This window comes from Molothrus ater, chromosome 1 (genome assembly GCF_012460135.2).
Source record: "Molothrus ater isolate BHLD 08-10-18 breed brown headed cowbird chromosome 1, BPBGC_Mater_1.1, whole genome shotgun sequence".
NCBI classification, from domain to species: domain Eukaryota; kingdom Metazoa; phylum Chordata; class Aves; order Passeriformes; family Icteridae; genus Molothrus; species Molothrus ater.
Genome location: NC_050478.2, coordinates 4424470 through 4567409, shown reverse-complemented (window position 1 = coordinate 4567409; position 142940 = coordinate 4424470). Strand labels below are relative to the sequence as shown.

The 142940-nt window shown below is 48.0% G+C and overlaps 1 protein-coding gene and 1 long non-coding RNA gene across 3 annotated transcripts; both read left to right on the top strand.

Moving 5' to 3' along the window:
• The first annotated feature begins 49914 nt into the window (after positions 1-49914).
• Positions 49915-105310, top strand: LOC118701800 (uncharacterized). 2 transcript variants are annotated; one of them, XR_008508503.1, is made up of 5 exons: positions 49915-50055; positions 101040-101133; positions 101435-101533; positions 103187-104438; positions 104538-105310. It is a non-coding gene; the product is annotated as an uncharacterized LOC118701800 (long non-coding RNA). The 2 variants fall into 2 exon arrangements; XR_004982583.2 differs by having other exon boundaries at positions 103187-105310.
• A 5665-nt stretch (positions 105311-110975) lies between these two features.
• Positions 110976-137068, top strand: GARS1 (glycyl-tRNA synthetase 1). The gene is given in 19 exon segments (XM_054516359.1): positions 110976-111118; positions 114494-114524; positions 114527-114594; positions 117381-117483; positions 118516-118649; positions 118827-118834; positions 119301-119389; positions 120726-120802; positions 122461-122606; positions 123100-123249; positions 124722-124884; positions 125850-126014; positions 128219-128327; positions 128643-128787; positions 129962-130047; positions 130521-130630; positions 132302-132395; positions 133688-133878; positions 136711-137068. Coding segments are annotated over 19 exon segments (2136 nt in total). The 5' UTR covers positions 110976-110977; the 3' UTR covers positions 136837-137068.
• Positions 137069-142940: the final 5872 nt, after the last annotated feature.

The window sequence follows — 142940 nt, the reverse complement described above, 5'->3', positions numbered from 1 at the left end:
AACCCCTAAAGAGCTGCAGCTGAGCCAATTACTAAAGATTAGGAGCAGGCCTGATGTTAACAGGCCACACCTGGAGTCAATAAGAACAAGTGGTATAAAAGAGTGGATGGGTGGGATCTGGAGTCAGTTGGCTGCTGTGAGGATAAGGAAGAGTCAGTGCCTGGAGGAGCTGCCTACCTCATCAAGGAGGCACAAAACTCTGGCAATGTGGAACCTCTGCAATGTAATGATAACAGAACTCTTGCACTGTGATGACAACAGGGACACACACAGGTTTTCTGGAGAGCCCCTGGGGATGCTCTTGTGTTGGTGAGGAGAGGAAGGTCCAGGCCAGCCCTCCCTGCTCTGCTGCTCTCCAGCTTTCACCCCAACACTGCTTCACTGTCTGGCACTCTGCAGGTCCCCTCTGCCTCCCCAGGCCTTTCTGGGCTCAGGCACCATTGTCACACACTTCCCCTCCATCCTCTCCACTGGAAATAAGGCACAGCTTGGGGTGACCAGCCCAGTGACCTGGCTCTAGCCCTGGGTCCTGACCACCCCTGGCCCAACAAGAGCTGTGTTGGCTTCCCCATGAGGCCCATCCTGCTCCTTCAGGAGATGTCTCTGCAGGTGAGCTTGCAGCAGCTGGAACCCAGTGTCACCCTGCTGGCTCTCCATCCCAGCTGGGCCCAGGCACCTCTGGCTCACAGCTGTGTGCAAGCCCTCCCTGTGCCACTGGCTGTGTGCTCAGTGCCAAGGCACAGCTGGGATGGTGCCAGATGGAGCTTGTCTGCCCCCAGTCTCCTCCTCTGAGCCAAGATTTAATGGTTTTGCAGCAAACTCAGTCCCCCACCTGTGCCTGCATGAGTGCTGCTTAGATTTCATGTGCTGTCAAGGGCCTTCAGATGCTGCCAGCTGAGCTGGCCCTCACAGGGCCGGGAGAAGATTGGTCTGGACTAAATTAATGCACAGACAGGTCCCTAAAATTCCTGTGAGCCTCTCAGCCCACAGGAAACACTGCCATGTGTAATGGGAACCAGGCCAGAAGACTTTCCCTAAGGAGAAGGGAAGTCTGTTCCTCCTTCAGCCACACCATATCCCCTCCCATGAGTTTTCCTGCTGGGTGCAAGGCCCTGACAAGGGGACGTTTTCTACCAGTTCCTTCCACAAAAATGCCTGCAGCAAGCCTGACTGTGTGGGGGAACGTGTCCCCCTCTCTCTTCTTTGAGGGATGTGGAGCAGAGCTCCCACCAGCTCTCCCCATCCCTCACTCCTGTTGAGGGGGGAACAAGACATGGTGGGGATGTGCTCTCCCTGCTGGGCACTGCTAATTAACATAAGAAACAGTACCAGAGGCTGTGAGGCATTGAACCAGAGTATAATTAGCTACATGGGATTTGCTAAGTGTCTCAGCAGCCCCGACAACAAGAGAGAACCTCAGGGCCAGCCTCTGCCATGGAGCTGCTGTGTGACAGCAGAGCCCCCCAGGGCTCTCAGTGCTGCCCTGCCTGCTCCAAGGCTGTGCTGGGATGTGTGGAATGGCCAAATCCCTGCTCCCTGCCCCAGGTTGCCAGCAGCACAGACATCTCTCTCCTCCTCCCTGCAGCTTATTTAATATTTATGCACCCAAGTGCTCAGGAATATCCTGACAGTTCATATGCTCAAAAGTCCAGAGCTCTGCTGAGATGTTTTGCTGCCTGTGTTTCCTTTCCCTCCTTTTCTCCTTTGCCCTGGGCTCTGCAAAGGTGCTGTCACTGGGTCAGCCACTTCTCCTGCCTGGGGAAGGGAGCAGCTCCCCAGCTGGGGTCAGGGTGTCACCTCCTTGTCACCTTGTTGAAGACTTCAATGCAAGATGTTTTCAATTACCATCTGTATGGCAGATTACCTTTGTCAGGTGGGAGTTTGCCTTATCTCTCTCTGAGTGACCACATTCACACCTCCCTCGGGAGGGGACACCTGCTGATAACAGACTATTGAATGTCACTGCATGGCTGATAAGAACTACAGCATCCCACTGGGAGATGTGAGCCCAGAGGGAGGAGCCAAGCATTCCTACCTGGATATAATCTGGAGATTCTGGAACACCAGCACAGCTTCTCCACTGGATTTCCCAGAGGAACAGCAGCTGCCTCTTCTTCCACTGGATCTTCAGAGGAAGAGACTGCACCTTTCTACAGGATCCCTGCTCCAGCAGAACCACTCCTGACACTGCAGGAGGGCTGAGCCACAATTCCAATGGGACTGCTGCCAGCACCCTGACCCACAGGGTGTCAGGTTGGGTTCTGACTCTGTCAGGGTTGTTCTAGTTTACTGCATTGTTTATTTTATCCTTTTATTTTTTTATTTTCCCTATTACAGAACTGTTATTTCCTGCTCCCATATTTTTTGCCTGAGAGCCCCTTAATTTAAAATTCATAGCAATTGGGAGGGCTGGGGAGGGTTTACATTCTCCATTTCAGGGGAGGCTCCTGCCTTCCTTAGCAGACTCCTGTCTTTCCAAACCAAGACACACCTCCATCTGCTCCTGCCAGACACAGGCAGGGATGTCCTGCTGGGATCTCATCATCTCAACTCCCTTTGCCAGGCCATGGAGATCCAGTGAATGCCAAGGAGAGGCTGTCCAAAAGCTGCCAGGTGAATCACACCTCCAGAAGCACCTGGCCTTGCCCACTGAGCACCCAGTGGCATCCCCAGGTCGTCACACCCCTGGGGACTCGGGGACTTCAGGGACTGTGAGCCCGAGGTAGAAAATATTTTATGCTGCTTCTGGTCTCCATGGTCACCTTGGGATGGGCTGGATTAAACATGCCTGGCTTAATCTATCCTTTATGGGGATAATAAACCCACCCACTCAAATCTCAAAGGCTTTGGAAGGCACAGACAAAGGGATCTCTCCTCAAGAGGCTAAGCCAGAGGCAGTAGGACACCTCCTCTTTTGGATTAGCCAAAAGGGGACAAAAATAGCCTCAATCCCCCCGGAAGCCTCAACCTGGGCTGTGATTCATGCCCTGGCTGGCTGCCCACGAGATTTGCACAGGAATTTTGAGTGGAGCTGTTGGGTTTCTGGCCCCAGCTCCCCTGAGTGCCTGCAGGAAGGATGAACCCTTCCCAAAACATGCCAAGGCTTGGAAAGGAGCATCACGTCACGCCTGGCAGGAGGAACCTGCTCCAAACAGAATGCAGCTTCTGTTCAAGGCTCCCTTTTCTATTTTTACTTGTGTGGAGTGGTGTAAAATGTGCTTTTTTATTTTGATTTTAAAGAAACCCCACATGCAGTGGAACACAGAGCAAAAGGACTGGAGCCACACTGGAAAAGGGGGGATGGGGAAAGAGAAAGCAAGGCAGCAACAAAAATCTGTCACCTGCTGGTGATGTTAGATGAGATGTTTGGTCTTGTTGCTGCTCTGTGTGTGCTCTCCTGCTTCCAGCCTGGCAGCCCTTGCCTGTCCTCCAGGAAAAAGGAGGCAAAATGACTCCTAGGAGTAATGCTGACCCATTGAGCAACACCAAGGGCTTCATGGTGAGGATCTGGGGTGAGTGGGACGAACCCTGTCACAGCTTTGGCACTGAAATAATTCTCTTTCCCAGGGCTTCTCACCTGGAAGCCTTTCCCAAGGCTTTTTGCACTGATTTTAGGCATCTTCTTCCCTACACTAATGGAAGAGATACAGATCTGTATGGCCAGAGATCAAGAAAGCCCCAAATGAGGGGGAAAAAAATTAAATTCACTTGTTTAATATTTGATAAAGTGCAGTTCTGTCTGAGCCCAGGGTGATTTGGTTTAACCACAGTGTGCAGGGGAGATTTTTTACATCACTTTGCAGACATGGGCTGAGTCTCTTGGGCCATGCTGTTATCTCATGAGCAATCACTCTTGTCCATACTGGGGTAAATGAGAAAAACTTTGGGATGAGGGAAGGGGCTCCAGGTGCAAGGGAAACCCCAGGGATGGTTTTGAATAGCAACTGATTGCCTGCACTGAGATTTGCCCAGAGGGTGAGACATGAGTGCTCATCTCCTTTGCACCCAGGGTGGGAGATTTAACCTCACATCCCCCAAAGATTAATAAAAACATTTCCTTGGGCAGGAAAGCTTCATCTTTTACCCATTCCCTGTGCTTGCAGTAAACAAAAGCTGCTCCCTGCTGCTCCTCTCACCTCCCTGATCTCTGGGGTTTCTCAGCCCTGGCCTCACCCCAGAGCTCTGCAGCTGAGAGCAAACAAGGTGGGATGGGACAGAAGGACAGATGCCACAGAGGAGGGCAGCATATGTGCCTGGGGTGGGACTCACTTTCCAGCTAAAGACACAGCCCTGATGGGCTCCCATCTCCCAAACCCTCTTTGTTTCTTCTCTTTTTGGGAGAGAGGAGCTTCCCCTTCCCTCTGGAGGGCGAGATCTCACCTGAGGTGAGGGTTACCCAGATGTGGGCAGGACTGTGCCTCGGTGTTTTGGTAATTAATGGGTTGAGTGGCTGCAAATCCAGTCACTTCTAACCTCAGCAAGGTCTGTGGGACTCTGCCCTTGGCACTGGAATTGAGGAGCAGGGACTGGTCAGGAGTTGCAGCTTCATTTTGCTGAGGGTGATGCTGTAGCTCACTGTGTTGGTCTAACACCAGCAAAGTTCCTGGAAGACCCTTTTAATCTTGGCTTTTAAGGGCTTTTTCTCTGTCTTAAAAGCACATCTCCTGTGTCTGTGTCACCTAACCAAGACCAGGGCTGGAGTTGATCATCCACAGCATGTGTGCTGTCCCAGAACAGTGAACTCCCCCCAGTGCCACTCCCAGCACTGCAGCCCTGGTTGGGACAGCAGGAAGGTCACTCAGGTAGAAACGTTGGCCAGACTCACCTCTACATGAGGGAACAAAGTGAGCCAAGGCCATTGTCCCCCTGCAGAACTGCCTGGGCTTTGAGAGTCGATGGATGCTTTGGGAACTATGATCCAAGGCAAAAATAAACTGGAACAAACAACCTGGGAGCCAAGCCCAGTGGGTTCCTTAGTGCCTCATCAGCCTCCTGAATGCTGTGTCCAATCTGCCCAGAAAGTTTCTCCTCTGGATTAAGCACCAGCCATAAAACTCCTGGCAGGGCCCTGGCCACCAAGGCTGGCTTTGACTCCACCACTACCCATGTCCTAAGTCACTGGTGCTGAGCTACACTCACACACCCCCTGAATCAGCTTTACTTTTTAGTGTAAAAATCCAAATAAGGACTGGAATAAATGATTTAGGTCCAGGTTGGGTTGTTGCAATGGGATGTGTAGGCACTGTGGGCAAGGGGCTCATCCCACTGGGCTGGGTGAGACCCTCACAGGCTGCTCATGGTCACTGCTCATCCCCTAAATCTTCTCTAAGAGGGAATTTTTGAAGAGGATTGGGGGAAAGTCCTCTTGTTTGTTTATTTGTTCCTTCCTCCCATCTCTGCAGAGAGAGAGAGAGGATTTTTGGAAGTCAATCCAACTCCCTTATTGCCTTGCCTGAAACATTTCCCCCCATCCTTGCTTTGAGGAGGAGCTCAGGCAAGTGCCTGATTCTGACCCCTGGGATGTAGAGGGAGGCTCACTGGGACAGGAAGGTGGAGCTTGGAGGGTGCAGTGCTGTTGTCATATATTGCAAAAGTTCCATTTTGCTAGAGTTTCACACCTGCTTGATGTTTCTTGCAGGCAGCTCCTCCAGGCACTGACTCCTCCTTGTCCCCACAGCAGCCAACTGACTCCAGATCCCACCCATCCACTTTTTTATAACACTAATTACTGGCTACAGGTGCGGCCTGTTAACATCAGGCCTGCTCCTAATCCTTAATAATTAGCTCAGCTGCAACTCTTTAGGGGATAAGATTACTTTCTATACCACCTTTATTTACTTATGTTCTATCCCCCTACACAGTGCCCCTCCTACAGCTTTTCCCACTGGGACACACCAGCACCAGAGGCAGGGATGGCAAGAAGGTGCCCTGAGGAGTGCAGGCACCACTTGTGGGGATCTGCAGCCCCAGGGTGCTCTGCAAATGACCCTGGGCTCATTCTAAGGGATTCCATCAGCACAGCTGGATGCCCTTTCCAGCTTTCCAGAACTGGAAAGGGCAGAGGATTGTTTTTAAAGAGGCCCTGCCTTGCTGGAGGTTTGCCTGGTGTGAACAGAGCCCTAAAACTTCCCTGCAGGCAGGGCTGCCCCCTCTGTGCTCCCCAACAGGTTTGGGGATAAAATATGGAGATTGTGGGTTCATCACTGCCATGTCCCACCTGAGGATGGAGGATCCTGTCACAGACATCTTTTATGAAAAATCCTTTCCTTAGGATTTTTCCTCCTGAGAAGATGAGAGGCCTCAGGAACACAATGTAAACAATGATTATCTGCTGCTGTGGAGTGCAACAGGTGGATCTGTGATTGGTCTCATGTGGTTGTTTCTAATTAATGGCCAATCACAGTCATCTGGCTCAGACTCTCTGTCGGAGCCACAAGCCTTTGTTATCATTCCTTCTTTTTCTATTCTTAGCTAGCCTTCTGATGAAATCCTTTTTTCTATTCTTTTAGTATAGTTTTAATATAATACATATCATAAAATAATAAATCAGCCTTCTGAAACATGGAGTCAGATCCTCGTCTCTTCCCTCAGCCTGAGACCCCTGTGAACACGGTCACAGGATCCCTAAGGAAGGCAGGGCCCTGGCACAGAGAAAGGCAGCACAGCCTCCAGTCCCTCTCCTGGAGAAGGTTTGTTCTCCACGCCCTCCACGGACCCACTGAGCAGCAAGGCTGGGATATTTGGGAGGCTCCTTCCCAAGGGCCCAGGATATGATTCAGCCCACCCCAAAGCAGGGCAGGGGATTCACATCCTCCCATCACCTGCGTCTCCTCCTCAGCTCCAGTGGAGCCTGGATGGAAGATGAACTCAGCATCTCTGGTGCTGGATCAGGCCCTTCCTGCTCTGGAAAACTGAGCAGCACCCTGGCCTTGCAGGAATTGAAACTACTGGGATAGAGGATGATCTTGCAAGGTGCAGCATGTGCTGGAAAGCCACCAGTTCTGCTGGATTTGGGGCTGCTCTGTGCCCTGACTGCCTCATCCATTAATCCATGCAGCCTGACAGGACATTCCCTGTTTAAATCTGCTACCCAGCTTTAATTTTTCATGTTTCTTATGCTGAATTTTTTTTTTCCCTGAGAAATTATTTAGGCAGATGGCTGAGCTTGATATTAATACACTTATTTCAACATTTGCATAGAGCATCTGTTAGGGAAAAAAAACTCCTAAGTTTTGCAGGTTTAAAAAAAAAATATTTTTTTCATCTTCAACTGATTTCCAAGAATCTCAGAAGACGACCACCCCTTCTAAGAATGCTGAAAAGTTTCATTTATATGCCAGTAAGATGGCACTCCACTGAAATGTCAGTCACTAGCAGATGATTTGGAAGGGGAGAGGGAAATGAATGTGTGACTTGAACTGATCAAGTCTAGACAAAAAAAAAAGGGAAACTTTGAAAAGCAAGATCCTCAAAGGGTGGCTGAGACGAAGCTGCTGAGAAATTACATTTTTTTCTCTTAGAGAAGATCTGACAGTTTGTCTAAATCCCACATACCTCTTTCTTCCCTGGTAAAATAACCTCCTACATTAATTTTAGATTATTAATGTTTGGGCTAGCCACAATAAAACCTCATGATGTGGTTCATCAGTGCATGTGAAGAAGGAGCCATTTCCTTCTGTCCAAACCCTCTGGGTCACCTCCCTATTAAACCCCCAGTGCCAGTGCTCTGCTTCCACCCAAAGGACTGTCCTGATGCTGAGTTCTTTTATTTCTCCCTTTTATGACATATGGAGCAAAGTCAAATAGTAAATACCTTTCAGATGTTTTCATCTGGCCTCCACAGCACAGGGTCTGTCCTGATGAGCTTTAATAACAATGTCTGCCCATCCCTGAGAGCTGTAGGTCAGGCTCAGCTCTCAAGCCAGACCTGCATTTGTGTAATTGCCTCTGCAAAAGCCTTTCTCTCTGCTTTAATACCACGTGTGTCGCAGACATCTTTTCATTAAAATCCTTTCATTAGGATTTCTCCTGCTGAGAAGTTTCAGCAACAAGATGTAAACAATGGTTATCTGCTGCTGTGGAATGCAACAGGTCCATCTGTGATTGGCCCATCTTGGATGTTTATAATTAATGGCCAATCAAGGCCAAGCTATCTCGGACAGAGTCTGAGAGAGCTGCCTTTTGTTATCATTCTTTTCTATTCTATTCTTAGCCAGCCTTCTGAGGAAACCTTTCCTTCTATTCTTTTAGTATAGTTATAATGTAATATATATATATATATAATAAAATAATAAATCAAGCCTTCTGAACATGGAGTCAACATTCTTGTCTCTTGCCTCATCCAAGAACCCCTGTGAACACTGTCACACACATGGGTTTAAGAAGGTGGCTGTTTGTGCCTTCAGTTTTTACTCTGTCTTCCTCATTATTCCCACTCAAGCAGCACAGAGGGTGCAGCCAGGCAACCAAGCCCCATTTTTTTTACTTGTGATGGAGATTGATCTCAGCAAGTCTCAGCTGGAGTCACCCAATACACCCACGTTGATTCTGGGCAGTATCTTTGATTTGGAGTCACTCTGGATTTTTTACACTTTACACTGCAAGGGCAAGGAGAGCTTTTGAGCTGCACCTCTGACAGGTTTTCCCTTGGCTTGATCCTTCCCTGTATCCAGCATCACTCCAGTCTAGGGCACTGCAGCGAGAGGCAGTGTTATAAATCACAGCATATACATGCTTTAATTATTTTGTCAAAATGATTTATAAGCTCTAAGTTACTGGAAAGTACCAGGCTGTACCCGTGGACCAGCCTTTTCTGGTCCTTACCTGTGTTAGCTCTGCTCAGCACCTCTTCCTCCCACATCCCTGCCCTGAGTTTGGCAGTGCCTCACCTTGGGAGCAGTGAGGAGCAGAGGGAATGGACCTGGCGCTGCAGAGATGGAGCCAAGGTGCCACACACAGCCCCTGCCATCCCTCCCTCCACGTTTCCACCCTGGGGTCACTCAGTTTATCCCAGAACAAACCTTTCTGGCAGGGTAATAAAGATTTACAGCTCAGGCAATGCCAAAAATACCTGGCATAGCAGGCTGCATCCCAGAGCACAGGTAAGGGGGCTGGGATTTTCCTCCCTTGCAGTGAGGGAGGGGTGCTGCTTTTTGAACGTTTTCACAGTGGTTTTTTTTTGCTTTTTAATGACCTGTTTAACCCCTTGGCTGAAGGGTGTAATTTATGGCTCCAAAATATAACCAGGGGGTTCACGGCCTTCATGCTTTGGCTCCCTCTGCTTTATCATCCAGCTCATTCCTCACAGTTTTGCATGACAGCACAAGGGCTGAGTGCCATGAATGGTATGCAGATAAAAACAGGGGGGAAAGGCTTTCCCTCAGAGTCCAGAGCCTGTGGAAGAGTGGAAGGGAGGGGGAATGTGCTGGGGGAGGCTCTGGAGGAGCTGTGAGATGCCTCTGGAGCAGGCAGTGGGAGAAATGCAGAGTGCTGATGGAAACCAAGGGCTGGATGCAGCCCCAGGGACACTGAGGGGCAGGAAAATCCCTTTGGCACTGGGATGGTGGGGCAGAGGCAGTGCTGTCCCATTTTCCAGCCTCTCTGTGCAGCCACGGGGGTTTGCTCTGGCCTCACCTGCTCCAGCCTCAGCCCCTGCAAAGTGAAGGGACCCTGCAGGAAAGCTGAATGCTGTGCAGGGAAAGGTAAGGGGGCATCCCTACACCTTCCTTCATGGCAGCACTTTGGGGGTCAGGGTGAAGATGAGTCCCCTTCCCTCATCCTTTGGTGGGGGACTTTGCCATCCCTGCTCTGCTCCTCCCTGCTGAGCTTCTTCCCCTGCGATTCCAGCTCTGTATTTAGGTGAGAGGTAACACGAGGGGTTGTTGACATGCCAGAGGACTTGTTTCCTCCTGGGATTTCCAGTCAGCAGCAGAGCAGCAAAGCCTTGGGATGGGCCAGATGGACCCAGAGGAGGCTCCTGCTCCTGTCTGGGGGCTGGAGCTGAGGTCCTGTACCTCCTCAGCTTTCCAGCCTGCTGGGATCCAGGTTTGTCAGCAACACTGGGGACAAAGCTTAACCACAGCTCTCTGCTCTGAGCTGAAGGATAAGGTTATTTATGTATTTCTGTATTATTTCTGTATTTCTATATTTCTGTATTTCTGTATTATTTCTTTATTTCTATATTATTTCTGTATTTCTGTATTATTTCTGTATTTCTATATTACTGTATTTCTGTATTATTTCTGTATTTCTGTATTATTTCAGTATTATTTCTGCATTATTTCTGTATTATTTCTGTATTATTTCTGTATTTCTATATTACTGTATTTCTGTATTATTTCTGTATTTCTGTATTATTTCTATATTACTGTATTTCTGTATTATTTCTGTATTTCTGTATTATTTCAGTATTATTTCTGCATTATTTCTGTATTTCTGTATTATTTCTGTATTTCTATATTACTGTATTTATGTATTATTTCTTTATTTCTGTATTTCTGTATTATTTCAGTATTATTTCTGCATTATTTCTGTATTATTTCTGTATTTCTCACCCCAGCTCCACCACAGACACAATTTTACCCCACTGGAAAACACTGAGTGGTGGATTCTCTTTATGCTCATGGCAAATCCTTGAGGAGGGTCCAGGCCAGGCTGTGGAGAGCCATCCATGCTCAGTCCTCTCCCTGATCTCCATACATCCACTCAGAAAACAAAATCACACCAATTTGCTTCCTTTATGCATTTCTTGGGGGTCCAGACCCAGAAACTGCTCCCTTGCTCTGTCCATTTCAATAATTAAAGCAATAAGCAGTGGATGGGATTTAAATCAAGCCTGAGCTCTTGAAAAGCCACCTGTGGTGTTAAAAGCAAGTCCAAAAGTGTGTTAATAGAAGCGTTAACATTTCAGCCTGCACAGGCAACGTTAATTACAGCATTCCCCATCAGGCAGGGCTCAGTGCCCCTCAGTGAGCAGGCACTGGGGATGGGTTTGGCTCTGAGTGCTGGGCTCAGCAGCAGCACGGCTCAGGAGGGGAGCAGTGCCAAGCTGGGCAGGCAGAAAGCATGGGAGATACCCCTAAACAGAGTATCCCACCCTGGGTTCTACAGCCACTGGCTATCTGCAGGATAAATGGGATTTAAACATGTCTTTGGCACATTGAAATAATTCCAGGGCAAGAGAGTGGACTGTGGTATTTTCAGAGTTCCCTGTCGTTGGGAGGAATGATTGAATCTGAATCCATGTTCTCAGAAGGAGAATAGAATAGAATAGAATAGAATAGAATAGAATAGAATAGAATAGAATAGAATATATTAATTATATTATATCATATTATATTATGCTGTACTAAAACTATACTAAAGAATAGAGAAAGGATACAGACAGAAGGCTAAAAGATGACTGACTCTCTCCAGAATCCTGACACAGCCTGACTGTGACTGGTCATTAAGTCAAGACAATTCACATGGAACCAATCAAACAACCACCTGTGGGATAAACAATCTTCAACCACATTCCAAAGCAGCAAAACACAGCAGAAGCAAATGAGAGAATATTGTTTTCCTTTCTCTCTGAGGCTTCTCAGCTTCTCAGAAGAGAAATCCTGGCATAGGGGATTTTTCAGAAAATATGATGGTGACAGTGGACTAAAGCATCCTTGAGGGCATCAGTACCACCACCCTGGGGAGAAACTCCTGCAGGCTGTTTGCAGCCTTTGCCATCTCTCCCTCAGGTTGTCTGTCCTGCTGTAGGGCCCCAGTGATCTCCTCTGGCACAGCATGCACCTGGTCCTTGTGAGAAATAGCTCCTCACTTTTCATGGCTTAGGAAGGTTTATTAAACCTTATCAAAAATACAACAGAAGACGAATAAAGAAAAAAGGGTTACGGCGCCGGGAGCAAAAGATTTTCCCCGCCATGTGCTCAGCCCCTTCACAATGGAGGTTTTCCCTTTTTAACCCTTTAACCCCTCCCAAAGTTCTGTCCATCAGCCCCTTCTCTGCTGTCCAGTGGTGAGATCTCTTCCTATCAAATCCTGATTGGAGGTCAGGTGTCCCATGGTGACAGGCCAGCCCTCCCAGGTGTCCCAACTCCAGCTGTCCCTTGATAACCACGTGAGGGGGTACAACATAACTATAAATCTATAAACCTTTTCTTAACCTATATCCATGATATTTGTCCATTAATTGTGAGAGTCAATCATCGCATTGCCCATCTATCACATCCTTCACTCATGAGGTCGATATAATTCCATTTATATCCCCTCAGACAGGCAGGAACCATTAAAGGTCTGGGAAGGGGGATTCCAGCAGCAAACTGAGCACAGGACCCTCTGCCATCAGTCACTGCTGTCCCAGGGCTGAGCTTTGGGATACTTGGGAACAAATTTGCCCCATCCTGGCCCCAGAAGAAGTGCAGATGTGTGAAGATGTACAGTGCCCAGCTCACCCCTGGGCTGCTGCAAGCACCTTTACCCATTTACAGCCTCCCTTTGCCCAAGGACTGGAGAGCAGCTTGACATTGATACTGCTCAAAGTGGAAAGCAGAGGGAAATGAAAACCAGGAGAGGTTTACATTCACCAGTGCCAAAACATTCAAACCAAGTAAGTTTGTCCTGAGTTTACTGTCTGGGAAAACATTTAGAAATGCTTTGCTTTTCCAGACTGTTGTGATGTGCCTGCTCACATGTGCACAGGGACAGGCTCCAAGGAGAAACAATAACATCAGGACCTTCTCAGAAAAATCCTCAATTAACAGGATGCTTGGCACATGCATAAGATTAAGCATGTGCTTAAATCCACCCCCAAGAGCAAAACTGTCAAACATAGTGGGGAATCCATCCTGCAGCCAGCAACTGATTCTCCAGAGCCATCAGCTGTGACTTAAAACTTGTCCTCAAGTGCTCTGCGAGGCAGGGGCCAAAGTCCCACTGAGTCAGCTGAGTCTCTGACTCTCCATTTTTAATTAAATTCCATTTTTACAGGAGGAAAAAAATGCTCACAAGCAGTTGATGAGACCTTTCCCAGGTCTTTTGATCAGCATGGGACAGAGGACATGTTCAGTCTGTCATTAAACATCATCTGATGGCTTCTAGAAGTCACATATTTGTCTTAAAAATGTGTTATATTTCATTTCTCTCACTTCCATGCTTGCTGTTTCATCATTTCACCTTCTCCAAGCAGACCCTCAGTGTGTACGGAGGACAGAGCAGCATTTCTGCTTGCTCTGCCCCACAAAGTCTGTGCTCTACACAGCACAGATCCTGTTTCTGCAGAGTTTTAGGGAGGTGGCATCCTCACCCTCACTACACACATGCCAAATGGGGGGAAGAATGCCCAAGGGCATGTAAAAGTTGGCAGCACAGCTGGGAATTGGGATACTTTGACAGCAAAGCCCACAGCTTGCTCCTCCCTCGTAAGACTCAAGGTGTCTGCCTGTCTCCATCCCTCACCTTCATCCAGCACCTCAAACTATTGCTTTTTCTTGCAGGGAAGGTCTTGTAGGATGTGGAGAGCCTGGTACTCTGGCTGTTTCTTTGGTATTGCTTTACCATGACTGATTAAAGCCTTGATAAGCCCAGCCACTCACCACAGAGGCAAACTTGCTGTTTCCATCCTGGCTGCTTTGCCTGTGCTCAGACTCTCCAGGTGTCTCCTCACTCCCAGTGCATCCCTGGAATTATTTCAATGGACTTTATTCTTCATACCAAGACAGACTGAAAAAAATTCAGTTCCTTCACTGCTGTCCCCTTGGCCTGCCACTAAATATTTTTCATCTAAGGGTATGCTCTTGAAAACCATATAGATTTAAGTGCTGCCTCTCAGGGCTGCCATTTAACTGAGATCTATGTGTTATTATTCATCTCTCCCTGGAAGCCAGTCCCACTCACCAGCGTGGCTGGATTCCCCTGTTACACATAACACCTGCCTTTTCCCTGGATGGAGGTGTTATTTATTGCCTCTAGCTTGGCTACAGGGAGGATAAAACCATCCCAGCAGCTCCCAGGCTGCTCTGAGAGGTGCAGTGGCCTCGTTCCTCGCGACTCCGGTGTGAGCTGCAATGAACCACACTGACCTGGGAGCTTGTGTTGATCTATTGGAAGGAAGGAGGGCTCTGCAGAGAGGCTTAGATGGGTTGGATGGATGGGCAGAGTCCAACAGCATGAAGTTTAATAAGTCTAAGTGCCAAGTTCTACTTTTTGGCCACAAAAATCCCCTACAAGGTTACAAGCTGGGGACAGCGTGGCTGGACAATGCCCAGGCACAAAGGGCACTGGGGGTGCTGGTCAGCAGTGACTGACCATGAGCCAGCAGAGTGCCCTGGTGGCCAAGAAGGCCAATGGCTCCTGGCCTGGGTCAGGAATGGTGAGGCCAGCAGGAGCAGGGAGGTCACTCTGGCCCTGCCCTGGGCACTGCTGGGGTCACACCTGGAGTGCTGTGCCCAGCTCTGGCCCCTCAGCTTGGGAAGGACCCTGGGACACTGAGCACATCCAGAGGGGACAAGGAGGCTGGAGAGAGGCTGGGAACACAAACCCTGTGAGGAAGCCCTGAGGGAGCTGGGGGTGCTCAGCCTGGAGCAAAGGAGACTCAGGGCTGCCCCCATCACTCTCTGCAGCTCCTGAAAGGTGCCTGTGCTCAGCTGGCCCTGGGCTCTTTCTCCAGCAGCACTGACACAACCAGAGCACACAGCCTCAAGCTCCATCAGGGAAGGTATAGGTTGGATATTAGGAAGAAATTTTTCACAAAAAGAATAATAAATACTGGAATGCTCTTCCCAGGGAGGTGGTGGAGTCACCATGTCTGGATGTGTTTAAAAAAAGACTGGACATGGCACTTGGTGCTATAGTCTGGTTGAGGTGTTAGGGCATAGGTTGGACTCGATGTTCTCAGAGGTCTCTTCCAACCTCATTATTCTGTGATTCTGTGAACACCAAAGGCAGAGATGAGCTGTGAGCACAAACCATTCCAGGCTCACCAGCCTTTCCCAGACCCACCAGCTTTTCCCAGACTCACCCTTCACCCTGAGGGTGAGGCAAGGGCTGCTGGTGGTGATGGGATGGGCAGCAGCACCAGAGGGAATTTCTGACCACAAAGAGGGTGAGCGCTCACTCCTGTGCAGCAGTGCTTTGAATTTCACTGATGTCAGCAATAAATTGACGCAACTCAGCTCAATTAATAAATTTCTGAATGCATGCAGTAGAGTCTGCAAGATGTATGGGCCAAGCATCATGATGAGAAGATGAACCCACCTCCCTCTGTCTCCCAGCTGTCTCCATGGTGCTTCCACCCAGAGCAGGGGGAATATCAGCCCAACTGCAGGCAGTGACTCCCCAGGGACTGCCCTGTGGGGCTGTCTTGGCTTTCTAGGTGTCTACTAAGGAAGGCAGGAGCCTCCCTTGAAATGGAAAATGTAAACCCCCTCCCTCTGAATTATTATAATTTTGAAATTAAGGGGCTCTTGGGAAAAGATATGGGAATAGGAATAACAGTTCTTTAACAGGAAAAGTAAAAATACAACTGTAATAGTACAAAAAAAAACCACTGCCAGAGTCAGAGCAGGCCCTGCCCCCTGTGTGTCAGGGGGTGGCACAGCCCCATCCCATGGGGGCTCAGCCCTCCTGCAGTGCCAGCTGTGGCTCTGCTGGAGCAGGGATCCTGCACAAGGGGGGAGTTTTCCTCTGCAGCTCCAGGGCTGCTGGAGATGGGCCTGGGCTCCCTCTGGCAATGCAGGGCAGCAGAAGCTGCTCCTCTGGCAATGCACTGGGCAAAGGCTGCTGTGCTGTGCCAGGCTCAGATTGGATCCAGGCAGGAATGCTTGGCTCCTCCCCTGGGCGGAGCATCTCCCCATGGGATGCTGGGATTGGATCAGCCCTGCAGGGACACTCAGTGGCCATGGACAGCAGAGATCTCCTGGAGGGATGATTGGCTGTGGGAGAGAGAAAGAAAAAACTGCCCCATGGACAGAGGAGAACTGCCCCAGCTCTGACAGATGGGGATAGAACACACACCCCCTGCCACATCTTTCAACCTAAGACAGGGGCAAAGATATTTCATTGCAGGAGTAGGCAGGGTCAGCAGAGCATCCTTGTCTCAGCTGTGGGGTGAGGACAGGCCCAGCCCTTTCTCTGCAGGCAGAGAAAAGGACTTGGGCACAGCCAAGGGCAGAGCAAGAGCCCCTGTTCAATTTAAGCATCCTGTCACCTCCCCAACCTCACCAGAAGCCAATTCCCAGGCCTCTTGAAGCCTTGAACCACCCCAAAATTGTAAGTCAGACTTTACAGCATCTTGAGATTAACTGAGGAAATAACACCTCCATCAAATTTTATTTTAAAAAAATAAGATATATGGGGTACTTTGCCTGGCTGGCTGCACTGTGTAGGGCTGGGCTGTGTGCTGCTGTGGTGCTTTTTGCTTTTCCAGTGTTCCTTTCAGGGATGAGAGACTCATAAAATCATCTTAAAAACCAAAATGATGTGTCACACAGTTTTCAGCTTCAGGATCCATGGGCTCATTTAAATTAAAAAAACCAAACAGATTGGGGGAGCTGGGGAAGCTGGAAAAGCAGACTCCAAATCGTACACAGGCTTGTTATCAAATGTCAGCACCACTAAAAGAGACCAAGGGCAGGAAAACCCAGGGAGAGGTAAATCCCTTTCCAAAGCTGAGAAATCCAAGGCTGCAGAGCCTGTTGTTCCCCCAGCATGTTGATTTGGGAGGAATACTTGGAGATTCAGTCATTTTCCTGAGCAGGACCGTCAGCTGCCTAATGCTCGTTAGTGCTAATGAAAATCATACAGCCCGAGCTGTGCTGCAGCCAGGAATTCCTCTAAGTGCTGCCATCTTCACTGTCATCTCAGGGAAGATGCAGGAGCACAGCCTGGAATACTGAACTTAAATCAGTGCCAGCTTTAAACAAAGCAAAGCCATTGCAGAGGACCAGAGAGGTTTATTGGGTTGCCCTTGAATTTTATCCAGCTGGATGGGGCAGGCCACAGTCACCTGCCTTTGTAATGGCCCTAATAAAAATAAAAGTGCAGGATTCTCCATTGGATTCCTAAGAAAACTCAGGGGTGCCCACGGGGGGAGAGCTCTCCCCCTGCCACATGCCCCATGGGGTCTTTGTCCCACCAGCCCCTACAGTGATGGTGACACACCAGCCCTGTGCTGTCTCTGCAGGGGACACTAAAGCTGCTGGAATCTTCCCCATAAAATCATGACTCAAACTTTTACCCTGTCTTATCTGCCACGGGCAAGAAGCCAGGTTAAGGATTTGGTGATCAGGAGTGCCCAGAGCACAAAGATCACCCATTTCCTCTGTGATCCCAGCCAGTCTACTCACCTCTCAGCCTCAGCTTCCTTACTTTTAAAGCCCAGGCAGTAACAGCCTCTTAGAGGAAGGAAGTGTGAGGATTTGTATGTTAATATTTGTAAGACACTCGAGGGATAAGTTGAGGAGCTCCATAAAAATGTCTAGCAGGGATGAGTGATGATTTTTCTGGGCGTATCTTGAATCCAGCTCAGGCTGCTATTGTTCCCAGAGCACCTGTGGGTACCAAGCCTGGGAAATACATTCCTCAGCTGCATGAGGATGGGGAAAATGAGGGGAAAAAGGAAAATCTCACATCGCTCCAGTGGGTAAAGCCTCCACTCACAACTATGTATATCAAATCTGCAGTAAAATCTGGATTAATTCCCAAAGATTTTTTCCATTTTTGGCCAATTCCTTCAGTGTTTCCTTTGGTGGCCATGCTGGTAGCTGGCTGGATCTGATGTTTTCCCTCACTTGTTCCATGATCAGGGATCTCTGAAGTGCTGTGGCTCTCCTGACAGGTCTCAGGCACAGCTCTCATTTCATGCAGGCTGAGAGTCCCTGCTTGGTCTGGTTGCTCTGTTGGAAACATGGGCTGAACAGCAAAGGTGTCGAGGGAGAGAAACCTGAACTTCCCATTCACATAGCTGGGAAGGGAATTTATTCCAAAACATGCTATTTTAAGCCTTATTCCTGCACTCAAAGAATAAGACCACTGTGAAAAAAGAAAAAAGCTTTCATGGAAAAGTGGCTGCCTGTTGGTGGGCAGCAGAAGGTGATCCATGACTTTACTAATGAATAGGGTGGTGCTCAGGAAACGAAATTTCAAAGTGTTTTCCATTCTAGGAAAGCCCTGGAAAGGCCTGGCTCTTGCAATAAGACATTACTTCACTTGCTTTGCTGGGGTGATCTATTGCTTTGCAGGGCTGTACAGCCTTGCCTGTGGATGCAGCCACAAGGACGGAGTTGGGAGGAACTTCTGTGCTTGTCTTTCTGGATGAGTTGCCTTTTCATGCACTGATTAAATATGTAGCTCTGTGGAAAGCCTGATTTTCTGCATGGCAGCCTAGAGGTCTTAGGCCCAGGGAATACAGAGATCATTTATCAACGACACCTCTTTTCCCTGGAGTCCTGCTGGAGGCATCAGCTCCTGGGTGTGACCGTGAGGGTTCAGGAGAAGCTGCAGAAATGCAGCAGGGCCAAAAGCAAACACACAGGACCTGGGGATTTTGTCCATCTGTGATGAAAAACCCTGCTTGAGCAGCGAGGAATGGAGAGGCTGTCGCTGCAGATGGCTTGCACAGGCACCTTTGCCCCCCCCGCCTCCCTGATGGGCACGGGGATGCCAACAACCACACAGTCATCTGCTCCTGTGCTGCCAGGGTGGCTTGGAACTGGTGTGAGAGCTCAGCCCTGGCGTGGTGACAGGGCAGCACAGCAATGGTGACACCATCCTCGAAAGAGAGAGCTGCTGAGGACATGGGAACTGCTATAAATAACCTGCTGCTCCCTCGTGGGCTCTGCAGCCTCCACGAAGATGGGCAGAAATTTGCCTCAGGCCAGCATCCTCGGGCTCAGAGTTGTTCAGGCTTACCTGTTACAGAGCCAGGAGGCACAGGAGAGCAGGATTAGGCCAGAATGTTGATTTTTAAGGCCTGTGAAAGGTGGCTGTCAGGCCTTCCGTGTACATATTTGCACGATGCAGAGGCAAACACCAAACCAGCTAAATTCCAGGGCAGCCCAATCAGGAGTCCTGGAGGGTACAAGACAAGGTTTTCTTGCACTTTGAGGAGACAGCTTGTGGAAACAGACCTGCTCTGACAGAGGCTGGTTTCTGTAGCTGGGAGAAGAGTGTGAATCCCAAAGCAGAGGGCCCTGGATGAAGCACAGCTTGCTGCCAAGGAATCCTCCTCCCTCCCCCTCTCCCTCCTCTGAGGCTCTGACACTGGAAATGGTCCTGCTGATTAGACAGTGTCAGAGCTGCTGAGCCCAAAGCTGGAACATGGAGTACTGTTCTGATGCCCACGTTTTCAGAAGGAAGTTGAAAAATTGAGGAAGGTGCCAAAAACAGCCACCAAAATGATACAGGGGCTGAAAGAAATGGCTTATGTGAGATTTGCACAGCTCGAGCTCTTTAGCTTATCAGGAAGAAGATGGAGAGGACATTGTAGCTCATAAGTACCTCCTCTTGAACAAAACCAAAGCAAAACCAGGTTTTGACTATGTCTTTAATCTATCAGAGAAGCCATAGGAAGAAGTTGGTGCTGGAGTGCACAGCCAGTCAAACGCCAGGCAGGGAAAAGGATTTGTGAATTTTGAATTTGTGAATTCCCCTTAACTGGGAAGGTTGAAAACCACTCTGGGGAGGGGACTGTGCTCCATCTCCTGGGATCCAGGCAGAGCATTTTCTCATCATGCCACCAGATCCTGGGTGCTGGACCTCAGACAGATGGGGTCTGCTGGATCCTGGAGCTCAGAAGAGAGAATACAGTGATCCCTTCTGGCTCGAGGCTTGCTCGTCATTCCCAGCAAGGCAGGAAGAAGGAGAGCAGATGTTCAGTGGCCACAACCCACACCACAGATTTACCACTCCAAGCAGGCTTGTTTCCTCTGACCAAAAATACCAGCCCAAGGCCTCATCAGCAGCTGCACACCCTGATGTTCAAAGGGCTGGTGCCCAAATGTGGTGGGGTGTGACATGGAGTGTTTTTCTCCTTTGTGCAATGAGAGACTGCAAAAATCAGATGAGTCTTGGTCCTGCTGTGGCAGTCTCAGGCCAGACAGGCCTTTGACCCACCTGTGACAATTTTCTCAGGTGGGACTTCCAAGCTGGTGCCCCCACAGGAGGCTGTGCATGGAGAGCTGTTTGCTTTTGCTCCGTGGCCAAAGCTGGGTTGAAAATAACTCCAGGCTTGGTGTGATGCAAACTCAGCAGCAGCCCCCAGAAATAGGCAGGACCCAGTGGCGTGGTTGCACATACCTCTGTGGGGCAGGGCTGGCCTAAAATAAGGGCTGACCAGAACAAGAAAATGACCTACTGGAAACAGCCTGGCCCTGCTCTGCACAGGCCCCATTTCCACCTGTGTAACGAGGTGTAAAACATTCCCCAGTCGAAACATTAACTTGTTTATATGCTGTCTCTGACTAGGTGTAAATACTTACTCAAGGCACAGAGAAGGAAAAAAAAAATAATAAAAAAAAAGCTTTAAATGCTTTAACATTCAAGAAAAGTACTGTGTGTACCAGGAGTTTCAGTGATCACTCTGGGAGAGCCAAGCGCCTGAGCAAATTAGCCTTGGATCTGAGCAACCTTGCAAAAGGCTGTCTGAGAGTGAGCAAATACCATGTTATTAAAGACAAATGAAAGTAGCAATTCAGCTGAAGAGACAAAGAGTTTTGCTCATGTAGATGCTTAATAATTTTTTTTCCTGCGAGCGCTTCTGCGATCAAAGCTGATAAGAGCCAAGCCTCCTTTGCATTCATGGGCTCTCCAATGATTGTTTAGTGAAGGTCTGATGCAAATTGCACGTGTCACAGTCCCCACTGCTATCTGCAGCCCGTGATTCATTTCAGCCTGAAGATTATGGTGCAGTGTGAGGCTTGTTTGTTCAAGAAATGCTCCTGCTCTAACCTTCTCAGAGAGCTCCATTAAACACAGCGCTTCCCACTTCATCAAGAATGTGTCTCCTATTTCCAATAAACACAACAGCAAATTAGTCAGGCAGAGGGACCCAAAGAAAACAAACAGGCTTGGAGCACAGACTGGGATTTCTGCAGCCTTTGAAGTTACGGGGAGTTTTTGCAGCTGGGGAACCCAGCACCAGGAGAGGAGCATCTCATATCATTGGGCTGGGCACCTGTGAAAGCCAAGGCCAAGGTGCTGTGCCAGGGCACAGTTACTGCCCCCACAAGCCCAGATTGCTCTGGACGTAGCCAGAAGCTCATGAAAACTTGTGCAAATGTGTTCCATAGGGCTTTAGGGCCCTCTGGGGTATGATATAAATTTTCTTTCACAAGATTATAAAGAGGCAACATACTGCATACTTTCCCTTCTGTGTGTTTTCTCCCTGAGCCTGCTGCCAAGGGAATTATTTCTATCCTAAAGCTTTCCTACATCAGCACAGATAGGGCCTGGCTGTCATTACCCAGAGCATCACCCCTAGAGCATTTGCCCAGCAGTCAAAGATGCCATGAGGAGGCTGGTGTGGAGCAGGCATCCAGAGCCCCCTGTGCTCCCAGGAAAGCTGTGCAGTCCTGGCTCCCAGGTGGGCTGCCTGGGAAGGCAGATGTGCCTGAGGGGCTGAGGGCACCACACCAAGGTCCCTGGGTGAGCCTGGAGGGCAGCACAGGCCAGGGGACAGGGCTCCATGTGGGGAGGCCTGGGGGACACCAGCTGTGGCCAGGCAGGTTCCTGCTCTGCTGCTGCTGCCATACACGGGGCCACCTTGTTCCACACGGGCTCTGTGGCCTTGGGAGAGCTCCTGTGGAAACCCAGGGCACTGGGAATATTTCTCTGTCTGCTCTGGGGTGCCCTGACCCCCAGGGGAGCACTGGCTTTGACCCTCACTCATGGAGAAAGTTTCCTAAAGTCCAGAATAGATCAGAATCCTCTAAGGTGTGAAGTAGATTGTAGAGAGCAGTGTAGGTGTATCACTTGGTGAGAAATTGAGGTTTTGGGGTTTTTAGTGTGTTGTGGATGGAAGCAAGATGGAGGGCACAGGGCGTCATCCTGGGCTTCTTCCTCATGCTTCTTCTTCCTTCTTCTCCATGGGTTTGGGTGGCATTTTGTAATTGGGTGCAAAAGTCCCCATTGTGGGCTCTGTGGGATCAGTGATTGGGTTAAAAGGGAAAATAATCCAGGTGTCAGTTCTTAATTGGATAGTTTAGCTTTAAAAGACCTTGGAACAAGAGATTGTTGGCCATTTGGTGGTGCTTTTCCAGCGTGCTGAGCCTGGTGTGGACAGCGTGCAGAACTCTAGATAAGATCACAATAAACAAGAACCTCAAGACCAAAAAGATCCAGTGGGTCTCTCTTTCCTGACACAAGACCATTCCAGGAGGTCTCCCCCGACAGGGGAGCCCCCTGGGAGGGCCCAGCCAGAGTCCCAGAAGTTGGGGAATCAGCAACAGGAACCCCAACAACCTCCCCAAGGCTGTGGTGTGGCTGTTCCCCCTCAAGGCTCCTCCGCCTACCTGACCCTGCACAGGTTGGCATCACAGGGCTGGGTCTTGCAGGAGCAAGGGCTGCAGGCTTCACTGACACTGTCACTGCTCAGAGCCTCCACATGGAGCTGGTGCTGAGCCCTCACTCCCACCAGCCCTGAATTTCCAGCTGGAGCAATCCCTGCATGGAGCCTGCTGTGCTCTGGCTCTGAGATTGCTAATCTTGCCCAGGACTCCTCCTAGCAACAAATATGTTTGTGCCCAAAGTGATAGTAAACACCAGAGGTGGGGTGAGAAGCATGCAGAGCCAGCAGAGCTGAGGGAAGGGGCTGCCTATCTTGAGCAGAGTAGCTGGCTTGGCTTCTCTTTTTTTCAAGCTTAAGCTGGTTTCATGGGGAGAACAAGACATCAGATATTTCCCTTTCCTTGTCTGAGTGCGTCAGATCTTTAGGTCTCCATCCAGAGGCAGCAGAGGCTGCCATGGCCAAGTGGGGAGTGTGGTGCATGCAGCAAACACACAAAAACCTCCTCTCAGCACTTTGCACACTGTCAGGATCCTGCACCTGTGTTCAATCAATCCTAATTCTGCAGCTTTTTTGATGTGGAAGGGCCAGAAGCTGGAATCACTCCTTTTTTTATGTAAGCTGGTCTGAGTATATGGCAATAATTGTTATATGTTTTATTTATTGCATATATTGAGATGTGAACATCTGAAGTGCAAAGCTGTGATTTATGTTTCCAGCACAGCTGGATCCAAAAAAACAGAGAATGCAGCACATGCTGTCAAACCTGGGCTCCCAAACTCCAACCTTGGGGCTCTGTGCTGGTGAAGTTGTGGCCAATCCATCAAGATTAAAGAGGGTCAAGGTCAGATTTACACCCACTGGGTGCAATCAATACCCAGCTAAGACCATTGATTTCATGGCTGTTCAGCAGAGCAGGATCTCAGAGGCATTGGAGTGGGCAGGTTCTCTCTTGCACCAAGGGACTCAGGGCTCTGGATCTTTATGGCAAAGCTGCTTTTCTTCAGCTTCTTTAGGAATTTCATCCCAGGAAGCACGGTGTCCCTGCCCATGGCAGGGGGTTGGAACTAGGTGATCTTTAAGGTCCCTTCCAACCCAAACCATTCTGTAATTCTTCTGTGAAGAAATATAAACCAGACTCCAGTGAGATGAACCCACAGGCTCTCTGACCTTCCCCCAGCTTCTTCCCTGCCTGCCCTGCAATGATGACAGCAGCAAATCTCCATGAGGTTTTGTGGGCACCTGATCCTCTTCCACTGCTCACACCAGGCAGCCCAGCCCAGATCTTTTCTTCAAGGTTTGGCTGAGCCAGTTCAACTCATGACATTGGAAAAACCCCTATTCTTGTGTCTTTTTCCTGGCAAAGTTAGTTTTCTCCCTGAAGCCACTCAGAGTGGAATCCAGCAGCCACAAGGGAAGAGGGAGGATAGCAGAGCTGGGAGTGAGGGAGAGGAGGGATGGGAGTAGAAGCAGGACCTGTCTCGCCCCTGGGTCCCAGGTAATGGCACTTGCCAGTAATTTCTCTCTGTGCTCAGCATGGGATTACTCACTCCAAGCTACTTTATCTCTTCAGGAGAAGTGTTATTCTCCTGCCCCATTAATAAGAAGCTCCCTTTGGCTCCTGCCATGCTGGCACCGCTCCTTGGGGCCAGCTGGTTTTGTCCCAGCACAGAGCTGGCCCTGGCATTGCTGCAGGTCTCAGCCACCACATTTCCCATGGGAGAGGACAGATGCCCATGGGAGAGGACAGATGTCCATTCCTAACTCTGCTTCTGCCTGCGCTGAACCACAGTGTCACGTGTAGGTGCTGGGTGATGGTGAGGAAAGGAGGGCACAGCACCAAGCCTCCAACCCAGCAAGGGAAACCCTCTAACCAGCTCCAGGCTGCCTCCCATCTCCAACTGGAAAATTTATTCACTGAACCTTCTCTTCTTTGATCATTAGACCTCCAGCTCCCATGTCTTGCAGCTCAGACTCTGGTAATTCCCAGTCACAATTCCCCCCACCCCACCCAAGTGCCTCCTCCTCTGGGTGTTTTGCCATTAAAAATCTTTCTAACTTTTGGCTAATTGGCAGAGGTTATGTGCATGCTTCAGGAAAGGAGTAAATCATTATAACCTCATGCCTCTGTAGTCAATTAGAGATTGTTTTCCCAGCTCAGCTGATTTGGCAGGCAGCAGTGTTGCAGTAAAAAATGAGAGCCTTGAGCCAGCGTGCCTGACGTCTTTGCTCGAGAGCAGCTCAAACCAGAACCCTGCACTCAGCCCTCACCCCAGTCTGGGCAGGGATGGGTTTGGATGTGAGCCTGTCTGAGGACAGGCAGATTGGGCAAGTTGTTGGAGAAGATGAAACAGGAAAGACTTATAAATATGATTGCTTGGCAAAAGATCTTGAGAATATGGAAACTATAAAGTGAGATTGAAATGAAAGCAAGCCTTGAGATACCTCAGTTACTGAACAACTGGAAAACAATGGTGTGGCCAGCTGAAGGTGATCCCCTTTTGATGGAACAACACCCTCTGCTTGCAGACAGGCCCAAGGGTCAGAGCAGACCCTGCCAGCTTGGCAGAAGGGGCCCAAAGAGGAGTTTTTAGGGTTTAAAATGTAACACAGCATGGTAATGTAATGATTCTTATAGGCTGTATGTAAATGCTGTAGGATTGGTATCTTGGACTAGACTGGCTAGTGAGAATTAGAATATTCAGCACAGAAGAAGATTTATGGCATTGTAACAGGAACTTTGCTTCTCTTTCCTTCTTGCTTTTATTCTTCTCTCTCTCTCTTTGGGGCTCCTCTTTGGGGCCTGCTCTGAGCTGTGGCTGGCAGCTCCCAGCAGGGCCCTGCACCCAGGCCCTTTGCAATAAACCCCAAGTTCCACGGCCTGGCCTCAGAGATCTCTCGTCTCCGTCCATCCCCACCGTCCTACCTCCGTCGCTCCTACAGCAAGTCTCTTACTCATTCCTTTGTTCCCTTTTCCCAGGTTAAAGCAGCTTCTCCAACACCACCAGGCTGTCTGCTCCAGCCCCTTCAGACCATCTCTGAAGGAGAGGGTGTTCAGGTGCATCCTTGTCGGAATTCAGGGCATCCCTCTGGCTGTCCTGGACTGCCAGGACCCCTGCCAGGGGGCTCAGAGACCCTGGCAAAGAACCCAAGGTGCCCTGTGGTTTTGATTATGACCCATGGAGCAAGTTACCAACCTTAGATGAAGGATTACAAGCCACGACAGTTTAAGTAGAATGATAATGAAGTTATCATGGGGTGAAAAATAGATTTTTGGGGTTTTTAGAATGGGGGTTCAGGGGGCAAGATGGAGGAATTGGGGCATGTCCAGCCTTTCTCCTTCTTCTTCTTGGCCTCCATCTTCTGCTGGGATGTTGGCACTTTTAGATTGGTTTAGAGTAGAAGCTCACTGTCTAACATAGGTGACAGGTATTGGACAGTAATTGTAAATATTGTACACGTAGTTTTTAGTATAAAGACATAACACTGCCCTGGGGGTAGGCAGAGTGCCTCTGTCTGACCTGCTGGACAGACCTCTGCAGGCCAGGAGAAAGAATTTCATAGATAAGGAGCAATGAACAACCTTGAGACCAAGAAATGAAGAACTCTGACTCCTACTTCGACTGCTGGGCAGGGAAAAGAGACTTTCTGATGTATCTCAGGGTCACTGTGACCACCTAGAGTCCTGAGACATCCTCACCACTGCTTTTTTTACTCCTGAGAAACCTGAGAAAAACAAGGTATTTGTCCAAAAGGCAGGACTGTGGAGCATGTGCCAGGGCATCACTAGGCAATGTCCAAGTGCTCTGTTTACCAGCCCACCACCTGCCAGGGCAGTGCTGAGTGTGCAGCCGGTCAGGAGTGACAGAGGGAAGCACTTTGGGAGGCTGCTCAAACCCAGGGCAGCCAGACAGAGCCTTCCTGACCATCTGCTGTGGGCTTCAGTGTGGTGCAGCACAGAACTGCAGCTGCCCCTGTGCTGGGTTGGTGTCAGGATCTTTTCTAACACATCTCTGGCTTGTCACAGTGACCCCAAGATACATCAGAAAGTCTCTTTTCCCAGCCCAGTGCTTGAAGAAGGAGTCAGAGCTCTTCAGTTCTTGGTCTCAAGGTTGTTTATTGTTTCTTATCTATGAAAAATTTTCTCCTGCCCTGCTGAGGTCTGTCCAGCAGGACAGTTCCAGGCACTCTGCCTGCCCCCAGGGCAGTGTTATGTCTTTATACTAAAAACTACGTGTACGATATTTACAATTACTGTCCAATACCTGTCACCTATGTTAGACAGTGAGCTTCTACTCTAAACCCATCTAAAAGTGCCAACACCACAGCAGAAGATGGAGGCCAAGAAGAAGAAGGAGAAAGGCTGGACATGCCCCAATTCCTCCATCTTGCCCCCTGAACCCCCATTCTAAAAACCCCAAAAATCTACTTTTCCACCCTGTGGTAACTTCACTATTATTCTACTAAACTGTTGTAGCTTGCTGATCTTCATATAAGGTTGGTAATTTGCTCCATGGGTCATAATCAAACCCACAGGTGTTTTGGACTCTGTGCCAGGGTCTCTGAGCCCCCTGGCAGGGGTCCTGGCAGTCCAGGACAGCCAGAGGGATGTCCTGGGTCCTGACAGGTTGGGATAAACCAGGATTTCCAGCCTGTTTTGCTCCATGACAGCTTTCACAAGTCAATTTTTGCTTTCACATAACATCCTGAGAGTTGCCTGTGCTAGCAAAACACCCACCTTGCCTTTCCCCCTCAGACCCCCATGGAAAGGGCTGGATCACATTTTGGGGCTTCCTGGGACAGGTCACCAAGGCAGTGCTGGATCACCAGCTTGTCTCAGTGCCTCAGAAGAAGTTTCTGGGTGGGCTGGACCTGAGGCTCTGTGGTGAAACCTGAAGGACAGAATTCACAGCAGGTCTCAGTGGTTTCTGTGTTTGGCATCAGCCAGTTAAAATGGACACCTGGAAAATGGCTCCTAACCTGGGATCTGCTGCTGCTTTTGCTGATCTTGTCAATGAAAATCTGAATTTTCTGCTTGGCTGTGGCAAAGGTGTAGGTCCTTCACCCTACTTGAGGTTCAAGGTTTTCATGGACACAGTAGACCCAAGGGCTCCAGAGTGCTAAAAGTGCCTCCAGCCTCTGGAAAAGGACCAAACCCAGGCCTCTGAGGCTGTTTGGGAGCAGCCATTTGCTCCATAGCAGGAGTAAAGAATTAAGTTGTTTGGTCCACTTGGCTTATCCAACAGAAAATTACAAAGCTTTGAACACCTTAATATTGGTATATGTGACAGTATCTGTGCAAGGAACAGATTTTGGAGGACAGGTAGCCCTTGCTGGGCAGTGACCAGAGAGTGAGAGGCAGAGCCAGAAAAAAGCAGAAATGAAATATAATTTTTAACAGCACCAGTGATTACCCAGTGAAAGGTGAAAACGTTACAACTGCACCCAAAGCTCTTAAATCACGTCTGGATGTTCTTCTGGCTGTTAGACTGTAACTCAGCCAGAGGTGATGAGCCTTTTGAAGCATTCCCAGATCAAAGGCCCTGAGCAGGAAGAGGTGAGGGATGCACAGAGCAGCTCCATCTGCTGCTCCTGGTCCCAAACATGGGAAGAGCAGACAAATCTGGGTTGGTCTCCACAGTCAACAAGACCAGCATGGGTTTCTTCTCCTAAATCTGTCACATAACTTAGGGCAGAAAAAGCTCATCCTAGAAGTGTTTCTTTTTCTTCATGAAGCACAAAGTGAGTCTGAGGCCAATGGATCTGAGGCACAGGGCAGCTTGAGGGTACCTGAAGGTAAGGGAGGTGCATCCTGTCAGTGTCAGGAGCACGTGGCTCTGCCACAAGATGGGTTTTGTCCTCTCCTCCCCCTCAATTCCATCCTTCCTCTGGGGCTTTCAATCCCCCCTTCTGAAGGGCTTTGAAGAAAGTCTCCCTTTGCAAAGGCACTTGGTGAGGCCCTGAGCTCAGTTTGGGATTTTTCCTGCAGGACAGCAATGTCCTAATAATATCCTCAGCACAAAGCACAGGGACAGTTCAGGAGGAAAGGAACACAAGGTTCTGCTCTTATTCAAACACTTTTAAACTGCAGTGCCATTTTTTTTTTACCAAATCTTTTTTTAGGGAAAAAAAGAAATTCAGCTATCCAGAAACGCCATGCAGATTTGCGTCAGCTTTTGTTGAATCGTCTAAAATAACATTTCTATTTTTTTTTTTTAAAGAGTCTGTGGGAATTATGTTCAATAAAATCTAATATTTGCCTTCCAGGATTATTAAATTAAGAAAAAATATTTCATTTACAATTAGTTTCTTGGTTTTAGTGTTTTCCTAATTCTACCTTTTACAAGTGTTTCAAATCTTTCCAAGTGGAAAGAACTCCCTTAGTTCCCAGCTAAAAGAAATGCTTTCTTCAGCAAGTTTTTTTTCCTTATTAATTGATTGATTCTCTTCAAATTTTTCTGAGAATTGCATTTCTGGTTAGCTTAAATCTGAACTTTCAGTGAACTATACCAGTCACTGAGCAGCTTTATCAGCTTAATTAGTTAACGAAGTGCTTGTTATCAAGTTTCTTTGACCCAAATTCCTCACACCTAGAAATGTAAATAACCCTCCCCTCCAAAATAATTCCTGAAAAAAATCCCATGAACTGATTCACTTTAAACACACCTTATGGCTTGTGTTTCTTGGCCAGTTAATATTGATTTATTTCAGGCAGTAATTAACCACTCTGTGAGTAAGGGATATTTTATTTTTTTGTCTGTGACAATATGTAGTTATAAAGAGGGATCGATACTGATCCAGCCAAACCACACTGAGCTGAGAAATTGCTGCTGTTTGCATTTATTATTTATGCTGTTTTGGAGGTATCAGAGTGCTCAGTGTGCCAGTGCACTGTTGATTTAAAAGTGATAAAAGATCCAGTTAATTTATGGATTTTGGTGAGCTTCCTCTCCCTGCAGAGCACCTGTGCACTCATCTCAGTGCTGAGCACAGCCCCATCCTCCTCCTGCCCCTGGTGGGGCCTGACCTGCTCTGATTTCCAGGGCAAACTCTGCTGGGCTGAACTCAGTGATCTCAGAGGCCTTTCCCAACCTTGATGATTTTACCATTCCATGAATTTAAACCACTCCATCTTCCCCACCTCAGCATCTGCCACCAGCCTGCCCTGCAACAGGAGCACTCAAAAATCAGCTTTGGGGGCAGCTGGGAGGCTTGGAGCTGGTGTGGCTGTGATTTTTCTGTCCTGGTACCACAATATCTGGGTGACACCGGAGTGCAAGAGCTCTGCTCACCCCTGCACCTCAGTAAAACCAAGCAGGCAAGCACCATATATCCTTAAAAAACCCATATGACCAAGAGGGCAAGAGCCGTGCATCCTACAGGAGCCCCTGTAACCCAGCAGGAGAGCACCATATATCCTGAAAAAAGCCCATATAAGCCATGAGGAAAGCACCATATAACCTAAAAAGAGCCCTTCTGATGAGCCAGGGTACACAGTACTTTTTTCACTCCCTTTTCTACATCCCTGAGTTTTCTGCAGGGCACAGATTACAGCAACTGCTGCTGTCAGGGAGCTCCTCTCTCCTAAGGAGATCTCCAAAGTAACTCCACATTACCTTCAGTGATAAAATACTCATCTTTTTTTTTTTTTCCTTTTCTTTAAACACAGTAGCTGGATGTTCTAATCAGATGGTATCAGGTGATTTAAGGTTGTATTTTTTTTTTTTTTTTTGAAGACCCTCACATTATTTATTTATGGTGTTTTTGCTGCGTATTCCAGCCAGGAAAGATTTTGCCTGAGGGTTGGTACAATAGCCTGCACAGTGTCTCACAAGAAGGCAAACACAATAAGCAGGCAGACACAAGAGTAAACTCTTGCCACATATTTTCCTCCTCATATTTTAGTGTTGCAGGATTAGAGTGTTTATGTTAGATTTGTTCTCTGTTATTTTCTTCTCTGTGTATGGTGACTGGAGAGCTGCAGTGTGACTCAAGCACAAAATATATCCTTTAAAACTTACCTTTTACCCATGGCTTCATGCAGTGCCTGCTCAAAATTCCCAGCTCCTGGAACCTGGTGATTATTTATCAGTTTAAGAACTTTTTTTCCTTCTTAAATTAAAAAAAAAAAAAAAAGTTTCTCTCCCTCGTGACCGGAGAAAGCCGCTTGAAAGAAACTCATCTGTGAAAACAACTAACACTCATGGTCTTTAAAACCCTGTGGTTTTTTTCCAAATCCAGTCTCATGATTTTAATGTGTTGGCTGCGGGGAGGGAGATCTGCCTCGTGATCCTGGGTTCTCCTCAGTGGCACTGTCACCATTGCCACGTGTGGGAACGTGCCCCTCCAACACAAAGCACCAGTGCAGCATCCCTTGTGTCCCCCCAAAAGGACTGGGGTGAGCCAGGAATGCCCACAGGATTCTTGGCACGTCCAGGGGGATCCATGGCACAGGGTCATAGGGCCAGCCACCTATGGAAGTCAAGGCGTGGCTCACCAGGAGTTTGAGTTGAACGATGGATTTTTGGCACTTGGCAAGTTGGATGTGTTCAATATGTTTAATTAACACCCTTCTATTCATCTGGGATAATTATATCAATATCAGAGTTAATTACGAGTAATATTTATAGTGTTGCACTCAGCTATGTGTGCTTTTAGAAATAATATGAAGTAATTTTCAATTTACCAGAAATGCAGAAGGGGAAAAAAAGGAAAAAAGAAACATGACAGTGATCTAATAGTTATGAACCAAATATGTCTAAAAATACATCCAGAAACTGGAATTGTTGTATGGAGGAAATATCAACATAATGACATTTTTTTCTTGAAAATATCAGAAAAGCCTCAGAATAGCTGAACTTTTTGCAAGTAAATGTGGGAGGGCTGAAGTGAGACATTCCAGAGCTTGGGGGTTTGCCTCAGTTTACAGAGGTGGGGAGTGAACAGAAAAGGTGAAGGAGGGAGCAGTGAAAAATTATATAAAATTCCTCAACCAAAGGAAATGTTTCTGAGCGCCTCAAGCTGCATCGAGGCAAGACAAAAGTTTCTCATGGATGAGTTCTGCAAGAACTGTAAAGGCCTTGCAGGTGACTTGGATACCAGCAAAATCTCCCAGTCCTATGGCAAATTTTGTGTGTCCAGATGTCTTGGTTTGAAAAGACAGGTGTCTGCTAAGGGAGGCAGGAGCCTCCCTTGAAATGGAAAATGCAACCCCCTCCCTCCAAATTGTTATAATTTTGAAATTAAGGGGCTCTCGGGCTAAGATATGGGAATAGGAATAACAGTTCTTTATTAGGGAAGAAAAAAACAAAACAAAACAAAATGCAGTAATACAGAGTAACCCTGCCAGAGTCAGACCATGCCCTGTCCCCCTGTGTGTCAGGGGGTGGCACAGCCCCATCCCATGGGGGCTCAGCCCTCCTGCAGTGCCAGCTGTGGCTCTGCTGGAGCAGGGATCCTGCACAAGGGGGGAGTTTTCCTCTGCAGCTCCAGGGCTGCTGGAGATGGGCCTGGGCTCCCTCTGGCCATGCAGGGCAGCAGAAGCTGCTCCTCTGGCAATGCACTGGGCAAAGGCTGCTGGGCTGTCCCAGCACCTCAGATTGGATCCAGGTAGGAATGCTTGGCTCCTCCCCTGGGCGGAGCATCTCCCCATGGGATGCTGGGATTGGGTCAGCCCTGCAGGGACACTCAGTGGCCATGGACAGCAGAGATCTCCTGCAGGGAGGATTGGCTGTGGGAGAGAGAAAGAAAAAACTGCCGCATGGACAGCAGAGAACTGCCCCAGCTCTGAGAGATGGCAATAGAACACACAGCCCCATTTCCAGCCTAACACACCAGGCAAGATCCATCTCCACCACAGCGTGCAGGTCCCTCCTGTGATGGTGACACAGTGCCCTTGGCCAAACTGATGCTCTTTGTGTGTCCCCCTTGAGCTGCCTGTCCCCCCAGTGCCACAGCAGTGCCACCACCCTCCTCTCCATCTACCAACCGTGGGTATCCCAGCCCAGGGAAACCCAGGTTTGATCCCGGAGAGCAGAGCAGAAGTCAGGGGATGCAGCACCCAAGGCTTGCAGCCTCGGAGCAAAAGGCCAAACCCTTCCCCACAGAGAGCTTTGATGGAGCAAAATTTTAGTGGAAAAAGTTTAGGAAATAAGAGCTTTGAAGTCAGTGGGAGTGATTTACACCATCATGTGGCCTTACTTGTAATCCAAACAGCATGAAAAATAGATATCTGGAGTGGCTGGGTTGCTTTTTTTAAAGGCAGATCAACTGTTATTACTGGAAAAAGTGAACAAAGGTTCAGGGGCACAAGGACATCTTCAGCCTTCAAAGTCTGAAACATTTCTTTAATTTCTTCAGATGTTTCAGATAAATAATTCCAATGCTTAAGACATTCAAGTCTGCAACATTTAAATAATAACATATTAGTTATAAATAAAGCTATGTACAGTATATACTTTATTCCTGTAGAATTAAATAATAAACCTGAAACATTATTTATATTTATATTTATATTATCAGAAACCAAACATTCCTTATTAAAAAGAAAAAAAAGCACACCCACACAGACCCCTAGGTACAAGCTGTCCATGTTTTTCCTTCTGAATCAAAGAGCTTTGAAAACTTTGGGGTCCAACCTTGGGGGTGTCCATCATCAACCTCCTTTGAAGCTCTTGAGGACTGAGGACACCTGAATTCTTTCAGGAAAAGTCTCTGAAAGTTTCTGGACCTCAATTACAGAAGGAAAATGGAATGAGTTAAGAGTACTCAATCACTGGGTCACTTTGTACTTTGTTGAAATGAAGAAGAAAAGAAAGAAAGAAAATCTGGGGGAATTGTTTTTATTGTTATCTCCTGTCTTTGAAATGCTGTAGCAATAACAAAAGCATCCTCCAGCACACAAAAGAGAAGAAATAAAGGTTAAAGCTGGGTGGAACTTTATAATTTTTTTAAATCTTTTTACTTTAATTGCCAGTTGTGATGGCAGGAAAAAAAAAAATGTAAAAAGCAAGAATAGCTAAAAATAGGTCAGATAAAAGGCAGTATATCTAGCCATAAATTATCCAGAGCCCAATAAAAGCTCAGTGAATGAGACAGTGGAATGTGTGGGGGCATGAAGACATAATGATATTAAATTAGAGCTTGCCTTCCAAACTGGAGCGGGCTGTGAATTACTCTCATTTAAGAGCCTTGCAGTAATCGATAGCGGCTTTCGCTGCCTGTGGACAGAATCTCATAAATCCCCTTTTATTCGGAGTGGCTGTGCAGGAGGAGCAGAGCACGGGTGCTTCAGGAGAGGCAGGAGGAGGGAGGGGTCCCCAGGTGGTCACAGCATTCCCAGGTCCCTCCATTCCAGCTGGGATCTGCTGCCCCTGCCCACCCCCGCTCCCGGAGGCTGCCAAGCTGCATGTGCTAATTGCTGTGCCATCGCTGCAGAGGTGAAGCTGCACTTCAGGGGTAAAACTGCCGAGCTGGGCTCCCTTTGGAGGAATTGGAGCTCCTTGGAATCCTCTGCCCACACCGTGGCTGGAAAACATCCCTGTCGTGTAACATCCGCTCAGAGTCGTCTCCTGGGGCTCAGACCAGGACAGTCCTTGCATGTAGACACAGCACAGTTTCCCTACTCATAATTAGCTCATCTTCCAGTGAGTGCCCAAAGAATCCAAATTATTCATGTCTGCATCCACCTGAATTTACCAGAGCCCCTTCTCATGAGCCCCATCCTTTTCCACGCAGGTGCTGCTTCGACATGGGTACAATTTCCAGGCTTAGAAGTTCCCCTCTTCTGAAACTTGCCAAGAAGTGCAGGTGTCCTGATTCTTAGGGTGGATTACAGCAGTGAGAGAGGTGTCTGTGGGCACAGAAGGCCTGCAGAACCCATCATCCCATAGCCAAGGCTTACTACAGGCCACAAAACTCTTCCTAACCTCCTCTTCACATGCTGAAGACCAAAAATAGAAGTAAAAGGTGCCACAGGAAATGAGGAAGACACACAGGAGCTCTAAGTCATGGAATCACTGTGTCACTGGGGTTGGAAAAGACCTTCAAGATCATCGAGTTTGACCATTAGTCCAGCTCCACCCTGCTCACCACAAAAGTGTCATTAGTCCAGCTCCACCCTGCTCACCACAAAATTGTGTCCCCAAGTGCCACATCCACACAGCTTTGGAGCACTTCCAGGGATGGTGATTCCACCACTTTCCTGGGCAGCCTGGCTGCCCTTTCAGTGAGGAAATCTTTTCTTCTATCTGATCTAAACCTCCCCTGGCACAACTTGAGACCCAGAGGGACTCATTAAAGGCCTCCCAGAGGGAGCTGGAGAATGAGCCATGCCTCCTACTATGGAAAAAGGTGACAAATGCCAGCAATCCCAGTAAAACCCCAGGATGAGCCAAGCTTCACTGCCTCCCTGGGATATTTGCATTGCCTCTTGTGTGTTAATAATTAACAGGAATCTGCTTCCAGGGCCATTACCTTGGGCATGTGTTCCTCTTCCTGGTGGGTTTAGGAAACGAGCCCTCAGCACAGATGGGCATGATCCTCAAAAGCACAGATGGACATGATCCTTGGAGGGGATGAGTAAGGAAAGAGCTCAGCTTGGCCATGAGAAGGAAAACAAACACTTGGTTTTGGCAATGGCAGTGCGCAAAGGAGTTATCGGGAGCATTATCAGGATCTTGGGAAGGAAATTGCTGTGCCCAACGTCCCTTGTCTAGTCGGGGTTTCTCAGCCCTCAGTGTGAGAAAGCAGAGGCCCAGGGTTATCTGCATTCCTCTCATTCCACCAACAAAGTCTCCCTGTGGTTCATTTCCTCCAGAAAGGTATTAGGGAATATTAAGGGGATAGGAATCTGCTCATTAAGGACACGTCCGGCAGATCCCTCGCTCGCAGAGGAAACACTGCAGGGCTTAATTTACCCAATTGTTGATGATTGATTAGCAAGGCCATTTTAAAATGCTTTTGATCCCCAAGTCCCCTCATTACAAGCATGGCTGGGGCTGAAGCCTTGGACTATTCCCAAGTAATCTGGGAAGATGAGGGTGCTTTGAACAAGTTTTTATTAATATTCCGATCGATAAGCACAAAGGAGCGGATGAAGAAAGGCATTTTGCTGGATTGCATCCACCTTGCCAGGTTTTCCACAGGCTTGGATGGCTCCACTGGGCTGCTGGTGCTTCCCACAGCTGAATTCTGGGTGTGCAGCAGGCTCTGTGCACGTGTGCCTGGCCATGGGGGGCTTGTGCAGCTGCAGCAGTTGTGCAAACACATTTTGGGTCCACCGAGGCTGTCACAGCTGCTGGGGTGCTGGGAATGTGTCTGGAACACCAGGCTGCAAGGGAAGCACACACGGGCTCTGGGATACACAGAGGCCCCCAGGTCCTGCTGGTTTTAAATGAGGCTTTTCATCTGGTGTGCTAAAATTTTATGCCTCTCACAGTGAGAAGGTGGAGAAGTTCAGAAACTGCTGGACAGCCCAAGGAGAGCCTGCTCTCAAAGAGAAATGTCTTTTCTCCAGTCTGAGCTCCCAACCAGGCAACAAGCATTTCAGTGAGAGGAGGGTGGAGAACAGGCAGAGAGATGGCAGGACAGGTCCTGCCACAGGAGGTAGAGAGAAGGCCAGGAGATTGGCATGGAAGAGAAAAAAAAGAGAAACCCTACATGAAGTTGTCCCTCACATGTGTCTTGTGCCTCCGGCCATCCCTAGTCTGATCCCAGACCTGCCTCTGAGTTTGCATCCAGACAACCTCCAGATCTGACTCCAGAATTATGCATTTGAAGGCTGGTTTGAGTCTGGTCCGCTCAGGAGACACACATGGTGCCAATTTGGGCTTGGGTCTCCTGAGACTTGTTTGGCTGCAAAGGGATCACAGGTAACTCCTCAGACACCAACGTGAGACACGCTGAGATCTGCTGATGAGATCTGCCTTTTGTAGAGAGCTGGCATCCAAATCACCATCAATCAAGGTCTCACATCTTCCCATCTGCTTCTGGTTCTCAGCCTGGCTTGCAGGTGGCAGGGAGCTGCTCACAGCCCTCTGGGCTCCAGTGCCCACCAGTGAGTGTGGAGAGGATCCCTCCCGAGCTGTGTGTGCAGCTCTGCCCTGTTCATTCACACAGGTAAAGGTGGGGATGGTTGAGAAATCAGAGTTTGCATCCCACTCACCTCTCCTTAGATGGCTCCAGCACCACTGTCTGTCTCTGAGCTCATTGTCCCAGGTTGCTCCTTCAGTCAGGGGACTGAAACAGGCACTTTTAAGACATGATTCATCTGCTCTGGTTTAGATGCCAACTCCAGGATGAATTGTGTGCCAGTCTCCATTGCCCAGACTGGTTAGACATATCTGAATTGTAAAAAAAAAAAAAGAATGTGCAGGTTGAAAAGCTTAGAGGTAGACAACTACAAGGGAGATAAACCAAATGGGATGCTTCCTAGCACAGGCATGTGGAAATGCTTCCTGCAGCTGGAGGTTGGCAAGGTCTGCTTTGGACCAGAGGACCTTCCTCAGCAGAGATTCCCATGAAGAATGTTAACAACAAATCCCACATTCCCTGGGCACAGTCTCCTGCAGATTGAGGAATAACTCAGGTGGAGCCCCATGACTGCAATGCAGTGACTGAGTTACCTGAATTTAGGTCCTTGCATGTGGTGAGGACTTGGGCAAAGCCATGATGTGTGGGAACCCAGCACATCCCTCTGGCTGTCCAGGATGGCCAGGACCCCTGCCAGGGGGCTCAGAAGCCCTGGCACAGAGTCCAAAACACCTGTGGGTTTGATTATGATCCATGGAGCAAATTACCAACCTTATATGAAGATCAGAAAGCCACAACAGTTTAGTAGAATAATAGTGAAGTTACCACAGGGTGGAAAAGTAGATTTTTGGGGTTTTTAGAATGGGGGTTCAGGAGGCAAGATGGAGGAATCTGGGTGTGTCCAGCCTTTCTCCTTCTTCTTCTTGGCCTCCATCTTCTGCTGTGATGTTGGCACTTTTAGATTGCTTTAGAGTAGAAGCTCACTGTCTAACATAGCTGATAAGTATTGGAAAGTAATTGTAAACATGGTACACGTAGTTTTTAGTATAAAGACATAACACTGCCCTGGGGGCAGGCAGAGTGCCTGGAACTGTCCTGCTGGATGGACCTCGGCAGGGCAGGAGAAAATTTTTCATAGATAAGAAACAATGAACAACCTTGAGACCAAGAATTGAGGAGCTCTGACTCCTTCTTCAAGCGCCCAGGCTGGGAAAAGAGACTTTTAACATCTCTTGGGGTCACAGCGACCAGAAGATCCCGAGAATGATAGTCCTCAGAAGGAAATCACTGCCCTGTTTTTTGGGCTCCTCTCAGCCTGAGGAAGGTGTTCTGCAACACCTGCCCTGTCCTAGGGGAGAGATGTGAGCTGTGCTCCTGGGTGTGGCCATGGTGGTTATTTGTGCTTTCCTAGTGGCCTGTCCATGAGCATCTCCTCTTGGAATGACCTGCTGGCAGCCAAGGCAAAAACCACAGAAGTGGCCATTGTTGCCCTGATTTTTTAAGATTTTCTAAGCCTTCTGATGTTTCCATTCTTGTAATGAACTTTCTCACACACTTTATGTAAATAACTCATTGTTTTGCATTCTTTTATAGAGGAGGAGAAATTTGATGGACTGTTGGTTTGTCCAGTGTCATTGGAGAGGTGGCACTGTCACCCTCCAATCCACTGTCACTTTTGGAAATCTATAAATGTTGCAGTCAGAAATTAAAAAGTCCCGTTTTACCTTGAAAGAAGCAGTGTGCCTGTGTCATTTCATGTCCTACAGTAACAGGCCATGTCTGGCAGGGATGTGGTGGCCCTAGAGGAAGTTTCAGATGGCCACATCAGATCTGAATTTGTTGTCATGCTTGTTTTTGAAGCTTGTCAAAGTTTTAGCAGCAACACTAATGCCACCACGGCTTTTAATGCTGACACAATTTTAAAGGATTCAGTGCCTAAGAGCTGAATCCCAACGTGCACAGCAAGGACACTAAAGCCCAAATATCAAGGTACCAATCATGTTCTTGTAGCTATAGTGACTGAAGTCACTATAAAAACATACAATAGCCTTTGTATGAGCAGAAAATGGGAAGCAGAAGAAATGCATTTCTGAAAACCGTCACCAAGTTCTCTTTGCTCAGAAAGAAGTGCAGTTAAACAGAACAAGGAAAGGGTAGCACATTCAACCCTCAGGTCAATTCTCCTTCAGAATTCATCAAGAGTTGCATGTCTCTGGTGGATGTGGCATTTTAGGCACCATTGACCAGACACAAAAGAAAACACACCTCCATCTCTCCTTGGCAGACCCATAAGGTTGGTTGCTTTTCTTCCATTTCCCTGGGGTCAGGCAATTACCAGGCCCTTCAAGGTTTCATTTTTTGAGGAAAGTATGTTTTAGGTTCCTGTGGTGATGAAGAAAAGGGTCAGCATTGAAGATTCAGAAGGATCATTTTTGATTAATGGGAACACCCAGATTTCCTGAGGGTGGATGGGGTTGGAGACATCATTTTAAATGGTGGAGTTGGTAATTCTGGACCAGCCCTGCCCAAATCAGCCTCCTGTCCCCCCCATCACTCAGCAGGTGACTTAAAGGGGAGAAAAGGTCAGGTTTGAGCTGGGAAAACACAAATAGAGACAGATCTGAGGAAGACAGTCACTGCAGCTTTCTCCTGGCCTGTGACAGCCCCACAGTGAGTTGTGAGGGCAAACACATCCCATGGTGTCAGCTGCTCTGGAAAGCACCCTGAGCAAGATGAGCTGATTGACTGTCAACAGGCTGACTGTTCTCTCTGACCTGCTTTTCAACATGATCTCTCACCAAAACACCATTTTATCTTCCTTTCAGCTCAGAAAGCTGATTCTGTCCTTCCTCATGTGAAGCTCAGCTCTCAGTCCCAGCTGGATGTCCTGAGCACTCATTTTAGGGGATTAGGAGACAAGTTATGCTGCAACATTTCTCCATGGCAGAGACTCATGGGGTGCACTTATCCAGCTGGATAGGAGTGAAACTTCCAGCCTGCTTTTACTTATCAAGGTGATGTCTACAAGCTGCATTAATTCTGGGACAAAATCTGCCCTGTGAGACTCATGGGCAATGCCCATTTTCAAAACCCTCTCTGTCCTGATGGGATTTAGCTCACCCTACACATTTTACACTGTAAAGTCCATCCCTCACTGAGTGCATCCCAGCACATCTCAGTCCACAATCAGTTGCAAAGTCAGGAAACCTCTGGCTGTGTTTTCTTCACCATTTAGGTTAGGAGATGTAAGATGGATGTTACTCAAGAGAAAGATCCTGTTATCCTGCACTGGCTGCAAACTTGCAAAGAGACCCAAGGAGCTCTCAGGAAAAAAGGAGTGTGAATCAGAGTAACAAACAAGATGCAAGGCAGGACACCACAGCCTCTGGACTTGGGTCCTGCAAAGTTCAGATCCTCTGCAGATCTTCCCATGTTTGTCCTCCTGGACCTGAAATCCTGTTCTGCCTGTGACCTTGGCAAGGAGCTGGGTCCAAAGGTTCTTCAGTTCCCTCTCTGCAGGACTAGGGGCACCAGCACTTGTTTGTGCCCCTGAGCTCTCCAAGTGCTTGCAAATTGTTCAGACACTGAGTACGATCCAAACAAACTGAGCTGGGGGTTGTGTAAACTATCCATGCACATAAATTGGGACATTTAAGAGGGGAAAAGGAAGGTTTTGTTTGTGTATTTTTTTTTTTTATTGCAGGGTATAAACAGGCAGATAAATAATTTACCATGTGTTCCATGTTTTAAGGCAGCCCAGAACCACTCCTGCTGTGTGTTTCAGAGCCCTATTCAAAGTCAGAGACAGGCAAGGGAGCAGCCATACATTTATTTTATTGCTCTGCAATCAGCCAACAAGCTCAAAAGAGTTGAAAGCAAGGATGGGAAAGAACGTGGCCAATCTCTTCACCCAGGTCCCAGGAGGAATCTCTCTGAGCTCTTGGACCAGGGTTCATCTCACCAGCCTTTAGATGGCCACATCATGGATGTCTGCTAAAGGAGAGGTCATGGAAGGCTCCCTGTGTGGAGAGGAGGGCTCATTTCTGCAGCATGAGTCACCTGATCTTGTCTGAACCCTCTAAACATCATCATCCCCTGTGTTCTGGGGAAAGCTGCAGCAGGGCCATGGACTGGCAGTGCTGGTGGGCTGGGACACAGGCTCAGAGGGGAGGACAGGCTTCTGCTTGTTGTCCTGTGCCTCCAGAATCACAGAACTGACTCCTGGGGACTTCAGGTTTAAGAGAATTATATTTCAGCACGCCCAGGTAGGGCTGGATTTGTGCAAGAAGCAACCAGAGAAAGCAGGGTCTTTAAATGTGCTTTTAGAGGTGGTGGGAATGGAGATGCAACCTGAAAAGGTGGCTGAGAAGACTTTTGTTGGATCATTTGGTCTCCTGCCCCTGGGATCCATCTGGATTAGTCAGCAGAGCTCCCAAGAAGGGTTCAGCTCAGCACTACCACCACAGGCTGGGGTTGCATCGTTTCAGCCCCAAACCAACCATGAGATAGGAGAACAAACTAGAAACACCTAATTACCTGCTCTGAACCAAGCCAAGGTGAAAGGGATGCTTGGACACAGACCCTTAGAGCTGTTCATGCAGAGTTTGGCTCAGCATTGGTATTTGTGTAAAATTGCCCATCACCTTCCCAGGGTGTCTCAGCATCACAAAACCTGAGGTTTTCTTAACTGTATTAAGGAAAAGAATTTCCTTTCCCTCCCACCTCTGATTTATGACCTGGTCTAGGATATTTGCTGCTCTAGAAAGGATACAAAATGAAAACCACAAGACAGGTAGGAGCTTTCTCTGGAAAATCCAAGCTCATTATGTCAAATGTCTGGGGGCAGTGTTTCAAGGAAACTCAGTGAAATGCAGGGAAAGGAAAACCCTTGCTCATGTTTCAGTAGGTCACAAGGTGCAATAAATGTCCATATTATTGAATGCAAATATGTGCCCTGGATCAGTCAACTGGCTCTTGCAGTTTGGTTATTCAGTTACAGAGCAATGGTTCTTGCTTTTGCCTTTCCAACAGACTTCTGAAAGATGATCTCGATTTTTTAATTTAGACCAGATTTGTCTCTTTTCAGGAAAAAAAAAAGCCCATGGTATCTATGGTACAAGGCACTGCCAAACCTATTTTGTACAAATTCTCTATTCATCAAGAAGAGGGAACCAGAGCCTGGCAGGAGAGTGGCTGGATGAGGTCTCCCACAAGATCTCTGACCTAAAGGTCAAAACTCTTTAGCCCACTGTATTTTAGCAGCCACAGAATTCAGCTTCCACCTAGATACAGCAAATGTTAGCATAGAACCACAGAATCATAGAAAAAATCTGGTTGGAAGAAACCTCTGGAAATAATCCAATCCATCCCCCTGCTCAAAGCAGGGCCAAATTCAACAGTTGCTCATATCTTTACACTTCTTCAGCCTGTGTTCAGAAATGAGGTCTGTGACTGAGTTTGTTCTCCTTCAGCAGGAACTGTGTAAAAATTCTGCTTTCCAAGACTTAATCCAGGGAGATCTTGGCAGCACAGCAGACTGGGTGACTTTTCCCTATATATTTCCTCACTAGTATTCTAAATATCATCTGAATCCCAGCCCCACAAATTCAGTGGCAGCTATTTCTTTTTCCTCCACGTTAAAGCAGCTGATTATCCTCCAAAACCAGCCCAAAGCCCCCAGTGTCTCACCTTGAGCTTCCCAGAGTTTAATGCACTTTCTGACACTTTGTGACACATTTAGACCTGTGCTCATCCTCCATTTCCAGGCAAAGCTGGTGCAGGCTGCAGCAAGAATTATATAAATACTGACAGGTCAATATCCTCAGCACTTGATTTTTGCTCAGAAAGACGGGAAAGCAACATCAGAGATTGAGAACATTGGTTTGTACTCTGAGGGAGGGGAATGTGTAGTCCATGCTGCAGACTTGGCTTCTCTTGCTGTTCAATTGAAAGTAACAGCCCTGCTTCCATGGCTCTCCCTTCTTTTCATGTTCACTCAGGTTTGAACTGATTATCCCCCATGGCTGCATCCCATGAGTGGCATTTATGGTCCTTCTCCTCCTCCAGCAAGGAGGAGGATCCAACAAGGAGAAGATCCAGCAAGGAGAAGATGGCATGCAGGGTGAAATGTGGGAGCACAAAACCTCTCCTACAGGTGTCTCAGTCCTTCTGGGCACCTGAGGGTGTGGTGGGTGAGAATACTCAGCTGGCTCTGAGGAGGAAAAGCTGGAGGGGGTTTTGGTGTTAATGAAAACATTTTCCTGGCACAGCTGGAAGCAAAACTCCGAAAACTTTGAGTCAATTCCTGAAGCTTTGCTGATGTGGTCTTCTGGGTCCCATCAGCAAAGCTGGTCATAAAATCATTGAATCACAGAACATCCTGAGTTGGAAGGGACCCACAAAGATCACTGAGTCCAACTCCTGGTCCTGCACAGCCCAGCCCACAGAATCAGCTCCCATGGCTGAGAGCACTGAGCTCTGGCAGCCTCGGGGCCAGGACCATTCCCTGGGGAGAATGTTCAGTGCCCAGACACCCTCTGGATATGGAACCTGTCCCTGATGTCCAACCTAAACCTGCCCTGGCACAGCTCCAGCTGTTCCCTCAGGTCCTGTCTCTGGTCCACAGAGCAGTACCTGACCTTCAAGCTGCAGACAGTGGTCAGGTCTCCTCTCAGTCTCTTGGTTGAACAAGACAAGTGACCTCAGCTGCTCCTCATAGCGCTCCCCTCTAGGCCTTGCACCATCTTCAAAGCCCTTAAGCCCTCAGTGATGCCTCAGACCAGGACTTGACCCATAACTGGCATTGCCTGTTCAAGTCCTGCTAGAGCCATGTCAGATAAATCCCTCTGTTTTCCCCCCTGCTCTAATTTATCAACACAACAACCTCACAGAGGAAAGACACATCCTCTGTTTCAATCCAGCAGCTGGTTCTGAGAACATCAGGGTCCCCAGCATTGCTGGATGAGCTTGGTGCTCTGAGAGGTTTGGGAGAAGCCCTTGGTAAAAGCAGCACCACCTTGGCAGGAACAAAGGCACAACAGCAAAGCTCGTAACACACCACAAATGTCCCCTCCAAACTCTGAATTAAACACCCACTCAGCTGAAACGTTTGAATGATGAATATCATCATCTGGGGGCGGGGGGGAGGGAAATCTAAGCAGCTTTATTTTTTCCAGTGCTACAGAAAGAATTTCCTTCCTGCTGCAGATGTGCAGCCGGGGCGCTGGAAACAGTTCCCCGTCAGGTTTGAGCAGCTGAACTCATGTGGCACCAGGCAAGGAGACTCCAGGCCTGGGCTGTCAGCTCCACTATTGAGATTAATGGGCCAGACTTCTTACATGAGTGGAAATAATCATCCCATTAAAAAAAAAAACAAAAAAAACCCCCAAAAAACCCCAAAAAACCAACAAAAAACCACAAACAAACAAAACAACAACAACAAAAAAAACCCACCAAAAAAAACCCCAAAAAACCCCACCAAACCAAAACAACAAAAATCCCCAAAAAACAAAACAAAAAAAAACCACAAAAAAACCCCAACCCCAAACCAAAAAAAAACCATTTAAAAATAGATATAGTTTATAATATATTTTATATATATACATAGTATAGTATATATATACCATATCTATACTATATATTTTTATGTATAGTATATTCTGTATATAATATATATTGTTTATATATTATATATATCTATATTAAACAATATAATATATAAAACATATATATAAAATAGATAATACATAATATATTTATTTATATATTATAATATTATAGTTTATAACATATTATATTTATATATTATAATATATTTATATAAAATATATATATACATACATCTATATACACACACATATATATATGTGTGTGTGTATATATATGTGTGTATATATATATTTTATATAAATATATATATACACACATACACACACACACACACACACACATATATATATATATGCTATAGTTACATAAGGCAACTGCAAACTGGCAGCATGGAGGGAAGGGGAGTGGGTCAGCAGGGAGAGGGAAATGACAGGGTGTAAAAAGAGAAAATCCGGGAGAGGGAGAACACATCCTCAAGGGAATGATATTAATTCGATGAAAGAAGTGTAAGGAAAGCCAAGAACTGTTCAGATAACACTGGAATGAGAGAGAGAGAGAGGAAGATAGTTATATGCATGGATAGATGGATGCACAGATATTTAAGATCTGTGCAAGAACAAGCTCGGTGTGGGACTGAATCAGTGCCCCCAATGCCAGAGATCACTTGGATCAAATACCTGCAAGGGTCAAAAAAGCCTTCAGCAGCAACAGCAAACTTCAAACCACGGACCAAACACAGTCCAGCAAGGGAATGGGTTTTTTCTTCCCCCTTCCTTACTTAGTATTCAGGAGAAGCAGCATTTTTCTGCAGCATTTTGAGAGAGTAAATAATCAGGAGCATGCTGCTGGAGGAGCTGGGAAGGGGGCAGAGAGCAGGGCTGGGAGGCAGGGGATGGCCAGGTGCTGGCAAGGCTCCCCACATGCAGAAGAGGACAGTGGGGACTCTCTCACCCCACAGCGAGCCAGAGCTGCCACAGGGTTTGGGACCATGAGGTCACCATGGCTGGGGGGACCTGCAAGGTGCTGCTGGGCTGGGGACAGTTCAAGGCTTGGCAGAAACCTGGCACTCCACCAGGAGAGATGCTGGGGACTTCTCCCCACCTCTGATCCTTCAAGAAGTACCAGGAACCATTTTTAAGACAAATATTCCCGTTTTCCTGAAAAGAAACAAAAAGAAGAGACCTCATCTTGAAATCAGAGGCACCATCCTTCAAGAGAGGGTTTAAAAATGGAGATAACCCAGAATTTGGTGATGACAGTTTATAAGGGAAATGATTTCTTCATCGAGATTTTTTTGTTCAATCCCTTCCTAATTATTTTTTCTTTGCAATCAGAAACATGAAGCTTCTGATCTGGGAAATAATGCCTTTTTTTTTTTTCCCTGTGGAAAAAAGTTGCATTTTTTCACAGTTCTTCCCCAAAGCTGCTGCTGCTGCTGCAGTAGAACAAATCCCCTTCTGCCTGCACTGGTGAGATGAGAGCAGGGGCTGGGGGACCATCATGTTTCTCTGCATTTCCCCTCAGTGCAGCCATGCAGGGAGAAGAAGAAATAATTCAGAGGTTAAATACTGCCAAGCAGAAAACATCAGCATGTGGAAATCACAACTCCAGGAGCGTGTAAATGCCTTTTTTTTTCTGAAGGAGTTGGTGTCACAGGGGTTGTCTGGCTGCTGGAGAGGGAAGGGTGGTTTGTGAACAGATCCCAGAATTCAAATGACAGGCATTAATGGGCCAGGAATGCTGCAGCTGTGAAATGGGGAAAACAAAACAATTCTGTTTTGCAGAAGGACCTCACCAAAGACGACTCCAACGAGCACACGCTCCACCAATCCATCACCTCCCAGGATCCCACATGAGAAGGTGGGATAATTACTGTAATTTTAATGTACTCCATGATGATTTAAATACACTGGTAAACTAAAAATATCCTGCTTTTCCATGAGGGCTCTGACTTTCTGAGGTAATGCTGCCCCAGAGCTGCTGTGCTTCATGTGCCAGCCCCTTCTACAACCCCTCAGGGTGCCATAAACCTCATCACAGCTTTGCCCTGTGGAAAGTCTTTGCCTCCTGCATTTTGCACACCTCTCCTTTGGAAAAAAAAAAAAAAAAAAAAAAACCAAAACCAAAACCTCTGCTTTTTCTCTTGTAATCTGTGGTAGAGCTGCAGAAGGAACAGAGGATGGAGGAGAGGATGTGAGCAGCAAGGGTGGGAGCAGGGAGCCCGGGCCAGCTGAGTGCTTCAGCATGCTTGGAAGTGTCAGTGAAGCAAATAGTGTGTTTCTAACACAGTCCTGAGTGTTGAAATGCTGCTTAAATTGCCTCCAGAGCTGACATGAAACCTCAAGATCTGGAAGTATCTCCTGTGATTGATTGAGTGGCTGATTGATTTGATTATATGCATTTTATATGTGTGTCTTAGGGCTGGGCTGGGCTGTCCAAACACCATTCCCAGAGCCAAGTTAGGAGCTCTGGGGTATCCAGCCCCAGACTCCAGCTCTGGCTTCTGAGGTCTGCTTGTCTTCCCTGGGCTCTGTGTCCCTTTGCCAGCACTGTGGGATGTCTCAGATGCACAAGGGCATCTCAGATGGCACCAGGCTCCTGTGTGTAGGCACTGAATGCCACCCCCTGAGTCATTAAGGCTCACAGAGATCATATTTTCAAAGTTCCCCTCTGCAGTCACTGGGATCAGAACTTTACCTTAAAAATAAACAACATCCAAAGCCAAGAGTTTCCTGGATAGTCAATTAATTTTTTTTTTTTTTTTGTGGGGGTTGGTTTGGAAGCATTCTGAAATCTGATCCTTGTTGTAAAGTTGGGAATCTTGGCAGCCATGTCAAGAAGCAAAGTTTGTATATTTTGCCTAGAATTGTTTCCACTATATAACCAGGAAATAATAATAATAAAAAAAGAGCTTCTTCTCCTTTAATTTATTTGCAGAGGTCTTCATGGGTCCCTTGCTTGTCCCCCATCATGCTGGAAAGAGGGAAACCTGAGATGAGGTTGGTTCTTGCATCTCTGCAAATGCAAAATTCTTAGATAGAATCAACCTGACTGCTCATGTGAGGTGGCTTTAGCAACACAGAAGTTCACTGGACCATTCCTATGGATATCTTGTTTACTAAATGAGGTGAAACACGATGAGGATCCAGGCTGGGCTTTTCCCAGTGCTGGGAAGGTCTCTGACTTGGAATTGCAGAGTTTTTGGGTCTTGGGGAAAGAGTGGGGACAAATGGGTCAGTTAGGACTGTCAGGTTTTTGTGTTCATTTGTAGGGTCTCCCTCAGGAGACCCCCAGGACAAGCTCAGAGTGAAGGAAACAAAGGATTTCACAAACTCCAGCTGATACAAAACCAGTGACCTTTGTTCTGCTCCTCGGTTGACCACTGAGAAATTATTATTGCAGAGATAAAGATCATAAATTTTTGTGCCTGGCTTTTTTCCTAGATCCTGTTTAACAGTGTTTCTTGGCAGTTTCTTAGTAGATACTTTTTAGCTCTGGCTCTCTTCCTGGAGCTCTGGCAATTAAAGATATTAACATTCAGCTTTAAAAATAGCAAGGAGTGGGTATCCAGCCTCCCCAGATGAACAGCCCTGAATGTGGGGAGAGCCTTCAAGGATGCAGAGCCCAGAGCTGAGCCATGCACACCATGGAGAGGCTGCCTGGTCTCTCAATGCCCTTTTCAGTCCTTGATCCCAGGAATTCCTCACCCTCCCTTCTGCCTGGCAAATTCACACCCATCCCTTCCAGATTTTTCACCCCTTCGCTGGTTTATACAGAAACCCTCATGTTGACAGGATGTCCCTGTCTTTAAGTGCTACAATTTAGGCTGTTCTGCTCCTGGGTAGAGCCACCTACCTCTGCTGTGTTTTCCAGGATGCTGAAGTGTCACTGATGAGCGCAGGGAAGGGAAAAAACCAACAAACAGCAAACCCTCAAAACAAAACCAACAGAACAAAAACCTTCTTCTCCCTCTGCTTGAGCTCTGACAGCATGAAGTGGAAATGACCTGGCTGGTGACTTAGCTCTGAGCTTCCCTGCCTCTCTAAAATACAGAGGAAACACACTGTTATCTCCAGATCCCCAGGGCTGCCCAAGGAGAAGCAGACCCCTGTGGGAGGAAGAACATCTTCATCTCTGCTTCCCTCCTCACTTCTCCATCAGCAGCTGGCAAAAGGGGACAGAAAAACAGACCCACCCCTTGAGAGAGCACAGAGGGAGATGAGGGCTGTGTACCCCAAGCTTCACTGGGAGTCCTGGATGAGTGTCCTTGATGTTACCCAGTGACACTTTTCTTCCAGCTTGTTCAGGGCACTCAGGAGGTGCTCTGGACTCTCCAGCATTTCTCACTGCAGTGAGAATTCTCTGCTGAGGATCATAAAGCTCCCTCCTGGGATATTTGGATGAGGCTGAGGGTGGGCAGAAGCTCAGGCCAGGATGTGGCAGATGGAGGGAAAAAATTCCTGCACACTTATCCCAAAGGGAGCTCATGGGGCTGAAGCACAGCAGGGAGGGCTCTGGAGCCTGGGCACAGTGAAGATATCCAAGGACAGGGAAAGGGGGAGCTGATATTGGGAGATAACCAGCAAAGGAAACCCAAGCTCCCCTCCAGGAGCCTGCAAGAGCCAGCTGCCAAGGACAGCCCTGCAGAACCAGCTGGACAGAGCAGGAATTTTGATTTGGAACCCGTGATAGCCAGGACACAACCCAGGAGAATTTGAATGTACAAATAAGCTCATAAAATATGGAGTGAGGGCACTGCAAGGGATGTGACTTGAAGGGCAAGAAAAGTCCTGCTGCTCCTTCCACTGATCACCCCATGAGCTCAGAGAGCTCCCAGCTTCTGGGACCTCAGGGATTGCTTTGGGGGAAGGTCAAAGGAGCAGCTCAGAAGATGCAGCACTGAGCATCATTTTGGATAGAGAAAATCCACTTCCAGTGTGGGGTGGCCTGTGTCCCTCTCCTGGCCAGGCAGTCTGGGGTGGGGTCACAAAGCAACAGCTGGAGGAAGAAACTCAAGGAGAAACTGTGGCTGCTCTGCCAAAACCTGGGCCCCAAACCTGGACATTCTCCATACAAAGGACGTGGCTCAACACCTTGGTGAGGGTGAATCTACAGGTGGTGGAAATGAAGGGGGAATTTGGGGTCTTCAAGGCAGGAGTGGGAGGCAGCAGCTGTGCAAATAGCAGTGAGCTGGTGAGTGAAAAGGAGAAGGGGTGGTTGTAGTCACCCTGTTTTGGGGAAGGATGAGGTTCCCAGGGCCTGGGGATGTCTTTACCCCTCTCTGTGATAGGTGGTTGTCCCATAATTTTAAACAATGAATTATTTGCTCTTGAAAACTTGACCTTTTAGCCCTCAATTCTTTGAAATCAACAGGAAGACTGTGGCACTATCTCACAACACCCAGTGCTTGAGGCGACGCCTTTCACCAGACATCTGAGGTTTTAATCACTTTTGGTTATTCCTCATAATTTCAGTTAATAAATCCAGGGTGGTTACAGCGATGATTCATGCAGGATGCATCCTGTTTCTTCTCTCCCACATCTCTCTGGCAGAAAGCTGCTATGGATTAGGAACCTTGCCCTTCATTTTTGGAAATTGCTCTCCCACTATAGACTCCAAATGAGAATTGCTGTGGTATTTCACTGTGTGCTATTTCAGAGCGCTGGCTCCTTTGATGCAGTCATCATCTATATGGAAAAGAGGTGTGTGCATGAATCAATGGTATAGTTCAGCTGCATCTGCATTAGAAAGGCATAAAAATGAATGAAATGCAGGAACTGAAATGTGCTCTCCCAGGATGCTGTGCTAAATCTGCACTTCAGAAACATGCCAAGGCGCGGGCTGCAGAGCCAGGAGGGTCCTGCAATTTCACACCACACTTCCTACATTTCCATTTTCACCTCTGCTGACTGGAGCATCTCAAGGTTTGTCTGAGTTCCCTGGGAGTTGCATGATATGTCTTTCATCTGCTATTTAAAAGAGTGTTTTGTTGGTTTTTGTTTTTAGTTTTTGTTGGTCTTTTTTTAATGGCTGTTTTTCTATTTTCCTTTTCTTTTGTCACTGCCCACTTCTAGAAAATGCTGGTGGTTTTCAGTTTCTGGAGGAAGGCTGCTCTTCTCTATGAAAGAGGCAGCAGAGCAAACTGTGCCAAATCAACTTAATACAAAATGATTGGTGCATGCAGCTTTAGACATCTTAAGAGGGCCCTTTGCAGGAGCAGGACCAATTTTCTGCTTTGAGTCTGCTCATCTCACCAGATGGGGTGGCAGAGCCACACATCCCAAACCCTCTTCTGCTTCTCTATTTGATCAATTAATAATCACAGCAGTTAAAGGACGAAGCCAGAAGCCCTGAGAGGAGCAGATAATCTGAGCTGCCTTCCTTGTCCTTCAGTAACAGTGAGGGGAAAAGGAAATAACCTTACTTTTACCCAGCCTAGCCCCATCTCCTGTTGCTCCTCACATGAAGGCAGGCTGCATCTCACTGGGAGAGGGGACCACAACACTCACAGCAAGCACTGCTGGGGAGTTTGTCTCTCTCTGGGATGTTCAAAACCCTGCTTGTAACAGTGGAGAGCAATGGGAACTGCTGGAACATGTTAATTTAATCCCAAAACTGCCATGTCAATTAGGTCCCCTCAGGGACTGCCATTTTCTCACCCCTGGCTCTGAAGAGAGCCTGGGCATAGAGAACTCCTGTGAAAATCCTGGGTGAGGTGAGTCTCATCCCTTAACTGGAGGGATCTGGACACGTTCTGCAGTTTCCTCTGTGGGCTGTGGGAAGGGGACAAGCCCAAAGAAGAGGCCATTGGGCTTCATCAATAAAGGAGGGTACAGGGGAGCTGGAGAGGGGCTTTTGACAAGAGCATGAAGAGACAGGACAAGGGGACAATGCCTTTAAACTGGCAGAGGGGATGTTTAGATGAGATGTCAGGTGGAAATCTGTCCCTAGGAGGGTGGGGAGGTGTCACAGACACATTTTATGAAAAATCCTTTCCTTAGGATTTTTTCTCCTGAGAAGCTGAGAGGACTCAGGAACAAAATGTAGACAATGGTTATCTGCTGCTGTGGAATGCAACAGGTGCATCTGGGATTGGTCTCATGTGGTTGTTTCTAATTAATGGCCAATCACAGTCCAGCTGTCTGGACTGTCTGGATCAGCCACAAGCCTTTGTTATCATTCTTTTTCTATTCTTAGCCGGCCTTCTGATGAAATCCTTTCTTCTATTTTTTTAGTATAGTTTTAATATAATATATGTCATAAAATAATAAATCAAGCCTTCTGAAACATGGAGTCAACATTCTCATCCCTTCTCTCATCCTAAGACCCGTGTGAACACCACCACAGGGAGGCCCTGGCACAGGGTGCCCAGAGCAGCTGTGGCTGCCCCTGGATCCCTGGCAGTGCCCAAGGCCAGGTTGGATGAGGCTTGGAGCACCCTGGGATAGTGGAAGGTGTCCCTGCCATGGCAGGGAGTGGAATGAAATGATCTTTAAGATCCCTTCCAGCTCAAACCAAGGATTTTATGATCATTGCTCCCTTGATCTCCTGATGAGCTGACAAATACTGGGGACAGAAGATGCTGTTTTGGGCACACGTTTGCATTCCAGACCAAGCTTTAATGGCTGAGTGCCTCTTTGCCCTGGTGCTTTCATGCTATGAGGAATGGGAACATCCTCACTGCAGTTTAAGAAGCACAAAGCATTTCTCTTTTTCGTTGTCAAAGAACAGAAGAGAACAGGTAGAAGAGGAAACGAGAGCCAGCTCTATCCAATATTAACAGCTCTGCTCTGCAGCTCAGGAGACATGTTCAAGCAGGTTTATCTCCCCCAAAAAACTGGCAGGTTGAGTGAAAACACTTGGTAGAAGGGTGACCCCGGGGAGGATGAGATACCTTCTGCATAATTATCTGCAGCCAGGGTTTGGCTCTGCTGTGGCAGATGTTAATCTTTCACACCCACCGTGGAGCAGCCAGAGAACAGCCCTTGTGGTGAAATACATGAATGGGAGGCAGAGGAATGCAATGTTCCTCTTGTTTTGGATGGTTCAGGATCAAATGCAGCCAGCACTGGGAGCACCCATCACAGGAGGGAGCTGTGCCTTATCACCAGTTTCATCCTGCTGGCAATCCCAGCACCCCCAGCCTCACAGCTGGAACTCCTATCACACCATCTCTGCCCTCAGGATCGTGTAACTAAAAGGTAAAGAGGAAGGAAAAAAGAAATAAAGGAAAAAAAAAAAAAAAAAGAAAAGCTTGAAATGCTAGGAGAGTAGGAGAGCTCTGAGCTTTGATTCAGCAAAGGCTTTGAGGATGTGTCTCATTTAAATGAGCCCTGAAATTGACTCCCATCAATAAGCCTTAAGAAGATTTTTATGAAAATAAACCATGACTGTTTCTCCCCTCAGAAAAAGACAACAAACTAGAGCCAAGTCCAAAGTTATGAAAATAACCCCCAATAATTTACAGCCTAATCAGCTGTGGGAGATACTACTGGTTTCCACAGGAAAGGCTGTTATCTACCAGGATCAATAAACACCTTGTAGTAAAGCCTCAAGGTGCTGGCAGGGGCAACCACAATATTCCCTGCAATTGTTGCTCAGCTCCTATTTATGGGAGTGTGCTCACAAAAACCAGCTGCAGGAACAAATTCAGAGCTGGCCTAACCTGACACAGAGTTTTTGGGAGAGGCACCCACTCCTGCTGAGCCTGAACTCTCAGGAAGAAAAAAACCCAACAAAACACTTAGGAAAACATTTTTTTCTCACAAAAATCCTTCTGATTTATGGGGGAATTGGGTGATCCTGGGTTGAGCACAAGTTTGGGATTCACTATCAGTGACATAGTTGCAACTTTCATTTCCTTGGAAATGACTGCACCTTGTGCTAAAAAATCCCTTTTCATGTAACCCTTAGCCTTGGTCTTCATCCTGGGACTTACAGGGGCCTTAAAGAGATAAAGAATGGACACCTATAGGTGTAATGAAAGAAATGAGGTGAAAATGCCACCTTGCCTTTGTGAGGAACACCTGGCACTGGGAAATGCAGCAACCAGGGCTCAGCTATCACTCTGTGACTCTTTACACTGTGGGAATTGTGCCCTTGAACCTGAGACAGCAGGCTAAGAAGGAAGGGAGAGGGGCACTGACCCAAGGTTTGATAAAGCACTGCCTGGTTGGAGTCTCATAAATCCAGCCAGGAAGCAGAGTGAGGGGATTGTCCCTGTCTGCTCTGTCTTTGTCCTTGTGAGGCCCCACCTGCAGTGCTGTGTCCAGCTCTGGGGCCCTGTCTTGGTTTGGAAAGACAGGAGTCTGCTCAGGAAGGCAGGAGCCTCCCCTGAAATGGAGAATGTAAACCCTCCCCAGCCCTCCAAATTGCTATGAATTTTAAATTAAGGGGCTCTCAGGCAAAAATATGGGAGCAGGAAATAACAGTTCTGTAATAGGGAAGAAAAATAAAAGGATAAAATAAACAATGCAGTAAACTAGAACAACCCTGACAGAGTCAGAACCCAACCTGACACCCTGTGGGTCAGGGTGTGGGCAGCAGTCCCATTGGAATTGTGGCTCAGCCCTCCTGCAGTGTCAGGGGTGGTTCTGCTGGAGCAGGGATCCTGGAGAAAGGTGCAGTCTCTGCCTCTGAAGATCCAGTGGAAGGAGAGGCAGCTGCTGTTCCTCTGGGAAATCCAGTGGAGAAGCTGTGCTGGTGTTCCAGAATCTCCAGATTGGATCCAGGTAGGAATGCTTGGCTCCTCCCTCTGGCCTCACATCTCCCAATGGGATGCTGTAGTTCTTATCAGCCATGCAGGGACATTCCATAGCTGTTATCAGCAGGTGTCTCCTCAGTTGTGGAAGAGATAAGGCAAAGTGCCCACTGAACAGAAGACAGCTGCCATACAGATGGTGAATAGAATACCACTTGCTTGGCAATCCAGGACAGGCCCTCAACACAAAAAGGACACAGAGCTGTTGGAACAGAGTCCAGAGGAGGCCACGGAGATGCTGCAGGGCTGGAACATCTCTGTAGCCAGGCTGGGAGAGCTGGGGGTGCTCACCTGGAGAGGAGAAGGCTCCAGGGAGAGCTCAGAGCCCCTTGCAGGGCCTAAAGGGGCTCCAGGAGAGCTGGAGAGGGAATTGGGACAATGAGGAAAGACTGAAAGGGGCAGGTTTAAATTAGATATTAAAAATAAATTCTCTTTGAGGGTGGCAAGGCCCTGGCACAGGTTGCCCAGAGAAGCAGTGGCTGCCTTGAACACTTGTTCAAAGTTGGAAGGGGCTTGGAGCAACCTGATCTAGAGGATTAAACCCCACATGGCAGGGGTTTTGGAAGTGGATGATCATTAAGGTGGCTTAAACCCCAACCCATTCTGTGACTCCCTGATTTAAGGTGTGCACAGGCAACCACAGCTCTTGGCTGGGTCAGTGTCACCTGCAGGGGGGACATCAGTGCTCAGTGCCCTTCCAGGGCATGGATGAGATCACAAGAGCAGTTCTGTGACCTGCAGAAAGCCTTCACCCAGGTCCCTCCTGGTCTGTGAGCTGCTGACCCAACATTTTTTCCCCTCTGAGCACTGGCCATAACCTCTGTTTGCTGGTGGCCAGGGCATTTCCCTGCTCCCTGCCAGCCCTGCCTCTTGTTTTCAGCTTTCCTGCAGGCAGAGGAGCCTGAGAGCTTTCCCTCCCTCCCCTTTCCCTTCTCCCACAAAATGAGGCACAGGGATAGGGAGGGAGGAGGGAGGAAGGAGGGAAGGGAAGGAAGGAAGGAAGGAAGGAAGGAAGGAAGGAAGGAAGGAAGGAAGGAAGGAAGGAAGGAAGGAAGGAAGGAAGGAAGGAAGGAAGGAAGGAAGGAAGGAAGGAAGGAAGGAAGGAAGGAAGGAAGGAAGGAAGGAAGGAAGGAAGGAAGGAAGGAAGGAAGGAAGGAAGGAAGGAAGGAAGGAAGGAAGGAAGGAAGGAAGGAAGGAAGGAAGGAAGGAAGGAAGGAAGGAAGGAAGGAAGGAAGGAAGGAAGGAAGGAAGGAAGGAAGGAAGGAAGGAAGGAAGGAAGGAAGGAAGGAAGGAAGGAAGGAAGGAAGGAAGGAAGGAAGGAAGGAAGGAAGGAAGGAAGGAAGGAAGGAAGGAAGGAAGGAAGGAAGGAAGGAAGGAAGGAAGGAAGGAAGGAAGGAAGGAAGGAAGGAAGGAAGGAAGGAAGGAAGGAAGGAAGGAAGGAAGGAAGGAAGGAAGGAAGGAAGGAAGGGAGGGAGGGAGGGAGGGAGGGAGGGAGGGAGGGAGGGAGGGAGGGAGGGAGGGAGGGAGGGAGGGAGGGAGGGAAGGAAGGAAGGAAGGAAGGAAGGAAGGAAGGAAGGAAGGAAGGAAGGAAGGAAGGAAGGAAGGAAGGAAGGAAGGAAGGAAGGAAGGAAGGAAGGAAGGAAGGAAGGAAGGAAGGAAGGAAGGAAGGAAGGAAGGAAGGAAGGAAGGAAGGAAGGAAGGAAGGAAGGAAGGAAGGAAGGAAGGAAGGAAGGAAGGAAGGAAGGGTCTTGTGCTGTCCTCGTGCCCTCTGGTGCTATTTTGATTTTTGCCTCTCCTAAACCTGTCCCCAGGGCTCAGGGTGGCTGTAGCAGCCTTAGGGCTTGGCACAGGGCTCTGTTTTAAGGTTGCCAGGGTGGCTGCCATGGCAGCATTTAAAAATGGCACAGGCTGTCATTTAATGCCAGCTGGGCAGGGATTGCATCGAGGGTCAGTCAGTGACCCAAAGTGACCCATTACAGACTGACAGCCCTTCACAGCAGGATTGCCCTGGGCACTGGCTGGGAAGGGGGATTCACCCTGAATCCACAGGCAGCTGAGCATTCTGGATGAGTTTTTGAGGAGTTTCCATGAGAAGGACTAAAAGTTTAGGCCAAGCACTGCTGTGACTGAAACTGGTCTGGAGGAAAAGGGAGTTTTATCTTACAGCAGGAAAACCTGCTTTAATTACACATACATGGGAAGGAGGGAAGGCAGAGCTGGTGATAAGAGACCTGCAGCAGCCCCAACAGAATTAGCTTAATTTCTCCTGTGCCCTTAATTATCTTAGAGGAGGAAGGGCTGGAGGGATAGAAATGGTTGGGGAGGGGAAGGGAAGGTGGCTTGCAAGGCTCTCCAGACTTCCCCAGCTCCCTGGTTCCTGCAGCCATCACCCCAGGGATGGTGTTGTCACTGCCAGGGACCATCCTCCAGAACAAGGGATGCCTACAAGGACCTGCGTGGTCACCTTGGGGTGCAGCTGAGTTTGGTGTGCTCAGAGGGGGGCTTTGCACCTCTGCAAAAGCCATGGACATAATTTTGGTAGTACACACATCTAGCAAAGGGCAGGTGTTGGGATCTTTATCTTGTCACAGTGACCCTGAGATGTGTTAGAAAGTCTCTTTTCCCAGCCCAGCGGTCAAAGAAGGAGTCAGAGCTCTTCATTTCTCAGTCTCAAGGTTGTTCATTGTTTCTTATCTATAAAATTCTTTCTCCTGGCCTGCCGAGGTCCATCCAGCAGGACAGTTCCAGGCACTCTGCCTGCCCCCAGGGCAGTGTTATGTCTTTATACTAAAAACTACGTGTACAATATTTACAATTACTTTCCAATACCTATCACCTGTGTTAGACAGTGAGCTTCTACTCTAAACCAATCCAAAAGTGCCAACATCACAGCAGAAGATGGAGGCCAAGAAGAAGAAGGAGAAAGGCTGGACATGCCCAGTTCCCTCCATCTTGCCCCCTGAACCCCCATTCCAGTAACCCTAAAATCGACTTTCCCACCCTGTGATAACCTCACTATTATTCTATCTAAACTTGTGGCTTGCAGATCTTCATATAAGGTTGATAATTTGCTCCATGGGTCATAATCAAACCCACAGGTGTTTTGGGCTGGACAGGGCTTGGAGCAGCCTGGGATAGTGGGAGGTGTCCCTGCCCTTCCAAAGGTGGGTGATCTTTAAGGTCCCTTCCAACCCAAACCATTCAATGACTCTATGAATAATAAATCACCAGCACTTTAATAGCTTAGTGGGATTTGTACATCTGCATGATTGCAAATTGTTCACTCTGAGGCTGTACCAGCAGGCCCAGTCCCAGGCTGTGGCTGTGGGAAGAGGACAGGGAACACAGCTGCCATGGCACAGGGTGGTGGTGCTGCTGTCCCCTCTGCCCTCTCATGACAGTGATGTCCAGGGATGAGGAATCTAGAACTGTTTTTCCATTTGAGGCCAAATTTAATTCTTCCTATCTGCTCTCTCTGCCTTGCTCTCCCTGCAGCAGGGACCACGCCCTCACCCAGTTTTTCCACTTGAGTCCATTTGAGCTTTCCTGGGAGAGCCAAAACCACTGGGCTTTTCTGTAATTGCTTGAGGGCGAGGCTGTTTCTCCAGGCAGCACATGGGAGGCTCTGGGGGACACAGAGCTCTGTGTGTCCCTACCTTGGGGGTTTTGGTGACTCATCCAGGCAGGAGGAAGATCCCATCACACAACTGACCTCTTCTAAGATCAGTCATCCTCCACTCAGCAGATGCTGGGGCAGTGGGCATGCTCATAAAGCAGTAGGAAATAAGGAAATGTGTGCCTGTAGATGGAAATGTTCATTCAGTCAGTGTAGTGTTAGTCATGGCCATGGTGGGGGCCTGGTCTGCATCCCTGGAACCTCCTGGGCTTGCACAGGGGCCAGCACAGACAGGGGACACCCCCAGCACAGGGGATTGTGAGTATCCACTGGGCTGGGCGCAGGGAGAAGAGCCATGGTGTTGTTTATGGATACAGAGGTTAAAATTAAAAGGGTAGAAAATCATCAGACATGATAAACAAGTCCTGCTGCCATCTCTCTGGAGGGTGTCTGTATCTGCCTCCTCCAACCCATTGTTAGTTACTGATAAACTCCTTCCCAGATGGAGGTGCCAGATTTACCCTCCCAGAGAACCCAGACCATTTGTCTGAGTCATAAAATCACAGAAGCACAGAAGAATTTGGGTAGAAGGGACCCTAAAGCTCATCCAGTCCCACCTCCTGCCATGGGCAGGGACACCTTCCACTGTCCCAGGCTGCTCCAAGCCCCATCCAGCCTGGCCTTGGGCACTTCCAGGGATCCAGGGCAGACACATCTGCTCTGGGCACCCTGTGCCAGGGCCTATCACCCTACAGGATTCCGTGGGATAAGGAGAAGTGGCTTCCAAGTGAAGAAGTTTTTTATCCCAAGGGTGGTGAAGGACTGGCACAGGCTCCTCAGAGAGGTGGTGGCTGCCCCATTCCTGTAAATATTTGAGGTCTGGTGCTTGGATGGGGCTCTGAGCAACCTGATCTCATTGCAAATGCCCCTGCTCATTGCAGCTGGGCTGGACTGGATGGCCTTTGAAGGTCCCTTCCAACCCAAACTATTCTATGACTCCGTGACTCTAGGATTCTGTGGTTCCATAATAATAATTCTGATAATTCTGATTCCTTGATTCTCTGATTCCACAACTCCATGACTCTCTGATTCTATGACTTTATGGCTCTTTGATTCCCTGATTCCAGACCCTGAGCCCCCCAGCACCACAGGCTGCTCCCACCCCAACACCTGCTCTGCTCAGTGCCCCAAGGGTGGGAATGTCCACGAGGGGAGGGGAACAGCCCTACCCACTCCTCTAGACAAGAAATTCAAGAGTTTTTTCTTCCAGACCACCCAGGAAATAAGTGGCAGAGCAAGATCAGGATTTGGGTTCCCAGCTCCATCTTCCAGCCCCAGGCTTACACCATGAAACAAAAAAAAACCCCAAAAACCCTAAAACTAAAAATGTCTGCAAACCACACAGTCTCCTGCTGAAAGATTTGAAGAGATTAAATTATGTTAAACTCTTAATCCTTCAGCCTTTTCCAAAGGCCCAGCTCCACTAAAAATCAGAAATGCAAAGCTTAACATCAGGCTGTAAGAAAAACAAACTACAGTGATAGTTTATTTTAACCCACAAAACTGCAAGAACAAGTAATTGCCCTAAACCTACAGCATTCTTGGGAAGAGAGCTGTATATAAAATAGGTTCCTTATGACTTTTTGGGCCAGCTTTGTAAATTTCCTTTTGGAATTTCTGACACAGAAAGGAAAAGGAGTCCTTTAACTGTATCTGTGAGAGATGGTATGACTTTAAATTTCCAGAGTGGAAGCGTGAAAATAAAAACTTCTATGTGAGCTGATAAAGCTTTAACTTTGCATATCTATCTTGATTCTCTCTGTGAGAACATCCATAAAATCCTTACAGCTGGGGAAGGATGGGCCTTTAAATAAAAATGCTGAAAAAAATCCTTAGTAAAGGAGAGAGTACAGCCTCTTTAATCATTGAATTTTGTTTATTGCAACAGATTATGGATCTGAGAGGAAAAGAATTCAATAAATAATTATGGCTTTAAGATATAACAGGATAGCCATTATGAAAAACATAGAAGTTTGCTGTTTATAGGGGAAGTTGTCTTAAAATTGCTGTCCCCGGGTTTTCAGAGATGGGAACCCCATGAAATACAATGGAGCTCACTGCAGGAGCAGAGGGAAAGAGGGATTTGTGAAACATGAGGGGGCAGTTTGTTATAGTGATTTTATGGAGACAGACTCTTTTAGGACCTTAGCTGAGGCTCCAGTCCAAGTCAACATCCTGCAAAAACCTAAATTCTTCTGGCACTCAAGGTGATGAGCCATGAAGTGGGAAGGCAACTTCTCCCCTTGTTTGCACCAGCATAAATCAGGAACAGCTCTGTTGGTGTCCAGGGTCTTGAGGGCTTCCTCCAGAAGCAAAGGATCAGCCATGGACTGTGGTGGTGCTTTCAGCTTTATGGGAATGTTTCAAAATGTGTGCTTTATTGTACTGCAGCAGAACATCTCATGACTGAAAAGAATAATTTTAATAATGGGGGAAAAAATTATGAGTTTGAGTCAACAAAAAGACAGCCTGCATTGGGACTGTGAAGGCAAAATGACTGTTCAGAATTATTCTTCACTCACACAACTGAAATAAAGGGGGAGTTGCTCAGGTGATGGTGGGACTAAATCATTGTAAGAAACCATCAGGCCTGAGATTTCATTCCTCACAGCCTCAAAACCCACTGTCTCCCACGGGCTGGATTGTGCTTGTATAAGACTTTCCTTCTTGGCTTTTTGTGGTGATTTATGTTTCCTTGCAGTGTGTTATTTAGCCATAAGTTATCCCTTTGTGCTGTAGCACATACCCTGGTAAGCAGCTAGACAAAGCAGGAACCTTTTGGGTTTTTGTCTGTAGTGACTGGAATGAGGCTTTTCTCCGTATTTCCTAAAATTTATTGGGGGCTGATAAAAGGAAGATTTCCAAGTCCTCATGCTCAGTGAGAAACAGGAACATAAACTCCTGGTCCTGGGAATAAGGACTTCTCAGTACAAAGAGGCCACTCTGTGGGTATTAAAGGAATCCACCCCCTGTTCTCCAGAACGAACCTCAGAAATAAAAAAGGAAATATTCTGTGGTTTTGTTGACACATTACACCATGCTGCTTCACACTTGATTGCTGCACTTGTTCATCACCAAGGTCTCCAAACCAGATCCTGATTCTTCAGCATCCAACAGCTGAGTTCGCAATGCAAGCAGAAAAGGAGAGTTACAGAATCATGGAATGGTTTGGATTGGAAGGGACTTTAAAAGTCATCTAATTCCACTCCCCTGCCATGGGCAGGGGCACCTCCCACTATCCCAGGGTGCTCCAAGCCCCATCCAGCCTCGCCTTGGACTCTGCCAGGGATCCAGGGGCATCCACAGCTGCTCTGGGCACCCTGTGCCAGGGCCTCAGCACCCTCATAGGGAAGAGTTTATTCCTAATATCCAACCTAAATCTCCCCTCTTTCAGTTTAAAGTCATTACCCTTGTCCTATCCCTACATGCCCTTGATTTGGGTTGAAGGAAATCTCTGGGGATCACCTTGCCCAAAGCCTGCTCAAAGCAGGGCTGTGGCAGTGGCAGCTCTGAGGTTACTCTGAGGTTACTCTGAAACTGCTCAGCCAGCTGACAAGGGTGTCTGCAATTCCCACAACTATTTTTTTATTGTTTAAATCATCTGAGGATTAAGAAATAACTTATCTTTTAATTAAGAATCAGTTTCGTTTCAGATTGCAGCATAATTTAATTTATTCAGAGTGTTCCTGGAGTTGATTGACACCAAGCCATGCACAATGGGGCTTTCTGTCTTGGTGCATTTCCCAGTCTCCTCCACTCTGTGGTCTGGGCAGCCCAGATAGCACAGATACATGAAGGAGGAGATCAGCGGTGCCTCAAGGCTGCTCCTTGCACCCTGAAGTCACATTGACTTCAAAGGAATTGGATGGGTTGCTGCAAGCTGAGGAACTTCACTAAAGGACACCTGGAGTCAGCAGAGCATGAAGAACATCCACACATGTTGGTTCATGGCCCTTCTGGCTCTAGTCCTGTGTCCACCCAGGGCTCAAGAGCCAAGGAGCTGAGCAGAGGATCAAGAGCTCAGAGCAGAGTGTGAGAGCAGGGAAAACACACAGTGGTAAAACACACACAGGGAAAACACACCCTGCCTTGAGCAACACTCACTTTGTGGCTCTTGGACTTCCAGAAGTGCTGTCCCTGCATTTAACAGCCCTACAGGAATTTCTCCCCCCATGACTTAGCTGAATATTGTTTCCAAAACCTGTAAATGTTCTGCACTCACTCCGTGATCAAAACCTGCTGCCACCTCACAGAGGGGGAAGGAGATTGAGGGATGGATGTGGGAGCTGAGGTCAGTGCAGGCTGCAGAGTCAAATCTGTCAGCACAGGGTGGCAAGCAGGTCATTCCCTCCCACTGGAAAACACTGAGCAGGAATTGCTGCAGAAATCAGTGAGGACAGGAGCCAACACTGAGCAGCTCAGGAAGGTGAAGACCCAGGAGACAGCACATTCAAGGGTTTAGGTGGTGTGACCCCAGATTTATGCTGGCAGCAGGGAAACCCAGTGCTGAAGAGCTACAAAGATGGTCATGGAATCAGATCTCACTTTTCAGCAGGAGCTGGAGGATTTCATTCTGTCCTAAGTAAACCAAGTTCCCATGCAATGTGAAGAGAGTGACCTGGTGATGCCCTGGCACAGGTGCCCAGAGCAGCTCTGGCTGCCCTTGAATCCCTGAAAGTGCCCAAGGCCAGGCTGGACAGGGCTTGGAGCAACCTGGGATGGTGGGAGGTGTCCCTGCCCATGGCAGGGGGGTGGAACAGAATGATCTTCAAGGTCCATTCCAACCCAAACCATGCTGTGACTGATAAAATGCCTGGGTGCCTTCCCTTTTGCATGTTAGTTACAGTAGGCTCAATTCAGGTTTAAACTCCAGATTTGGCATCATGCATGGGGGGTCCATACACAAACAAAGAGATCTCTTGTTGCTGTGGTACCCTGGAGTCTCTCTCATTATCTCCCACCAAAACTCCAGGATGCTGGAGATGTTCTGCAGCCCTTGCATTGAGCTGGTAGGGATATTGCAGGTCCCTGGTGGCATCTCACCTGCACCACTCTGTGTGAGCAGCAAAATCAAGACCCACATCTGAGGAGAGGATTTGCACAGGAGCAGCAGAGTTTGATCTCACCACTCTGGTGGCTGCTGGTTGCTTTGGATCCTCTGCCTCACCCAGGTGTGAGGCAAAATGTCTCAGGGCCTCTCGCTGGTCACAGTGACCCTGAGAAATGTTGGAAAGTCTCTTTTCCCAGCCCGGCACTCGAAGAAGGAGTCAGAGCTCTTCAGTTCTCGGTCTCAAGGTTGTTTATTGTTTCTTATCTATAAAATTCTTTCTCCTGGCCTGCTGAGGTCTGTCCAGCAGGTCAGACAGAGGCACACTGATGCCCTCAGGGCTGTGTTATCTTTTTATACTAAAAACTACCTGTACAATGTTTACAATTACTTCCAATACCTATCACCTATGTTAGATAGTGAGCTTCTACTCTAAACCAATCTAAAAGTGCCAACACCACAGCAGAAGATGGAGGCCAAGAAGAAGAAGGAGAAAGGCTGGACATGCCCAGTTCCCTCCATCTTGCCTCCTGAACCCCCATTCTAAAAACCCCAAAAATCTACTTTTTCACCCCATGATAAATTCACTGTCATTCTACTTAAACTGTCATGGCTTGTAATCCTTCATCTAAGGTTGGTAATTTGCTCCATGGGTCATAATCAAACCCACAGGTACCTTGGGCTCTGTGCCAGGGTCTCTGAGCCCCCTGGCAGGGGTCCTGGCAGTCCAGGACAGCCACAGGGATGTCCTGGGTTCTGACAGCAAAAAGTGCATGTTCCTGGCTGTTTGCATGGAGTGAACTCCTTTATTCACCACAACCTTGTGGAAGGATTGCTGTCTGTGCAGCAGCCTGAGCACACCTGCTCCCCATGGGATGCACACAGGCTGGGGGTGCTGCAGTGGCTCCAGCTGTGGACCTTCAACATCTGTCTCTTCACACATTTGTCTATCTCACCTTAATTTTTTTTTATTTTTTATGACTTCACACATCAAGACAGAGTGATGAGGTGATGCTGTGGTGAATCTAAGCACACTGGTTTTAACCCAAATAATTTCTTAATTAATTTATTAATATTTAATATTTTATATTAAATTCTATTAATTATTTTTACTTTTTAATAATTTTTAACCCTGAAGCAAATGGACAGGTCTTGGTGGGGATGAGGATCTCTTTCAGTGCTGGTATCACTTTATATGAGCTGCAAGTGCTTTGATGGCCTGATTTAAACCATTAACACCATTAAGCATTTAATTAAGAAAGTGAATAATTAATTATATATGTTCATACAATAGTAGTCATGATAATACTAACGCTAATGAGCAATAATTAACGAGGGGTTGTATTTGGAGAGGCAGTAACAGGACTGACACCACTGGGATCAGGAATGTGCTCTGGGAATGGTCACAGGCACTGATCAGTCCTGGCTGTCCCTGAGGAGGGAACAGGGAAACCTTCCTGGCACTGCATCCAGCCTTTCCTCACTTTCCCTACCTCAGCATCACCTTCAAGGACTGTGGAGCTGGGAGGGGTCCTGGTTTGGGCAGAGCAGGTGTTGGGAGCAGGAGGTGGAACTGGAATGTTCCAGGGCTCCTGCACCTTCTCCTGCTATGCAGCTGGGTCTGTCTCCCTTTTCCCTATCCCTCACCAAGCTCCAACACACATCTGTGCTCCCCACAGCAGAGCTGAGAGAAACTTAACAAGAAACACTCAAAACCCACCCTTACCCATTGTTGTGCACCTTGTGTTGGGCACTGCAATAACACATAAAAAAATAAAAATAAAAAAATAAAAAATATGCCAGTTCCCTCCCCAAGTACAGGAGTGGTGAGTCTTGCCAGGGACTGGTTGTCACCAGTCACTTATTGTCACTGTGTGTGTGCTAACACACTGTGTGTGTGCTAACACAATAATGGTAGCTGCAGTGGGGAAGATGATGGCAGTGTTATTGTCATAGATATCCATGCTGGACCCTTTGTGGGCTGTGGGATGAAATGTGTGCTTTCTACACAGTCAGGAACAGCCCAGAGAGTGTTTGGAAAATTCCAGGGGAAAAACTGATTTGATTTTTGGCCTTCCTCAGGGAGGAAACTCACAGGACATATTTTCCTGGCTGTGGGAGTAGGCTATGAGAGGGGTAACACGTTCTCCATACGTACGTCCCCGTCTCACTTTGCATCCTCAGGAATGCAAGGTTAGCAGGAAAATGCAGCTGGGAATCTGTAATGAAAAATTCTGCCGACTCTTCAAAGAGCATCTCTGATCTCTTTCACAGGCAAGCTCATCTTGCACAGAGATGCTGCTGATGTGAGGGGCTCCAGCTCTCAGAGCTGCAGGACCACGCTCCAAATGGAGAAGTGCTGGACCTGGGGGAAGAGGCTGTTGGGAGGTGGGAAATGTGGAGCTATGGGGTGCCAGTGGGACAGGGCAGGGCTGGGGTTGGTCAGGGTATTTTGGGGTGTTACACCTGAGTGACAGTCATGCCTGCCTCATCCATCCATCCATCATCCATCCATCCATCCATCCATCATCCATCCATCATCCATTCATCCATCCATCACTCATCCATCCATCCATCCATCCATCCATCATCCATCCATCCATCATCCATTCCTCCATCATCCATTCATCCATCCATCCATCCATCCATCCATCCATCCATCCATCCATCCATCATCCATCCATCCATCATCCATTCATCCATCCATCCCTCCATCCATGGATCCATCCATCCATCATCCATTCATCCATCATCCATCCATGATCCATCCATCCATCCATCCATCCATCATCCATTCCTCCATCATCCATCCATCCATCCATCCATCCATCCATCCATCCATCCATCCATTCCTCCATCATCCATCCATCCATCCATGGATCCATCCATCCATCCATCCCTCCCTCCATCATCCATTCATCCATCATCCATCCATCATCCATCCATCCATCCCTCCCTCCATCATCCATTCATCCATCATCCATCCATCATCCATCCATCATCCATCCATCCATCCATCCATCCATCCATCCATCCATCCATCCACCCATCCATCCATCATCCATCCATCCATCCATCCATCCATCCATCCATCCATCCATCCACCCATCCATCCATCATCCATCCATCCATCCATCCCTCCCTCCCTCCCTCCATCCATCCCTCCATCCATCCATCCATCCATCCATCCATCCATCCATCCATCCATCCATCCATCCATCCATCCCTCCATCCATCCATCCATCCATCCATCCATCCATCCATCCATCCATCCATCCATCCATCCATCCATCCTTGCAGCCCCAGCATGGTGCAGAAACCTCTCCCCAGAGGTTCTCAGTGACCTGTGCTGTGCTTTTTAACCTCTGCCATTTGTTCTCTTCAATTCCTCTGAAGTTTCCTCCCTCTTCCACTATCCAATGGCCAAGGTCGCTGCTCAGAGCAGTCAGGATGGGAGAGGAGAAGGCAGGAACTGGCAAGATAAAGTATTTCCAAGGACTCCTCCCTACTCAGAGCCTCTGGGTTAAATCAGCTGAGGGTTTTTTGCCCCTTCTCCTTTCCCTGGCTGTCCCAGGCCAGCTCTGCTCTGGGAGTCAGAAACCTTCCCGTAACCACTCAGTCTCATGGACTCACTTTCAGCTCTTTTTCCCTCAATTTTGCTCTGCCTGATCTTTCATGTTTAGCCCTGAGATAAATGTGCAGACAGCAGCTGCATCCCATCCCAGCTCCCATTTCAGTAGACTGAGCAAGCTTGGGGAGCTCTTTTTGTGGGGCACAAGGTTCATGGATCAAAGGCTTTCCTTTCACTTGCACCAGGCAATTTTTCCTAAGAGCAGATTTGTCTTGATATTATTAACATAGCTCATGAGAGGGGAAAAATAATGGAATGTCCTTAGTCCTGGTGATGCCAACCCCATACACAGAAATGATGGAGTTTTTTTTTTTCAAATTAATTGAAGAGGAAGATCCATCATGGCATCAAGGCTTGTGGAAAAACCCCTGTGTGTTTTTTTTTTTTTTTTTCTGCATGAGCAATCCCATTTGTGGACTGGTGCTAAGAGAGCTGCTGGTGGATGAGAGCTTTCAAAAGTTAATTGATTAGAGGAAAATCCCACCTCCTTAATAGTTATTTAGACTTATTTCATATTTGGCAGCTATTACATAGTTATAAAGTAGCTGATAGAAAAGCCCCTCTATTACAGATGGGAAAACTATTTCTCATGAAAAGATCAAAGTCCCAGTTTCCATACTTGAGCACCTTTATCAATAAATCACATGCCAGGATAAGAAATTTCAGTGTCAGCTTTCTGCTTCCAGACCAACAAGAGTGAACAACTACTCAAAAACAGAGAGTTTAATTTTAATTAAATTTCCAATTGCTTCTAAAATTAGGTACAATAAGGATATTGACAATTAATATTCTGTTCAGCTCTGTCATTTTCAAAGAGATAACCCCTGGCTCAGCTGTGGATGGTCACCCTTAGGAGCATTTCTTCACTAAATAGTGAATTCTTATTTCACTGAGAAGTTACGCTCCTGTGGTGACAATCCATCATTGCTCACAGGACTGGTGTTGTCAGTAAAACCTTATTTACTGCTCCTCTGACCAAATAAAAGCTTTCCAAATGGGCAAGAATACACATGTCTCTAGAGAAAATGAGAGACCTTGGCTTCTGGGAACAGCTCAGCCAACCCTCCAAAAGTCTGAAAACACTCTTTACAGGCTTGTGCTGCTGCACAAAATAAATCCAGCCCAGGGAACCCTTGATCTGCCAAGAGCACCAAGAGCACCAAGTGCCAGCACAGTTGGACTCAATGATCTCAGAGGTATTTTCCAACCTTAATGATACTGGGATTCTAAGAAAGTCAGAGAAAACAGTGCAAGGGTGACCTTCTCTGGAAGGAGAAAATGAGGAAATTTCTTCATCTCCAAGACTCGTGGAGGAAGAGCTGTTTGAGCTCAGCTCTGGGTCAAGCCTGGGTAAGCTGCTGCAAAGCGACAATTCAATTTCTCATGATTTTGTCTGGAGTCTCAGGCTGCCATGCTGGTGGTGGGAAGTCCAGAACAGGCCTTGGGAATTTTACTTTTGACTTTCACAAAGGTCTCATTTTTTTTCCTTTCTGTTTTTATAAAACTCCAGTCACAAGCCTATGAGGGTGTGAGAATCACAGGTTTCCATCTTCAGCTGAAGGGCTCTAAATGTGACTTTTAGGCATGCAAGCAGAGATGAAACTAAGAAGAAGTCACAATTACTAATTGAATATCTCAGACTGAAGACTGGCCCCTGAATTTTGTCTGCTCGAGGCCAGCAAAGCTGCTGAGGGACGTTAACTTTTATCCTCCCTGTGGAGTGGAGTGTTCTGATGGTCAGGAGATGTGAGGTGGTTCACCAGCCACCTATCTGCATGTCTGTGATATAAATGCTTGTACTGAGAGAGGGCCACAACCCATCCCTGGCTCTCTGGTGCCGTCTGAGGTGGCCCAGGATGTCCCAGCTGGCTCCACCAGGCCAGAACGGCTCATATCTCCTGAAAATCCTAGGCCAGGCTCGTCAGCCCCCTGTCCTGAACGCTCTGGAGCTTTTCCACTGCCTGCTTATGTTAAGGACTGAATTATCCCTGCATGTCAGGGTCAGCCTGCTCAGCCTGCAGCTGACAGGGACAATCCTCTGTCCTGTGTCTTGCTGTGCCCACCCCGCCTCTCAGGACTGAGAATGAACAATAAAAGCACATAGCTGCTGCTGAGGAATCTCTGAGCTTGCCTCTTTGGCTACTGATTCACTGTGTGTGAGCAGTGAAGGACATGCCTGGCTTTCCTGGAAGGGCAGATGTGAGAAGGGAAATGAAGAGCTCAGCACTGGCCTTGGTGGGGCTCTGGGAGCCAGATGGGATGGTCTCCCATGGACCAGGGACATTTCATCCCAAGTGCTGCCATCTCACACATCTAGAGCTGCACCCTCACCCTCCTGTGCTCTCCAGGGGGAATTTGGGGAGTCCTCACTGCCTTTACAGCCTCAGCAAGAAGGGCAGCTTGAGGGGTGTTATGAGTAGAAAAGCTGCCCATTTTTTTTAAAGGTTGCAGAGTTTACAGGTTGGGCCAGTTGCTGCCAGGGTGGAGTTCTAACTGTTTGTTATTGTAATCACCTGTTGTTTTCATTAACTACCTGTCATTGATGGTTAAGAATTCCCCCTTTTGTCAGTGACACCCTGCTGCTTCCTGGAGGATGGCACCTTGGATGGTGACCTTGGAGCATGCAAATGACCTTGGAACCAGCATGCAATGGGAGAAGCCCCTCACCAAACCTAGCCAAAAACCCCTAAAAACAACGAGCCAACATGAAATGGACAAATCAAAGTGATGTCTAGACGTGAAGAACAGAATATAGTATCCACCAAGACCCTTTTTACCCCTCACCCTAACCTAAGGATGTTGGCTGGACAGACGACCACAAATGTTGAACCTAAAAATTGGGAATATCCTAGTGATCTGGAGAGGGTGGAACCCCAGCTCTGCCCACAGACCAGCAGACACAGCTGCACTCTTCCTCCTTCTCCAAATAACTCCTGGGAGCAGCAGTGGTGGTGTGAGCGTGGACCTGTCACTCCTCCCCACGAGAGCTGATCACCCTTAATAAAGGCATGAAAAAGGAGAAAAGTCTCCTGGCCGTGTTTATTTCAAGGGGGAGGGAGCACCAGGCATCCAGGGCAGAGCTGGAGAGCAGATGGGGCTGAGCAGAGACAAATGAGCTCCAGCTTACCCAAAGCAGGCTCTGCAGCAGGAGTGCCTCACCCAGCTGCTGTCCTCCCCAGCTTGGAAAGGGCAAAGCCCCTCTCACCACTCAGGCCATGAGAGAGATGTGAGGAGATGAAAACAGGGAGCTAAACCCTCCATCCTTCACAAGATCTTATCGTCCTTTTCAATTGCCTGACAAGCTGTGAAACCTTCCCTTCCCCATCACATTGTCCTGCTCATAATTACTTCATCAAATCAACTTCTTCTGCTCTCCTTTTTCTCCTGCGAGTTTCAAGCTGCCCAACCCCTCTCTGTGATACATCTGCCTGAAACCACAGCTGCTCCTGCATCCCTGGTGCTCGGCCTGCCTGTTTTTATTGAGTTCTTCCTGTCACACACGTACATGTATACACAAATGTATATTTTTTATGAGCCTCTATTTTCCTCCCAGCGCTATTTTCTTTCCACTGTCTTGGTTTTGCTCCCTCTCTGGCCTCACAGGGCCATTTCTCACTCTCTGGATGTTTTTTTCTTTTATCAAGATGTTTTCTCCTGGAATGCTTCCCGCCAACGAAAGCTGCCTGGCCCATTAACTTCCAGAGTTCAGCTGACAGCCTGGACTCCAAGGCCCATTGCCTTGTGATACTGAGTGCTTCTGAGATGCAGGAATTAGCTGGTAAAACGACCCAGTCACATGCACAATAGGAAGAAGAAATACAGTTTCAGGGTACAATAAGATAATAAATTTTGCAGCTGTGCTCAGATCCTTTTTTTTTCTCTCTCTCTCTCTCCCTCCCTCCTGCTTTTCACTCCTTCCTCTTGTGTGATAATCTGATAAATGGTTGTGGAAGTTTGACTGTTTCTTAGCTGGAGCTTTATTGAAGCATTTGCTGGCAGACAAATTGTGTTAAATTTCTCACAAACACGCCAAAGCCTCCAATCCATTGTCATTCATGGAGATCGATCAGGCTTGTGCCCACGCTATTGACAAGTAGAAAGACCTCTGAAATCTTTGTTTAAGCACTCAACTGGTGCCATGAATTATCTGTATTTAAATTAGCAAGCCTGCATTTGAGGACTCATTATGCTTCCCTGCTAATTGGGTCTTGCTAATGATCATTAAACCAACATCCCCCACCATCTTGTTAGCTGACAATTTAAAGGGTTCGTAAAAAGGCAGCCAGCAGGGAGGCTGCACAATTCCAGAGGTTCTTAATGGCTCTGGAGCTGGCTCAGCTCTCAGCCCGTGGTTTGATGCCAGCTCAACATGTGTGTGTGCACAGAAATAATTGCAGTGCAGACACCACTGAAGGAGAGGGGACATGAGGCGATGGCTCCTCAGGCCTGGGGAGCTGAGGGATGATGCTGTGGATACTCCAAGGTCCCTGGGTGTGGTTTATGAAATAAACACGGGCAGGAGACCTTTCTCCTTTTTCATGCCTTTATTAAAGGTGATCAGCTCAGGGGGGGAGAACTGACGGGTCGCACGCTCACGCCACCAGCTCGCGCTCCCACCACCGCTGCTCCCAGGAGAGACTCGGAGCAGGAGGAAGAGTGCAGCTGTGTCTGCTGGTCTGTGGGCAGAGCTGAGGGTTCCACCCTCCCCTGAGCATCAGGAAATTCCCTTGAGTTTTGGTCCAACATTCAAGATCCTCTGTCTAGGTGACATCCTTAGGTTAGGGTGAGGGGTAAAAAGGGTCTTGGTGGATACTAGATTCTGTTCCTCACGTCTAGACATCAATTTGATTCATCAATTTTGTGTTGGCTCATTGTTTTTAGGGCTTTTTGGCTAGGTTTGGTGAGGGGCTTCTCCCATTGCATGCTGGTTCCAAGGTCATTTGCATGCTAACTCCAAGGTCTCCTCCTCTTCACCATCTGGGTGCCATCCTCCAGGAAGCAGCAGGGTGTCACTCGACAAAAGGGGGAATTCTTAACCATCAAGGACAGGGAGTTTGTGATGGTGTTCACAGGGGTTCTTGGGTGAGGGAAGAGATGAGGATCTGACTCCATGTTTCAGAAGGCTGATTGATTATTTTATGATATATATTACATTAAAACTATACTGAAAGAATAGAAGATAGGATTTCATCAGAAGGCTGGCTAAGAATAGAATAGAAGAGCAAAGAATGATAACAAAGGTTTGTGGCTCGGGCTCTCTGTCAGAGCCAGCTGACTGTGATTGGCCATTAATTACAAACATCCAACATGGGCCAATCACAGATGCACCTGTTGCATTCCACAGCAGCAGATAATCATTGTTTACATTTTGTTCCTGAGGCCTCTCAGCTTCTCAGGAGGAAAAATCCTAAGGAAAGGATTTTCCATAAAAGATGTCTGTGACAGTAGTTAACAAAAACGACAGGTGATTACAATAGCAAACAGTTAGAACTCCACCCTGGCAGCAACTGGCCCAACCTGTGAACTCTGCAACCTTTAAAAAAAATGGGCAACTTTTCTACTCATAACAGTTTATACACTGACAAACCTGAAGGCTGAGGAGATTCAGGCTAAGAGGCCTTCACTAAGGGGATTGTGACAGACAACTGCTCACTTTGAAAATGTAAAGAGGTTTATTAAACCTTAACAAAAGTACAACAAAGGACTACATAAGGAAGAAGCTGCAGCACTGGAAACTGTCCTTGTGATACCACATGGCTGGTTCATCTTCAAGATGGATGCTCAGTCTTTTATACCCTTGGGGGTTGCATCAGCCAGCCCTGGTCCCTCTCAAAGTCTGTGAGTCAACTCTTCTTTGCCATTTATCAGTGGAAACTGCTTTGTAACTGGTTTGGAGGTCAGGTGTTGCCATGCCCATCCCCTACGCACCAAGCTTTTCCATTCCCAGCTGCCCCAGGTAAGGGACACACGTGCAGCTTCTTTGTACCTGTCCTGGACAATCCAGACTGTCTGATGGCAACAATACAGGGGGAAAAGGGAACTGTGGGGAGAACAGAGGACATCTAAACTACAATAACATAACCATACATCACTAAAACTTTTCTTAATCTTTACAGAATAGTCATTCCTTAATTGCGAGAGCCAATCATCTCATTATCCATCTACAACAGGATCTTTGTCATTGTCCACCACAAAATTAATTATTTATCTCCTCTGTCTTGCCCCCAGGGTAGGGGACATTGCTATTAGAGTGCACAGTGGAGGGTTTGAAGGCCCAAACCTCACAGAGAGCCCAGATGGGAGCATGGATGGTGATGGATAACCCTGTCTCCTCTGGGGAAGCATTTTCCTACAGCTAATGCAGCTGATCCAACCTTCCATGGGCCATCCTACACTTCTGTGGGTCACCACCCCCTGCTCAGCCTCTCTCAAGATGACATTCTGCCTATGTGATTCCTTAGCAGGGCTGAGGGCTGTGATATGCACCCACCTCTGTAAGGGGAGAAACCAGGCTGGGTTTGAACAGGAGCAGTGTGAATGTTGAGCACTGGTAAAAACCAGGCTGGGTTTGAACAGAAGCAGTTTGAATTTTGAGCACTGGTATAAAACAGGCTGGGTTTGAACAAGAGCAGTGTGAATTTTGAGCACTGGTAAAAACCAGGCTGAGTTTGAACAGGAGCAGTGTGAATGTTGAGCACTGGTAAAAAAATGGGTTTTGAACGAGAGCAGTTTGAATTTTGAGCACTGGTAAAAAACAGGCTGGATTTGAACAAGAGCAGTTTGAATTTTGAGCACTGGTAAAAACCAGGCTGGGTTCAAGAAAGAGCAATGTGAATTTTGAGCAGTGATAGCTCCCCATTAGTGCAACCTTTGGGATCTTACTGGGATTATCTCCTTCAGCAGCTGGGTACCCACAGACCTGGGGCACTGCTGCAGCCTGCCAAGCCTCCTCCAGGTGGTCAGCCCTGACAGCTGATGCCTTGAGAGCCCAAGGGGTGAGGAAAGTAAACGAGTTAGGTAGTTAAACCTCCCTCCACCCCGATGATTTAGTGATAATTACATATTGAAAAGCAAAACGAGCGGCTGTTTGCATAGCAACTGCAATATAACTGCAGTGTAATTACAGTTCTGCCTCAGAGGGATTGCTGGCCCTTCAGAAAACCCGTGTCCTGCCTCTGCTTCAGTGTGCATCCCCACTGGGAGCAGCAGATGGACAAACACACCTCAGGGTGTGGGGGTTCAGAAATCCCTGAGCTGTACAAGGAGGGATGCTGGAAGGACCCATGAAGGGTGCTGGAAGGATCCATGAACTATTGGAGCACAAGTTTTGGGTTGTGGAAGGTCCCCCAGGAAAGCGTCAGAAAAAGGAGTAGGTAAAAGTGCCTTGTTGTAGGTCAGACCACACACCAGCTGTTCCAGCCAATGTTAAGGGGCAGAGAGACCACACTTAGGGCAGAAAGGCTCAGAAACTGTGTGTGTGGGTACGTGTGGTTTGTCTTTTTTGTTTGAGATTCCACGTGGCTGGAAAGCAAAAGAGCCAGGGCAGGAAGGTCACAGAACCATAGAATGTTTTGGGTTGGAAGGGACCTTTAAAGGCCATCGAGTCCCGTCCCCCTGCCATAGGCAAGGACATCTCAAACCAACACAGAGAATATACATGGGGAGAGCACTGAAAACCCATCCCAGATGGGCCAGGGCACACTTCAGGTTCCTTAGGAATAGGTGCTTGACCCTGAAAAACAATGGTACCCACTGAGCAAAACCCACAGAGCAGGCTGAGATGGAGTTGTAAATTATTAATTCCCAGAATTTTCTGTGGATGGGTGTCTTGGTTTGGAAAGACAGGAGTCTGCTCAGGAAGGCAGGAGCCTCCCCTGAAATGGAGAATGTAAACCCTCCCCACCCCTCTGAATTGCTATAAATTTTAAATTAAGGGGCTCTCAGGCAAAAAATATGGGAGCAGGAAATAGCAGTTCTTTATTAGGGAAGAAAAATAAAAGGATAAAATAAACAATGCAGTAAACTAGAACAACACTGACAGAGTCAGAACCCAACCTGACACCCTGTGGGTCAGGCTGTTGGCAGCAGTCCCATTGGAATTGTGGCTCAGCCCTCCTGCAGTGTCAGGGGTGGCTCTGAAGGAGCAGGGATCCTGTAGAAAGGTGCAGTCTCTTCCTCTGAAGATCCAGTGGAAGGAGAGGCAGCTGCTGTTCCTCTGGGAAATCCAGTGAAGAAGCTGTGCTGGTGTTCCAGCATCTCCAGATTATATCCAGGTAGGAATGCTTGGCTCCTCCCTCTGGGCTCACATCTCCCAATGGGATGCTGCAGTTCTTATCAGCCATGCAGTGACATTTAATGGCTGTTATCAGCAGGTGTCCCTTCCTGAGGGAGGAGTGATTGTGGTCACTCAAAGAGAGAGATAAGCAAAACTGCCCACCTGACAAAAGATAACCTGCCATACAGATGGTGATAGAATACATCTTGCCTTGCAATCTGGAACAATGAGTTTACTTCTGTGGCCTCTTTAGAGCCAAATTACCATGTATGGATTCTCCCCAAAAGTAATGCATCTTTCTTTCTGCCAAATGAGTGAAAAGTCAACCTGAGAGTGTCCCACATATTCCCAAACTTTTCTTGGGGTCTCAACTCAGAATAAAGTGCCAAGGCACTTAAGCAACAGCCTCCCCTTGACCTAAAGAGGATCCCAAAAAGCTGGATATCCTCCTCTGTTAATCCTGAGCTGAATCTTTACCACCTTGGGGAATTCACAACTCTATTAGGTGACAAATCTCAAGAGGTTTTAGGTGTCACAGCTTCAATAAAACAAAAATGAGAAGCCCTGCAGGCTTGCAGGCACCTTGTGCCCTTTTAGGGGACCAGAGGTGTCTGCACAGAGGGTCTGGGGAGCAGCCACATGGGAAGCTGCTGCACAAGGGGGGACATCTGCAAGCACAGTATATTTGGGGACAGTTGGTTGAGACCCTCAGTGGAGCAGACTCTGTAGTCCTGGTTGTAATTTATCCCAACCCAAGCCAGATGTGGAAAATAGGGCAGATGAATCATGCCCTGAAAGTGTCTGTTTCTGCTGACTACGAAGGGAGCCCAGGGTGACCAGCTCTGCTGGAAATGTCTGCATTGTGGATACATGAAGCCAGGTGAGACAAATCCCACATCTCCCACTGCTCTGTTTCTTACCTCCCACTCTGTTTCTTACCTGCAACAGTCACTTCTCAAGATAAAAGGCCATCCCAGGCCCCAGGGCTACCTAATCCTGCACTGAGCTGCTTAAATAAATGGCAGCGGTCAGATGAGTGGGAATTCCTGCAGAATTTCCTTGTTTGCAAAGTCAAAGTCAATTTTGAAGCAAGGCTGTTTTACTTTAGTGCAGTGGACAAGAATTCAGCAGAAATCTCAGAGATGAATGAAAGGTTTTTAGTGCAGCCAACAGGAAGATGAGTGATGCAACTGCCCCACTCTTCCCAGTCTTTCTTACTCAGATTAAATTCAAACTATTGTATTCCACCCCAACAGTCTGCACTTCCCACAAGTTCTTGTGCTGACTTACACATATTTCTCTCATGAGAATTATTGTGGGGGTAATGGGAGGAATTTGGGTTCCTCTCTCTCCTCCACCCCAAACAATCCAGTTCCTGTGCCTTCCCAGGAACAAGCAACTCATCTGAAGGCCTTCCATCAAACCGAGCCCTGGGCAAAGTGTGGATAAAATTTAGATGCCATCAAATTAAACCCCACAGTAGACTGATGGCAGAAATAATACATTTAAATATCATCATTAGGTTTCATTGTGACCAACCTGCTAAGAGCTGCAGCATCTCTCACAGTGGAATTTGCAAACTGAAGGAGACATCAATGAATTGGTTTCCTACGTCTTCTATGAGAGCACGTGGCTCAGACTTCGTGTTGAGACCAATTAAATTCGTGGTGGAGAGCAGATTGAGTTTTGTTGGGTTTTTGGTTGGTTTGGGCTTTTTTTTTTTTCCCCTGTTTGAGGGAGGGTTTGAAGAGGTGAAGAGGAGAAGCTGGAGGGAAAGCAGCAGGCAAGGCTGGTTTGACCACGCGGGCTGTGATGTATAGACTTGTGCAGTAGGAGATGGACTGGAGCCACGACAGAGCATCTGTCAGATGATAACTCACAGCAATTTGCAATCTGTGCTGGAGGCAGACCAAGGGCCTGAGCCAACACTTCCAGTTATCCAGGCCTTGTCTCCGGGCCTTAGCTCCATCTTCTTTACATCCCATAGAACGAGGCTCTCCTGCTGCTCTACTGCAGCACAGCAGTGACATCCAGGGGCCATTTCATTTGCTGTGGAGATCAGCCTACTGATATCCCAGAGCATATGTGCCTCAGCCAAAAACCCACTGAAGGAGCTTGGAAAGATCCCCATCAACGTCAACAACTTTTGATCCATCTGTTTTCCTCCATGGTTTTTAGCAGTTAGCAAAGGAAGGGCCCTTGTGCTCCATTACCTTTGTTGCTACCTTTTTGGCTGAGTAATGTAAGAAAAACCTCCCTGTGCCAGCCTTCTGTTCAACACACAAAGTGACACAAAGTGTGCTGTGATTCACCCAGTCCCCCAAATCTCCCCAAAACCATGACCTGCAGCAAGAACAGGAGGTCCACCCACATCTCTGGGTCCATAGTGGCATAACCTCAAGCTTTTGCACCAAAACCAAGCCATTCTACTCCTCCAAAGCTGGGGTCAGCCAATTACTGAGCCAGAGGCCCCCTTGATGAAAAACCCGCCAACCTTTAGCTGTGTTGGATGCTAGGAGGACATCTGGACCTTGTGGGGAAAACCTGACCTCTGCACAGCTGGTTCAGATCTCTCACTTGGACTTAATCTGAATTTCCCAGACTCCATCTCATTACAACTTTCCTTGATGCCATTTCCAGGGCTTATACCTGCGCAGATGTTGATAACCTGTAGTAAAGTCACTTCGTTTTCCCCTTGGATATGTTTTTCTCTCTTTAAAGTAGGCTTCCAATGCTTCCAAATCACTCTGGCAGGAATCTTTGCTGTTTCCTTAAGATCTTTTTTTTGGACATGTGAACATCAGGACTAGACATAACTTTTCAGAAATGGTCTCACTAATGCTGTTTACAGAGATAGTATCAGTTCAGCACTCCCACTTCATATTTGCCGTCTGCACAGCCAAGGATTACTCCAACCTTCTTGGCTAAGGCATTGCTGGGAGTTCAAACACCAGCAATTGTCCACCAGGACCATTCCAGTTGGTTCTGAGTCACTGATTTCCAGGATGTGTGCCCCCTACACACATCCCCTAAGGTGTGACCCCCATCACTTGCTCCAAAACATTCCTCTTTTCCTGTGGCCACACCAAAATGAGTTTTCAGGTTCCCACTTCAGCCAGCAGCACCTGCCTGAACAACCAGGCTGTGCCCATGGCTACTTGCCACCAATCTTGTTTTCTTCTTCTCTGCAATTTTTACCTGCTTTCTGTTTGGGTTTTTCTTTTCCAAGTAAGGGGCTGCTGCTCTGTGGTGATTACTGGATCATTCTCCAGCTATTTCCTCCTTGCATTTTTCTTCCTCCCACTTTTCTCTCAGCTTTCACTTCCCCTGCCATGCTTTTACTCCTTTTTGCTAACATCAGTTGGATCTGGTTTTGTTTTCTGAAGGTGGCTTGTTTGGCTCAAATCATCAGGCAGGATGGCAGATGTTTGGGTTCGAGGGGAGGTGTAATGCAAGAGGATCACACTGAGAACATGCCCTGCATGTCTCTGCTCTGCCTAGCCCAGATGTGCACCATGTGGCCCAACACAACAGTCATCAAGCACTGAAACTGAGAATATGAAAATACTCCTCAGAAAAGAAGTGCATAAAGCTACCAGAGGAGGCTCACCAAAAATCTCTTATTCTCAGCAAAAAAAAGAGTTTTCCCATGGCCCAGTAACTGTTTTGATAACCCTTCCACTGGTCTAGCAGAATACTAATAAATAGGTAGCAAAAGAAATATTTTTCTACAGGCTTAACTACAGCAAAGCAAGCATTTTCTTCATTTTCATTATTCTCCCTTTTTTTGGGAGCTTTCCTGGGTTGGGCAGGGCAGGCTGGAGAGATGGACTAAGTGCTTCCATTAAAGAACAAGTGGAGATTTTGCATTTGTACACTTAGTTCCTGGTTGGGGTGTCCTAGGCAGTGAGAGAATGAACTGGGTGGGGGAAAGGAATTAAATTATCTGTGTAAATAATTAGTATTATGTACCCAGCTTGAGTGGAAACAGGTAACTCCTCTCACTGGAGCCATGTTAATGCACAAGCAGAAGCTGGGCTTTAGGGTTTTCTTCTGCAAAAGCTGTTTGCACTCCTCAGTTTCAGTCACTGAAAGAGCTGCCTCTGTGGAGGATGAAATTATGGAATCATAGAATGGTTTGGGTTGGAAGAGACCCCAAAGACCCTCCAATTTCAACCACCCTTCCATGGGCAGGGACATCTTCCACTGTCCCAGGCTGCTCCAAGCCTCATCCAACCTGGCCTTGGACACTTCCAGGGATCCAGGGGCAGCCACAGCTGCTCTGGGCACCCTGTGCCAGGGCCTCATTGCTCTCTTAGCAAAGAATTTCTTCTTAATATCTAATCTAAATCTACCTTCCTCCAGCTTAAGGTTATTTCCCTTCTCCAAAGTCCCTCTCCAGCTCTCTTGTAGCCCCCTTTAGGCACTGCAAGGGGCTCTAAGGTCTCCCCAGAGCCTTCTCTTCTCCAGGCTGAACAACCCCAGCTCCCTCAGCCTGTCCAGGATAGAATTTCATCATCTTTAATGGTTGTAAAGCCCTTACTGCCCGTGCTCATGTCTCTGTTCCCCACCCTGCAGTCAGAGAGCTGAGGCAGGGCAGGTTCAGCCCAAGGTCCTGCAGACAGCCCATGGCAGAGGAGAGGATGCTCAGAAGTTGGTGCTGCCACTGCTGCCCCATCCTCCCTCCTTCCCTGCCTGACCCTGCAGCAGCGCATGGCAGGAATTTGCTGTCCCTGGGGTGAGATCCCAGGGCTCCTGAGGATCATCTCCTGATTGGAGACTGAACCAAGCATTTCAAAAGGACCATTCTTCCATTCAAAAGCATATCTTCTTTGGATCTCTTATGAAAAGCATAAAAAGCTTTTCAAAATAGCCAGCATGATTATTCATGACTACTCATTTGCAGCCACGCTTGTTTTCCATGGCAGCACCGATGAGCTCACCTGAATAAAGATTTTTTTTGGGGGGAGAATGGATGGCTGGAGGTTTTTGCACAAGCCAAGATGTGGGCTGGCACAGTCCCTCTGTGCTGGGCAAAGACCAGAGACTTCATTCCCATTCCCATTCCCATCCCCATCCCCATTCCCATTCCCATCCCCATCCCCATCCCCATCCCCATCCTGATGCTGCTCCAGCTGCTGCCATGCCCTCCCACAGCTGTGCTGTGCCTCTGGCACTGGGATCTCATCCCTGCTTGCTTTATTTTCCAGTATCCAACAGAGGAAGGGCTGGGGGCACGCTGGGTTTTCCAGAGAAGCTCTTGATGGATGGGCACACCTGATGGAGGGTGAGGATTCCTGCCAGAGGATGTGCCCAGGGCTGTGCGAGGAGGATGTGGCAGTGCAGGGGAGGGAGCCCAGATCACCAGTAAAACCCAGCCTGGCTCAGGATGATTTCCCAGCAGGCAGAAGATCCCTTCCCCTCCTTCTCACCCCTGGCCTCCATGTGCTCCAACCAGCAGGCTGCCAGGACTGGAATTTCCTGACTCCTGAGACCTCGCCTGTGCTGCAACACCCACTGGAGTCTCCTTCACTTCCCCCCAGTTTTGTTTGTCTGTGGTTTTGCACAGGGAAAAAAAAAAAAAAAAAAAAACCCAAAAAAATGAAAGCAAGCAGAGGTTTCTGGGAGCCCTCACAGAGAGCACAGGGTGATATTGGTATTCTTTGATCAGTTTATTGTTCAGCCTGGGAGCTGTGGGTGCCAGCAGCAGCTGTGAGCAAAGCAGCACAGCCCAAAATCCAAGCAGGGTTTGTCAGCACAGCCCAAAATCCAGGCAGGGTTTTCTGGCACAGCCCAAAATCCAGGCAGCGTTTCCTGGTAAAGCCCAAAATCCAGGCAGGGTTTGCCAGTGCAGCCCAAAATCCAGGAAAGGTTTGCCAGCACAGCCCAAAATCCAGGCAGGGTTTGCCAGCACAGCCCAAAATCCAGGCAGGGTTTGCCAGCACGGCTTGGGCTGTCTGCTGCGTGATGTAAGCCTTGCTTTAATTTGTTTTTCAGAAAATTCATTTGGAGGAGAGCTCTGTGAGCTTGGCAGCAGCCAGGGGAAGCAGGCTGGGAGGACAGCAGCTGTCAGCCCTGGCCAGCAGGATGGCCTGGGGGCTTGCAGGGCTGCTTTCCTGCCCGGGAAAAGCCTCTGGGTCGGGTCCACAGCGAGTTACTGCCGGTCACCCGCTGTGTCAAGCTCCAGAACAGTTATTTGTATGCCCCAGAGTGGCCAGCACAGAGCACTCAGCACCTGTGGATGTGACAGTAAAACCAGGGATAAAAAACAGCCCAAGCAGCAGCCAGTGCAATTCGATCTGTATTAAGTGAATGCAGTTAAGTGGGGAAGGATTCTCAGGCTGGCTGAGAACAGCTTTCCTTTCATCTGTGGGTCTAAGGATGCATGTCCAGGCTAAAAGTGTTTGGAGGATGCAGCACAGAGAGCTTTGCCTGCTCTGTTCTGCACCATTTGACTCTTTATCTGTAGGATAAGGAGGGAGCATGGCTGAGAGAGGGAAGCACAAAGTGTGCCAGCTATGTTGGGAAAAGCACAAACTGGCAAGTGATCTGCTTGTCTTTGTCCTTCCTTCCTTCCTTCCTTCCTTCCTTCCTTCCTTCCTTCCTTCCTTCCTTCCTTCCTTCCTTCCTTCCTTCCTTCCTTCCTTCCTTCCTTCCTTCCTTCCTTCCTTCCTTCCTTCCTTCCTTCCTTCCTTCCTTCCTTCCTTCCTTCCTTCCTTCCTTCCTTCCTTCCTTCCTTCCTTCCTTCCTTCCTTCCTTCCTTCCTTCCTTCCTTCCTTCCTTCCTTCCTTCCTTCCTTCCTTCCTTCCTTCCTTCCTTCCTTCCTTCCTTCCTTCCTTCCTTCCTTCCTTCCTTCCTTCCTTCCTTCCTTCCTTCCTTCCTTCCTTCCTTCCTTCCTTCCTTCCTTCCTTCCTTCCTTCCTTCCTTCCTTCCTTCCTTCCTTCCTCTCCTCATGTTTTTTAAGGTCCCACTGACTTGTGCTGAGGGTCAAAGCCCTGTTACATCTTCTCCATCTTTTGGAAGGCAAGGAAAGCTGGGTTGTTCTTTCCCATGGACTCAGAGCTGCAGGAGACCCCCAAGGCCATCATGCCCACCCGTGGCTTCAAGCAGATCTCACCAGGTCCAGCCTTAGCAGGTGTTTCTGTAAAAGAAGCAACAACTGCTGCTTGCTCCAAGAGACCTCCCCAGCCTCCTGGCAGCCCATCCTGGTCCCTGCTCACCCCTGTCCAGCAGAAAGCTTTGACTTATCCCAGATTTCTCTTGCTGGTAGCATGTCCCTTGCTTGTCCTGCCCTTCAGGAGCAGCCCTTGGCCTGTGTGCCATGTCCCAGATGGGATGGGGAGATCAGTTCTGCATTTCCTGGCAGTGAATATGTGAAGGAGTGTAATTATTTCTGGGAAAGGAGGTTCAGGCATATTTTCCTCCTGTGTGCCACCCCATAAGCCTCATTGGGGTCATCAGGAGAGGACTACAGGGGTAAGACCTGGAAATCAGCTCCCTAACTTCTTCCATGACTGCTGACCCCAAGACTGGAAAACAGGCTCAGGTGATGATGGCCTTACTGGCTCCAAAGGGATTAATTGAGCATGTGCCTAAATGCTTTGCTGGAGGAGGTCAGAGGCAGCTGCAGGGGGACACTGCAAGGTGGGATGGGAGAGCAGTGATGACTTTCCTGCTCTCTGGAGCATGGCAGTTGCTGGGCATTATGGCTGAGCACTGCAGGTGAGCAGGACAGAGCAAACTCCTCCTCCCCACCTTGCTGCAGGTCGCCTCTTCCATAACTGACTGAGTCATTTCCTCCTGCAGAGAAGGACAAGCTGAAGAATTTGGTTGGCCAGATTGTATTTTTTTTTTTTTTTTTTTCCTTTTGGAAAAATAATAGCATAGCATTTCCTCTGCCTTGTCCTCTCCCGTGCCGTTCTGGTAGCTGCGCTGAAGCTGATTGATTAGTTTAATAACAGTCAGTTGATATGCAGCCATAAAATTATGCACTTTTACTCATCAGGCTGATTGAACTTCTCTGCTGACTGCACAGGAGCAGAATGGCAGAATTAAAATAATGAGGGAAACAGCCAAGGGAAAAGCAAGCGTGGTGGTGTTATTGTTTTAAAGCTGAGGAAGAAAATGAGTCCAGAGAGGACCTTTTCCAAAATAAACAGCAAAATACAGAGAGAAAATGTTAAGATGTAATTAGCATTGGTACAAGTGCCATTAAATGTCTGCTGGGGTTGGAGAGCTTCTTTTACACCCACCTGGTCTATTCTGGGCTTTCAGGAGGTTGGGTCTGACCCTGTTGAACATCTCAGGTCCCCTCGTCCTCAGAAAGGGTGAGAGGGGCTGAGCCCTTTGCAGGGTGAATAAACTCAATGGGAAAAAGATGGGAATTCAGTTTGTTGTTTAGCTTGGGGCTGGTTTTGGTTGTTTTGTTTTGTTTGGTTTTTTTTTCCTAATTCTGGCCAAGGAGGGAAGGATATGAGGATGGAGCTGGGAAAAAAAAAACCAAACATGACTGGGAAGGGATTGTTCCCTTTGTCCCCACTCTAACAGCATCAGTGGAGGGGAGATGGTGTGATGGGGACTAGCAGGGCTCCTGCATCCTGGCCTGGCAAGGACAGGACTCCTCTCAGTGGTGTCCCCACAACCCTGATCTCTGCTCTTTGTGGGCACCAGGGACCCGAAGTCAGCCTCTGTCCTGCAGGGTGTCAGTCCCGCTCTCTGAAGCCACCAAAGGCAATTGAAGGTTCCTGCTCAGCCATGAATCAAAATGCAGGAGCAGGCAGCAGGGCTGGCTGATGAAAAGCCACACAGCCCCCATCCATGCATGGAGAATGGCATTTAAGGCTTTATATCCCAATAAAATATTTCCCAGTGCCCCAGCGTGGCTTGCTCGGGTGACAGGCTCCCTGTTTGTCCTGCACACATTCATTTTATTTATAAGGCCAATTTGTCTGCAATAGGTCAGGCAGCTCCTCATGCCCATGATCCCACTGCTGTGAAACATTTTAATTGAACCTGCTCACGTGCTGTGTCCCCAGCACAGGGCTGGCAGCCTTGACCCCAGGCCCAGCCTCCATCCAGAATGCAAAACAAGTCAGATTTTTCCTTTGGGGCTCTCCCTGAAGGAGGGGATGGGAACAGGGGAGGGAATAAGGGGCTCTTGGTGTTTATTTTCTCCCAGAGAAGAATGCACACCTCTTCTTGCCCTTTCTCCCTGATTGCACCCCATCCAGGTTGTTCCTGGAAGCAAGGCTCTCTTCCTCACTTGCCTCAGAGGGCTTTGGGTCAGGCCATGAGTGCTTGTTACAGATGACACAATGACATAGCCAAGGGTGCTGCTTCTCCAGCTCTTCTTTATGGGTGCCCAAGAACCAGGAGTGAGGTTCTGGCTCCTGGAAGCCCTGAACTCTGCTTTGTCTCTCTGCTGTCATGGGTCTGCTTCCTTCCTGGCAGCCTGTGCTCTTCCTTGGGTTAGGCAAGGAGGAGGCTGCACCTGAATCCAGAGCTAAGGAGCAGCTCTGACTGTGGCTCCTTGTCCTGAGATGTGGAATGGAAAAGATAAACACAAACTGTGTTGTAGCAAAGACTTTGCTTTTATTTGTCTGCATCTAAAGTAAAAAGAGACCTTGCAAAGCTCTAACAAAATGTCTTTTTGCAAGTGCAAATCTTGGGAAGAGCTGTCAGGGTTTCTTTATGCAATGGAGTTGGAAAGCTAAATTTAACTGCTCTTTCAGGCTTCCCTCCCCTTTCTTTTGTTTTCTGGAAAAAGCCCCATTACCAGGACAGAAAGCTTCAGTACTGAAATTTTCCATTAAAGTTTTAAAAAACAACCACCACCAACCTTTCCCAAGAAAACAATAGTAAAACTTGCCAAAGCTTTTTTTCCTCCCCTCTCCTTATTCTGAGCAGGTGCAAAGAAGAGCCCTTTCCAAGGTGAAGAGTGGCACAGGAAGAAAGCACAAGAGGAAGCAAGGGAAGGTGACATGTGGACAGGGACTGCAATAACAAACAATATTCTGACTCAAAGGATGCTACAAACACATTGTGCATACTCAAAAGTACTTTTAAGGCATTTTTAAACTGGTTCTTGCCAGCTGAGAGGGGAAGACTGACAACAAGTGCCTGGTTATTCCTGATTCCTGCTCTTGGCAGAAGATCTGGCTTGGTGACCTCCTGAGGTCCTTTCCAACCTCATTTAGTCTCTGATCCTGCAAGCACAAGTCTTTGAGCTCACCAGGGTCCTTGTGCAGATTGCATTGAGGATGATGAAGAGAAAGTGGCAGGTGAAGAACTGAATGAGTTCAGCCCATGCTGAACATCTTCCTCCAGACCTGAGTGTCACAGAACCACTTGGGTTGGAGAAGACCTTTAAGGCCACCAAGTCCAACCCTTAATCCAGCACTGCCCAGGCCACCTCTAAACCCTGTCTGCAAGTGCCACATCTACCACATCTTTTAAACCCTCCAGGGATGGTGATTCCACCCCTTCCTTGGGCAGCCTGTGCTGGAGCTTGGCAGAAATTGAGGCCATTTCCTCTGGTGCTATTGTTGTTATTTGGGGGAAGAGCCTTACCTCCACATGGCTGCACCCTCCTGTCAGGGAATTTTGGAGGGCCAGAAGGTCCCTCCTGAGCCTCCTTTTCTCTAGGCTGAACTCCCTCAGCTGCTCCTCATCAGATTTGTGCTCCAGACCCATTCCCAACTCTGTTCTGTTCTCTGGACATGTGCAGCAAGGAAAGGGAAAGGGAAAGGAAAGGGAAAGGGAAAGGGAAAAGGAAAGGGAAAAGGGGAAAGGGGAGGAGAAGGAGAAGGAGGGAAGGGAAGGGAAGGGAAGGGAAGGGAAGGGAAGGGAAGGGAAGGGAAGGGAAGGGAAGGGAAGGGAAGGGAAGGGAAGGGAAGGGAAGGGAAGGGAAGGGAAGGGAAGGGAAGGGAAGGGAAGGGAAGGGAAGGGAAGGGAAGGGAAGGGAAGGGAAGGGAAGGGAAGGGAAGGGAAGGGAAGGGAAGGGAAGGGAAGGGAAGGGAAGGGAAGGGAAGGGAAGGGAAGGGAAGGGAAGGGAAGGGAAGGGAAGGGAGGGAGGGGAGGAAAGGAGGGGAGGAAAGGAAAGGAAAGGAAAGGAAAGGAAAGGAAAGGAAAGGAAAGGAAAGGAAAGGAAAGGAAAGGAAAGGAAAGGAAAGGAAAGGAAAGGAAAAAGAGAAAAGGAGAAAAAAGAGAAAAAGAGAAAAGTTTTGCCAATGATTAAAAAAATGTTTTATGGAAAGTAGAAGGAATATGGTGTGAGGCAAATGCAGGTCCTCAGTCCCCTCTCTGCGGGGCCGCTCCGTGGCTGCCGAGCGCTGCTTTTGTTTTCTTCCTCTGAGTGACCTCCGGTCGCTGCAAATGTCACCCTGGGCTCACTGCAAATGTCACCCTGGCCGGGAGCGCGGCTCCCCGCTGCAGCCCCTTCCGGAGGGGAACACTCGGTCACCGGACGAGAAATTTGGCTGCAAACCCCAGAGAGAGCAAAGCAGCGTCAGAAACAACCGAGCCTGAGAACGGGGGGAGAGAGGGGAGCTCTCAGTGACCATCATTCACCAGCAGCACCAGTTCTGCAGGGACTTCAGAAACACCCTCAACAGGCCACAATGCCCCTGTCAAATGCCACTTTTAGAAACTGAGGAGTTTTCCTGTGTTGCTTCACATCCAGACTTTGTCTCCCGATGTTCTGGTCAGTCTGGAGCTGCACAAGCAGCTCAGGTTCTTCCCCAGGTGGCACAGCTTTATTCTGTGGTTGACATTTAGCTGCAGCTGGGATGGGCAAGTTAAAGCCATGATAAGGCAAATATTTGCTCAGCATGGAGAGCTGCTGATGGGTAAAAATTGCCTGCTGTTATCTTCAGCATGCTTTACATGGCAGGAGTGGGGATGCACGGGCTGGAGCCAGGAAAATCCCAACCTGTGGAGGTTCAGAGGCTGTTGAAGGTACCAGTCACCCCTCTGGGAGCCCATCTTCTGGCTCACAGCTCCATTTACCACGTGAGAGCTCTGATTTCAAAGTATCAGGCACTGCATTCATCTGCTTAAATCTGCTGAAATGCTGCTGGAGCAGCTGATGGGGACCAAGAACCTGTTGTCCCAATTTCCAGCAGGAATCCAAAATGAGAGTTTTGGACCAGATGAGTTGCAGTGCCCTGAACGTGCACTGCAAGACCTGCTGGCTGCACACAAGGTGTGGAATGAGGAATAGAGGCTGCTGCCCTGTAAATGTGCCCTAATAATTTGTCAGCCTCAATGTTACCAAAGTGCCTCCTCTGGAATACAAATTCCCCTGGACCTGCTTGCCAGCTCTCTGCTGTGATCACATTTTTCTCCCAGAGGTCAGCCAGCCCTGTATCCTGTATCCTCTCCCCTCGGAAGCAATCCTCAGCTGTAATGAAGTCCACTCCCAATTTTAGCTTTTGTTTGTTAGCCCTCTCCCTGTGATAAATATTTATTATCACGTTTATTATCATAATATTTTGGTAACTCACCATCCCCGACTTCCCAGCATTGTTTTTGACAGGAACTTCTCAGTACCTGTTTCATTAACACCCTGCAAGGAATAAACTTTACCTCTGTCTCCTATGGATTCAGCCCCCAACAAAACCCCTCCTGCCCCTCCTTTGGGGTGAGTTCATGACCTGCTCTTTGTCCACTGTGATCACTTCATCCTTTTGCACTGTCACTGCTCTCCCCATGACCAGATGGGGCTGTCCTTTCTTTGAATGTCACTGGCCAGCAAACACCGGTCCCAGGGCAACCATCAATTTTCCCTGCAGTGCTGAATTAATCCACAGCCACCATCCCAGCTGAGTGATTGCATTTTTGATGTGTGGTACTGCATGTTCAGCAATGGCCGGCTGGGTTTTTAGAAACACTGGTGCCATCTTTCTCCTGCAGCACAGGTTCCTCAGGCTGAAATCTCTGTTAACCAAAGTCTTCTTTTCATTTCTACAAATTAAAATTGAGAGCTCTTCCCCACTTGAACTCAAAGGCTCATCACAGATCCTGCCCACTCTTGGGTAATGTTAGCACAAAGATGCAAAGGCATGGGAGACTCTCAGGCTCTGAGGTATCAATAAATCTGAAAAGAAATGGGTATTTTTTTATTAATAGGTGTGCTCTGCTCCCTTTCCTCCCTTTCATCTTCCTCCACACTGCAGCCCATTACTGCAGCACTGCACTCACCTGAATCCCTCATGCCTCACCCCAGACTCCCCAGAGCACTCTATAAACTCCTGGAAATCTCTCCTCTGTCTGGCAGAGCTTCTGTCTGCTCATTACACAAAATCCAGTTTTGTTCTGCTTTTTGCCTGCTGTAGTCCTGCTCGTTTTGTGATCAGCTCAACGCCTTTTTTTGCTTGCATTGTCTAGTCTCCAGCCAAATAAAAAACCCCCAAACCTGTCCTGCCCAGGAGCTGTCAGCTTGCCCTGTTACCTGCCCATCTTTGCCTCCTTCCACAAACCCAAGGTTTTCAGCTGCTGCTTGCAGAGCAGCTTGCTCACACCAGTATTTTTTGCTTTCTTTCTCAATCTCTCAGAAAAATCTCCCAGCTGCTCCCCCCTCCAAATTATTCCTTTTTCAGACTCAGGGGTTCTCTGCAGTCTGTGCTGACCTGTGTAACTCCATGTGATGCTCCATCTGTTGTTGACTTCTTTGTGTTTACTTACTAAGGGGAAACTGAAAACACAATTTCCAGCTCTGGCCAGTGTTCCTGCCATTCCTCAAAAATAAGATTTGTTATGGATGGAGCTCTGATTTCGATCTGCTCGAGCCTGTGGCTCAGCCCCAGGGATGCTGGCTGAGGGAGGACATGTGAAAAGTGTCCTGTGCAGTGCTTCATCTCCCCTGAGACACATAATTCTCTCTCTCTCAGTCTCCACACTGAGATGTCAACAGCTGAACCTCCAGTTCAAGTGTATTTATGCATATTTATCCCTGCATGGCCAGTGAGGTGTATTAAAACCAGTTTATTTCAGAAATAGCATCATTTTTCCTGGCGAGGGAGAGCAGCTTCTCTAATTTTCTGTGCCACTTGTATTTTTGGGCTTAGTGAGGCAAAATGCCAAGGAGTGACAGCCTGTTTACCTAAGAGCAGCTAAAAGAGCTGTGTGGCAATCAAGGTATTGAGTGGGTTGGGCTGAAAATAGATCAGCTTGGGAAGGCTTTGATCAGAAATATTCACTGGGGGCCTGGCTGGCCGTGAGCACCAGGGGCAGCCTCCCAGGGGATGAATCCTCCTGCACATGTGCTAAGCAAGGTACACACTCCTCCTCCTCCTCCCCATGAACCTACCATGGAAGGATGGGATCCATTATCAGCAATGTGGTCATTTTTTCCTCCACTGGGAAACCTCTTTTGGGAGGGTTTTTGTGGCCTGGGAAACCTCTTGTGGAAGGGTTTTTGTGGCCTCACTGGGATATCACTGAGTGCTTCACCTCAACCTTCCTCAGAGAATGATTTTTTAACCCCTTGAAGCTCTCCTGAGCTCCCACCAAACCAGGCTCCAAACCTTTCCCAAGCTGTTTTGCCTCTTTCTTTCTTGATGAGCAGACATGCCAAGCCCAACCTACCTGTGTGATTACCAAACTATTTGCCTGGAGCCTCACATATCTCACTTTTTTTCAGCCCCTTGTGCCAGCTCTCCTCTCTGGGCATGTCTACATAGCAGTTTTGGCCCAGGTTCCAGATCTGGTGTGGCTTTTGGCACCCTGACAGGCAGGACAGATTACAGAAGAAAGGGTCTGGGCTCTTTTGGTGGCTCCAGGAAAGCTCAGACCTCAAGATAGGAGAGCCTGAGCACAGGCCAGGCTCTGGCTTTGAAGGTGTGGATTCAACAGGTTCAGTCACAGGCCCTGGGCTCAGCTCCAGAGAGAACAAACAGCATCACATCTCTGTAGCACTTTGTTCAGGAGTGTTCCTGCTCCTCAATTGCTGTATTTTGCAGCAAATGAGGCACTGTGGGCTTTTTTCTTTGCAATTTTCCAGCTGCAAACATCAGGGAGAACTGGCCACTCTGCAGGGATACAGCACTGTAAAACCAAGGGCTCTCCAAGGGCTGCCAGCCACAGAGCTTGTTGCAGACTCAGTGCCCACTGTTATCATGAAAACCATGGTTACATCAGGAATTTTCCATTTCCAGGGCTGCCAGGCCCTCAGTTCTGCACCTCACAGTGGGGGAGAAATAAAAGCACTGCCTCAGGGTTGTTTGAAGGCTGCAGAGCATGCTAGGTCCATCCCTGTTCTGGGTGGCAGTGCCTGTACCTGTCCCTAGCCCTGCTGATGTTCAGGCTTTATCCACAGGAATAGAGTTGAATGTGGCCCAAGTGAATTCCTGAGGTTTTCCAGCCTCAGGAAGCATCTGGCACAATCCAGCTGGGGATCTCAGGGTCACTGGCTCCAGGCCTCCTCCTCCTCCATGTCACACATCTTCCAAAGGCTGGGGTTGTGTTTTACTCTATAAAGGTATTAGAAACAAAATTATTTTTTCAACACAATGATGCTGCCCATGCAATTCTCCTTGCAGATCTTGGGAATTGCCTTGCTATCCACATCAGTCCTTCCCTGGATCAACCAACAGCACAAACCTCATTAAATCCCACACCCACTGCTGCATGCCTACAGCCCTGGGAGACTCAGGGAAGAGAAAACCCAGCTGCCCACACATTTGGGTTCAGAAAGAGGAAATCAGAGTGAAGAATTAAAAATGGCAGACTTCTGCAGTGCCACTGTTCTGCTCCTGGGTCTAGAGCAAAGCTGAGCAGATTTCCAGACATGGAAATTCCACCAGTGGAATGAGGATCAGTAGTTTGCTGACCCATTTCTCATCAGGGAAACCAAGGGATGGCAGCAAGGCAGTGACATCCCCTAAGTGAGCCCAGAGGGGCAAGATCCTCAGCTTTGGCTGCAGTTCCATGGAAAACAAGATAGCAATGGAATATGTGACCTTCCAGCATCAGCCTGAAGGTCCTTCCTGCCTGATGGAGGAAGCAGCAGTGGGGCTTTTCTGTCCAGCAGTGACTGCACACAGGGCTGTGTTTTCCCACACACATCCTTCAGTTAGAAGTGAATGTGAAAGGCAGTTTCAAGCTTTGAAATGCTGAAAGCCTCGAAAAAAAGGAATTTCCAAGTATGGGGACCATGCATGGGTTTCAGCTGATGCCTGAATACTTTAGGGGTTGTATTTTGGGATGTTCCTTATGCTGCTGAATCACAGCCCAGACACTGAGGTTTGAGAACTGCTGGTTTAGGGAGATGGTTTCAGACACTGAGGTGGAAGGTTGGGAGGCACAGCAGGCACTTGGTTGGTTACTGGGATCAGCTGACACTCTCCAGTTTGTTAAATCAGGTAATATGACCTTAAATCCAAGCCTGTAGACGCAACCATGGAAAGAGCACTTCCAGGAATAGGCCATTTATCCTGTCACTGTGCACAGAATTACAGTAAGATAATAACTCTGGGGCTTGTTGGTTTATTTCCCTCTGGTTGCTGTGCCTGGATGCTCAAAAGAAGGCTTTTTCTTGCCCTTTTTTTTTTCAATTTTAGTTTATTTTTATTTTTAATCCTAACTTTGGCATTCCCTTACTTGCTGACTCCGGTTTTAAAATGGGGAAAACAAATGAAACTGGAAATATATCAGTGCTGCCTCCATGGGAAAGGTGCCTGCCAACATCCCAGCCCTGCTCCTTTCATAGCACCCAACTTTTAGCTTGTGTCCCTGTGAAATGACTGCTCATCATTGTGGGCCAAAGCACCACAACCAGCACATCAACTACAAAACCCAGCCCCTGCTCCAGCACATTGTTAGCCACCCTATCAGTTTCTCTGGGTCTGGACTGAAGGCACTTGAGACAGTAATTCGTGTTTGGACTCAGGTGTTTATTATTTCTTATCAGTAAAACAGCCTCACTGCTGTGAGTTTGGCAGCTTTTCATTAGAAGGCACAAAATGGCCAACAATCTCTTGTTCCAAGGGCTTTTAAGACTAAACTATCCAATGAAGAGCTGACACCTGGATTATTTTCCCTTTTAACCCAATCACTGATCCCACAGAGCTGCAATGGGGACTTTTCTGCCCAATTACAAAATGCCACCCAAACCCATGGAGAAGAGGAAGAGAAGCATGGAGCAGAAACCCAGGATGACACCCTGTGCCCTCCATCTGCTTCCATCCACAACACACTAAAAACCCCAAACCTCAATTTCTCACCAAGTGACACACCTGCACTGCTCTCTATAATCTATTTCACACTTTTGTGGATTCCAATCTATGTTGAAGTTTAGGAAACTTTCTCCATGAATGAGGGTCAGAGTCAGTGCTGCCCTGGGGGTCAGGGCAGCCCAGAGCAGACAGAGAAACATTCCCTGTGGTGCTCTGGGTTTCCACAGCACCCCTAATAAACCTTGTGCCACTGGAAATCCCAGGTGCCCAATAATCCCTGTGTAAGCAAGCACAGGAATCAGCCCAGCAGCCAACCCTTGACTTCTTTCCATTCAATGGGCATTTAAAAGCAGGCAAAAAATAAAATAGCCTGAGTGGATACCATTCCTTGGAAGGTCACTTGTACTTCAGATCACCTCAGCCTAGTGGCACATTCAAAACTTACCAGCAGATCTGGGAAAATTATTGCAGGGCTACCAAGCTCAAAGAAGAGCTCCAGTCAAGGAGCCCTTATTCCATGGGGTTTCCAGGCAGAGCTCATGGCATAGGGATCATGTTTTTTTTTCAGGAAAGAATTTCAGGGAGGAAGACTGGTGGGTACTGAAAGCAGCTTTGTGTCCTGCCACTAGATTCCAAGCAGGACACCTGGGTCCCTTAAAAAACCCAAACAAACAGGATCCTATTGCATCCTTCTGATGCCAGGGACAGTCAAGAGGGGCTGATGCTGAGGGCTGTCTGCTGTTCCACTGGGTCACAGCTGCAGCCCCTGGGTAAATCTCCCTGTGCTCCTTCTCCAGCCAGGAATGCTCCTTTTAGAGCACAGCTCCTCTCCCCCCAAAGGAGTCAGCTGGAATAAGTAAAGAAAATTCCTACAAACCCATCTTGCAGGCTGCTGCCTCCTGCAAGGATATTAAACCTTTTCCAGTCATTTGTGAGACCCCTGCCTTGGCCAGGGCCTGGGGGAGAGGAGCAGGACAGCTCTACTCAGCCAGGCAGGAGGATTTGGGAAGTTACAATGTCCTGGTGACCCTGTGCGAGTTTTGCCCTTAGCTGGGAAAAGCCCCATGTGATGCTTTTCAAAATTACCAGTAAAATCATTGCTTCCTTTAATTCCATTGCTTTCTTTAATCCCAGAGGTGGAAAGGGGGTGTCTGTACAACCCCTCAGTGCATTTATATCCACCATTCCCTTAAGCATCCTCAGAGCAGGGAAAGCTTTCCTCATGGCTCCTGTGTGGCCAGAGATGCCCTCTCAGGTCCAAGTGGGAAGGAATGTCCACCTCCTCCTCACCTGATCTATGCCTCTCCAGGTAAATTAAAATTATGCCTTTTACTCCTGCTGAATTTCTAGCTGCCTCCTCTTGGTCTAAAAGCATGGAAAATTGGGGGTTTTGGCATAGAGTGTTATGGGTAACATAACCAAAGTCTTCATCAGCACCTTGGGATTAAGCAGTCCCTGGGACTTGTGGCAGGAAAACAGGCAGATGTGATCAGACAGCTTCTCTGTCACTTCCTGTTCACTGTTTGTGAACCAAGGGATAATTTCCAGCTTTGTTTGACGGGTCCTTTGCATTCCCAAAGAGCTGAAGCCAACAAGGTTTGTGCCAACAGGCAGCCAGGGATAGAGGGGAGGGAAAGGGAGAGAAAAGGGGAAATTTCCTATTTCTGGGACACAAGAACCCACCCAAGGGCTCAACCTGAACTCTTACAACCAGGGAAGACCAGGTCATGTATGGGATCACTCACTCCTCCAAGGAGTGGCTTCCCAAGGAGCAGGGGTCTGTTACCTACCCCAGGACCTGCACCCACTGTGTCACCTCCAACTGGTTTGAACAGGGGATGAGACCCACAGCAGAACTTCTCTGCCTTAAACTGAGCCCTCCCCATCATCCTTGTCCTGCATGGACAAGATAACAGAGGCACAAGGAGTCCCTGGCAGTGGTTTGAAGTGGTTCCAAGTGATGGAAAACACGAGTGTGCACGTGTGGGTGTTGGTGTTGTGAGCCACTCACAGCCAGAGCACATCAGGCTTCAAATTCTGCTTTTGTTTTTGTGTAAAGCAGCCTGTCCCTGTCCAGGCAAGAGCAGGGATAGGAGCCAAGGCAGGCTGCAGGTACTGAGGGGACAGGAAAGAGCAGCTGTGGGAAGCAGCAAGAGTCCAGCCCAGACCATCTGCTGCTGTTGGATTAATCTCTAACCTGCGCTCTTAGCTGGCCAAGGGAAACTTGTTAGGCTGAATTTGTATCTCTAGCTTCAGGTTACAGCCTGGCATGTTAAAATAAACCATCCCTGACTTTGTGTTAGCTTAAAAAGCTGGGCTGTGGATTAGAGATGTAGAAGGAATGGTGGAAGGAGCTGTTTGTGATCACCAGGGAGGGGAGGAGGAGACAACTCCATGCTGCCAACAGCTTGAGCATGGCCAGAGCACCTCCTTGAGAAAAAAGAAAGGATCAGAGCCCCAGGATAAAGGAGCGTCTGAAAAGAGCCTTGGACCCATGAGGAAAGGCTCTCTTCTGCTCTGGGATCAAGCCTTGTGTGCTCTGAAGGAGCAAATTAGAAACAATTTTTATTCTCCTGTTACTATTGTTTCTCATTACCACTGTTTGTCTTGTGTTTGCTTGCAAAGCATCCTCTGCCAGAGGAGTAGCAATCTTGAAAACTTGGAAGTAATGTGGAGGAAGGACGAGATTTTTTTTTTTAATTTCCTTTTTAAAAATGTGAAAAAAAAAAAAAAAGATGTTTTCCCTGCCAGTGAAAAGTAAGGAGAGAAAGAGAAATGTCTGGGAAAAAAGCTGTTTCCCAGCTTTGTTGAATGCTGGAGAAGGAGAAGATGGATGAAAAGCATTAATAAAAAGCAAAGTTTGAGGAGTGGACTTGAAGGCTGCCTCACTGCTTATCTGATTCCCCACAAATGGGGCCGGCTGTCTGGCAGGATGGTTTCAGGTAACATCTGCCCGAGCCTCCTGACTCATCCCTGTGTGGGTTTTGGATGTGCTGGAGATGAGCTGAACCTGCCAGGCTCTTCCAGTTTGCTTTTACACACATGGAGGAGAGCTGGGCTGGTTGGACCGAGCCTTACAAAGCCTCTTTCTAGGAAAGGAGCTTTGCGTAACAGAAGGGAAAATAGGTCGTCGTCAAGGTTTAGGGCATTTGCAGAAGAAAGTAAACAAGTGGTGCAGCATGGCCGGGCTGGAGGGGAGAGCAGGATCTGCTCCTGCTCCAGACAAGGCTGTGCTTTGAAGGAGGCTTTGGCTGGGAGCAAAGGCAGCCTCGTGTTTACGGCAGCGGGACTCGGATTCTCCGCGTGATCCTTGGCAAAGCATCCCATCCCATCCCGGGCTGAGCCTGGGTGCAGATGCCAGAGGATAAGAGATGAGGACTTGAAATTGTCCTGTTAGTCCCACAGGGACACAAAAAGGAGACTGAGGTGCTCAGCAGAAAACTCCCAGTAGGACAGGAGCCATCAGCACTTAGTGGAGGTTTGACCACCCCACAGCACCCCAGGCTTTGGGTGCTGAGCTCTGTGGGGCACGACAAGGAGCAAAGAGGGCCTGGGAATCACCGAGGAGCTGCTGTGGGATGGGGAGGTGTCGCAGATATCTTTTATGAAAAATCCTTTCCTTAGGATTTTTCCTCGTGAGAAGCTGAGAGGCCTCAGTAACAAAATGTAACCAATGGTTATCTGCTGCTGTGGAATGCAACAGGTGCATCTGGGATTGGCCCATGTTGGTTGTTTCTAATTAATGGCCAATCACAGTCAGCTGGCTCGGCCTCTCTGTCTGAGCCACAAGCCTTTGTTATCATTCTTTCTTTCTCTATTCTAAGCTAGCCTTCTGATGAAATCCTATCTTCTATTCTTTTAGTTTTAATATAATACATATCATAAAATAATAAATCAGCCTTCTGAAACATGGAGCCAGACCCTCGTCTCTTCCCTCATCCTGAGACCCCTTGTGAACACGGTCACAGGGAGGCAGAAGAGCACAGCCATGGCAGAGCCAGAGCCGGAGCAGAGCCTGCCCAGGGACACTCGGAAAGAAACAAAAAACAAGGCAAAAAAAACCCCCCAACAACCACCAGCCTCCTGCAACAGCACCGCAAAGTCCTTACAAACGCCCTGGGGCACCGGCCAAGCAAAATCGCGGGGAGATTTTGGGAAGAGCTCCAGCAGCCTCCCTGGCTGATACAGAACCACAGCGCGTTACCTTCCCCAGGGCCGGGGGAGAGCCCGGGCACCCAGCCAGGCACCGGGGGCTCAGTGCCGGGCTGTGGCCGTGCCCTGCCCGCCAGGGTACAGCCTGTGCCGGAGCTCTGGCAGCCGGGGGGCTCTGCGGAACATCTGCCAGCTGCCCGGCCCCCGCCGCCAGCCCGCCAGGACCTCTTGTTTGTGTTTTTGTGCGGAGCACACTCCCAGCGGGTTATGTCAGAGGTGAGGAATGCAGGGCCACCCTGTGTCATGAGATCAGCCTCACATTTTTAGGCTCAGCTCTTACCGTATTTGCTGGGAAGCGGCGCGGGGGCCCCGCAGGGGTGGGAGATTCCCCCCTTCGCCCCGCATCCCGCTTTTCCAGCCCTCGCTCCAGCGGAGCCGGGCGGGGCGGATGGGGCCCGTCTGCTGGAACAAGCTCTCCCTCTGTTCCTCGCAAGGAGCAAGAAAGGAAACGCAGTGAATTAAGGCGAATGAAAAGGCGGCAGTGAAAGGCGGCCGGGCGCGGTGACAAGCGCGGGGAGAGAGCTGGTGGCGAGCTGCTCTCTGCCGCCGGGGAAGGCATCGGCACCCGGGGCTGCCCCGCCGGGAAACTCACCCAGCCACCCCAAAACATCCCCGTGCCAGGGCTGAGAGAGTGAGGAGCCACATGAACCCCCCAGGGCAGCGAGGAGCTGGGCTTGGAGCCCTTGGAGTGAAAGAACTTTGACCCAAACACCGCCCAGAGCAGTGGCTTTCCCCAGCTCTGTTCCTGGGATCCAACTCTTATGTTCCACCTTTCTGAAATTTCTGGGCTGCTTGGTCCGAGTCCTGCTCAAGCAAAGCTGGTGCAAAACAGCTCTGCTGATGTCACACAGGGTGGCTGCACTGCTCGTTTCCAAGTTTTCCTGCTTAAAACTTGGAGGCTCCTTTTGCAGCTCTGCGTCCCGCCAAGGGTAGAAAGAGGGGAGACGCTTTGATCCTCAAGCCACTGCAGAGAAAACCCACCGAGGCAGGGTCAGACCCTGGCACAGGAAAGGCTTCTCTTCTCTGCTCTGGTGTGGCTTGTATTTTCTTTTAATTCTTTCTTTTCTCCCCTTTAGTAAAAATTTTCCTGCAATAGCTACCACAGTAGAACTTGAGATTGAAAAGCCCAAAACACTTCCACAGACCATGTCCAAAATGCCACTGCTTGATAATTTTTGGTTTGTTTGGTTTGGGTTTTTTGGTGGTTGTTTTTGTTATTGTTGTTTTTGTTGTTGTTGTTGTTCTGTTTTGCCCTGCAGAGGGTTTTGACATGGTGGTGTTTTGTTCTGTGTCAGAAGGAAAACAAACCCTGAAATACCAAAATCTTCCACACAATGGTCTTTCCTTTCTCTAAACATCCCTGTGAGCTGGGCCTCTTGCAGCTCTCTACTCTTCCCAGAACAGGAGAACAAATACTAAGAAATCTGGAGGGGTGCACTGCAGGGATGAGCTGCAGGGAGCTGGCAGCATCAGCTCCACATCATTCCATGTCTCCAGTGCTGCCTGGTCCTCACCTGGGGGAGGCAGGTGAAACCTCCAGGAAGTGCTGGTGGCTCCTGTCCTACTGGGAGTTTTCTGCTGAGCACCTCAGTGTCCTTTTTGTGTCCCTGTGAGGCATAACAGGATAATTTCAAGTCCTCATCTCTTATCCTCTGGCATCTGCTGTTTTGTTGTGTCACTCCCAGACTTCTTTGGTCACTCTACCATAGTCCCAAAAGTCTGTTTGGGAAATTCTCCCTTTCATGGCATGAAAATGAAAATGCTGATTTTTGGTCCTCTCTAGATTGTGGTGCTGTGGAGGCACCAGAGAGTGTCTTGAGGAAATGAGAGAGGTGACCAGCAGGGACAGAAGGGACTAGCAGAGGGCTCCAGAGGGACCTTCAGACCCAGAATCCTCCCTGTTCATCCACCAAACACAGAGGTGATGTGTTGACAGCAAGGGGCTGGTTGCTGCCTCATTATAATAAGGAGGGAGAAGTGATGGTGTGGGAAAATAAGGCTCGTTTAATGATTTAGGACATTATCTTCTTTTCCTTCCCACTCTCTTTGTCTGCCTTGCCCTTCATAAACTTGTGCTTTGATAAGATTTTCTTTTTTATCATCTGGGGCGGAGATTTCAGTTCATTTTCCCTGGATTAAAAAAGGAAGGAAAATGGGGCATCATGCAGCATTTAGCAACAGTCTTGGACACTGAACCGGGGCCAGGTAAGACCTGGAGAAAGGGGTTGCAGGTCTACCTTGGCTGATCCAGAAGACTTCAAATGACAAAAATAAGGATCTTGGCTTTCATTAGATTTATCAGCTGCCTGGAATGCTTTAAGAAACAAAAACCTTCAGTAGCAATGATCATATATATATATATATATAGATTTTATATAAGTTTGGTTCTGCTGCAGTGAACTCATTTGCTTCTGCTATGCTCCTTCAGTTTGGGGGAAAAACACTGACATTGCTTAGCAACCTTTAAATCATTTTGGTAGAGCACAATAATGTGGGAAGGATGAAGCTGATGTCTGTTCCCCTGCCCCAGGTTACTTGATCTCCCAAATGTTAACTTATCTAACCTTATTATTTGCTTCTAATCACTATTGTTTTCTGAATTGCACTTAAGCATCCTGAAATCATAGAATATCCCAGGTTGGAAGGGTCCCAGAAAGATCCTAGAATGGTTTGGGTTGGAAGGACCTCAAAGATCTTTGTGTTCCAGCCCCCTGCCATGGCAGGGACACCTTGCACTATCCCAGGTTGCTCCAAGCCCCATCCAGCCTGGCCTTGGGCACTGCCAGGGATCCAAGGGCAGCCCCAGCTTCCCTGGGCACCCTGTGCCAGGGCCTCAGCACCCTAAAAGTGAAAAATAACAAGGATCAACAAGTCCAGCTCCCTGCTCCTTTCAAGACTGCATTGCTTGACTTTGATGTTGTGTTTTCACTGCCTCTGCAGCGTGGCAGAGCACCAGGCTCTCTGGGGAGATCCCACAGCACAAGGCAGCAAAATCTCCATCTGACCCAGGCAAGCAGCTGCTTTGCCTTGCTGCAGCTCAGCAGTGGGATGTGTTGTGCCTGCCAAAGCAGATACTGAAGGTTCTTTCTTTCCTAATTGTCACTTTTTCTGTGACTGCTTCGAACACAGAACCAAGGAGCATGGAAAGAACAGTGCTTCCCCTGTCAGGGATGGGGTGGAAAAGGCAGAAAAAAAAGACTGAAGGAAGAATGTGGTGAAAGGCACCACAACATCCAGAGGCTTGACTCTGATTTGCTTGAAGCAGTGTAAACAAGCAGGTTACAAAACTTGGAGCTCTGACTGGCGCTGGCACCAGAAAAACAAGGAAAACATGTTTTAGACCAATTATACTGCAGAAAATACATGAGATTTTCAAGACACCTAAAGCCATCAGCATCAGACAGTGCAGTAATTTGAGTTTTAGGGCCAGATGTAAACACCGGGGCTACAAGAACCAGATACTGAACCTGATATAAAGTGACTGTTGTAATGTTTCTAAAGATTTTGCACTGTTTGAACGATTACCTACCATAAGATCCCTCTGCTCCTCTTCTAACCTCCCTGCTGGGATGTCCTGCAGCTGGCCCAGGCACATCTTCCCCAAGTTCTTTACCCATCCTTCTGCTCTCTGTGCTCCAAATCTCAAAATAACTGTGGCACTCCATGCAAATTGTCTTGAGCTTGCCCTTTTCTGCTGGATACTCACCCAACCTTTCCTGACCTATGGCCATATTTCCCCACTCTTTGTGACCTACATCTATAACAAAACTCTCTGCTCATAATCAGGGCAGGACTGCCCTGGCTTGTGCTCCTTCCTATGAAACTCACTGGAAGAACATCCCACATCCTGGACTCCTGAGCAACTCAACTCACCTACAGAAAGAAAAATGAGGCAGAGCTGGTAGGTGTGAGCAAAGGGCCCAGGTCAGCCCCTGTGGAGAAATAGGACAGAACTTGCAGGAAGATCTTGTTCCTTGATATTCTCCAGGTTCCCACTGGGAGTCAGGCAGAGCTTCCTGGTTTTCATGGATTCAGCTCTCTGTCTCTCCAGCCCACCTCTCCACTGGTCCATCTCCATCAGGTGTCTCCCCATCCCATGATCAAGGAGGTTGTCCTGCTTCCTGATTCATCCACCCTGGTTCCTACAGAACAGGGAGACAGCCACAGAAGTCCATGGTGGTTTTGGTTCTCCTGAGCTGTGGTTCATTGCTCCAGCCCTTTATGTTCTTATATCCTTCAGGGGAAAAGCAACAATCAGTACAATGATCCATCTTCCTTTACTAATCCAGCACACACTTCAGTTGCCCCACCCTTCCCAGGAGGGTGGAGAGCTGGGAGATGGGAAGACACCTGAGAAATGATCAGTGGTGCTTCTGCTCCAGAAGGGGGTGTAGGAGGTTTCAGGCAGCCTCAGCATGGTGATTTCATCATTCCCTTCAGCAGGCCCTTTGCCAGACACATCCTGTCCAGCTTGTGCTGGACTGACCGGCCATGGGAAGAGTCAGTGGCAGCCAAGTCCAAATGGCCAAGACCAGCCTCTTTGCAGTGCTCAGGAGCTGATTCATGTTTTGGTTTTCTGCCCCACCCAGTCTAGAGTGAGTTCAGCACATCCCTCTGAGCTTCACTTTCCTGCTTTCAAGGCTCTCCCTCCTTCCGAGATCTTCCCACATTCGTGGCCCAACCCAGCCACCACCATCTCTCTCTCTTTTCCTGGACTGGACACCAGGGCAGCAGCCAGGAGCTCGCTGGCTTTGATTCATCCTCCTCTAGGAAAAAAGCTGCTGATCCTGCTGGTGATGCTTCCTCTTGACCATCTGGCCCAGCACAAAGACTTGGTGTTGATCTCCACCCCTGTCTTGAGGGGAAAGGCCACTTCTGAGGGCCACTGTCCCTACAGGGCACTGCTGAACTTGGAATGTGGGAAGTAGGAAAAAAACACAGCCTTGGGAGCATGGGAACACATCCCTATCCCATCAGCTTTGTGCCACCAGGCAATGCTCAAGTTTGGTGTGTGTTAAGAATCAAAACCTGATGGTTTCCCCCAGGACTCAGACTCCTGAATGATGCAAGCATTTGTCATCCCTCTCCTTAAATAACTACAGAGTAGAGCCAAATGGGTTTTCTCTCCAACAGATGGGCTGCTGACAGGTGCTGCTGGAGGCTGAGAGATGGAAAAGCAAGGATGCTCTGATATGGTCTGTCACTAGCTTGAAGAGAAAAAAAGCAGGTGAGGTCTGGTCTCCTTGTTCTGCCATATTATTCAGATGCTGTAGAAGTATAAAACCACAATATTATTGTGCTAGGAAAATACTATTAACTTGTCTTAAAGGCAGGGGAATGGAATATGTCCTAAAGATGGAAGACTGGGATATGTCCTTTGGGACAAGGAGGATCTGCTTCCATAACACAGGTCCCAGAATAAGCAGGGTTCTGTCAGAATGGCATTGTGTAAAATAACAGAAAACAAAAGCCTTTCTTTGTCCCTAAATAAGTAATTTCTGTTCTTCCTTTGTGGTTCACTCTTAAAGGCTGGCTGAATCCAAGGAGGATGTGGTCACACTCGTTGGAAACTCCAGATGCTACAATATAAAAACACAAATCTGCATTAAACCCACATTTTTAATGAGGTAAATCTCATGTGCTTTCACTCTATTTTTCTCACAGGGTGATGGCAGGCTGCTGCAGTTTTCATGTCCCTTGGAGAGCATTTGCCCAGTTCCTCAGAAATCTCCCCCTTGATTTTTTTGACAGGATAAAGTCTTTTGTTATTTACTGATGTCACTGTAGCCTAGGAGAGAAATCAACAGAGTCATGAATTATAGACTATGCTTGTAGGACTTTTCACTTTGTTTGATTTAGTGTGAACAAATTCCAGATAATTAGAGATGAGTTCAAGTTACAACACTTCACTTCTGTCTTCTGAGTTGCCCTAAGTGGTGAGGAGTGTCTGGGTTGAGTATTTTCACAGGGGTCATTGGAAAGGTGAAATCCTTCTGTGTGTCTCAGTTTTGAAGAAGCTTAATATTACAGCAATGCATCTGTGTCTCCACTCAGGAAACACATCAGACTTTGAAAAAACCCCTCAGAATCCCCAGGCTGAAAACATCACATGGTGTTGTGTGGGTTTTCTTCAGCTTTAGCTGTGGCATCCTCCAAGTGGTTCTTCACCTGAAGGTCATTTCCATCCCAGCTAGAAACTCCTGCTGCTGAGCATTTGAGGGATAAGGAAAGAAGCATCTTGGCTTGGGTTTTTGGGATCTGGGACTGCTTGGACATAAAATGTACCATCCCTGCAAAGCTTTCCACCATCACCCTCATTTTGTGTGTAGAAAAGCAACTCCAGCCTTCCATTCAAATTAAAAAACCAAAAACCAAAACAAAAAAGCAAACAACCCAAAAATGAAAGGGATATGGGAAGAGGCCAGGGTCTTGCTTTCTTCTTGAACAACAAAACCCATGTCTCAAAGCAAAACCAAAGTCACTTCATCATGATTTTGGAAGATGATGTACAGTGCTGTGGTACAACAGTGAGGGGAGGGTGTCCCTGAGCACGCAGCCACCTCGGGGCACAATTAGAAGAGTTTTCCATCTGAATGCTCTGTCTATTATAAATAACCAAGATTTTAATCATAACTCACTGCCTGCTGGAAGTCCTTTTCTAATGCCTTCTGTGGGCATTGGAGACTGGGGAGAAGAAGGATGTGTTGGTTATGTGATGGACTCTTTCAGGAGGACTGCATTCAGTTCTCTCCATGTCCATAATTTGGAAAGTCTGGGGAGTCTTTGGCAAGGTCCTCTTCATACACCCAACTACAGCACCAAACACACTCCTTAAGATAGTCAAGCCATAGGTGATGCACTCCTGCCTACCCTTGGAGATTCTATCTCTTACTGTTGGTTAAAAGTCTGAAAAAAATTAGGCCAATATGTGGGCATTGGGCCTGGAGGATGCCTCAGCTCAGGTTTTGAAGGTTTAGCTCATGGTTTTTAACTCCTGGACCTTACAGGGGTAATTGCTTGGTTTGCTTGCAGTCTGATGAACTCCATGGTTTCCAGCCAAGCACTTGACCCAGAGAATCAAGGCAATAATTGTGTGACTCACAAGGAAAAACCAGAAATAAGAACAATAAAAATCCTTGGAAACATGAGTAGACTCCATTCCCCTGAAACACCACTATGGCACAGTCAGTTATGGAGCAGCACTTTTACCACCTGGGAGGAAAGGAGGCATGGACCTTCTTTGGATGTGAAAGTAAAACTGCTTATTTCTGTCTCTTCAGGAGAAGATGGGAAAAGGATGGCCTGAAAAAACTAAAACCAGAGAAGGAACAGAATGTATATTTAAGAAAAAATTGCAGCATCTGGCAAAATATTTCCTTTTTATATCCTTTCTTGGGGTAATGGTTATTCACTATCTGAATGGCACCGGTGGTTGTGACTCCTCTGAGGATGTAAATCACAGTGTCACAGGCTGGTTTGGGCTGGGAGGGACCATAAAGATCATCCAGTTCCATCTCCCCCATGCATAAGAAGAGCAGCTGTACTGCACATGTGATGGGCTGAATGGTCAGCTCAGTCCCTGGGGCAGTGTCTGGTGACGGGTGGCTTTGATGAGGCTTACAGGAAAGCCACTCATGGTGGAGAGAAGCACTTAGGGTCCCAGCTGGTTCATGTTTTACATGCAATCATAAAAAAAATCAAACAATCGTTTAGCATGCAATAAGAGGATGGAGGAAGGGTTTTTTAAACCAGAGTCACAGCAGGTTATGGCCAGTACTGATTCCTTGCTGTCATGGTCAGAGGTCCCCTCTGATGCACAGGGGGACTCTCCTATCCTGCGCTGATGTGACCTGGAAACCCCTGTGGTCTTGGAGTTCCCCTGGCTCCAGGCCCATGCAGGGGGGTGAAGGCACTGATTGCTGTTCAACATCCTGTCCCACCAGAGACTGGATGGAAAATATTGATTTCCTTTCAGAGGAGGCACATTCAGAGATGCTTTTATGGGGGGCTTGTTTCTCCTTGGAGGCAAAGGGAATGCAAAGAAAAAGCCCCTTTCCCTGTCATGCTGAAGGCTCAGGGAATGGAGCAGGAAGATAACACTGATAACACAAGGCTCTGTAACATGCAAGATCTTGGTCTCCTACACCAGACCACAGTGCAAACTCCTGGCTCCTTTGTCAGCCACCATTGAGCCACCAAACATTAAATTAAGTGCTGTCTCCACCAAGGTGCTGACAGTCCCAAGTGACATCTCTTGCTGCTCTATCAAATTCAGGGTGCCCCCATTGCAGGGAATGATTGACATCTGACTGCATGATTCAGAATGCTGAACAATTGCTTTATTAAACTATATTACATTATACTATACAATATTAAAGAGATACTATACTAATGAATACTAAAAGGATACTATACAAAAGATACTAAAGAAAAACCCATGACTGTCTGAGACAGCCAGGACACAGCTTTGACCCAGTTGGCCAAGAAAACAAAACAATCCTCAGCAGAATCCAATTGACAAAATCCCTTCAGGTAAACAATCTTCCTAACACATTCCACATGTGCAAAAACAACAGGAGCAGCAAGTAGAGATAAGAATTGTTTTCTCTTCTTCTCTCTGTGCTTCTCCAGGAAAAATCCAGGGAGAGAAAACGATGTCTCTCTCTGTTCAGAGAATGTGAGTACCACACTGCTCCTTCTACAAAATGCCACATCCTCTCTGGGGGTGTTTTCAAGCTAAGGTGCCCTTTCAGACCCAAGCTTCATGGCTGGGAAGAAGCCCTCTGGAATCAGATGCAGACGCGGAAGAAAACTTGGACTAAGGAGGCACGAGGTGTTTGACCTGGTGACAGCAGTAATTGGCTCAGGTTTGTTGGCTTGTGGATATTCATGGGTGCTGTTGGAGGTGAGATGTGAGAGCACCACCAGCCCTGAGGTGCCACATTTTTCTGCACATGGATGCAGTGACTGCCCTTTGGAAGGAGGTTGTTATTCTTTGCCATGCCATTGCTTTGAGCAGTGGAGCAGTGAAAGACCTGCTCTGCAGCACCTAGAGAGGAAGCCCAAAGAACTGTCTTCTCCAAGAACAACCCACACCCATCCACTTGAAGGACAGACACTCCTCTCTAGAATTTCACTGCCTCTTGGGAACCTTGAGGTTGAAAGCCCCTCCATGGCACATACCTGGAACAGCACTTCATCTTCCCTGGCTGTAAGAATTTGTCTTAACTAAAGATTTTCAATTAAAAGTCAAGACTGAATTGCTGCAAAGTGCCGGAGACAAGAGTCATTAATACTGGGATGCAAGTTTTAAATAATTTTTAATATGCTCTGCAAGACATTCATAAAAGGCCCTTAATCAATATGCGCTTCAATTCCTTGCATTAGGGCTTGAGGAATTTAAATTCATGGCAGGGGAAGGGTCGAGAAATCATAATGAATTTCCATCAGAGCTCTTACACAGCTAGACCAGGGAGATCAGCAGGGTCCAAGCTGTTGGGAGGGTGTGACCAAATGGATCAGACTTTTTTGGTGGTCCCAATCCATGGGGAACGGGTGTTGTGGCTTGCCATTGATATGGAAGCAAATTTTTGAGTCCCTGTTGGTGACAGCAGCTGTGATTTTGCTTGGCCATTTCAGCCAGTATCAAATATTCACTGGCACTACTGGCAATTTAAGCATTACCTGACTGTCACCTGGTGAGAAGAGCAGAGAGGATGAGGATGGGCTGAGCTGTGGACATCAGGGCTGCTCATGCTTGGGGACCCCTAATCTTCACATGCAGCATTCCCATGCCCTCACAGCTTTGATAACTCTCTTCCTGCAACCTGCAGGGTTAGTTTTGTGGTCGGTGCACAAGCAAAGCAAGCTGATACTCCTGCTTCCCACTGCCATCATCTCACAGCAGGAGCATGGAGAGGCACAAGCTTTTCCAAGGTGAGCGGGACCAAGAGAATCCAACTCATCCAAGAAGACACTGTGGCAATGCAGGTTTGAAGCTAAGCCTGTGCCTAAGCATTTGGCTGGATTTGGGCCAGAGGTGCAGAAAAGAAATTTCCAGTAAGGACAAACCTCTAGGAAGAACCAAACCCTAGAGGAAGCTCAGGGTGAGGTTTGTGCTTCCTATTTCAGTCTAAAAAAAGCCCTGTCCCAGGAGGGGGTGAGTTTCAGTAACATCCAGAGTGTCTCCCACACACACACATGCCAAATATTCCAACTCTTTGTATCCAGCCCAGGGGTGATGGCAGTAAAGCACGTGGAAACTCCACATGCAGATGAACCCTCAGAACATCCTTCCCTGCAGGTAGCCCAGGGACAGAGCAGCATCATCCTTGGAATGGCTCACAGGAGGAGGTACACACTGAAAGGAGCAGAGGTGGTTGTTGCAGCCAAATTGACCCCCAGAGATGATAAGAGGGCCTAGAGATTTATCTGCATGCTCTGTGGCATGGGTCTGGATGAGGGCCAGGTATTTCTCTCACCATTTTTCCTTGGGGGAAGGCAGGAGCTGGGGCTGTGCCCTAGGTATTTCTCTCACCATTTTTTCCTTTGGGGAAGGCAGGAGCTGGGGGCTGTGCCCTAGGAGCAGGCTGGATGAAGCCACACTGTTTCAAAGGCTGAAAAAATGCAGTCCTGTAGAAGAAAGCCAGGTGAAGCTATTTATTAGACTGCCTCAGGCCCTGCCTATTTTGCTGCCAGCTTAAAAATCCCCCAGTGCTGGGAAATCAGCTTGGACCTTGTGTGCACGTTGCTGCAGCTCAGCCTGCGTTCAGAGGGTGCATCTGTCTCATTTTGCAATCCTTACGCTTGAAATGAGCTAGGGAAAAGCAGGCAGCCCTTTGGAGAGGGATAGGGGAAAATAAAAAAGGAAAGAAAAACAGAAGGAAACCAAAAGCGCAGGCGGGAGGGAAGGGAAAGGCAGGATTTTGTCTCGGGAAGGCGTCAGAGCCTCTGAGGACTGTCCCCGCCGTCGCCTCGCATTGCGAAAGAGCTTTGGCTCGGGTGCCCCTCGGTTTTCCAAGGGATGCCGGCACGGAAAGCCTGTCCCGGGCGCTGCTCGCAGAGCGCAGCGGGGATGCCGGGGAGCCGGGGGGCCCCGCGCCGGGGCCGGGATGCGGCGGCAGCGGAGCGGGCTCGGAGCGGGGCCGCCTGCCATCTAGTGGCACCGGGAGCCGGTCCCCTCCCTGCCCCGGCCGAGGGAACCCCCGGACGCAGCCCAGACCCCTCCGGCAGCCCCCGCCATCCCCCTGCATGCGCGGGAATCGCCTTCGGCTTTGGGGGTTCCGAGGGGATTCTGCCAGCGGGGCTGGAGCATCTCCGTGGAAAACGCGCCGAGACGGAAATGCGGCGGAGCGTGAATGTGTCTGCGAACCGAAGAGCCGCGCCGATCGATCCAGCAGCCATGGACTCCTGCCTGGGGCTTTCTCCCCCTCCCCTTCCTGCACCTTTCCAGCTCCTTACGCCTCTGCGAAGGGCTTCTCCTCCTTTCCCTCCATGAAAAGAAATAACCCGTGGCAGGAGCCGGGCTCTGCCCTCCCCTCCATCCCTTCGCATTCACTGCAGGCTCCCTCCTGCCTCCCATTTGTGGCCTCGTTGCTCCCCCACTGCTGCTGGTCCCCGTGGAGAGCAGCGGGGGGGACACAGCCGCGTTTCTTCTCTTCCTTCTCGTGTGTCTTTAACACCCCTAGATCTTTCAGGGATGCTGACACCTCTGTTTCTGCACCCAGAAGTTTGGGAGCTGAAAGGGGGACATGAACCCCCCCTTCCTTTGTATCTTCCTGCAAATTCCATCATGCACTAAATCTCCCCTGCTGTGCTGGGAGCTCCCCTTTACTCTGGGGGTGACAGTGTCCCATTTCATACCCAGGGAAGGAAATGGAGATGGCTTTTCAAAGGCCACCCCTGCAGGGGATGGAGTAATGCACTTCCTAAATCTCATCCTGCCCCTTGGGGTCCTTTTGAGGGGTACAGAGCAGAAAACGAACATGGACATATTCTAACATGGACATATTCTAACAGCCCCCAGCAGGATGCTTGTCAGGTGCAAAGAGGTGCAGAGCTGGGATCAGATTTAAAAGGAGAAGGAAAGCTGGGCCCTGGGCAGTTGGGAGATGTCAGCCATGGTGTGCTCAGGAGTCAAAGATGGTGCCAGCAATGGGTGCTCCTGGCAAACCAGCACCAGGCACACAGATCATCTCTGATGGAGCGGGTCAGAGCAGCCTGGCAGCACCCCAGGACTCAAGAGCACCGGGAGGACGGCACAGGGACAGTGTGGGTCTGTGCCCAGAGCCCCTCCATTGGCAGAGGATGCACAAAGCCCTTCCCACTGAAATCAGCTTGGAGGGGAGGTCCAACCAACCAACCCCAGATGGGACCCAGTTCTGGGGGTGCAGTTTGCTCATGGTATCTTGTGGCAGCTATGCCTGATTTTCCTGCCATCCTGCACAACCTTGGATCCAAGGACTCCAAATCAACACTCTCCATCTTCAGCAGTGCCATCACAAAAGGGACATTTGGGATTTCCTTGTGTTCTCCCCACTCACCTGCCTCTAACCTTGCTCCAAAAATGTGTTCACCTTCCTTTTCCTTCCCTGTTTTCTTCTTCTTTTATTGCTTTGTTCTTTTATCTAAAAAAAACCCAACACAACTTTAGAAGTTCAAGTTGACTGTACAGCCCAAACCTTGTGCTAGCCCAGAGCCTGGACAGTCAAGTACATCATGAAGGATTTATTCATCAGGACAGTCAAATACATCATGAAGGATTTATTCACCAGGACAGTTCCATAGGTGCTCTCAGCCAGATGCTTCTTGAAGTCCTTTGTGTGAAGTGCTGCACCCACAGTTAGTTGGGAATGGGCAGGCAGGAGGCTTTTTGGCCCTTGTGTTGAGGGTGCCCATTACCAGCTGTGCTGGGAACTGGTCCCAGGCATGTTTTTGTTTGTTTTTCCAAGGAGAGGTCAGCACCCTGTGCAAGGCAGGATTTTATCCAGGGGAAAAGGCTCAAGGCACCAGTCTGGCCCATCTCCACCCTGCATTGTGCTGCCCTGGGGACCAAGCCTCTGCCACTGAGGAGGGGAGGAAACCTTCTAAGAGGAGGAAAAAAAGAAATTTCTGAGAAATGGTGCTACTTGGTACAGGTACCTTCAAGTGTAGCATAGGAGAACAGAGCTGCCCCATGTCACTGGGGTTTCCCATCTTCCAGGGTTCTGCCCATATTTTCTCTACCATCCCAGCTGGCTGGGATTCCTCATTCCTCCACATGAGCCAGTTCCTTCTGAGGCTGATTCCACAATCTTCACTTCTTAGCTCCATGACAAGCTAGAAGGGGACTGCAGAGCCAGTCCTTACACTTTTATCAGCACAGGATTAATTAAAAAAGAATTCAGAAATAGAAAACAGCTCGGCATTAACCTCATGCTAGAGCAATTTCCAAGCAGGTACGCCAGCAAAACAAAAACAGCAATTTGCAGCTAAATAAAAATAACAGTTAAGCATTTGAAACACAAATGCACCATTCAGGAGCAGCAGATAAATATTCAGACGCGTTCATTAGGAGGTTGAGGCTGTCTCTCAAATAAACAGACAGGTACAAAATAGCAGCCTGAATACTCCAATTACGCCAACATTGCATCAGTGCCGATGCTCCCGGCTCTGAGAGTGGGAGGGGGAGAAGGGGAGAGGGTGAGGAGGAGGAGGGCAGTGGGGAAAGCATGTGTGGGAAATATATATATATATTTAAAATTCGCCTTAAATTTTGTTTTATGTAACCAGTGTTTGGATTCTCTTCCTGGAGGGTTTAACTCCTGAGGATGGGAAGTTCTGCTGTGGCACCGTGCTCCTTGTGGCTCCTTCCATGGGCTTGCTTGGCCTGGCTCCCAGGGAAGACCCCCCAGAGTGGGGAGAGCAGGGCTTGGCCCTAAACCCACCCTGCAGAGCCCCTGGGCAGGCAGGCACGGCCGTGGATCAGCGCAAAGCAAAACAGCGCCCAGCCCAAAAGCTACAAAGCCTTTGGAGCTCAAGTACTGCAGCTGATCGGAAAAACAACATGACAGCGCCCTCAGCCCCCATGATCCCCTTTGTCCCCGGAGAGTCCCTGCCCCAAGGCCAGGATGTGACACTGAGCAGAGAGCTGGGGGTGGCTGGTGCGGAGTCCTGGTGTGGGGCCGTGGGGATGCACAAGGACAATGGGGTGTCCCCAGCCACAAGGACAGCCACACTTTTGGGGGTGACATGTCACTGTGTGGTGACAGGAACCACCCTGCCTCACACACACTGCAGGGGGACACAGCATGAGCCCTGGTGTGGGCCTGGGGACACTCAGACACAATGGGGTATTCCCAACCCCAAGGACAGCCACACTTTTGGGGTGACATGTCACTGTGTGGGGACAGGAACCACTCTGCCTCACACACACTGCAGGGGGACACAGCATGAGCCCTGGTGTGGGGCTGTGGGGATGTTCAGGGACAATGGAGTATCCCCAACCCCAAGGACAGCGATACTTCAGGGGCTGTCATGTGTCACCTGAGGGGGAGCAGGTGCAGTACTCCCACCACACACAAACCCTGCTGTGGGCGTGCTCAGGGACAGCGGGGTGTCCCCATCCCCAAGGACACCCACACTTTTGGGGTGCCATGTGTCACCTGGGGGAGCAGGGCAGACCACTCGGGAGGGTGTAGCACTTCTCACCATACACAAACTCTTATGCGGGCCGGAGGGGGTGCCCAGGACTGTCCCCTCGCCCTGGGGACCGCCGCACTTTAGGGGTGCCCTGCGCTCCCCTCAGGGCGGTGCCGGGTCCCGCCTTTCCCCGCTCCCGCCGCCCGGGGGCGCGCCGCTCCCCTCATCGGCGGGGGCGCGGGAGCGCGCATTGGCGGCGCGGCGTGCGCGCGCCCCCTGCCGGCCGCGCGCGCCCTCCCGTTCCCCCCCGTGCCGAATCTGCGGGCGCTGCCCCAGTGCGGAAAGTGCCGCGCTCCACCCGCGCCGCGCTTTACCCCGGAGTCGCGATTTCATCATGCGGGGGGCGGGCGCTGCTCCGCCCGCTCCCCCTCCTTCTCCTCCTCCTCCTCCCCATGCCGCTTCCCCGTAGCGTCCTGCCCGCCCTGCTGCGCCGCCTCGCCCGCCCGCTCCGCTCCGCCGCCGCCCCCCCCGCCATGGACGGCCCGCAGGCCGAGGCGCTGCTGGCGCCGCTCCGGAACGCGGTGCGGCAGCAGGTAACGCGGCCCGGCCCGCGCCCCGCCCGAGGGGCTCGGCGGTGTCTCCCGGGGGTCGGGCGGGCTGTGGGAGGTGCCCCCGGTCCTCCCCCCCCGGGGGTTGCCCGCCCTGCGGAGGGGTCTTGGCGCATCCTCCCCGGGCGCTGCGGCGGCTCCGGCTCCGGGCACTGCGCGGCCTGGAGGGGACCCCGGGGACACCCAGGGGGAACCTATATGGTCACCCATGGGGACACCTATATGGTCACCCATGGGGACACCTATAGGGACACCCGGGGGCTGCTCCGCGGGTGCGGGGCGGTCCCTCAGGCACAGGGTGCCGCGTGTGGGTTTCCCCTCATGGCTCTGTGCCCTCGCCGCGGTGCCGGGGCTGCCTGGCAGGGCTGGGTCTGTGCCTCAGCCTACCTGGGTGTCCCCTCCCGGGCTGGCTGTGCCCGGGCTGGCCCTCGGTGTCCCCTCCCGGGCTGGCTGTGCCCGGGCTGGCCCTGGCTGTGCCCTGCCTTAGGCCCCTGTTCGTGTCCCCCGTGTAAAGCAGCCCCCTCGTCCCTTCGGGGTCACGCTGTGATGTCCCCTTAGAGCTGAGTTTGTGCCGGGTCTCGGAGGTAAATGACGTTCATTTGGAGTTGCATATTTGTCTGATGCAGTAAGGGATGGTAATTCCTTTGCATATTTTCCATTTCATCATTCTGATTAATCAAGGTGGGTGATGTGTCTGTCCTTTTAGCTGGGGCTCCATCGCGTTGTCTTCCCATCTCCCTCCTTCTACCTTTATCATTCTTCTTACCTGAGAAGGATTTGGTTGTCTTTTCGTTTCCTAAATAAATATTGTCACTCTGGCTGTGTACTGTAATGGACCTTGTGGAGTTCCTTCTCCTCTCTTCACCACCTGCCAGACCTGTGTCTGTGTGTCCCCCATGTGTCTCCCTTAAGTGGCTGAATCCATATTATTCTCCTGAGCTGCACACAGAGCTATGCGTGTGTCCCTTGTATTTGCAGATTTGTGCGTGTGTTTCCCCATTAAATGAGTGGATTTATGGCCCTCTAATTATGCCAGCACTTCAGTGAGTTTTTATTATGAATCACTGTACAGCATAATGCCTTGGCAAGAGAGCTGCTTGTAAATAAAGCAATGATCTCTAGAACCAGCCAATTTATTTAGTTTAAAATCCTGTGTCATTTGCCTGTGAATACCAAGGCACCCCTTCTTTTCAGGGGTTTAAACTGGGGTGTGGGGCACCAAGGGAAAAATAAACAATAGTCCAGCTGGGGCCACACATATTGTGCTGTACAACTGGCTGTAGTAATTCCTGGAGATATTTGCACAGGAGGAGAGGGAGGGGATAACAGAGATCGGGGTGGTTGATGCCTCTGGATGCAGGAGTCTGTGTCTGGCAGCTCCAGGAGAAGTGGTTTAATTAAACCTAAGGGACTCAGCCTATGGAGAGGGAGCAGCCTATCTTCCTGCAGCAGTGCCTGATGCAATAAGCTGCCGTGATCCAGGGGTGGATCCCTCCCTGCTTTGCTGGTCTGTGGGACAAAGCTGCAGCAAAATTTGCCACATCGAGTGCTGCTGTGCACTCCTCCTTTTGGGCAGGGCTGGAGATCGGAGCTTTAATTAGATTGAGTCCTGTCAGCAGGGATAATTATTTGCTTCAGTTGTGTTTGTTTGGTTTTTTTTTTTTTTTCCCCTTCTCCTTGCGTATGTCTGAGCACTCTTACTTATAGGTCAAGACAAAGAGTTGCTGTGTGCTGCTTTTGGATGCTCAGCACTGAGCAGGGTGAGGGCTCTGTTGAGTCAGCAGGAGCTGCTTTGCTGCTGCCTTGATGTTTTTCCACTGCCGACCCCCCTGGCTCAACAAAGGCAATTTGGACTCACTACTTTAAAAGAGAAAAACACCAGATCAGATCCCTCCCTCTGCCACGTTACCCTGGAATGGCAGTTGCAGTCCTCAGCCCCAGAGTGAAACTTTCACGTTTTTGTTTAAGTAGTTAACAGGAAGGAAACAGCAGATTTGTTCTGTTGGTGTAGCTGATGGGGTTAATCCTGACAGGATTCTTATTTTCCTTCTTCTCATTGTGTATGTTTTAATGCAGTCCTTGGAGACATCCTTTTACTAATAAAATGCACTTTTGAACCCCTCAGTCTCTGGAGCACTTTTATCTTTTCTAATCTGATTACAGAATAGCAATCTGTTTATTCTCTTCTCTTTGCTTTCTCAGTTACCTGTAATGTTTTTGTCAGGAAAGTTCAGAATTTAGGAAAAAAAGTTGGTATTGTGGAAATGTTGTAATCTCTGTGGATTGTGGTTTTTTTTCCTTTTTTTCTTCCCTCAAGATATGCAAGGTGCAAGAAAAATGCTGAACTTGGAGTATTCCATTTTTAAAACATCCCACTTGGGGCAGCTTTGACATCTCTGTGCTTTTTCCTCCAGCACCTTTGTCCTTCTCAGTAATTCAAGCTAGATCTTGGTTTTGGTGAAGAAGAGTGGACTCAAAGGGAGACTTTTAGTTCATTTATCTCCCAAGCAAGCTGGGCTTGACAGCTGAGGATCATGTTCATAGAAGAGCCCTTTTGGGTGTGTAGGGATTGAGATTTCCCTGGGCTGAAAGGGGAGAGTCATCCCCACAGGGCAGAGAGACCTCTGTGGAATTGGTGGTGGTTTGACTCATGTCAAGACCTCCTGTAAGCCCACTGCAGGGTTTTGCTGCTCTGAAATATTTAGGCTTTGGGGTTTTTTTTTTTAAGGGTATTTTTATTTTGTTGTTGACTTTGTTGTATCTCTAAATTACAGAACATGTTTTAAAAATGATAGCAATTTTTACTCAAAATGCATAGTTTTCTTTGCTTATACATTGAGCTGCAAATATCTGTCTTCTGTGAGACTTTCTTCTGAAAATTTATGTCCTTACTGGCCAGTTTTGATCAGGTAGAACAGAGGAAAAGAAGTCTGAAATGGTCATAGGCTTTGAAGAAAAGGGAAGGGGTGGAAGGAAGAGGAGCCTTCTGGAAGGAGATGGAGAGCACAAAGCCTGTGTGCACCATCTGAGAATCCACTTAGGGCATCCTCAGAGACAGAAACCAGGAATTTGTGATGTACATAGAGGAATATAATCCCACATGGAGATTGAATAGCAGCTCTGTGCTTTAACAGTTGTGTGGGGTGGTTGCATTTCCCTAATGAAGTCTACTCTGCTAACTCTTAAAAGTGTTTAAACTAAAAGAGTCTGCTAACTTTAAAGTGTGTTTCTCACTTGCAGCCTCTGGAGACCTGTGTGCAGGCTGGACAGAAATCTCCTTTTGGATTGCCAGGGGAGCTGGAAGAAAGAGAGATCTCCTCTGTGGCAAAGAATGAATCTATAATGTTCTTTTTCCCCTAGGGAGAGCTGGTGAGGAAGCTGAAGGAAGAGAAGCTCCCCAGGTGGACATAGACAGAGCTGTAGCAGAGCTCAAAGCTCGGAAGAGGGTTCTAGAAGCAAAGGTGAGTCTGGAAATTAAATTCTGAGCTCCACAGTTTTGTCTGAAAAGCCTTGAAATCTCTTCTTAATCCTTTATTGCAGGTTTGGTCTAAACAGTCCAAATTCAGTCCTAGATTCAGTCTTAGACTGAATCACTTCTGTAATAGTTTTTACAGGTTTTCAGCTAGTGGCAATTTCATTCTTTACCTGTTACACTAATTTCTGTTAGCATTAAATCAGTGTGGAAACAAATACATATGAGTTCAGGTTGTAATCAAAGCTGAAATTGAGTGCATATTCACTAATCTTTGTTTGCTATATAGATTTTTTGTGTGCAGAGTGAGAGCACATGCTGTTCACTGTGGTGAATTTTCAGATTCTTTGTGCATTGAAATTACCTGGTTGTCATAGAATATGTTTCTTTAGAAACCACCCATTTTGCTACAGTAGCAAAGTTTCTGTAGATGTTTCAAATAACCTGTAGTTATTCTTGACCTTAGAGGTGAAATTGTATCCCCTTTTTTAAATACAGCTAAGCTCTGAAGTCTTTGTGCAAATTAAATGATGAAACTTTAAGTTTGTTGTTTTTGATCCATAAAGAAGTAAAATACATTTCTTATCCTGTGAGCTTCCCCTTCCCAAACTGAAACAACAAAAAGAAATTCTTTAAAGCTTAAAAACAGTCACTTGTGCAGATTCACCTGTGTTCTAATTTCAATTTCATGTAAACAGGATTGCAGTTGTGCCTGGGTGATACTCTTCAAAATAAATGAATTAATCAGTAAATACAGCACTTTTTACAGCTGCCTGACTGTGAGAATGTGAGTTCACCTGAACTGAAACCCATTGACCCTGTTTGTCCTGCTGGGTCATGTGGGATGAACAGGTGCTGCTCTCTGTCAGGTCTGGCCTTGTGGCTGCCTGTCTACATACACTGAACCCAAGAAAATGTCATTTTTACTGAGTATTCAGCATAGGGACTGGGCTTTGAAACCATTGCATGAAACCTGAATTGATAACTTGGTCATCCTGCAGGGGTTCTCCCACTTTTGTGTACCAACCCTCAGAAGCTTGGGGGGGTGTCAGCAGGCAGGTGAGGGGTCCTGGTGTCCCTGTGGATGTCAGCAGGCAGGTGAGGGGTCCTGGTGTCCCTGTGGATGTCAGCAGGCAGGTGAGGAGTCCTGGTGTCCCTGTGGATACCAGCAGGCAGGTGAGGAGTCCTGGTGTCCCTGTGGATACCAGCAGGCAGGTGAGGGGTTCTGGTGTCCCTGTGGATGTCACCAGGCAGGTGAGGGGTTCTGGTGTCCCTGTGGATGTCACCAGGCAGGTGAGGAGTCCCTGTGGATGTCACCAGGCAAGTGAGGGGTTCTGGTGTCCCTGTGGATGTCACCAGGCAGGTGAGGAATCCCTGTGGATGTCAGCAGGCAGGTGAGGGGTCCTGGTGTCCCTGTGGATGTCAGCAGGCAGGTGAGGGGTCCTGGTGTCCCTGTGGATACCAGCAGGCAGGTGAGGGGTCCCTGTGGATGTCAGCAGGCAGGTTTGGAGTCCTGGTGTCCCTGTGGATACCAGCAGGCAGGTGAGGGGTCCTGGTGTCCCTGTGGATGTCACCAGTCAGGTTTGCAGTTCTGGTATCCCTGTGAGCCCCACCTCTGTGTTGGAGGGTGCCTGTAGGATGCAGTGGGGAGGTTTCTTAGCACTTACACCATTTGTGTGGGCTGTCAGTGCAAGGCTGACCTTGCAAATGCAGCATCTGCCCTTGGGAGTGCAGCACTCCAGTACTGGGAGTGTTTCTCTCCTGATGCTGTTCCCAGCAAGGATCACAGATCCCCCTTTGGGGGAAGGCAGCACTGGTGGTTTTCAAGCTCTGTGGTTCCTACTTGAAGATGTCAGAGCAGCTCTGAATTTGAAGCTTTGAGCAGGGTGGAGCAGCTGAGTACACAGAGTCCAGTGCTTTTAAAATTAGACCACATTTATTTGTCATTATAGATGATAGAAAAGGGGAAATTTGAAATACATGGACACACAATACTTTCTGTTACCCAAAGGCTTTTCCAAGTGATAGTCTGAGACACTTAAGGGGATCTGAATTTATTGCACTTCTGGGCTTAACTCTGCCTTAATGATCAAAACAGCTGCCTTGAAGGAAATCTTTAAGTGTTGACCTCACTAATGGATTAGATTGTAAAAATCACAGGTTTTCAGATAAAGTAGTGAGTCTGCTCTTAAACATCGTCACAGTATCTTGTCAGGGCATTAAGGCACTCCTAAGTTTTCTGAGTGCTGAAAAAAAATTTGCAAATAGATTTGCCATGCACAAATACCTAAAACCACCCCTTTGGCAGAGCATGAGGATGATGGTGCTTGTAATCTTTGTAGTCAAAATTCTTTCATGTGAGGAACACCTTACTGAAAGGTTTATGTATGCCAAGAATTGGATGTGTGCAGTCTGAGATGGTCACTTAAAGCTCCTTTCATAGTCAGGAGAGGGAAGAAGGTCAGAATTGGTTTGGAAATTGGCATTTTTTGGCAGTGATTGTGAAGAAAGCTGAGGATAACTCACTCAGGGAAAGTTAGGTCATGAGTCCACCTCAAGTGTCTGAAATGATGCTGCATTCAGACAAGGATGTTCATAATTGAGCACTTGAATCTCAGTGGGAAGATTCCTCTTTGGAAAATGAGCATGTTGACAGGATACCTTTTCTTCAAAGTGGTCTTTGCAGGCTTTTGATTCACAGTGGTGAGTGAAGAGGATTTCTCCTCCTGCCAGAATCAGGAGCTATTAACTGGTTTTATTTTGCCTGACTTACAGGAGCTGGCCTTACAGCCCAAAGATGACATCGTGGACAGAGTTAAGATGGAAGACACTCTCAAAAGGAGGTTTTTCTATGACCAAGCCTTTTCTATTTATGGAGGTATGGGTTTGAAGAAATGTACATTTTAATCTGTTTAGGCTAATTTTCTGGTCTTTCTAGCTGGGTGAAATGCTGCACTCTAGCAATGCTATATTAATGTGGCATACAAGATTTTTTTTTAACGTTTGCTCTAAACTTTCCTGCTTGAGTCTGTAAACCTTTCAAAAATTCCCCCTTCCTGAAGTGTTTGGGTTGGGTTGGGGCTCAAGTTTTGTCTTGTGCTCTCTGAATGGAAATGAGTGGACTTTAAGATGCATGTCCTGAGGATTACATTGGTAGAAGATGGCTTCTTTGCTGAGGGTAGGATGTTTGGAGCTTAAGGAGATCATCAACTTATTTGTAACCATTCATCTCTACCTGAGCTTCTCTTGGCAAATAAATCACAGAATATTCTGAGCTGGAAGGGACCCACAAGGATCATGGAGTCCAGCTCTTAAGTGAATGACCCAAAAGGACACCAATAGTGCTCAAACCCACTGTGAGCTTTAGAACCTGTTCCTTGGTGAACTTTGCCAATGAACTTTATGGCAGAATAAATGTGGCTGTAAACCTCTTCAGATGGCTGATATGAGCATCTCAGGAAGCAGCACAGTGCCTCTGTGGTTACTGCTCTTTCACCTTAGATACTAAATTAAACACTCTGACTTGTTTTATTGGCTTTTTTAAAAAATCTTTGCAGCCACACTGGTGATTTGCAGATATGTGTTATTTATTACTGACAGTAACACTGCTTCAGCTCCTGCATGGTCACTTCTTCTGTATTCAGATTCCTCCTTCACACAGATTGCTCCCACAAAACAGAATCCATTGGTGGAGGGAATGTGGTTTTTAGAGTTGTTGGTTGCAGGAGTTTATCAGTTTTAAATTCTGTCACAACCTGATGCCTCAGTGCTCTGCAGCTGAACTGTGCTTCATGCTCATAAAATGAAACCAGCTGGTGGAAATGCTGAGAAGGGAGGACATCCACTCCAAACAGTGCAATCTCACACTGTACAATCTCACACTTCTTTTTTGGCCTGTTCCTCTTTGCAGGAGTCAGTGGTCTGTATGACTTTGGGCCTGTTGGGTGTGCTTTGAAGAACAACATCATCCAAGCATGGAGACATCACTTTATTCAGGAAGAGCAAATCCTGGAGATTGACTGCACCATGCTCACACCTGAGCCAGTCTAAAGTAAATATGGGGTTTTTTGTTTTTTTTTTTTTTTTTTTACCTGCAGCATGTAATTTCTGGTCATAGGTGCTTTTTACAGTGTTCTGTAAAATTATCCACAGAGATCTTGAGTCTGGGTCACCCAGTTTCATTCCATAATTAGGTTCCAGCACACAGGTCAGGGTGATAAGCTGCTCTTGTAAATCAGGGAAAGCAGTGGCATTCACATTTGAGAGTTCAAAGCTTCCTAGAAGTCCCATTAGTTAAGAAATTGTCATTATTCCTTTTTCTAAAAGATTAAGAAGACAAGGAAAGGGCAGAAACTTCCATTCAGCTGAGATATAAAATACTGGGAATATCTCCACCTGAATTACTGGTTACTCCTCACTACTGCAGCTCTGTCTAGTTTTGATCATGATGCAGTTCCTGAAGGCATTAAGTGTCATCTTTGTGACACATTTTAAGGTTTAGATGCATTGATACTTCCCACATATCATATTTTCTGAGGGGTGATGCTGCTTAACATGACTGTAATCTGAAGCAGGAGTGAGCCTGCAGTTTTTGAAGGATTTCACTTTGATTAAGGTCTGTCCACTGGGATCACACAGACCTGGAGCTGTCTGGTGGCAGCTGTCACATTCCTCGTTTTGTGTCATCTCTTCTAGGACTTCTGGCCACGTGGACAAGTTTGCTGATTTCATGGTGAAAGATGTGAAAAATGGGGAATGTTTTCGTGCTGATCATCTCTTAAAAGGTTTGATTTTGTTCCAAGCTAGGTGGGCCTGGGGATTTCTTGCAGTGGTACAAGCACTGGAAAAAGAATCTTTCTCAAGGAAAGTCTGCTTCTGTGGCCAGACTTTCATACTTGTGTTTGCAGTAATTAATCATACCATACCAAAAACCCTATAGGTTCTCTTTGTGTCTTAAGTGAGGTTCAGGATCTCTGGTGAAAACACAGTTGTGTCCCTTTTAATAAAACCCAGTGTCATCAGGCTATGAAAGATTACTGTGTTGTCTAAGCCAAGGACTCCCTATATAACAAGATTTTTGTACTCCAGTGCATTTTGGTCTTAGTTTTCTTGAATTTCAGTTGCTTTTTTAAGTACTGAAAAACAATTTATTGATGCTGTGAGGGGTCAGAGTATGTTTTACCTGTGAGAGGTCAATTACATGGCAGTGGATGACTTTTATATGTACCTTAGAAATAGACTTCAGGCATTTCTTTGATTTGCAAAGTCCTCACACTTCTTCCTGCTTATTGAATTTGTTTGGAAAAACAAACCAAGAAAGTCACAGAAATAAGAAGCCTGTTTGAAAACTTTCACAGGTACAGCTCCACTGTGAATGGAAGGATTGTTCCACTCTGCCTAAATGAGTGGTGCTCTCTAGTTTTTGAGCCTTTTCCTTTAAATTCAAGTATGCAGAACAACCTATATTGGCATTAAAGTAGTTTTCATGATATTCATTAAGAATTTCTTTTGTCAAAAAAAACCAACCTCAAAAGAAGCCCATCCAACCTCTGCCTCCTTTGCTAAGCAGCCTCATCAAACAAGTGTGTCCCTGTGTTGTGCTGCCCCTCCCTGTGAACAGCCACCTGCTGTTACTGCCAAACTGAGCTGTTACTGACTAAAAAGTTAAATTGCTTTTTTCAAACAAGAGTGGAAAGTCTTAGCATCACTATGTGCCTTTGTGTGTCAGGGAGGATGTTGTGCTGTAATGTGGAATGCAGTCCAGCCTCAGTACCAGCTCTGTACCTGCCTCTGAGAATAAAATCAGCCTTCCTGCTTGGGTTCAGACTAGATTTAATTTATAGTCTGTAAAACAGAAAGCAAGAAAAGGACTACAAAGGACTGATTTGGTTTAGAGAAATAATATTGGAAAGGAACTGGACAAGAATTTGTTGTTTTCCCTGTGGCTCTCCAGTACAGTGAACTGTAGGTCACCACTGCCCTGAGGACATGACTGGAATTACCCTGTCGGGACAAGTTGTGGACATCACTTAACTCATGCTGGGGGATCCTCCTGAGCTGTTTTATACTGGGGTCATTGATGGAGTTGCAATCTAAACTCATGACCAACTTTTCTTACAGCTCACCTGCAGAAACTGATGTCTGACAAGAAGTGCACGGCAGAGAAAAAGGCAGAAATGGAAAATGTTCTAACACAGGTGGGTGCTGCACAGGGAGGAAATGGAGAATGTTCTAACACAGGTGGGTGCTGCACAGGGAGGAAATGGAGAATGTTCTAACACAGGTGGGTGCTGCACAGGGAGGAAATGGAAAATGTTCTAACACAGGTGGGTGCTGCATGGGGAGGAAATGGAGAATGTTCTAACACAGGTGGGTGCTGCACAGGGAGGAAATGGAGAATGTTCTAACACAGGTGGGTGCTGCACAGGGAGGGAAATGGAGAATGTTCTAACACAGGTGGGTGCTGCATGGGGAGGAAATGGAGAATGTTCTAACACAGGTGGGTGCTGCATGGGGAGGAAATGGAGAATGTTCTAACACAGGTGGGTGCTGCATGGGGAGGTGGCTGCTTCAGAGAGAGGGGTGTGTGATAGGGTCCAGAGGCAGTGGCCCTTTTCTGTTCCTGAAGATGCTCAGAGGTGTTTACCCCAGAGATCCTCTCAAATACAGAAAATATAATTGTTAATAAATACTCAGAGCTCACTGCTGAATCTCATCTCCATCTTTTTGAGAGTTTCTGCTGTTATATCAATGAATCTTTTGAGTGTTGGGTTGGTAGGGCTGAAGCTCAGTCTTGGAGTTGGTCTGCTCTGTTTCACTTGATACCCTGGCAAAAAGCTTTTACATTTGTCAGTCCCTTCTGTGGGATTGTCATACAAAGGAACAGAGATGGATCACAAGTTTTGTCAGGGTTTTTTTTTGAGTCAGCTCAGCACTGATTTGCTTTGTTCTGAAATTGTCTCAGTGCTTTGAAGCACTGGAGATTTGTTCCTCTGTCTCTGACACCCCACAAAGATTTTTCCTGTGTTTACCACGAGAATAGTTGGTGTTCAGTCTGACATTCCTGAACAACTGTACAAACATTTGCCTTTATTTTTTTGTTTTTCTTTGTTTTTAATGTTTGTTCTCATGACTTCTAGGATAAATGCTTCCAAAGCCATGCATTGAATGAATGTTTCCTTCCAGAAAGAGAAACTATTTATCAGTGTTTTGCATCACTGAGCAGCTGTCATTAGTTTTTCCACACTACAATACTGAACTTTTACCATCCTTTAGGGAAATCTCTCTGTTAATAATAGAGTATTTTTATATCCTGTGTTTGGATTTGTTTTCCTGATATATGAAAGATCATGACAACTAGAAATGCAGAACAGCTCTGAAAGGGCATCTAATGCATAGCTTGAATATTGTGTTTCAAGCAGCAGAAGAAAAAAGAAATGAATGCAAACAAAGCCCTGCAGAAATTTTAGCTCTCTTTTCTCTCATTGCTGCATTTTTTTTGCTCCCAGCACAGAGTTCCCCATGTTTTAGCTGAATCTGTTCAAAAGAGTCTGTTCTGGTGGGTGGTGGTGCAGTCCCAATGACTTTCCTTGTGCTTTACACCCACTCTTAAGCTCAGACCTCCTGTGGTATGACTAAATCCCAGACCTATTACTAAAATGGGTTTGCAAATGTGCAAAGTATATTCTTCTATCACTGGTTCAAACTTCAGCTTGCTTGAAAATTTAGGTTAGAAGGGAATATTTTGGGCAGGTGATTCAGAGCTGTAGATCATGCTCAGGAAAAAATAAGGAGGACATTCATTCCTGTTATCTTGGCTAGTAATTAAAATAATTCTCTTGTGTTTTGGTATTAGTTGGACAACTATGGCCAGCAAGAGCTTGCAGATCTCTTTGTGAACTACAATGTGAAGTCCCCTGTCACTGGGAATGACCTGTCCCCTCCTGTTTCTTTCAATCTGATGTTCAAGACCTCCATTGGGCCTGGAGGAAATATGCCTGGGTAGGTGCTAATTTCATTCTGCTCACACTCTCCTTGATTTAGAGATGATTTGGAATAAAAACAAAGTCTCTGGAGTAGCCTTCCCCTGCCTCTCAGTCCCAGCCTCCTGTAGCAGGTTAGCATTCCTTGGAGTCTTGGGGAAAGGAGGAGAAACAAGGGGCAGTTGGAGAATCATGAAAATACTTAAAAGCACCCAAAATACAGATCCCAGCTGTGCCCTTGCTGTTGGAGTAGTTTTCATAAAGCTAGTTAATGCTGGTCTGCAGTTGTCAGTGACTTCATGGCTGTAGAAAACCTACTTCAGGATACCTGTTGGAGGAAGGAGGTGAAGTTTTTTCCTTTTCAGTCTATTGATTAATTGGGTATTTTGTCTGGAATTAAAAGCCTGAAGAGAAAAACTTTCACTTGTGAGTTTTGTAACAACTGTGGCTTTCTCCCTGCTTTCCCCACCCTTAAATCTTCCTGATTTTTCCTCTCCCCCATCTCTTTTCAGCTATCTGAGGCCAGAAACTGCACAGGGAATATTCCTCAACTTCAAACGTCTGCTGGAGTTTAACCAAGGCAAATTGCCTTTTGCTGCTGCCCAGATTGGAAATTCCTTCAGGAATGAAATCTCACCCCGCTCCGGCCTTATCAGAGTGAGGTACTGCCAACTTTCTCTTCCAGCAGGAGGGCACCTGGGAGCAGGGAACATCTTCCTTTGCTTCCAGGGTTTGTTGCAGCATTGTTTCACTTTAGTGCTTTCTCCCAGAGGAATCCTGGTTTTGTGCCTGGTGAGCCTCAGGCTCTACAGATGAATTCACAGTTTAGGTTTTAAGTACAGAATTTTAAGATTGGCTTGTGAGAAGCAGAATCTCTGAAATAGTTGTTGTGGTAGAGATAGACTCAGTTTCACTGACAGAATTTGGGTTCCATCATAGTCTAAAAAAATCATGTCCAAGGTAGCTGTGTTCTCTACAGGGCTTTGCTTATTTAGTTATGTTTGTGCAATTTCCTTTGAAACTGAAATCAAAATGTGCTTGACCTTGCAGCAATATTTCCTTGTCTCAGTTCCTGCAGATTCTGCAGCTCTACAGCTTGCTGCAGAGAGGAAGTTGGGAGATAACCTGACTCAGGACCAGTGTTGGTGTTGCAAGATCAGTCAAGCTGGAAAGCTCAGGGTTATTGGGAATTGCTTGCAGTTCTGTCTCTGGATAAAAGTGATTATTGCCTTTCACTAGGGATAATCTCTGTATTTAAACTGATCTATCCTAATTGGAAGTCTCTTCCTTATTATTTGGAACTAGGGCTCCCATGCACAGGCAGTACATGTTGTAAACCTGGTAATTGATTATTTTGTGGTGCTATAAATGTCACTGAGAGGCCATGGCATCCTTAGCACAGAGGGAACTCAGGAATTTCCTCACTCCTCCTGTTCTGTTTTGCTCATCTGGAAATGAGAACTTTTCTCATTGAAATCATTTTCAGTCAAATATAAATGATATGCTTGTGGCACATTTATTGGAGACTGTTATTATGCAATCACAGCAAATTACACCCTGATGGCTGTGATTTACAGTTAATGATTACCTAGAGCTTTTTTAAAGGTTGTTGATAATGAGCTAATTCAGTGGAAAGTGATTTCAAGTGAGAAGGTTTAGAATCAATCTCTGAGTAAAGATATTAAAGACAAGTTCTTAAAACAGAATTCATGCCATTGCTGCATGCAGCAGTATCATTATCTTCAGGAAATTACCACCTCACCTGGTTATTTTTGGCACCTCTGACATGAGTTAAAGCTACTGATTTAATCAGCAGACCCTGTAAGGAACAACTGCTTCTAATATGGGCATCAAAGCAGTCTGGAAAAACTCTAGAGAATTTCTGGAAGTACTTCCAAAGGTGGTGTTCTCTGCTCTGACTCACAGTGGGGTTAACCACGGCCTGGAGAGCTCTAGATGGATCTGTAGAAAGTTTTGCTAGGAATTTGAAGATGAAACTAAATCCAGTGATGAGACTGGTCCATGTTCTGCATAGGATTTTAAATTACTAGCTTGCTGTGAGAGGCTGAAGCACAATGGTTTATTAGGGTCTAATGCATAAAATATTTAATAAGTGTGTGTTTGTTTTCACTAGGGAATTCACCATGGCAGAAATTGAGCACTTTGTGGACCCCAGTGAGAAGAACCACCCCAAGTTTCAGAACGTGGCAGATCTCAACATCCTCCTGTACTCGGCCAAGGCGCAGGTCAGCGGGCAGTCAGCGCACGTCATGCGCCTGGGAGACGCTGTCCAGCAGGTAACCCTCCCCCTACAGCCACACCCAGCTTGCTCCTTGCAGTATTGCACTCAAGGCTAAGTTACAAACTGGCTTTTTAAAATTAGGGCTCTGACTGATGTGTCTGTCCAGTCCTGTGTTGGTCTGAACTCATGTAGTGCTGTTGGAATAGTCTGAATTCAGGACTGAGGGCATGGATCACTGGGCCTACACAAAGTTTGTGTTGTGTTTGTGCCAGCTGGGGTTTGCTCCCAGATTTATGAGTAGTTTCTCTTCAGTGAATCAGTGAGACTGAGATCTAGGCCTGGTCCTTGCTACCAGAAGAGTGCAGGTGGTGTTGGGATAAGGGTTGAAAGCTAAACTTTACACTTAGCTAGTGAAGAGGGGCAGTAAGGATGATTAATACAAGCGGTATCTGGGAATCTCATATTCAGCTGCTGATCCCCATGAGTATGTGGCTTGCACAATTAGATGAATCACTACCTGATTAATCTAATTATGAATGGGTTGATTTACCAACCTCCTCCTCCTCCCCATTCCCTCTGACACCCAAATGGAAAAAACCTCCAAAAACCACCAAAACACTGCCTTTAAAAAACACAAACAAAGCAAAAAGTCCCAAAAAAGAGCCAAAAAAAAAAAAAAGAACACCACCCCTCTGTTGTATTGCAGCTGTGAACTGCAGGGTGCAGCTCTTGTAATGCCAGTGACTGCACTGCTGCATACAGAGGGGTATTTACAAGTAGGTGATCCTCAGAGCCAGTGGGTGATGAGTCCTGGAGTGACAGGAACTCACTGTTTGGTCAGATGGACACGGTGCCAGTGCCATGAGGTGAGTTAGAAGAGATGTAACAGCTTCAGGGGAGACAGAACTTAACCACAAGTTCTATCTGTAACATGGCAGATTGCCTGCAGAAGTTCAACAAATCATGACTTTGCTTCCTTAGGAATTCACATGGGTTTTTTCCTTATTTTTCTCCCTGCAGGGTGTGATCAATAACTCTGTCCTGGGTTACTTCATCGGCAGAATCTACCTCTTCCTCACCAAGGTCGGCGTATCCCCGGAGAAGCTGCGCTTCCGCCAGCACATGGAGAATGAGATGGCTCATTATGCCTGTGACTGCTGGGATGCAGAGTCCAAAACCTCCTATGTAAGTGGCAAAAGTGCAAACAGCAAGGGGAAGCCCTGTCAGATCTGATTGATTTCTGGCTTTTTAAAGTTAGGGCTCTGGGTCTGATGCATCTCTCTGGCTTCATGTTGGTCTAAACACACATAATGCAGTTGAAATATTCTGTATCCAGGACCAAGGGGCAGCTCAGCTCCCTGCACAAAGTTTCTGAACTGTTCATGCTGCTTTGGGAGGTCCAGGCTTCTTTGCTGGAGCCTGAAGTAGCCTGGGGACACTTCACTGGTCAAATTTCATCTGGAGCTAAAGGAAACTGAGTCCTGGTGCTTTCCAAATACTGTAGCCTCTCTAACAGCAGTGGGGAAGGATTTGTTTTGCTGGAGGTGTTATTCCAGGGCAGATTGCTTCCTGCTTGAATGCTTGCATTCCCTCTTCCTTTCCCTCTTCCATGCTGTGAGAAATGAGTTCACTCCTGCCAGTTCAGACAGCTGGTACTGGAAGAAAAGTTCCTCAAGGATTTGTTATCATCTTCCTGCTGAGTCATTAAGAGCTTTTTCATTCAAGCCTTGTTGAGTGCCTTTTTTTCCCCTCATGTATTGTTGGTTGGATTTAGACTCATCACTAGTGATGTTCTATTACAGCATTTTAGAGGAATAGCAGCCAGTGAAATTCTGCCAAACTGAAGAATTTTAGGAAAAAACCAAACCTCCTGCAGCTCAGATGAGTGATTTTTCTTCATATAGAAAAGACCTGAAGGAATGGCTTCCTCTAAATGTCCATAGCTGACCTCCACAAGTTCATAGCCAATCTTTCCAGCCAGCCCAGAACTGGACATGGTGTGAGCCCCACCATGTAAATAAGATTATTCAAATTTGCAAGCCATGTCATGATGATCAGGACAATGCTCACAGAGCAGGGTGTCCAACAGCCTAACCCAGGAGTGAGCACAGCAGTCCCAGGGGTGTGAAAGGAGCACCTTGGGAGCTGGACCATGCTTTGGTTTGTTGCTTAAGTCTGATCAGAAATGTTTGCAGCACTCAGTTGTAAGAAGGGAAGTGGTCTGAGTAGCTTAAAATCCATCCTAGAAATGTATTGTACACAATGGTGTGGGTTAAGGGATTCCAAGATCCACCCCACCTCCCATGGGCAGGGACACCTTCCACTATCCCAGGTTGCTCCAAGCCCCATCCAACCTGCCTTGAACTTCCAGGGATGGGGCAGCCACAGCTTCTCTGGGAACCTGTGCCAGGGCCTCCCCACCCTCCCAGGGAAGAATTTCTTATTAATGTCTAATCTAATCCTGCCATCTTTCAGTTTAGAGCCATTCCTCCTTGTGCTGTCACTCCATGTCCTTATCCAAAAGTCCCTCTCCAGTTCTTGGAGCCCCTTTAGGCACTGGAAGAGCCTTCTCTTCTCCAGGTTGAACAACCACATAAACCTGTATTCTGTGTTTTCTGAGAAGTAGCTGCAACACCCTAATAGCCAAATTTCTGAAAAAATCCTCCCAAAATACCCTGGAGCACCACGATTGTCAAGCACAGGGATTTTTTCTGTTGACACACCTTTTCTGACACCCTGCTATATCACTCCAGCTTGGAAAGCCATACAACATCTGGCTGCCTGTACATCCCACACTGATGTGACAGTGAGTGGGAAGCAGCTGCTGAGCCTTGTCTTACATGGGATTGTCTGTTAGGAAATCCAGAGGGAGGTTGGATTTGCTGCTTCACCAATCCAGTGTGGCCGGTATTCTGAGATTCCTCCTTGCCATACATGCTGAAATACTGAATTAAGAGCTTCCCTTGCATGGGATCTTTGTTGTAGCAGCTCCTAACCCTGGCTTTTTTGGCCATTCCAGGGTGGTTGATTCCCTGCTGTGTGTCCCATGGGGACATGATGCCTTGTGTGCCTGTGGCATGTGAGTGATAGGGCTGTGTGCTCTGGCCCCAGCCCGAGCTGTTGGCACAGGCCTTTGCTCTGCCAAGCCATGTGGAAAAGCTGGCCCTGAACACAGGCACTGGGCAGATGACTGATTGTTTCCTCTGGAAACAAATGGAATCACTCAAATGAGGGAGCAACTGGTGAGGGAGGGCTGCTTATTGTAACAGAGCTAATTATGTAGAAAAAACAGCCATGGGAGCAGGGAGGGCTTAAGGGTGAATAAACATATTTGATGGTTAAGTGGACAAAAAGTGAGTTGGTGAAAGCTTCCAGTTTTGTTTTTTCAGGGTTGGATTGAGATTGTTGGCTGTGCTGATCGTTCCTGCTATGACCTTTCCTGCCATGCCCGTGCCACCAAAGTTCCTCTCATAGCTGAGAAGCATCTCAAAGAACCTATATCCTTTCAGAATAAAGCAGCTTCTCCTGAAATGGAAAGGGATTGGGCAGGGAGATGTCTTGGAGATCTGCACAGCTCTGTTTCAAGTTACATCTGTTTATTTAACAGGGAAACCTACAACTACAGGCCAGCATGACTTTGGGAAGTGACCTGGAAAGAATTGAGCATTTGTTACTCCCTTCCTCTCTTGGAGGGAAGTTCCTTCATCTAGTAGTGGAGGAGATGTCTTTGTGTTGTGCAGCAATTAACTTAGACATAATGAAGGAACCAGGCCCTGCTTTCTATCCTCACAAGCTCCTTAACAGCCTTGTACAGAACAGTCAACATTGTTCAGTTTGAGGCAAATAAGGGAGCCATTGGCAAAGCTTACAAGAAGGATGCCAAGGTGGTGATGGAATACCTTTCCATGTGTGATGAGTGCTACATCAGCGAGATGGAGCAGCTGCTCAACGAGAAAGGGTGAGCCCTGTGTGTGTGGTACCTTCCTCTGACACCCTGATGTGGGCCCCAAAGGGCTGCTGCATTTATTTGAGCCACTTGAAACCAGTTTCCTGCTGAGAGCAGGCTGTGTGGGTCATCTGAGATGTTTGAGTGCTCTCACCAGGCATTGCTGGTCACTCATCAACATATTTCTGGGTGTATGCATATAAATATTTGTTTATCTGTGTGGGAATGAGCTGCTGGCTTTAGTTGGATCATCCCAGAAGAGAAAGAGTTCAGTGAAATGGGAATTGTTTAACAGCTTCCCCACTCTGGTTTGAGAGTGGACCAGAACTGATTTAAAACTTTAATAAAATAATTCTGTGACCAATGGAACAAAATAGTTAAATGAGAAGCAAAACTTGCCTGAGTATCCTCCAGTGTTTAGTGAGCTGCTTTAGGACCTGTTACAGCCTTTAATTTACTGTGGCAGTAATTTGTATGATTTTCTTGGACCTGCCCTCCTAACAACTGAAAATATGAGAAGTCTTTACAGTTGTCAGATTTGGCTGGAGCAGGCCAGCAGCAGTCTGTGTTAGGGGAAAGCTAATGGTGCAGGAACAACAAAATAAACTTAATTTCCTGCTTGAAATGGTACAAGGTGTAGGATAAATGACACATTACAGCATAGTAACACTTACATCTTTCTTTCTTCCCCTGAGCTAAAATGTATTTCTTTCACATCTCTATGAATGTGAGAGTGTAGGAAAAAACAGTAGCACTCAAAATGGGCAGAGAAATTATTGCAGAGAAGAAACTTAGTCCATCCAGAATCTCCCTGGAATGGTTCAGGAGATGAGTTAGAAGCAATATTCCTGCTTTTATTGATAGTCCAGTGCCTGCTTTGTGTGCCTCCCTTTATCTCTTTGGTGTGTAGGCTTCATTCTGAGTATTTCCCAATTGACTTTGCTTCAGGCTGTTAACCACAGCAAATTCACTGTGATTATGAAAATGGTTGCTTTTAATGTACATGTAGTAATTTTATTATTAATGCAAATTTCTTTAATGGGTATGCTACATGTTTCTTTCATCTCTGGGGTTTTCCCTGGCTTCTATCATCACACTCTCAGGGTCAAACAAGTGATGCAATTAAGGAAATAAAACTTGTTTGTTTATTGCTGTAGCTTTTAAATGACTTCTTTTTCATTTGCAGGGAATTCACTGTTGAAACTGAAGGGAAAACTTTTATATTAACAAAGGACATGGTTACTGTGAAGAGATTTCAGAAAACATTACATGGTAAATTTGATTCTTTGTTGTTTGATCATCATCAGGATACATTTTTGAGTATGAATTTTATTGGTAGCATTGTCCTGTTAGTATTGTAACACAGAATAGGAAAAATGCCAAATGTAATTTCCTCGAAATTTAAGAGTAGGAAGGCTTTTGGAGAGTCAGTGACTGCATCTCCACAGAGATAAGTCCTGATACAGGAAAGGGGGCTAGAAGGAAACTTTTTCCAAAATGCATGGATTTAGTTCCTCAAAGAAGCCAGAGAAAGGGCCCTGAGTTGTTTTCTACAGCCTAAATATGTCCTGTACATGAGCTAAGTCCAAATCTCTATTTCAGGTATTTGTATTTAGAGCAGAAATGTTTAATCTCTTATTCCATATACTCATCCACACATGAGCAAAAGGACAGCATCAGCAACCACATCTTTTTTCTTGTCTAAACACATTTGTAATGGTGATGTGTATTATTTTGTGTTCCAGTGGAAGAAATCATCCCAAATGTCATTGAGCCGTCGTTTGGCATTGGAAGGATCATGTACACAGTGTTCGAGCACACATTCCGCATCCGCGAAGGAGACGAGCAGAGAACGGTGAGGGCTGGGCCAGCTGCAGGCACCTGCCCTCCCCTGGCATCCAGGGAAAGGGCTGAAACAGCACTGCACAGTGCCCAGCAGAGATGGGAAAGCCCAGCTGGGGTGTGGCATTGCTGGTTTTGCCAGAGTGTTGGTGTTGTGAAGGTCCCCAGGACGAGGTGACAGATGAGAATTTGACTCCAGGTTCTCAGAAGGCTGATTTGTTATTTTATGATATTCTATTAAAAGAAATGAGATACTAAAACTATACTAAACTGTAGAGAAAGGATACAGACAGAAGGCTAGAAAACAGTGATAATGAAAACCCATGACAGACTCAGAGTCTGACACAGCTGGCTGTGACTGGCCATTAATTAAAAACAATTCACATGCTGGGGAAGCAGTTCTCCAAATCACATTCCAAAGCAGCAAAACATGGAGAAGCTGGGGCTTCTCATCTTGCCAGGAGAAGAAATCCTGGTGAAGGGATTTTTCATAAAATATCGTGGTGACACCAGAGTACTTTTCATTTTTACATGAGAGCATTCTGCTCAGGTGTGCATGAGGCTCTCGCTGGATTCCTGGCAAGGGGGTGAGAAATTCCTCCTCTGGATCCACACTTGACAGTGTTCCATGTCTCAGAGAAAGGCATATCTTCAGTGTTTAATTTCCTTTCTTGCTGCTGCTTTTCCTGGAATCATACTTCTGTGCAGCAGGGTGGACAATGGACTGTTTGCTCAGTCCCCTGTGAAATTCAGCCTTTTCTGGTTCTGGACACCCCTAAAACCTTGACCTGAAGCTTTGTTGTAGCAGGGGCCAGAGGAAAGTGTGTGTTTCAGACAGAGCTTCCTCCAGCCAGTGCTCAGGTGTGGTGCTCTGTGCCATTGCTGGTGGCACATGAGAAGCTGGCTGGAAACTTTGTGCTGCTTCCTGCTCGTTGTTCCTGGCTCCTGGACTGTGTTCATAAAAAAGAAATATAACATTAAAAAAGTGTTCTTTGTGTCTCTGGGTGTCACAGGATGGTACATTTATGACTGAGGGAACAAGGTTCAGGAGCCCAGAGTTAGGACACAGCTCACTTTGAATCCCAAACTGCTCCTGAAGTATAAAATACTGGGTTTACCTTCCTTCTAGTACCCATTTACTTTCCATGTAGCCTGGGCTGCTTTATATTGTGGTACATCTCACATGCATTGCTTCTGTCCCTTTTATACCTTGCTGATTGCCAGGAAAGATCTTATTATTTTTCCCTCACTTCTGGCACATTTTTATTTTCTGAGGGTGTCTGTGAAGGGTTCTAAAAACCTTTTTGCTGCATATGCTCCATGTGTGTGGAGTCTCAAACAGTTTGGTTTAGACTGTGCCTAAGACTAAATCTCCTGGAAAGACACCTCCACCCTTAATTTTTCTGTAATTCAGGGTTAGATTTCTTTAGGAGGGCTCTAATAGACCTGTTCTGGTGGGAGGTAACATTTACCTGTCAGGAAATAAGGAGGAATGGAGGCTGGAGAAAACCAGTCCTGCTCCAGTGGTGTGAGATGTCACTGCTGATGCCCTAGAGTAGGCCAGAGACTCCCCATGGACACTCACCCTGCCTCCAGCCTCAGTCAGAGCTTATTCTCACCTCTAGAGTCTGATCTGACCATTAAACTTGTATTTATTGACTTGTGCTTTTCCTTTTTTCCACAGTACTTCAGCTTCCCAGCTGTTGTAGCACCGTTCAAGTGCTCCGTTCTTCCTCTGAGCCAGAATCAGGAATTCATGCCTTTTGTCAAGGAATTATGTAAGTGTGTTAAGCACTTTGGGGCTGATGGGGCTGTGCATGGGGAAGAGAGGGCTCTCAAAATAGCATTTGGATCATGTGGCTCTCCAAAGTGCACAAGGAGAGTTGTTGACCTGAACCAGCTGAGTGTCCACAAGCTTTGGGTATCCCATCAAACTCTTCAGCTATGCTGAAAAAACCCACCACCATCTTTGTCTCTGTGTTAGTTTGGAGTGTAAAAGACATTGCTTTTTTTCCTTTTTTGTCAAAAATAAATCTTTCCCACTGCTTAGGAGAAGCTGGAGCAGTAGGGGGTTTTTGTTTTGTAATTAAAGTTTGCTTTGCTTTTATTGGCCACCTAATATATTGAGTCTGTCCCAGAGCTGCTGAGCCTGCAACCATTCTGTCAAACTGCCCACTGGTAGTGAGCATCATGGGCAAAGATAGGGGCCATAAAACTGAGCAGAGGAAGGGTAGGAACAGGGGCTTGCATGTCAGACAGTGCCTTTTGCTGTCAGCACCAGTTCTGCCTCGGGCTTGGTCTCCCTGCTCTGGATGTGCCCTGCACTGTGGAGCTGGGGTTGGTGTTAAAGCAGAGTCATGGCACTGATGACAAGGGGAAAAACTTGGTGACTTTGCACTTGGAGTGAGGGTTTTAGTGCAATGTGGAGAGCTGGGAGAGCAGGGTGGGTCTGACCCTGTGGTCCTACAAAGAATGGAACACTGGATGTTCTGTCAGAGTAAAACTGGGGCTCTGAGATGCTGCTTGCACCTGGGACAGGCAGTGCCTCATGGGGTGATGCCTAGAGAGGCTGACCTGGAACAGAGGCTAGACAGAGTTAAAGGAATAAAGTAGGGATTTATTAAAAGGCCTTCAAAGGATACACCTTGGGCAGCACAAGAGCCTGGCCATGGCTCTGCCCTGGATGGACTCGAGATGGATGTGAGATGGATGCTGGGTCACAAGTTTTTACACTTTTATAAGTTTTGGTCCATTTCCATATTGGGGTTAATTGTCCAATTACAGCTCCAGGTTATGCAGTCCCATCCTCCCAGATTGCTCTCCTCAATTTGCTGTTGTTTGCACTTTTTGGGCCTGAAGCTGCAACAGTGTCCTTGGTTCTGGGGCTGGAAAAGGATTGTTCTGTGTGACTGAACTGTGAGGAGAACCTGCTAACACTTGATATGAAGTTCAGAGTCACACCCTAAGGCAGGACAGGATCTGAAAAATACAAAAGCTAAAACTTAAGGCATCAGGGGTATGGGGAGCCTGTGCTGGGGCCGTGCACCAATCCCTGCTCTGCTCCCTGCAGCCGAAGCACTGACCAGGACCGGGATCTCCCACAAGGTGGATGATGCAGCGGGGTCCATCGGCCGGCGCTACGCCCGCACGGACGAGATCGGCGTGGCCTTCGGCATCACCATCGACTTCGACACCGTGAACCGCACCCCGCACACGGCCACGCTGCGCGACCGCGACTCCATGCGCCAGATCCGCGCCGAGGTCAGCCAGGGCACGGCTCACAGGGCTCACACAGGGCTCACAGCGCTCACACAGGGCTCACAGGGCTCACACACGGCTCACAGGGCTCACACATGGCTCACAGGGCTCACACAGGGCTCACAGGGCTCACACACGGCTCACAGGGCTCACACACGGCTCACAGGGCTCACACATGGCTCACACAGGGCTCACAGGGCAGGGCACGGCTCACAGGGCTCACACAGGGCTCACAGGGCTCACACAGGGCTCACAGGGCTCACACACGGCTCACAGGGCTCACACACGGCTCACAGGGCTCACACACGGCTCACAGGGCAGGGCATGGCTCACAGGGCAGGGCACGGCTCACAGGGCAGGGCACGGCTCACAGGGCTCACACACGGCTCACGGAGCTCACACACGGCTCACAGAGCTCACACACGGCTCACAGGGCTCACACACGGCTCACGGAGCTCACACACGGCTCACAGGGCTCACACACGGCTCACAGGGCTCACACACGGCTCACGGAGCTCACACACGGCTCACAGAGCTCACACACGGCTCACAGGGCTCACACACGGCTCACGGAGCTCACACACGGCTCACAGGGCTCACACACGGCTCACAGGGCTCACACACGGCTCACAGGGCTCACACACGGCTCACGGAGCTCACACACGGCTCACGGAGCTCACACACGGCTCACGGAGCTCACACACGGCTCACGGAGCTCACACACGGCTCACAGGGCTCACACACGGCTCACAGGGCTCACACACGGCTCACGGAGCTCACACACGGCTCACGGAGCTCACACACGGCTCACGGAGCTCACACACGGCTCACAGGGCTCACACACGGCTCACAGGGCTCACACACGGCTCACAGGGCTCACACACGGCTCACGGAGCTCACACACGGCTCACGGAGCTCACACACGGCTCACGGAGCTCACACACGGCTCACGGAGCTCACACACGGCTCACGGAGCTCACACACGGCTCACGGAGCTCACACACGGCTCACAGGGCTCACAGGGCTGTCACAGAGCTCAGACTGCTCACAGAGCTCCCAGAGCTCGCACAGCTCACACATCTTACACAGAACTCACACAGCTCACACAACTCACACAATCACTGGGTTTGAAGAGGCCATCAAAATCATTGAGTCCAACCCAGCCCCCCAACACCTCAACTGAACCCTGGCCCCCAGTGCCACATCCAGGCTTTGTTAAACACACCCAGGGATGGGGACTCCACCACCTCCCCAGGCAGCCATTCCAGAACTTTCTCACTCTTTCTGTGAAAAACTTTTCCCTGCTATCCAACCTGTATTTCCCCTGGTGCAGCTCGAGGCTGTGTGCTCTGGTTGTGTCAGTGCTGCTGCAGAAAGAGCCCAGGGCCAGCTGAGCACAGGCCCGTTTCAGGAGCTGCAGAGAGTGATGAGGGCAGCCCTGAGTCTCCTTTGCTCCAGGCTGAGCACCCCCAGCTCCCTCAGGGCTTCCTCACAGGCTTTGTGTTCCCAGCCTCGTTGTCCCCTCTGGATGTGCTCAGTGTCCCGAGGTCCTTCCCAAGCTGAGGGGCCAGAGCTGGGCACAGCACTCCAGGTGTGACCCCACCAGGCTCAGGGGCTGGCACAGGCAAGGGTGCTCCTTTTCGCCTTGGGGACAACATCCCCTGCTGGTTCTGATCTGTCAGTAATCCTTGTGGGAGCTGCCTCCAGCTCTGTAACAATTTAGCTGTTGTGAGAAATCCCCAGGAACAGATAGGGGTCAGACAGAAAGTGCTGGCCCAGCTGATAAAGTGAGCAGAAGCTTTTGTTTTTCTTGCATGCAGGGGTGTTGATCTTACCTGGAAGCCATCCCTTGTGCTGACTACACTGCTCTTTGGAGTGGCTCTTTCCAAGAGAAGGCTGCTGAGTTAAATCATTGACTGGGTTGTGTCTGGCTTTCAAAGGCTGGGCTCCTTGTAATCCACAGGCACCAAGAGGCAGAACACTGGGGTTTGCCTTGCAGCTGGTGTTGCCTGTGCAGCACTACAGGAGCTGATGAACCACTGCCCCAAAGCTGTGTGTACCCTAAGCACACTCTGCCAGTGTGGCTGCAGTGCAGACTGGAATAGCAAAATCCTCCCTGTGGTGGGCTCTGCCTCTGCTCAGAGCTGTGGATCTGCAGTCTTGGGAGGTTTTCAGGGTTTTCTTTTTTCCCTGATGTTCTTTCCTCCCTGGCCTTCACTCCAGGCACAGGAGGAGATGGTGCTCACCTGTGAGGCTGAGTTGTAGCACCACAGAAACACCTGCAGTGCCTGGGGCTGCTGAGCAGGCTGGGGTTTTGGCTGGCTGTAAAAGGCAGTGCCAGTTCCTCAGGGCACTCTTCTGTCTCTCTGTCACCTGGGTGACCTCTCACTGCTGACCAGCAGAGATGAGACTTTGCTATCCTTCAATTTCTGCACATTTTCAGCTTTCTGGTTGATCCTTTGCACCATGACAGTGTGCTGTGAGCAGCAAAGAAAAGGAAACTTGCAGCTTCTTTGGTGCTGGTCTTACAGTAGGTAGGGCCTAGCTCAATCCTGGCTTACAGCATCTTTGGGATGTGTGTAAAAAAACTTTTGGGGTTTTTTTTTCCCTTCCCAAACTGTTGCACAACATTACCTTGCTTTGGTTGACCATTTCCCTCCTGGATCACCCTAATAACAGATTGATCTAAGGTGTCCTAATTAATGTTTTTCTCCCCAAAAATGATCTTCCAGGAGATACTTTGAACCTATTCTATTGCTGATGTAAAAATTGCCCAATATCCAGCTTGATTTTGGTGACTTTGTGTTTCTTCTGTCTTTGTGGCTTTTCCTGCAGATCTCTGAACTTCCTGGCATCATCCGAGACCTGGCCAACGGTTATCTCACCTGGGCTGATGTTGAGGCAAAGTATCCACAATTTGAGGGACAAGAGACTGGCAAAAAGGACACAATAGAGGAATAAAGAAAAGGACCTGAAGTAAAATCCTGTCAAAATGTCCACTTTTTACTGTTCATGTTAATATGAAATAAACTTACCATGTATTATTCAAAGCTGCATTATTTGTGCACACAGGGACTATTTGGATATTTTTTTCTTTTCCTCAATTGCTGATCAGATTTAACTTTAAAAACTGAAATAATTGCAGCCTGAGCTGAAGGTGTTACAAATAAAACCACCGTTGTATATGCCTGCCTCTCTGTTCCTGCAGCCTTGTGCTTTCTTTAGAAATACCTCTTTTTTCTCTCATTTTTGCCCTCCTGCTCAGGGCTGTGGGTGTTACAGGTTCATGCACAGGATTTCATCTGGGTTTGGATCACCCTGGGCTCTCGTGGAAGGTGCTGCCAGGTGCATGGGCCTGTGTTTGTGAAGGGGTGATCCCAGTGCCAGTCCTCTTTTCTCCACTGTGGTTCAAGCAGCCACCTCAAGAGATGGCTTCAGTGCTGTATTTTTGGCTGCAGGTGTTTAATACCTGTATTTCTGCAGAATTGGGAGCACTTGCACACAGGAGGACAGAGCAGGGCTGGAAAATCCTGTTCCAGTTCTTGCTCCTGCTGGACACGGTTGGTTTCCTTGGCTGAGGGAGCGAGCAGCAAAGAGCTGGCAGGGTTGTCTTTTCATTCAGTGTCTTCTGGCAGCAAGGGCTGAAACCAGAGACTGCCCTGAGCAGGTGGGAGAAGATCCAGGCACCTTTCACCTCCCTGGGCACTGGAGGAGTTCAAATCCCTGTGCTGTTGGAGTACCTTGGTTCTGGGGAGCCTTAAACCCTCCTGACCTGAGCCAGGTAGGAGAGGCCTCACAGCTTGTCTTGCAGACTCTCATCCCACTGAGAAATCCCTGGGCTGAAACCTTCCCTTTAGAGGGTTGGGAAGTGTTCTCCAAGTTCTTGCTTGGGTTTAAACACTCATTTAAAGAGAAGTCAGAAAACACAAATCCTGGGATGGTTGGGGTGGGAAGGGATATTAAAGATCATCCAGTTCCAACCTTCTGCCATTGGCAGGGCACCTCCTACTGTGCCATGCCCCATCCAGCCTGGCCTTGGGCACTTCAGGGATCCAGGGGCAGCCACAGCTGCTCTGGGCACCCTGTGCCAGGGCCTGCCCACACTCACAGGAGAGAATTTCCTCCTAACAGCTCATCTAAACCTGCACTCTGAGCCATCCCCCCTTGCCCTGTCACTCAGGCTCTTGTCCCAAGTCCCTCTCCAGCTCTCCTGGAGCCCCTTTAGGCACTGGAAGGGGCTCTCAGGTGTCCCCAGCGCTTTTTCTTCTCCCAGCTCTTTCAGTTTTTCTCCACAGTAAAAGGGCTCCAGCCCTCAGAGCATCTTTGTGGCCTCCTCTGGACTCACTCCAGCTGCTCCAGGTCCTTCCCATGTTGGGAGCCCCAGAGCTGAACATAGCACTGCAGGTGGGGTCTCACAAGGGCAGAGCAGAGGGGAAGGATCCCCCTCCTTGCCCTGCCTCTGATGCAGCTCAGGACACTTTCCCCTCTGTGCTTTACCTGCCTGGCCCACCTGGCAGCCTGTGGGAACTGAATCAGGACTGATCCCAACCTTCTGCATCCCAAAGCAGGATTTGGCTCTGTCAGCTGTAGGGGCACTGATCCTCTTTGGGAAGCATTAGCTGTGTTAGCCCCTGGCATCAGCAGCTCTGACACTCAGCAGGGAAAAGCTTTAAAAAGGGATGCAGGAGAGGATGCTTGAAAGCATCAATGGGATTCATGTGACTGGGAGCTTTCTCTGCACTGGCAGCTGATGCCTTCTTCAGCCTGGCAGGCAGACAGCAATTAGGGAAGGTTTCTGAGTGATTTCCTTCAGTTTTAGCTAAGCTCCTCCAGAAGCAGATGGACCAGAGGCATTGGAGAAGGGCAGCAAGGGCTTTCCAATGCCATCAGTGCTTTGGGGTGTCCCTGCTTTTGAGGAGTCCCTGCAATGATATGGGTTTGGAGCTGCCTTGAAGGACCTGTCTGCCTCCAAGCAGGTGTCAGACCTGCTCACTGCCAGACAGTCCCTCTGTCCACATTTTCAGCAGTGGCTGAAGAGTCAGGACAACTCCTCTCCATCCATCTCCCAGCCCCTGCTGCTGTCCATGGTTGATAAAAGTAATTAAACATCCCAGCAGATGCAGCAGGGCTATATCCTTCATGGAAAATCAGCAAACATTGCAGTGACTGGGAAAGTTCACAGGGAGTGGGAAACCACTGCCAGGGAACTCATTAAACAGCAAATTGTCATGACTTCACTGCTTGGGCTTCAAAGGGGAGATTTAGCCCAGGATGCAGGTCACCCTGTGTGTGGTTTGTAGTTAAAAACCTTGTTATTTGAAATATAAAACAATCTCTTGAGCCAGCTGCATGATGTTTAATTCAAGTGGAGACCAGACCAGTGCCAGGCACAGGGGTTTGAACTCCTCCACAAGTGAGGTGCTCCTGCTGTTGCAGAGGGCAAAGGATGAGGATTTTGGAGGAGGTGGGACCTGGACCCCTGCTGGATGGATGTCGATGGTGGTGCTCCAGCCCTGCCCAGCATCCCTGAGCTCCTTTTTATTTCACAGCCTGGCAGATGTACCCAGCTGAACACAATTGTTCTAAAACTCACACGATTTCCAAAAAGTTGATGGCTCACCTGTGTTTCAAACAAATGAAAGGGCTGGGACATATCTGAGGACAGAAATTCAGGGCAGGACAGTGCAGATTTAACTCCAGCACCCCCAAGCAGCAGTGCTGGGAGCTGCTCCCATCCCCTGTGGGTCCCCCATTCCTGGGTGCTGTGACTGACCAGCACTTGGTCATGCAGGAATCTCCAACCTCCTCCAAAGGCAGCTGCAGGAAATGGCTCAGAAGGGGCTGCCTGATGCCACTCTGCCTGAACTCAGCCTGGGAGGCTCTGTCCTTGTCCTGCTGCTGCTCAGCACCGATGGGAGCTGAGCAGGGAGCACCTTCAGCCAGCACAGCACCTGCTTCCCAGGAGAGGGAGCTGTCAGGCAGAAAATAGCAGTGGAAAGATGGTGTTTAGGCACTGAAATGGTTTCTTTTTAACTCTCCTGGGTGTTTCCGTTGTGCTGCAGCCCTGAACCTCCAGCACTGCCTGGCTCTAATGCTCTTTGTTAATTCAACGGCTGAAAATGGTGTTGCAGCATGGATTTTAATGCAGGTGGGACAACAAACCTGTGAGAGGCTGAGAAACGTAACTTGTGGTAGCTCATCCTCAGGGGAGTGCACAGAACTGTGCCTGGAATGAATCATGGAACAGTTCAAGTTGGAAGGGAGATTCAAACCATCTTGCTCCAGCCCCCTACCATGGGCAGGGACACTTCCCACTAGAGCAGGGGGCTCCAAGCCCCATCCAACCACCCCAAGAGTGGATGGTTGTAGTGCAGCCTCTGTGGTTGGCAGAGCCCAGGACACGATTTGGCTCAGTCTCAAGCAGGTTTTGCAAACAGGTGTCATGAAACCTCTGGTTTTGCTCTGCTGCTGGAATGGGATGCTGTGGGAAGGAGTCTGAAGGTAACAACATTAACCTTACCTCGCTGGTGCGTTGCAAAAATCACCCTGATAAAAAAGAAAAACTGCTGACGGTGACAGGCTTGTCCTAACAAAGATGGCTCCAACAGATGCACTTTGGAAGCTCAGCTTAAACCTTTTTGATTCCTATCTTTGCTGTGACCTGCAATTCACCCTCTGTGCCACACAGGCAGAGTTTAGTATTTATAAGCAGGGGCTGCTGAGCCTCAGTCTGAGTCCACATGGCTCTGCCACCCTCATTTCCATGTTCCCATCCAGGCTGATCATGTAACACCTCTGTAATCTGCAGCCATCTCCCTGCTTTGGGACAGGAGAACACTGCCCATCATCTCATAGAGCTCAGAAAGACGAAAAGTGCTGGCAAACCCCGCTGGTTTTTTTCTAATTTACTATAGGATCCCTTAGGTTGGAGAAAAGCATTGAGCTGATCAGGTCCAACTGTTAACCTGGCACTGCCAAGCCCACCACTAAACTTTTGGTGGAGAAATTGTTTCTAATATCCAATTCTAAACCTCACCTGTCTCAGCTTGAGGCTGTTTCTTTTTATCCTATCTCTTGTTGCCAAGGACAAGATATTGACCCCCTCCTGTCAGGAGCTGTGCAGAGCCACAAGGTCCCCCTGATCCCCCTTTTCTCCAGGCTGAGCCCCTTTCCAGCTCCCTCAGCCTCTCCTGGTGCTCCAGCCCCCTCCCCAGCTCTGGTCCCTTCCCTGGACACACTTCAGCCCCTCAGGGTCTCCCCTTCCATCCCTTGGATCAGCTGTGATTCAGTTTAGGATCATCCCCACTTTCAGGAAGTGTTTGAAGAGAAGGAGTAAAATAGAAAAGTTCATTTTCTCTTCTAATACAGGAAGTGGTGAATAATTTATAGAATTTGAAGGTGACAGCTTTGAAAGAAGGGAAGGAGGAAAGATTTGTGTTTAGGCTGTTCTTCCTCTGCTTTGCATTTTCTGGTGGCCATTGGCTGCTCTGGCCCCTGTCTGTCACTGCAGGTCCTTGGCCCCAGTCCCTCTCCAGCGCTCCTGGAGGCCCTGGAAGGGGCTCCAAGGTCTTCTTGGAGCCTTCTCTTCTCCAGGTGAGCACTTCCAGCTCTCCCAGCCTGGCTCCAGAGCAGAGGTGCTCCATCCCTTGGAGCATCTTCATGGCCTCCTCTGGACTTGCTCCAGCAGATCCAAATCCTGTTTGTGCTGGGGACCCCAAAGCAGGGCACAGCTCTACGTGAGAGTGAAGTACAGGGGAACAATCACCTCCCATCTCACCAATACCCCTGAGCTTTATTTTCCTCTCAGCAGGAGCCCCTCAATAATTTTCCAAATCCCACAGAGCCATTTGAAAAAAAATATAACGATGAAGAGCAAAGCCCACAGGTGAATTTTCTGCTCTTGGGGGAAATCAGATATGAAATAATAAATATATATTATATCCTCCAAGCAAAACCCTGCTGGTCACTAATGCCCACAGATTAATTGTACTAATCCTGTGTGTTTGAGGGGAGGTGGTTGGATACTTGGCACTATTTTGGTCCATTGCTTATGAAACTCCATCTCTGTGTTTGAGAGAAAAGACTTTACATAACCCTAATCACTCAGATAAGAAAAGGACTAAACTGTCCCAGAACATTTTATCTTCTGCACAGATGCTGCCTATGAATTTTGACTTGATTAAATCAACACAGAAATGTAATATTTTTGTTCTGAATAACAAATGTCCTCTGTGGGGGAGAAGGGGCAGAGCTGCTCCCTCAACCAGCAAATGGAAGTGGGGATTGATGGAGGCTGGAGAATCCAGAAATTCACCTGCTCAGTGAAGAGTTGCTTGGAAAAATGTGGTATCCATTGCTTGGAAAAATGTGGTTTCAGGGTCCCCAGGATGAAGGAGGAATTGAGAATCTGACTCCATGTTCTTAGAAGGCTAATTTATTATTTTATGTACTTATATTATATTAAAGAATGCTATACTAAAAATAAACTGAAGAATACAGAAAGGATACAGACAGAAGGTTACAAAGAACGATAATGAAAAGTTGTGACTGCTTCCAGAGTCCTGACACAGCTGGACCATGATTGGTCATCAAGTAAAAACAATTCACATGTTGCATAAACAATCTCCAAACCACATTTCAAAACAGCAAAACACAGGAGAAGCAATCAGATAGTTATTGTTTTCATTTTTCTCTGAAGCTTCTCAGCTTCCCAGGAGAAGAAATCCTGGCAAAGAGATTTTTCAGAAAATATGGCAGTGACAGAAAACAGTTAAGGAAACAATCACAGAGTGATGGAAGGGTTTGGGTTGGAAAGGACCTGAAAGTTCACCCACTTCCAACCCCCTCCTATGTCCAGGGACACCTCCCACTAGACCAGGCTGCCCCAAAACCCATCCAGCCTGGATTGAAACATCCCACTGGGTCACCAGGTGATGTCTGGCCCAGAGATGTCCCCAGAGGAGCATCCCAGGTACCTCTGTTTGTGACAGATTTTTCCAGACTGATTTACACCAACATGGGTGAGGACCCTGAGTGTGTTTTTCCAAGATGTTTAAAGAGAGACT